Raw genomic sequence first — 108844 nt, 5'->3', positions numbered from 1 at the left:
TGCTTAACTTGGGGCAGCGCCACGCAGAGTGAAGTGCAAATAAATTAGCCAAAAAAATTGCTCAAGAAATGCCCCAAGAAATGCACTCAGCTTTTGCCCCCCGCCAGAGAAAAAAAAAATAGGTACACAAGAAAAATTCATAAAAAAATAATGAAAAACTAGGAAAAAATAAGAGATGCATAGGAAGACGATGGGGATACTCTACCAGAAATCTATGGGAAATTTATCTATCTTACAATTTCAATCTATTTTTTGCAGATTTTTTAAGATTTCTTCTGGGAAAATTAGTTGTTTATATACTTGGAGTCGAAAAGGAGTGCCAGGAAGTATTTCTGGAGGAAGAAGACCCTACACAGAGCTGAAAAAGCTTAGGAAAGACCCCCTTTCTTATAGAGAAACAAGCCACTTACCAGTCCAAGGGACTTCTAAGAGAATTGCTATCCAAATCTGGTTCCAGAAAATCATTAAAAATGGGGTACAACCCTCAACCCCGAGACATTCAATTTAAGATCTCCTGAGGATTCCCGGGCGTACCTATAAGAAAGCAACGCTCATCAAGCGAAGGGTCTTCTATGTGTTCTTTAATCTTTACTTTAAGCCAGATAGATTTCAAAAAGAGGTACAAGTTTCCCTTGAAATTCATAGATGAATAAGTCTTTTGATCCCCTAGAACACATACCATCTAGAGTCTCTCTTCTACACCCAATACCCACCAAAGTATACCCTTTCTAAAACTCAGAAAGAGCCGTGGACTCGTGGATCCGTGAATATGCAAATTTGAATTATTGCAAAACTACTTGTAATCGTAGATTTTTTCTTTGTCATTTCATTGGACTCGAAACTTTTTTACGCTAATCAGGGGATACGCCCAGAACAGAGAGAGGGGGAGGAGCTGGAGTGAGGGTAGCCTACGAAACTACTTCAAGGATTCAATTGAGTAGAAAACACAGCGGCGGAAGGAGCAGCAGTAAGCGATGCTCACTCGATGGCTCCTTGGGCAGTAAATTTGGCGTAAAGTAGGCTATTGATTTTTGAGTCCCCCGAAGGACGGCCAGCGTTTAAGTAAACTTCAGTAAACCGTTAACAGATTTAGCCAGAGATTTGTGTGGCGTCCAAAAGGAATGTGAAATGCGGTGGGTTGCCTGTTGGGTGGATTGCTTATGCAAATGAAGGAGATACAACTTTAATTCGTTGCGGAAATCCGTCTTTCCAGGCGGTTGAGGGGCGGGGAGGGAGGCGAAAAATAAACGACACTCATTTACACTTGAGCGATGCCCTTTAGATGCCCCAAAAGAGATGTCTAACCAAATAAAATCTGGGCGGGAAACTAAATCAAAACTAAATAGAGAATGCAGAAGAGAGAGTGGGAGAGAGTGAAAGGCAAAAGAGACTGCCTGCTGGCAGTCTTCGAGTGGACCCCTAGAAACTTCCCTTTCGAGTGGACTAAAGGCTGAAAGCGTACTGCCAGATAGTTTTTGGGGCACACACACACACACACACAGACCACACACTGGACGGTGGACAGTGGACACTGGACAGTGGCCTGTCCTCCACTTGTATTAAAGGAAAAACGCTGCAGGCATTTTAAGTGTTGTTAATGCCCGCTGCGGCGGTGGCGGCTACAAACTTTTTTTCCACTGCCAAAATGAAACAAGTTTTCCCTCTCTCTCCCTCTCTCTCTCGTTTTTTCGCCACGTACTCCAGTTACACTTTTATGCATTTTTAAAAAAAATACAAAAAAGTCTCTAGAAGAGTGGCCAGGGGTGTGTGGGCTGTGGGTGGTGGTGGGTGGTGGAAAGTTTTCGCTTACGCGTGGCGGCTTACGTGTTTGTCATCTGCCACGAGGGGCGGGGCGGGGTGGAGGCAATTCTCTACATTCCACTGCCCTTCTCTTAGTTTTCGGGGATTTTTCACTCCATATCCCATTCAGAGTTTGGGTCAAAGTTCCACATGAATGGGGCACAGATTTAAACACAATTTTGATTTAAACGAACTCAAATTTACACTGTTCTCGGTTCCTATACACATAACGATAGGTAGGTAGGTAGGTATTTCCAAAAACGCTGGTCTCCCAAAAAAACCCACGGCTCTTGCCACAGCCCAGGTGTTCAAAGAGCCAAACGACACTTGTTTTCTGCTTTCCCACTAAACTAATGAACCCATAGACGTGATTTTCTCACATCTCATAGATATAAACATTGAAATTTATAATCAATAAAATTTATACAAGTTTTCCAATATTTTTTATTTTGTATTAGTCTTAAAAATCTCCCCAAATTCTATGATTTATACCCTAAAAAAAATACCAAATCATTTAATTAATAAACCACTTAAGTGATTAAACTAAAAAAAAACCACAAATCTAATTCTTTTTAGGTTTTTTATATTTAAAATTCAATCCATTTTTTTTTTTTTTGCTAATTTTTCTATTTAATTTTTTCCAATAAAGGTGCGAATAATTCCGCTTCAAGATGTACTCGTACTTTTAGCTGTTGAATAATTAATTAATTGAGCTGTCTGCTCTCGCATTTGCATTCAATTAACAATTTTGTTATTATTATGCCACGGCGTACTCCCCTACATCCCCCCTCCCTGTCCCACCGATCAGGTGATTATTTCACATTTTGCAATTCAAATTCCATTTTAAGACCATTTTTTGTGGCCACCTTTTTGGGGTTTTTTCTGGAGAAGCTTTTTTACCAATTCCTTTGGAATATTTTCATAATTACGTCAAAGGCAGCCTGCAGGCAGGAAAGGCACTCGACTTTATGAGGATAAAACGAAATTAAATTGTTACATCCAAGGCAGGAGGAGAAGGAGTAGTGGGAGTGGGATGATGCCCCGAAATGTTGCGCGCATCTGTTACGCATTATAAAATATGTCATATCCTGTTTCCTGCAGTCATCGCACACACACAGAAGCAGCTTATCGGAGCTGCAGGTTGCAAGTGCCGCAAAGGAAGCGCATTGCATCTCCTTTGCTCATCTTCTCATAAATGTATCGCACAGATACACGGCCCAGCAATCTCTGCCGGCAAGCGTAAGTCGAGCGGGAGAGGCTTCCCATTCTTGGCTCCTTGCGTAAATCGGCGCAATATGATATAAATTTCGTTGCTTATTTGCCATGCAACTTCTTGGAGACACTCTCAAGGGTAGCACGAGTCCATTGGCTATGGGATGGGGTATGTTATTTTGTTGGGAAAATAGTCGTGGGAGAGATTAGGGAGCGTGGAGGGCAGAGAGTGGCATTTTGTTGGTGGAACCTACATTTAATCCAGATTTAATATACACAAAATCCACATTTAATCACTACTTAATCCTCAGGCTTTCTACATGCACTCCCCATATGCACTCCGCACACAAGCCAGATGCTACTTAAATTCAAATACCGCAAAATCCACATTTAAGCAGCATACAATCCACAATTTATTAAAATTGAAAGCCCATACAATTTACACATAGTCATTATACAATCTAAGAAAGGAAATAATACGATCCACATACGATCCACACGCGATCCACATACGATCCACACACGATCAACATATGATCCACATCCAATTTACATGCGTTTATCATTATGTCACAAACGACACGTTTAGTCAACATACAATCCACAATCCTCTTTATACAAACCACATGCAATCCACATTTAATACAGGCAATGCAAATGTAATCTACATTCAATTCACATGATATTCCGACTCAAAACACATGGGATTCCCCATCAATCTACACTTAATCCCTAGTCAATACCCTTACGATCCCCTTTCCATCGTCCCTCCCTTTCTTTCCGTAAAAAGTGCATTCAACATTCGTTCTTGCCTCCAATTTGGTGAATATTTTATATTATTTTCCCCCGTTTTGTTGCTCTTTTGCTTACACTTCGGCTCTTCGGAGGACTCTCTTGTTCGAGTATTGTTGTCTTAATTGTTGTTGGGCGTTTGCCCGTCCAGTCATTGCTTTTGCTTTTGCTTTTGCCTTTGCTGTTGTTTCTTGTTGTTTGCTTTGTTGCCAGCGCTGTCATTGTTGCATGGTCTCTCTGTATGTGTGTGTGTGTGTGGGTGTTGCACGTTGCACTTGCAGTCGGGGCTTGTTTTTTTTCCAGCATTTCCCTGTCCGATTGCTGACGTGGCTATGGGAGAACACAGCGGCAGCACAACACTTAAGTGCACTTGAGCTGTTTTTTAATTAAAATGCAATTTTTCAACAGAGAAAAAGTCGAGAAAAGTTGAGGAAAACACAAGCAAAAGTCACGCGGCAAACAAAGGGAAAACTTGTTGTGTTTTCTAAAACAGTTCTCCTCGGTAAGGGGGGGGGGGGAATAAACATGCAACATATATATTTATTCTAAAATCAGTTTCATATTTTGATTGAAACCGCACCACATGCACATCAATCATGCCACAAACTGCATCCCAATCACGAGTGCTGCAAGGGTCGTTTAGTGCCGGAGATCATGGATGTTGCCCCTGCCACACAATCAACATCAACATCAGCGTCAGCGTCGGAGGAAAGTCCCTGCCGCCACCGCAGCGGCAACTTTGTCGTTCTTTTGTGGTACTCCCCTCCTCCTCCCCCTGCCACCCTCCTCGTGCTGTTATTTATGCAGTTTCCTCCGCTATGATGATGCTGTTGCAACCCTTTTGGCCCTTGCCTCCTCCACTTGGCTCCAGGTTGCGGCAATACGTGCCCTGCTGCTGCCCGCCGTCGATGCGATGCCACATTTACGCGCTGCACTTGCCACGAGCGCGTGGATACAAAAATAAACAAAACATCTACCATGTCGCCGTCGCTCTTGTTCGCCCCAAAGGAAGGGTTGTCCACCACACTCCGAACGTGTGCCAATTTAGGCGGAAAAGGCAATGAACGGGGGGGTGGCAGGGGCATGCAACACGCTGCGGCATAGAAATGGCGGAAGAACGTTGGGTGTGGCCAGAGTTTCAGACATGTTTGCCCCCACAAAGTCATCGATGGAGGGTTCTATCTATAGATCGAAGACTTTTTCATCACTCTTTGCATCTTTTTTCGTACAAGTTCCGTTTAATTAATAACTGTGATAATTTCTGGATCAAAATCGCGTTTATTTATTGCTTTCTTCTCGCAGAAAATCATTCATTACTCTCTGCTTTCTCCACTCCCAGAAAACCATTCATTTCCCTCTGCCACATCATTCATTTCCCCCCTGCCTTTCCCTCAAAACACAATCAAAATTCATAAGGAAAGCAATTATGAAACTGGTCAATGGATGAGCGTGGAGCCAGGACACAAGGGGGGAAAACGTACCGTCACATGCCATCAAACCATAATTAATATTCTATCCCCATAAGCACACACCGCCCCTCTTTATCCCTCTCTGGAGATGCAACACTTGCCACCACAAGGATCTGCATGCCACACTCGTCCCCCTCCTCCTCGTCTCCTTGTGGAAAACGACAAATTAACAATAACTAATTGGAAGCTAATGACCCATTCAAGCGTTCACATCTCCTGGCAATATTATGCGCCCCCAAAAGTCCCACAATGGCTGTCCTGCAGGACACTTTGCTTGGGCACCCACCAGAGAGTCCAGGCCGACGACCGTAAGGATTAGCTTGTGGGGTGTGGTGGAGCATGAAATCCACAAAATTTTGAGCATAATTAGCACACAGTCTGCTGTTGCTGCCCCTGGGCATACACACAATATGCAAACATGACTCTTGGAGAGCGCTTGGAAGGCAGGCCCAGAGGTCGAAGAGGTGATACTCTAGGCCCAAGAAGAGGACTGCTTCTCAAGGAACTTCCCTGTGAACTCCTTTTCCTTCCCCCACAGACTCTTCGGATTATTATTTCTGTCACATTTGTAGAAACTTCTTCTTTAGATATGCACTACTCTTCCAGATACTTTTCTTCTGATGCTTATTTTCAGATACTCCCTCTTTCCATAGTTCCTCTTCTGCTAGCAATTCAGATACTTCCCCTACAGATACTTGTTAGAATACCGCTTCCTCTGCTAGTTCTTTAGATACAAGTAGTATTTCAGATATTTGCTTAGATACTTCCTCTTCTGCTATTGCTTTAGATACTTCTCCTTCAGAAATTTGTTTAGATACATCGTCTCCTGTTAGATCTCTAGATCTTATTCTGCTAGTTGTTCAGATACTTCTTCTTCTGCCAGTTCTGTGGATACTTCTCCTTCATATACATATTTGCTTAGATACTTCCTCTTCTGCTATTTCTTTAAGATAAGATACTTCCGTTTCTGCTAGTTTTTCGGATACTCCTCATTTAGATACTTGTTTAGATACTGCTTCCTCTGCTAGTTCTTTAGATACTTCTGCCTCAGATATTTTTTAGATAATTCTTCTTCTGCTATTTCTTCAGATACTTCTCCTTCAGAAATTTACTTAGATACATCTTCTCCTGTTAGTTATCTAGATACTTCTTATTTCGCAAACTCTTTTGATACTTCTTTTTCAGATATTTGTTTAGATACTTCCTCTTATGTTAGATCTCTGGATAAATCGTATTCTGCTCGTTCTTTAGATACTTCTTCTTCAGATAAATCCTTGTTTAGATAGATCTTCTTCTGATAGTTCTCTAGACACATCTTATTCTGCAAATTCTTTAGATACTTATTCTTTAGATATTTATTTAGATACATCTTATTTTGCTAGTTCTTTAGATACTTCTTCTGCTAGCTCTTTAGATACTTCTTATTCTGCTATTTATTTAGATACTTCTCCTTCAGAAATTAGTTTAGATACTTCTTCTTCTGCTAGCTCTTTAGATACTTCTTCTTTTCCTAGCCTTTTAGATACTTCTCCTTTTGCCAGTTCTTTAGATACTTCTCCTTCAGATATTTGCTTAGATACTTCTTCATCTAGCCTCTCTTCAGATGCCTTTTCTACAGATTACTATTTATTCCTCACACATTTTTGGTCAGACACTTCTTCATCAGATATTTCTTCATCACTCACTTTCTCAGATACTTCTGCAGGCCACACTTTTCTCCAAAACTCAGGCAAAACCCAAACGCACTAATACTAATGCATTAGTACTCTCTTCATGAAATGCAAGGCAGAGAATTCTCGCTCTCAATTTTAACAACAAATCAAAATAAAATTCAATAAAAATTCCCATTTAATTCCTCAAACGAGACGAGCCTCGTCCTGCTGTCATTATACCCCATTAAGATATTTCTTCTTGAGATACTTGTATTTCAGATACTTGCCTTCTTAAGATACTTGCCACACACACACACAGGCAGCCGCTTCCTTCCTCTTATTGACACATGTGCCGTTAAAGATACACATAAAAGATACAGATACGTGTGCCTCGACAGCTTTCGGGGTGTCTGGGCGTCGCAAACTCATTAGAGAGTCACTGTTTATGCCACAGGAGGCAATTAGAAAATGATTTAGCGCAATTTTCGTGTGATTAAAAATGGCGAGACGGCATCTAGGAATTTACGGGGGCTCTACGTGGGGCCACAGGATACGCCCGATTGCTCCCCAGGTTATCCGCAGGACAAGCTTTTGGCTAATTGCAAAATGTTGTTGGTAATAAAAAGAAAAGAAACAAGAAAGTGGCAACAATTGCCATGTTCTTTGTCTTTATTTCTGTCACTTTTTCTAGATTTTCATTTGCAGGACAAGCCAGGGGGCAGGCCACTTTATCATGCAACACTCTCGCTCTCTCCCTTTCTCTGCGCTTCATCTTCATCTTGCAACTCCTCTCGGCTCATCTCCATTACCATTACCATTCGCTTTCCATCTCTTCCCCCCCGGTGGCACCTACAGCTTCTGGCATAGCTCAAGTGGATGATGCCCCTGCCCCTCGCTCTCTCTCTCTCGCTCGACTGAGTGGCAAGATAGTTTTCATGCCGTTACTCCCTGGCACAGCCTTTTCCCTGTACCATGCGCTCCATCCCCCTGTTGCATGTCGCTGTGGCATCTGTCTGCATCAGTCGCCTAATGGCCGCTTTGCGGCTCAAGTGGCACGCAGCTCCGCGGATCCATGGAGCGTGCCAGTGCGGCCTAGGGAAAGTCATCAAGTATTTAAGGCGAAACCGAAACCGAGACAAGTTCTATGCAAACCAAAAACTTTTCCAAGCTTAGAAAATGGCTTAAAGACTCCACTGGAAATAGCCAGAGACTCCACTGAATTTATGCCCAAACTTTTTTTGGGTAAACACCAGAGAGACATTTCCCCCCCCAGCCCCCCCTCTCGGCCATAGATATGTGTGGGGCAATCTACTACTATTTTTGGCCAAAAATTTAGCCAGAAAATGCAAATTTCCAATCAACCAAAATACCACCCCTCCCCCCTGCCACGCTCCACCTCAGTCTCTTCTCTAATCATTTTCATTTTTGCAGGTCAAAGCCAAAGAGTGAGGGGTAGGGGGTGAGTGGGAGGGAGATTCCTCCCCCACCGATCATTGTTAATAAATTTCCCGCTTAATTCATTCATGGGGATTGCCCCACTTCATGTTGAGAGCCCAACCGCCAGCCAACCGCCAACCAATTTCTCAATTTGAAATCAATTTTCGTTTGCGCCCCTCCAGGAAGGGACGCCGGGGGGTGGGGAGAGGGTAGGGGCTGTGCCACCAGGCAGCACTAAATCAATCACTTAACTATTTCCCTGCACTTTTCACAGTGCAATTTATTTAACGCAAACAACAACACCAAAAAAAAAAAACAGAACCGAATGCGGGTGGGAATCAACGAAACAATTGGCCATAAAAAAACACACCTCCCCCCCTCACCCCCCTCACCGCCCAAAAAAGTATCCGAGGGATCCACTATATATATAAAAATATGTATACATTCCCCCTTTCTTTTTATTGCTGCTCCAAAACATACGCCAATATTGTGTACCACCGCATGTTGCATGCAGCGCGTTGTGTTGCGTTTTTTTTCTAGATTTTTATGCTATTAATATTTTTATGGATTTTTGTTTTGGCCGTTTTTGGGTTAACAATAATCGTGGCATGGAGATTGTTTACGACAAGGATTATATTTTACACAGGACTCGAATGGATGCCCTTTCCCCCCCGTTTTGTGTATCGATCGAGTGGATTATGGATTTGCATAGAAGCCTCGTATCGTATTGAATTTCGAACATTGAATTACTTCATCAAAAGGGAATCAAGGGGAAATCAAAGGGGAATTCTGAAAGGGGTGGCTCCAGGGGGGGGGTCGGGGTAATGCTTTTCCAATTGAGTGTGGCCAGTGCAGGGGAAAGGTCTATTTCTGGGATTATTCTACAAATAATTTGGGGCCCCAATCAATGGGTTATTTCAGGCGCCTTTGAAACACATTTCTATCATTCCTCTATGGATTTTTTTTTAGATATTTTCAGTTGCAAAAAAAGTCCCTAAAGTCCCTTCCAATAAAGTTATTCCAAGGCATATAGTTTCCACCTAATTCCATCTCTATTTCGCCCACTCCAAATACCCCTTTGAGGCACCTTTCTTATCAGGCAACTCCCTCCATCCATCCACCAATATGGCTTCACTTTCTGGCTCTCTCTGAAGCACCTTCCTAATGATGTCCTTGCACCACTCAAAGTCAAAGTTCCTCTTGATTTTCTATAGTGTATTTCCTGCATTTTATTGCATGGAAATTTCAGAATATGTTTAAATTGACTCCCCCTCCCTTCCCCGTCGCTCTCCCTATTCTAAAGTATTTTTTTTTTGTCCAAAAATTGCATATTTTATATGAAATTCCATATTGAAAGAGGCGTACGCCCTCCGCTCTGTTCCATTTGAATGCATTTTTGATTTGCCATTCGATGGTCGGGGTTTATCTTTCGAAAAGTGGAAAATATGCATAGTGGTGGATATTTTACTGTTGTACATGGCTTTCATTTATTAACAAAAATCATTGGTAAATCATTAAAACACACCGCTGCGGCAGTTCCCGCCCCCTCCCCGCCCCCAAGCACCCCCAAGGGCTATAAATGGCTGCAAATTTATGCATCGTCTGCAATGTTGCAGCATGCAACTAAATGGAACAGAATCATCATCTAGATATCATCCAGCAGCATGCCGCATATTTCCAACGAAATTTGAATACTCTAGTGGCAGGCGGGACAAAGGGAAGCAGGGGGGGAATTCGCATGATTTAGTGGCCGGGCAAAACGATTACGATATGCTAATGGAAGGGCGGCAGCGCCTCACCTTCCTTCTTCCTTTTTCCTGTGCTTTTTTCTCCTTTGATTTTATCTTTAATCTCTGGGTAAATATACAAAACAGCTTAGCTCCCATCTTAAAGTAATACTAATGATTCAGCATATTTTGTATCATTTAATAGACATTTTCCGCGCTTTTCTTTCAGTAATTTAATATCGAAATCCTCCCAACGCCACTTGAAACATTTGAGAAGGATCTTTAGACAAAGAATATGTAAAATATAATATAATATATAATATAATAATATACATATGTATTTTTTTGTAGTTTATGTGTATCTAGATACTCAGAAGAGTTTCAATTTAAAATAATTACTTGAGATTTAAGTTCTAGAACCATTTGAAAAGTATCTTTTCAGCGTAAAGACACATTTGCTTTAGATATATTTGCCTCTAAGCAGCATCAATAGATTTGAAGATAGATATTTGTATCTCAAAATATTGTGTATCTTCCATTCTGGTGACAGTGTTAAGCTCTTGAATTTTAAACCTTCTTTTCTATACAATTTATTTAATTTATTTATTTCCTTTATTTATTTATTTAATTCCTTTATTTATTTATATATTTATTTATTCAACTTTTTTAATAAAACTTAATTTCTTTAGATACTCTTCCGCTTTAATATTCAACAATTTTCTATGTTCAGGAATTCCTGCATTCCGAATGCATTCTAGAATGTTTGAAAAATTTAAAAAAATATCTTTTGCAATGAATAAATATTCTTTAAGCATTTTTCCAACTTAATAGGCAAAAAAGTAGCAAAAAGTCATACAAAATTATTATAGATACTCTCCTGAATTAAGATATATTTTTAATAATAATTTTAAGCCTTCCCCAAAATATCTACATTTAAGTATTCAATCAAGAAACATTTAATATTTCAAGTGCTTTACTTTAATAATTCTTCTTCACTTTTTCGAGGACTTTTCTTCAGCCTCAGAGAAAACAAAAAAGACGAAAAAAAGGCGAAAAAAACTCTTGTTGTTTACCTTTTTAATGGCGGCGTCGTCGGCGGCGACAAAAATCGAATCAAAACACAACACGCAATGCCACGCGAGGCACTCTGCCTCTGAAGTTCAAATACCCCGAAGGAATGGGAGGCCCCCCCTCATCCACAGCCAGAGCCAATACTCCCCCGTACTCCCCCAGTCTCCAAAGGTCTCCCCGAGATGTTGTTGATGAGGCGACCTTTGCATAAAGTTGAGACACGAGCCACAGAGAGAGGCGGCCTCCCATTCCAGCGACACAAGAGAGAGATAGGGAGATAGAGAGAGAGCCCATGTCCATGCCCCTTCCCCGTCGTTTGGTGGTGCCTCCGAATGTTATGCTAAATTTAAAACATGTTGCGGTTGAGATTAGAATAAAGCGCAGGGAGGCATGGATTCTGTTCCTGCCACTGCCACTGCCACTGTTTCTCCTACAGTTTTCCCCCAAGACATCCACCATTTTCGTACCCTGTGGGGCCGTCCCTGAAAGGCAGGGAATTAGGTTTATGGGAAAGAGGTTTTTTGGGTGAAGAAAGGAAGAAGGGGAAGCCCTTAACAGTTTTGCGGAAGGCCTACCGTATATGTATCTCGTAGGTTTCTGGGTTTTAAGGTAGTTTCCCTCTGAAATGGAGGTGGAAGCCTCTCAAAACGCCTCTCTACCATCAAAACAGAAGACAATTTAATCTGCTAAGACCTGCAGATACATCCAAGATCTTCCAAGGGTATCTCCTGCGTCTACCCTCCCAGCAGGCCCTTTCGCTTGTGCTCACTTTTGCTGATGCTGCTGCTGATGCTTCTGCTGCTGCTGTTTGGGGTCTTGAGACATCTACAAGCATCAACAACATCTGGCGTGGCACATCACACACGCGTGCGCGCTTTAATTAGCTCTTGCAACGTGAGGCAACGGGAGCGGGAGCGGGAGGGGGGGCACACATGTCAACGTGCCTCGAATGTGTGCTTTTGTTTGTGTGTTGCACGAATGGAGCCAAAATGCTAGTCAAATGTTTGATTATTTGAAATCGGTTAAGAGGGAGACAGAGAAAGGGGGGCATGGCCATGAGTGCATGTTGCATGCTGCATGCTGCATAGACTACAAATCAAATTCAAACACAATTGTCCAAATGCCAAGTTCAAAATTACGCAAATATTCTCGACTGACATTCGCCCGCTCCCCGCTCCTCTTAGCCCTCTCCCGTCTCTCCACTCCATCTCCTCTCAATCTCCGGGCCTTCCCCTCCATCTGTTGGCTCGCCCTTTCCTTCTGCTCATCTCAGAAATGTGCGTAAATTACATTTTTGTGAGCAATCTTTGGAATGGTACGGATATCAATGCAGAGATGCAGAACCGCAGCCGACATGTGGAATGGAGGAGGAAAGAGGAGCTGGAGGAGCTCCTTATTGACCACAAAATATACACACACACACAGACACACACATAGACACACATCAAATAAGCAACAGAAAGACCAGAATTTGGGATCCCTTCTGTGTGCATTTCATTGGATCGATAACTGCCTTCAGTCGGTCGGTAAGAACGAATGCATCAGCATATTTGTGGCATCCACACAAAGCACATTTCAAATGAAGCGAACAGGATGCTACTCCGATGAGATCCAACTCCTAATTCCAGTGTCAAAAGGTGTGCCACAAGCACACACAAAAAACGAGGGGGGAAATCCAGGAGCGGATGGGAATGATGGACCATCAATCACTGCTGCATATGGAAGATGCCCCACACAAATTAATATCCATTTCCTACACACACACACACACACACATGAAGACTCCACTTCCGTTTGCCCTTCGGCATCCATTTTGGCAGAACAAAAAAAACAAATCTCAAAAAGAAAGAAAAAACCAAAATCAGAAACAGAACCAGAAATTTCCACCCACCTCCTTCCCCTCCTCCACCCTCCTCCAAAAACCTTCAACGACTGTTGCAGTTTTTTTTCTTCCTTCTGAGGGCCGGGACCGGGGCTGCACTGTTAAATTGTCCGTGAAGGATTTATTTGTTGGAAATTATGATTTATAAGGTCAACCTTGCAACAGCAGCCAGCCAGCAGGATGCAACACACACAATGCCACAGACAGGGCTTACCCCCCTCCCCCCACGGAATCATTCGTTGGTTCCACTCCTTTTTCTTTCACTCATCTCTGGCCATTGACCTCGATTTTTAGTGGGCCATTCGCAGGTCATTCGGTGGCGTTTAGGAAAATATAGAAGAAAAACGAAAGAAAAATCGAAAATTGAATTATGCATTTGCTTTTACCTGCAGATGACATCTATATAGTCTTTCTTTTTTGGATTTTTGAGAAAAATGAGCAGTAAGCAAAAAGCCACAAGCCGCAAACCCCATACCCTCTCCCCCCACCCCCCACCCCCCTGGCTCCTGGCTGCAGTTTGCTTTCCTGTCGCTCCATAAATACCAGAAGAATACTAGAAGAATTTCACAGACTTTTGCCGAAGACAAAGTGAGTAAAACTATGGGTTTGCTCAACTGTAAAAAGGACACCTTTCCGAAGGATGGTTTATGGAAGAACAAAAGGGACCATGAATGTTAGTCGAGATAAGGAAGAATATCCATGGAGATATATGGCATCACACCTTTTTCTTGGTTTTAATTACTTTTTCAGGCAGAGGAATCCGAAGGGACGGAACTCCCATTGGATTTGGAGCCTTGCTATATCGGAAATCTCAGGTACTACTCTGAGAATTTTTTGAAATTAAATATTTACCTATCGGAATATATTTTTAACACTTGAAAGTTCTACAACACTTTTATGTTTCATCAAACTTTAATGTTTCATCAAACTTTTCAAGAGACTTTCGGTAAACTTTCGGTAAAGCTCCTGGGAAGAGATTCAAGCTTTGAGATACCCATTCCTTCTGCTGTGCTTAATTCTACAAAAAGCTTGAGGCATTTATTTCCAGATTAAAGCTCCATGGAAGCTGGAAAAACTTTCAGATAGCTTTGGAAAGTTAGGCTGCAAATTGGTACTGTTTCCTGTCTAAAAGTATTTGTCAAAAATAAAAAATATCCCTCTTATGCTGAAAAATATTCTGAACAATAGAGGAAAAGATACACGGTTGTTTTGCCGAATAAAATAGCTTTGCTGTCAAGAGATAATTGCTGGAAAATTCATGGAACGGGAAAAATGTATATGTATCTAAGTGCGAATCAACTGTATCTCAACTGTATTTTCTGGGTATCTAATATAAAGTTTAAGAGCATTTTGTAGAATTTACACATGCAGTATAATACAAGTAAAAATATTTACACATACTCGTATCTAGACCCAAAGAAAAAATGTTTTACATTATAATATTTCAACTGTACCTACAAATGTAGAGCAAAATATTTGCTACAAGAGTGAAAATTAAAATTGACTTCATATTTTAAATAAATATTTAACATAAATATGTATTAATATTAAATATTTACCAATTGTATATTAGTATTTATATACTTTGTATATCCCACAATAATTATTTAATTTGTAGAATCACGGATAATCTTACTTTAATTAAAAAATACAAATCATAAAACAATAAACAAATAAAAAATATTCAAAAATAATAATCAAAATAATTAAAATAAGAATTAAAGTAAATAAGAATTATATGTAATTATATTATTTAAATTATTTTGATTATTATTTTGGTTTATTTTTAAATTATTTTATGATATATTTATTTTTATTATTTATTATTTATTTACTTTATTATTTATTTATACAATTTAAATTTATTAATTTATAGAATTTATAGAATAGAATTATTATTTACTTTATGATGTATTTTTTAAAGAAAAATAAAAATGTAATAAATTATATATATTTTAAATAGTTTTAAAATAAGATTAAACAATAATGGTTAAATTCAATGGGAACTTAAGCACCGAATTATGTCAATAAATGGTTTTGGTAAGAAAATTCTGAAAAGGCTATTTATTATACGTTTATTCTAATGAAAAATAGTCAGGCAAAATGAGTGTAAATCTTCTTACTAAATCATAGAATCGTTTGAACACGTTCATCTGTTTCGGAAAGAATCCGAAAATACAAATATGTATGTATGTACATATTTTATTAATTAGAAATTAAAAATATTATTTAATTCTTACACCTCACTTTCAATCGGATATTGCTTTATAGTCGCTTTCGTTTAGCAACAAGTTTCATTCGAAATTATTTTCGAACTCCTGAAAATTGCTGCTCCACCTCAAACAGGGGGTAATTTTCAGCAGTCCCCACAAATAGACATCGCCCCTCCAAATAATGGGATACACTCTCTTCCCCCTATTACCCCATCACAGCAACGCCTCGCTCTCTCGCTCTCTCTGCCTCTCGCAGCTCGCTCTCGCTCTTGCTTTGTAGTTCCCCCCGTCGGCCGTTTGGCGTGTTGGTGCTCGCTAACGACGAACGAAGGAGCCAGCCGCCACCCGATGAACCGAACGACAGACCAGACACATCCTCTGGGGCTCTGTGTGTCGCGCTTTCGTTCGATGCCATGCCTACAATGTCCTCGGACTTCGTTCTTCATGTCGTCAGTTCACGTTCGATATTTGTGTTGTGTGGTAACACGTAACGGTAAGCGGTGAAACGGTAAAACGGCAGCCAGGCGTCCGCCACAGCGCCCGACTTCGGAGTAAACGGGTACGACGAACGCGGAACGTCGCGGATTTTCCACCCAAAAAAAAAAGGAATCATAAAACTCCATCGAGCAGTGTATTTGTGTATCTGTGTGTGTGTGTGCGTGCACGAGTGTGTGCACGGGCATTCCCTTGTTGCATTTGCAACAATCAAAAGATTAAGAGAAAGCAACTCCCCAAAAAAAGAAAGGAACCAAACAGCATCCCCGAGAAGGATCCTACAGACCCGCTAGTACCCTCTGAAAGAAGATACCCCCACAAATGATATACCCTCTAAAAAAGAGATAGTAAATGCTCTAAAAAAAAAGATACAAAGCCCCTCAGCAAAATAATTCGCTAACCGGAAAGTCGCGCCAAAGCAGCCAACAAATTTCAAGTGTTTTCTCCCATTTTCCGGACTGGGGAGAGTGTGTGTGCCAGTGTGTGTGTGGGGCATAGGCGCCAACTTGCCCAACAAAAAAAATAAAATAGTCAGAGGCCGCCAAATGGCAGCGGCACCAGCGGATGCCTAAAACGAGGCTTTTATCTCCAGAGAAAGAAAAAAAATAAGTGAAAGAAAGATTAAAGAAAATTAAATTTTCGGCAGAAAGCTTTTCCTTTGCAAATGGTGTTGAAAAGCGTGAAGTGAAGTGTGACAAGAGGAGGGCAAGAAAATCGTGGGAAAACCAAGGAAAATCATTGGCTCAAATCAAAGTCAAGGAAAGGCCTGGAACGGACTATTAAACGGTAATTGAGTCATAAATCATGTTATAATTAAGGGAAAACGCGGGCTTTTCTTTTCGGTTAATTTTTGCCATGGAAGATTAACGCTTGAAATGGGATTTAGATCTCCAACTTCGTTGGGTCTTCACTAGGATTTTAGATGTTTCTCCCTGCCAATCCAAAGTCGAAATCCAAACCAAAATCAAACTTTGGCACAATCCAATCCATCATATGGGGGGTGGGGGGTTGGGGGGATGCCACTCAAACATCAATCGAGTAGGCCTTACCCCGGCGCCACAGAAAAGAAGAAAAAAAGTGGAACATGGCCGTGGCCCCCCCCCCCCCCCCCCCCCCCTCCAATTGATTGATTAGTTGCCGATTTGCGGCCTGGCACGCACACAACACACAAGTCAAGTGTTTTGGCCACACACACACACAGAGACACACAGAGACACACACAGAGACACAGCCACAATTCTTTTGTTCGACGGATGACACTCGACAGAGCCTGACATGAGCATCGCAATTAGTGCATAAATCGGATTGTGATCTCTGACCCAGCAATGAACTCTAGATCGTTGATTCACATTCGAATTTGAAGTGGTATTCCCAATCGAATTTATGGAAATAATAGATTTAAAGCTTCCCTCCCACATTTAATCCCTTAATTTCTCAAATTTCATGCCCAAAAAACCAAATCCATACATAACAAAAACCTTCACCATGACGACATGGCAAATGGATTTCCTGCGAAAGGAAATGGAAATGGAAATTTCTTACCCACACGCACTTGACTTTTAATTAAATATTAATTCTGATGAGAAAATAATACGCACACATTAGCGCAGTGACCACAAGCCAGGCCAGGATCCCAAGAAGCCCCCAGAATCGAGATCCTGGGGCGATGACCACTGTAATTATTTGCCAAAAGACGGAAGTGGAAGTGGAAGTGCTGTGTTGTTGTGTTGCTTAGTCGCTGTGATTAATAATGCTTAATTGCGAGTATTTGCGCTGCTGCGCTGACGAAAGTATCCACACGCCCGCCCGCCCGCAGCCATTTTGATTGATTGCCACATTTTGTCGCAAGCAAGTTTTTCGTATGCCCTGAGCCAAAGATTAGTTGGTGCTTAAGACCGAGATTCTGCCACTTGAAAGCTAATCAACAATTAATGAGCAATTAATATGCAAAATTTTGGCAACCAGAATGTGTGGCAGCAAGGACGGTGACGGTGGCGGTGACGCTGGCGGTGACGGTGGCAAAGGGGCAACGACGACACATTGTACATGCAATCAGGCATCCACTTAAATGCATAAATTAATAAAAGCTTTCGGTTTTGTCGCTCATTAAGCAGACGGCAAATGAAATTTCCATGGAATCAATGAATGCCATGGAAATGAATGGAAAATGAACTTCAAATTGAAATTACAGCTATGTATATGCACTCCATTGGCAGTAGTTCAATCATTTGCTCAAAAGCCAAGCCGACTGGGCTAAAATTATCGTAATTAATGAGTGAATGGAATAAATGGGAATAAATTCCATATTTAATGGGGATATTTTGCAAGCTCTAGCAATTCATTTCAAATATTCAACACACAAAAAAGAGACTTCCTACTTCCAAAGGCAGAAATCAATGCCCTGCCAGCCCATGCATGTTCAATCACGTCTTGGAAGGCAAAAACGAGACGGCAGCAAAGCAAACGGTGGTGGTGGTTTTTGCTTTTGGCTTCTGCTGCCGATGCTGATCTCTGCTGATCGTTTTTGCTGATAATCGCCGGCAGAGGCCAACGCAAAAACCACAGCGTACTGCTCTCTCGTTCTCTCTCAAGACAGTGATGCTCGCGTTGTGATTCTGCATGGCGTGGGAGAATGAAGGAATACAAAAACCGATAAGCTGACGACGCGTCGTCCGATGCTCTGTCGCTCTGTCGGCTCTCGGCAAGCACTAGAAAGAGATGGCAAACGTTTCAAGCTGTGCAGCCTCGAAAGAGGGCAAATAATCGACGGCACCAAAAGGAGAGTAAGAATTGGCAATCCGGGATATATTTGATGCAGGGATTTAGCAATAAAAAAAATATTTCCCTTTGAATTACAACACAAAGGTTGATTAAAGCACAATGATTAATTAATTTCACTGCATATCACGTGCCGCCACTGTGCGCATTTGTTATACGTAAAACAAACAAACAAATAATTGCACATGTCATTAAAAAGTACAATCAACAGAGAGCAAAAGAGAGATGGAAATGAACACAAAGAGCAGTGGCATGTGGCACATAAAAAAAAAGAAGGATTTTGTTTTTTGGCTATAAAAATAGCAATTAATTTTTAATTCCAATGGCAAACAAAAAGAAAAGCAAAAAAACGAATAAAATTCCATTGAGAACTATTCACACGAACACACCATTTGCACTTTCCGCATTTTCTGTTGCCATAAACTGTGCTACGATAAGAAGGGAAATTATGCCCCAAAATAAAGTTGCCCCCACTCCCAAAAAAACAAAAAAAAAACAATTGCAGTACTTAATAATATGTCACGAATCCGTGCAGCTAAACATAAAATAATGGCAGCCATAAATCATGGGACATTGGCCTTGTCAAATGGCAAATGAATTTTGATTCATTTTCATGCGAAAACTACACGCAATCCACGAATCTCAAAATTCCAGTTGAACTGAGTAAAACCCACACAATATCTCCACGAACATTAATCCCGATAAGTCCCCCGAATTAATGTTTTGCCCAAAACATAATTTATTTGCCCTGTTCGATATTATTCAACTTGAAATTTGGCTTAAATTTCGCTAAAAAAAAAAAAGGTTTATATTTTTTAATTAGGGCTCTGCCCCTGGTATCGAGTGTATTGCGTGTGGATCGTGTGGAACGTGTGGGTTGCGGGTTGGCACATTGTTTTCCTGAAACTTTTCCGCACTGGCTGCGGGGATAATTAAATCAAACGAAGGCACATGCTGCCCAGCGAAGCAGCAGCCAGAAACAAAAACAAATTTGCTTAACAAAAAGATACGAAAAACAAAAGGAAAACAAAGTAGGAACCAGCCGAAACTTTCGCTACCCCCAAAGATACTCTTGGAAACGTAGATACACCTGGGTTCCATAAAAGTTAAGAGATTTCAATCAATTTTGGGAGAAAGATTGGATAGAAAGGTCTCTGTAGGGGCCCAGGGGCTGGAAACCCTTTCGATTGATTTCATTGTGTTTTTGGTCTACTATTTTTCACGATTAAGAGCACGGAAAAGTGCCATTCCTGGTGCCATTGATGATGGCAATTAGCAAAGTTTTTCCAACCAATACAGGACAAAAGGAAACAACCAGAGAGAACTGCTGCTGTTTTTTTTTTGTTCGAGTGCAAACGGAATCTCCCTTGTAATTGAATATTAATCATACGCCCCTGCCCCCCCCCCCACCGCCTGTACCATTCCCATAGCCAGCCATGACCATAACTCATACGCCCAGTGATCGGAGGATAGAGAGAGAGAGGGAGGAGCAGGGGACACAGGTACACATGCACACTCGCATGCACTGCAAAAATAAAGAGACGGGAATGACAGGAGAGGTGCTTCTGTCTGGGCTTCAGGAGGAGCTTCGTTGCTTCGTTGCTTCGTTCCTCTGTCCATTGCATGTCCCATAAATAAATGCTGTCTCATATTTCAGCACATGAACAATAATTAAATTCGTTTAAAACATGGCACATGTGGCACACACGGAGAGGGCAACCCCTTGAACTCCCCTGGCAATGATACCATTTCTGGACCTATCATCTTTGTAGGTTTTTCCCCACCCCCACCCTTCTCCATATTCATAATGGAAATGAATGCCGAATGGTCTGCAGTTCCAATTAATTGTTTTTATCCGCCTGGGACTGCATATATGCATATATTTTACAGTTATTACTCGCATATCAGACGATCCTACAGCACATAAAAAAAAACCCAAATAAAATCACAAATTTATGACATGTATTCGGCTGGGGGTTTTTTTTTAACTTTGATGTTTCCCTTCTGATTGATAAAAATTGAAAATTAATTAGGGATTTTTCTTTCCTTTTGTATACATTTTTTTCTGCCTGTCCCCACCCCCAAAAAAAGGGGCGGCAGGGGCTTAAGGTTTACGAGTGTAACTTTTATGGGGTGGAGGGAAATGGGGAGGGGTGGGGGGAAGGGGGTATGCTTTGATTAGCGAAATTAAATGATGATACTCTTCGCTTTTTATGGACGGATGTATGTTGATGTTTATGGCTTGCAATCTGCAATCTGCAATCTGTTTTCACTTTCAATTATCATAAAAATGTCGGAAATTCGAAGGAGTGCAAAAAGTAGATTCCAGAGGAGATTAACAGGAGATTGAAGAGAGGAGAAGAAGAGGATAACAGATTGGAGGAGAGTGGAGAGGAGAGTGGCTTCCCTTTATTTTTTTCCTTTGTTGTCGCCTCGTAAATTTTTATTGTGGCTGCAATTAAATGAGCAGCAATTCGTTTTTCCCCATGAAAATTAAACAAGAAAATTCCACACGTGATAAATGTATCTGTGGATCCATTCTGTGCCATCCGTTCTGCAATTATAATTAATATAAATAAATACATATATATATTTGCATAAAGAAATATGTTAAAAAAAAGAAAGGGGAAAAACGCGCCCGTAAATATTGTTTTAAATGTGAATGCGATTTAAATGTTACATTTATCACGTATACGCCACGTTTCACCCTCTGAGCGGGTCTCGAGGCGCTCGTTAAACGCTTTTCCCGCGGAAAACTCAAGGGATCCTTCCAGTCAAATTTTCAAATCCTCTAAAGTGCCATAAAATATCAAGTCTTACTGGCTGTCAGCTTCGATACGGGTTTTGAGCTTCGCGGCGGATGTATGTCAGAAAAAATCGACTTCAAAAAGGTGACATCTGAGGGGTTGAGACGCTGAGGGGCTGAGGGCCTGCCTTAAGCATATGCTGTAGATACAGGACCGTACTTTAAGCAAACAACAGTTACAGGACTTTCCCTGAAACCCATTCAGCACACTCTTCCCAGCCCTCAATCCTTTTTAAGCCTATGAATATTTCAGTTAATTTAAATTTTAATATTTATTCTTCTTTTGCAAATTAAGACCCACTTTTGGTGATCCTTTCGGTTGTGCCATTCTTTTCCTTACCCATTGAAGCTCCTTTTAAGCCCCAAAAATGCTCCTCAGACACTGCTCCTTCGTTCGTCTCCATATGTAGAAAATAGGAACCTATTCACTCCTACAACTCCCACACATTCAGTGCCTGGGCTCCCACATCTTCCCCTTAATCAATTCCCTCAAGAGGCTGACATTTTGAACACAAAAAGTGACACAAAAAGTGTCTCAAAGACAACAAACAGCCACGCCACCCCCCCCGATTTTTAATTCTCAAGTACTTCCCAGAATATATGGAAATTTGTGTCGAAAACAAAGTCAAGATGTGGGCTTACAAATGATGATAAACATGTTGACACAGAGACAGATTAAAACTCATTTGGGGGCACACTCCTTTGAAGCTGGTGTGTGCTTTAATTGGGGCACGGAAATATTTTCCGAGGAAATCAATTTCCGGAAAGAAAAACAAAATTAAAGAACCCACGAAATCCTGCAGATACATAAATATCTATTAAGTAAGGCCAGAGAGAAAAGTAAGCAGTAAAATTCATGCCACATGCCACATGCCGCATGCCACATGCCCCGCAAGGATTTCATTAGAGCGGAATTGTATTTCCTTTTATTTACGAGATGAAGGATACCCCGCACTCTCTGGTCCTTTATTTCGTTAATAAAAACAATGACGAGTATGATATGCAATGTGTGGCGACTCCTGCGTCCTGCCATCCCCTGGGAGTACTCTCTGGCAGCCCCACACTTGATTTATGTTTATTATGTTGCCCTGTCAATAATATCCTGGAGCAGGAGGAGGAGCAGGAGCAAGAGGAATCTTTCTTCTGGTAAGACAATGCCGTTGACAACCCTGTGGCAGGATCCGAGAAGGCACAAGGGCAAAAGGGAGGGGGAATGAAACCAATGGCAATTAATATTCCCCGCATTCCATCATTCATTCACTCATTCATTCATTCACTCGGCGAGTGGCATTCACTTCCCTAGAAGACCTTGAAATATGCCACATTATGTGGCACAAGCCATTCACTGGCGGGGAAGGCTTCTGATTAATTGAAAACGAACAGAAAAAAAGCACACACAAAAATAGAGAGAGAGGGAAAATACACAAAGAAAAATCATGAAAATCATTGAGCCAGGGAGGCATGCCACAGATAAAAGCGGCACATAACTATCACCATGTAATGCCCCAAACAATGCCACAATGGAGAAATGCATGCAACATCATCATGCAGCGGCGTCAGCCACCAGCGACAATGACATTGAGAAAACAATGAGCAATGGAAAGCGAGGGAAACTCGTCGCTCTCGGAGGCAATAATTTTCCCATGAATTTCCATAATTACAACAGAGAACTTTTCCGTTTTGCAGTTATATTTATCCCTCCCCCCCCCCTTTTCGGGAGGGGTGGGGGTGGAACCTTGAAAAAAAAACACGCAGTTTTAAAGCCCGCGTTTCGCCCCGTGATTTCTATGCAAATCAAAGACAAAACAATGCCGAAAAAAAAGGGGGAACCCCCGAAAACATTTTCCTGGAAAATGTACCGCAACAGTGGATGTGGCAGGGGCAGGGCCGTGCGAGGGGGCCACGAGCGTTGGAGTGTGAAAATGCAAGCTTTAAATAAATTAAATGTAATACGAAATGTGTGTCTGTGTGTGTTTGTGTGTGTGTGTGTGTGTGTGGTGCTGTTGGGGCTTGCCCCTTGACTACATCTGTGGCATGAATAGCAGAGCCCCGGTGACTCTAGAGCTGCAGAGCTGTGTGGCATGAATAGCAGGCAGCCAGGCAGGCAGGCAAGCAGGACCCCAGCAGCACAGAAATTGTTGATTTCTTTTTCTTTCCTCTCTTATTTACTCCCGTAACCCAGTTTTTTTTTTTTTTTTGGGTTCACAGAATTATTCAAGTTAATTTTATGGGCGAAACACACAGCGGAAAAGGCGGGGCAGGCTTGGAGTCGCTGGTTGGAAGTCCAAAAAAATGTGTAGTTTTTGGGCTGTATATTCAGTGAATTCTCTTACTTGCTTGGAGGTACTTTCCGCCTTTTCGAGGGATCTTTCGAGTGTTTCTTTCGAGACCCAGAGATTCCTCCACCTGTTCTGCTGTTTCCCTACAAAAGATACTCCAGAGTGGACCGCATTTTTATTTACTTTTCTCTACTCGTTTAACACTCATTTCTCCTTACTTCTCCTCACTTTTCTACCCTTTTTTAGAACTATTTTAGGCCTCTTTTAGCCCTCAGTAAGCCCGCTTTTATCCCTCGTTTTACCTTACTTCTCGCCCTCACTTCTTCTCACTTTTCTACCTTTTTTTAGCCCTCTTTTAGCCCTCTTTTAGCCCTCATTTGTCCTTAATTCTAGCCTTCACTTCTCCTCACATTTCTTCCCTTTTTTAGAACTCTTTCGGGCCTCTTTAAGCCCTCATTTCTCCTTATTTCTATCTCTCACTTTTCTACCCTTTTATAGCACTCTTTTAGCAGTTGTTTAGGCCTCTTTTAGCCCAATTTTAGGCCCCTTTTAGCACTCATTTCTCGCCCTGACTTCTGCACACTTTTCTACCCTTTTTTAGCCCGCTTTTAGGCCTCCTTTAGCCCTCATTAAGCTCCCTTTTAGCCCCATTTTAGCCCTTATTTTCTCTCACCTTTCCTCTGTTTTAGCCCCCATTTCCCCCCACATTTCTCTCCTGTCCTAGCCCTCATTTTCTCGCACTGTTAGCCCGTTCTTTCAGCCTTGACTTGTTGCCTGTTGTCGCCTTTGACAGAGAGGACGACATCTGCTGTTTCATTGTCAAAAATGCATCAGAATCCGGAGCAGCAAACGAACAGCAGCAGAACTGTGTGCTAATTTGTTTTTACACTTGTTGTCGTTGGGTTTTTTCACTCATTTTCATGATTTTCTCCCTTCTCCCTGGTTTTTTCTCTTTTTTTTGATGCCACGGACAGTTGGCCAAAAAGTAATGAAAGGCAGCAGAGCGACAGCAGGGCACACAGCAGACAGACAGCATGTCAATCAAGCTCTCGCTTTGGCCACACAACAAAAAGCGAAGGAAAACCCTGAAAGAGTGAGGAAAAACCGGGGGGGGGGGGCAACAAACAGTGCAACAAAGTGTCTTCATTTGGCAGCAGGCAGCAGGCAGGAGGCGACCTGGCAACGGGTTGAAAGGCTGAAAGGCTCTGGCATTCACGTTATGAAAACAAAATTAATGTCAGGCGTTTTTGTATATTTTTTGCGTGTCACGACCAACGGTCCGCGCGCTTAACACTTTCCCCACAACTTTCCCCGGCTTTTCCACCATCTATCCTTCTCTCTTGTTATCTCCTGGCCGCTCTCTCTCTCTCTCTGTTTGTGTAACAGCTTTCCTTCATCAAAGCGAGTTTAGTTTCGCCTTCCTTTGGCTGCTCCTCCTACTGCTCGACCTTGTTAATGACAAACAATACACATACATACCAGAGCTCTGTGCCAGGCCCTTTTTCTCATCTGACAAATGGCCAACGCTCGGCTCTGGAGGATGGCCGCGGATGCCCAATGGCCTCAAATCTACGAGCACATTTACAGCATCAGGCGTCCATCGGGCCCCAGGCGCCGGGGGGGAACGGCACCCAGGGGGAAGTTTGATGTCCATCCTCGACGGATGCCCCTTTCATGGGGGCTGCTCCTGCTCCATCTTCGACCACACATGAGCCTTCTTCCGGACCTCCAGCCACTTCCACTTCCACTGCCACTCCGCCATAACTATCTCTATTACTCCTCTGACTTTTCCTGCCTTTCCTATGACTTTTAGTGATTTTCCTCTCAGTTTTCCAGCTCATGTTGTCCCTCTCCCAGTTGGCGTCATTTTTAAAAACACCGTGGGAAAAAATATTTCTTTTTTTTATTGAAAAACAAAGCAAAAATTTAAAAAAATATATATATTTTAAGAAACTGCCAAATTTTAAGAAAACAAAATTTTTTTAATGTTTGAATTTTTCAGTTATTGAATATTTTTATTTGATTGGTTTTTTTGTTTTCTAATTTTTGTTAAGGTTTAATTCCGTTTTTTTTCTAATTTTTTTAAAGATTTTATTTTATGTTTTATATTTTTGTTTATAAAATTTCTTCAAGGCTTATTTTTATTTTTTAGTTTCTTAATTATATTTATATTTTTAAGGTTTAATTCGGTTCTTATTTTGTTTTTCTAATTTTTTTAGTTTTAATTCGTTTTTTAATTTTTTTCTAATTTAAAAAAAAAATTTTTTTTTATAAAATTTATTTAAGGTTTATTTTTTAAATTTTAGCTTCTAAATTATATTTATATTTTTTAATTACATTTTATTTTTAAATTAGATATTTTTAATTATTTTATTTTTTTAATTTTTCAATTTTTATTTAAGTTTTATATTATACTTTCCATAAATATTTACTATATTTCCCCTCGATATTCATTCCCCTCTTTTCTTACCGCCCTTTTCTCCCAGTGTAGCCAATAAAAAGCCCCTAAAATCCCCCAGTGTCTGCAGGACACACATCAAACTGGTAGCTCGAATTATAAACCAAATGGCATTACACTGGCCCACTAAACCCATTTTTCGCCTCTAGTTTTTCTCGCCCCCCCCGGAAAACCCGAAAGAAAATTCTGTCAACAGCAACTTTTGCTTTTAGTCTCATTTTTTATGGCCACGAATTATGCAAAATTCTTTGCACTCCTCCGACCCCCCATCACCGACTCCTGCTCGTTTTTATTGGCGTAACAAAAATGTTTTTAATACGCAATGGTCTGGAACCCGAGTGATAAGCCACACCCCCTGCAAGGCCCACAAATACACAGAGATATACGATAGATGTATATATAGAAATATTCTGCTGCTTTTAGGGTTCTATTTTGTGGGCCTTTTTCGGAGAGTATTCGCAGAGGCCTGGGCTTTTTTAGACAAAATCTGCCATAAAATGTGGGTCAGTCCGGGGTCCTTCGGATTGTTGATTGAGTTCCGAGTGGAAACGGAGGACGGGAGGAGACGGGAGGACACAGGAGGACACAGGAGGACACAGGAGGGCACAGGAGGAGATTTGGTCACCGTCTGGCATGTGAATTAAGTTGATAAAAGTGGCAAGAGCGATAGAAGGTAGTGCAAAAAATAGTAGTAAAAGTGGAAAAGAGTGAAAGGGCAAACGGAAGTGTGAGGCAGAGTGATGAAAACAACAGCCTTTGAAACAAGACTCTCAGTCTCTCTGGTGTTTAGTTTTTTGGCACGTGTTTGGGGAGTTCAATTCGGTTGGTTTTTAGTGTTTTTTTGGGGGTAAGAGATAGATAGAGAAAAAGAAATGTTGAAAAGTGTTAAAGCCGGTTTGAAGAGGCTTTAGGGGTTCTAGAGTGCAAATACTAGGCAGATGGATGGGATAGATGGATGGCTAAAAAGATACATAGATACATACTTTTCTGACAAAATACCTCAACATTCTATGCCACTTTCAAGGCTTCACAGCTCTCCGGAAAATACTGAAATAGGGCACTGAAACGCAATTAAATGTTGCATACAAATAGGCGGCAAACAGCGGGACGCCCTCTCTCTCTCCCTCCCACTGCGTAATGCCATTGCACATTCAATTACAATGCTCTTGCCACAATAAAATCCTTGAACTGTTGCCACATTCTGCCTCCTTCTGCCACTGCCGCTGCTGCCTCTCTAAAGCACCACTTGGGCGACCGACTGCCGCTGACCCACTTGAGCAAATGGCTAAGGCAGTGGCTGAGGCAGATGCTGAGCGGCGCGGTGTCGGCCCAGCACTTGAAAATGAGTCTCCAAGGAGCAGCGACGGGGCGGCACCGCCACCGCCACCGCCACCATCAAGAACTGTGCGGCTTTTGTCCTTCGATGGTTGGGGTCTGCGGCATTTTATAATAATTGCAAGAAATAGAAATGCTCAGTAGGGGGAGAGAACAAAACGAACAAAAAGAGGAAGGAGACTCACAGGGGGGTGGTGGCGGGTGGCACAAAAACAAGAGAAATGGTCGCCGAAAAAAAATGGGGCTTCGCTGCCCTTAACAATAATATTTCAACACCAAAACTCGCACAAAAAACACAATTACTGTCTTTCGGGGGGGCGGGGAGGCGGTTGATAATTGTGGGCATGGCACGCCTTTTATTTATGTATTTGTCCACGAGATTTCCATAAGAAAAGTCTTGGCTTTTGTTGGAACCGGAAAAATATCATTTATTTTGTTTATAAAATATTTTCCCTATTTTTACTTTGTATTTTCAGCCTTAAATCTTTCCGAATTTCATTTTAAATTTCTCCGAATTTCATTTTTAAATTTCTCTGTAATTTATTTTTAAATTTATTCTTTAGTTTCCGCCCTAAAACCCTCTCGTTTCTGCCTTTGGTATTTAAAATAATTTAAAATTAGATCAAAATACTAAATCAAAGTGTTTGTTTTTTCAAACATTAAATGGGCTTTCCACCCGCTACGTTCGCGCCCACAAAACACAATTTAGACAATTGAATATTGAGAATGGAAAATGGAATTTCCAAACACGCAAATTTCAAACGAAAATCAATCAACAAAACAATCAAATTATTATATCATAATATTAGCATAACCCATAATTATATATATAGAATTTCTGCATTCAATTTCGCGCCAGAAATATCTCGAAAAAAGTATCTGCAAACAGAAAACAAACAGAGCAACCGATGGCTGGAGGTTTTTTTGTGCTTTTGCCGAGGGATAACAATCGATGGGCGGCAAAGGCCACAGCACTCAAGCCGCAGCAAGGCCACACACCACGCTACGCCACTCATGCAAACATTCATTCACTCATTCGGCCACCATTCACCCACTCAACCGCTCATCCGCTCACCATTCACCCACACGTTCCGCTATCCGCTCAACAAATCCACAGAGAAAGTGGGGGAGCGGTGTGCTCTTTTGTTGGTTAGCACATGTAAAATGCCAAAAACTTTGAAAAGGAGCCAAAAACCGATAGACATCTATTTGAAAAATGGGCCAGCAGAAAAAAAACCAGAAAATGGGTTGGGAAATGGCAAGGAAAAGTAGGGGATGGACAACGCCACACAAAACAGAGGCGAAGAGAGACCGAAAGAGGAGGCCAGTGCAACACCCGTCGTATACTTAACGACAGACGGACAATTTTTGACAGCCAGAGACACAGGAAAATTGCCCTGACCAGCAGGAAGCAGAAAAAGCAATAAAAAGAAGATGTTTTAGTGGCGAAATCGTGAGAGCCAGCTAGCCACGACCCGGCCATAACAAATGCTTAGCCCATACGTCACTCATACGCCCAGGTAGCAGCACAGCAGGATCTGGTATTGCTCTCCAGCTTCTCTCTGGAGCGTGTCATGCGTACTCAAAATGAATGTCCTTCGTGGAGTGGTGCCAGCGCCGAAAATTCAATAAAAACAAATTGATTGCTTTGAAGGATTTCCATGCATGCTAAAAGCTAAAGGTAAACACCAAAGCCAGGTCCTCCCCGCCGGTGCGGAACCTTTATGTTAAGTGGCACCTGACAGATTGTCAGCGGAGCGAGCCAGAACTTTCCGGAGAGAGGGAGGAAGAGAGAGAGCCCTCAGGGCGAGGATTTATGCCAGCTCATTTGACTGTTTTCCTAGGCCATCCTTCGTTCGTCCATCCTTCCCGCCCACGTCCTTGACAACTTGATTTGGATGCGGGCAAAGTCAATGCCTTAAAGGCCTATCCGGTTCCCGGCCAAGTCCTGCCATAAATTCCAGTAGTGGCCGGCCAAAAGAAGAAACATCGTTTGTTCCTCATTTGATGTGCGCTCACGCATAATTCCATTGGAGTTTCGCCCATTCCTCCTCCTGCCGCATCCTGGAGTGTGTTTTCTCGCAGTCGATTTATGTGAAGGACAGCAAAGCAGAAGTTTGCTTTCGCATTTCTGGCTACACTTCCGTTTCGGCCAACGGCGGCGGCGGCGGCGGGGGGGATAAAACACATTAAAATCCTTTTTATGACCGCCATAAAAGTCAAGTCGATTCCTTCGGTTTTCTGCGCTGCTTGACCCCAAAGAAAATACGACGGGAAATTCGAACGAAAACAACAAAAAAACACAAAAAATAAATAAAGGTGGTGCATTAAAAAATCATGAAATCTAAAGGAGTACACATATATATAAAATACTAGAAAATAATCACCAAATATTAAAAACAAATAAAGGTGGAACAGAAATCTAAGGGAGATGAAGAAATTATTACTTAAAAAGGAAAAAATACGAAATATTACCATAAATTATCAGAAAATACTGCAAAAATACTATAACATACCAAAAAAAACTCGCAAAATATAAGACGATCACTTTTTCTTCTTCACTAACTGGTCTTTTGATACAAGGATAATTTTTGAGTATTTGTCAGAAAATACTAGATAAATACCAGAAAAATTATAAAACAACAGATATTAAATACCGCCAATAAAAAAAAGTATTCTAAATATATATAAATATATATATATCATGAAATTCCAAAAAAATACTGAAAACAACTAAAAAAAAATTACCAAATAATATAAATATATCCCTTCATGAAATTAAAAAATAATACTAAAAAAAAATTACCAAATAAAACGCAAAATATCAGACGTTCACTAGTATAACTGTTAAGTCATTTTCAGAAAATACTAGAAAAATACCAGAAAATTAATATTTAATACCACCAATAAAAAAATTATTCTAAAAATATCACTCCATGAAATTCCAGAAAAATACTATAAAAAAAACCACAAAAAAACCTAGACTCAATTTTTCAACTTAGAAAACACTATGAAACTCTTATAAAAATAGAAAATAATACCAATAAAATACTAGAAAATACCAAAAACATATCCCGTATATGTACATAAGATTGAAAGCCACACTGGCTTGCCTGCGGATTTTCAGCTTCCACGTGTCAGCCATCCATTGCCTCCCGGAAGAAGCTGCTCCACTCCTGCAGAGACCTCTGACACGCAGCTGCTCCTCCCCCTCCCGCCCCACACAATCCCCAAGGCACAGCTTGATTCATCTACAAGTCTCACGCACACAGACCGCCGTACAAAAAAAAAAAAGCCTTAGACAGATATCAGAAAACAATACAAATCCATGCCGTTGTACAAATATAAACATTATTTAAATGCGCCCCAAAAAATATGCTCCCAAAAACAAAAAGGCACAGAAAAAATACCATGGAGAATAGCAAATTCAAAGGCGGGCAAAAGCAACAATAAAAAAGTGGGACAGAAAAGCTGGAAAAGCGGGGAAAGCGGGGAAAGCGGGGGGAAAAACAAAAATCAAATAAATGGCAATTTAATACAGTCGACATGCCGCCATTTTCATGGACATGGACATGGTTTCTCTGGTGTTTTGTGTGTGGAAATTGTTATTGGGGCAACAACAAAGGGGCATTTCCAGCGTACGAGGACTTGCAGAAGGGTTTTGGGCGGGGGCGGGGGCTGGGATGGGCTGCCGAAATGAACCAAAATTAAATCAAATTTGTTGCGGAAAAAAAAAAGAAAAAAAATCTGTTGACCAGAGGCGCGGCGCGGTGCACGCCCCACCAGAAAGGACACAGGCACCCGCTCATTGTGTGTCTCGTAATTTACTTTTATTTAATTTTTGGTCAGTCGTAAATCTGAGGCAATCAGCGAGAGGCAAACAGAACAGAGCCGAATAGCGGCGTTCTTGTTCAATCAATTAGCAGCAATTAAGGTGTCCAATGAGGCAGGCAGACAGCCAGGAGATTGAATCCCTGCGATGATGCGGGCTCCAAGCATAATGCAATTTCCAGGACGTTCTTTAACCTCGTCCTCGTCATATGCAAATGATGGCTAATTAAAGGCGAACGGCTGCTTAGTTTGTGTGGATGATCATTTGCCGTTTGCTCTGTCGCCTCTGGAAAAGTTACTGGAGCGTTGTGTCAACTTCTTGCACAGATAATGAGTTAATGAGTTTGTCAGAAGTTGTTGCACAAGTAGTTGTTGGCCAACAAACAGAGACAGAGACAGAGCGAAGAGGCTGCAAGTTCCACTGAAAGCGAAATGTTTGCTCCTAGAGAAACTTGGACCAAAGACCGAATGTGTGTCTTGCAATTACTGGTGGGCGGAAAATTCTTAAACAAAAATCAAACAAACCATTTCGGCCCTGTCATTAGTAGGGGAAAATTCCCTTAATCTAAGGAATATTTTCCAGAAATCAGACCATTAAATCCCTTCAAAGGACATTACTCAATAAAAGGCCATAAAAACACTAAAAACAAAGGATATTTATTGGGCCATGCGAGAGAGCCTACCAGGCCAGGGACAACGGATATGTCCTCAGAGAACTTCAATTGTTGGCAATAATTTTGGAAATTTATGACTCAAGTTCGCATTCGAAAATTTTACGCACTACTTGGCCGGCAGGAAACTTTGACAATAAGCAACAAAAAGCCATCGAGAGAGAGAGAAAGAGACATTTTATGTGTTCGCCGCGGCACTTAAACCGCAACAAAGTTGTGTGTGCCTCCCCCTCTCCCAGTCTCTGGCTCTAATCCATCGACCCACATCATAAAACCAGAGGAAAATACCCTGCTTATTCATAAGAAATGGAGTCTTGTGCCCTTCATTTAATGGCCAAACAAAAACTAATCAATGCTCTCTCTCTTTTAATTAAGACTTTCACTTTGTGGACTCTCTTTTTGAATTAAATTTGCAATTGAAATGAATGCCCCCATGAATATGCGAATCAATAACTTCGAATGGGAATTCCGCAAAATGATTTAATTATGTGCGTTTAGTATCTGTTCTATTAGTTTTAGTGGCACGACAAACAAGCCCGGCCCGGCCCGGACAGACAGACAGACCAGACCAGACCCCTACCCCTCTACCCCTTGTAGTTCTGCCAAGTATTTTTCAATAAAACTCAATTCCTGTTTGCTCTGTGGGGCTCTGTATGCTTTGCGAGTGGCGTTAGTTATAATTTTAATTAAAATTTTCTACTTTGCCACAGAAATATTTCATTAGAGACATTTTCCACACATAACGATGGCGACGCCACGAAAATAGAGAAAACGGGCAGAGAGGCAGCATCAGGCACAGGAAACAGACAACACTAGTACCAGGATACATTTTAATTATTTTTAAAGAACATTTTTTAATGCTTAACAAATTATTACTGCAGAAAATAATACAAAAAAAAAAACCTGAATTATTTCTTTAACAAATAATTTTAAAAAATACTAGAACACTTAAGAAAAACTAGGAAAAAATACTAGAAAATTTTAAAAAAATACAGCAAAAATACCAGAAAATACTACATAAATTACCTAGAAAATTCTACATAAATTACTGGTTAAATCTCTGGTAAAATGATATAGATATACCAAACAATTCTTGAAAAATACTAATCAAGTTCATGTAAAATACCAGAAAATACTACAAAATTAACAAATGCTAGACGCATTCCTGGTTATTACTTAATAATTAATACTTACTCCTACAACATCCTACAATAATACACAAAATATTCCCAAAAATATACCGAAATACTAGAATAAGCCCATAAAACGCAAATGAAAAACTGTCGAAAAACGCTGCCTTATATATCCGAATCCTACACTCAATCAAACTGCTCAAAAGCTATCCTCTGTCCAAAATGCAAACAATTTTCTGGTCGATAGTTTTTGTTCCACTGTGCAGGGTAGAGATTTGAAACCAGGGAGCGCACTGGGCCATGGCTCCCGAAACATTTCAATTTCATGTGCTTCATGTTATGAGCGCTTAATGAAGCCGCAAAGCATTTCAACTTTGCCAACCGCATAAAGTCACACGCCCAGGAAGCCCGGCGGCCGCCCCCAGGACAGCCCCGCCAAAAGATTGGCCAAAGATTCACCCGTCCGTCCGCCAACAGATGGCAGTTTATTAGCCAATTTAAGACAAAAGCAGCGACAGGGCCACTTCATCTCTCGCTCGCCCACGTCTGGCAGTGACTTTGACGACGACTCTTCCCGCCTTTTTACTCTCTGCGACTCTGGGACCCCTTCTTTCCCCCCTTTTAGTCACTCTTCAGCCTGTGGTGCGTTTTATGTGCTGCGATGAATTCTGGCGGCGGTTTTTGCCTGTGCTGCCATTCATTTAATGACTTACACATACACATACACACACAAAAAGAGATGGGAGACAGAAGCAGGGATCAGAGCAACGCCCACCAGAAAAAGTGCATTTGAGTTTGAGGCAAATGGTGGCGGGGGGCAGTATCCTATAAAGTCATGCAATCGGCAGGGGATGCACAGATTAACATTAAATGAACAACATTAAAGAAAATACCAGAAAATACTAGATTAAATACCAGGAAATACTAGATAAAATACCAGAAAATACTAGATGAAATACCATGAAGTACCATGAAATACTAGATAAATTACCAGAAAAAACAAGATGAAATTCCAGAAAATACTAGGTAAAATACCAGAAAATACTAGGTAAAATACTAGAAAAATACCAGAAACAACTAGATAAAATACCAGAAATTACTAGATGAAATACCAGAAAATATAAGATAAAATAGCAAAAAATGCTAGAAAAATACCAGAAATACTAGATAAAACATTAGAAAATATAAACCAAAACAAACTAAATAGAGTGCCTGAAAAATCGAAGAAAAAGAATCCAATACAATTACTTGATATATATATATATATATATATATATATATATATAAATATCATAAATACTATATAAAATAGCAGAAAAAACAAGAAATATAATATTTAAAAACCTAAACGTAGGTAACAAACATTGTGGCAAAATACTAATATCCTAAATGCCCTGAGACAAACCCTAAAGTTAGCACTAACGATATTCCCTAATACTCCAATAAAATACCAGTTAAAATACCAGAAAGATGCCTGGACTCCCCCAAAGTGTTTGACTTTCTCTTTAGTATTTACCCCTCTCCCGCTCCCCTTTAAGTGGCACTTTCTCCACTCTCCTCCACAGCTGCCTGCCATATTTCTCCCACGTTAATTATACGTCTCGTTGACCGTGCTATTAGTGCTCGGGATTTTCCGGGGGACTTACAAAATGTAGTAGTATAAAACTTTGTGTCATACTTGAAAACTTTTCCAACATCCAAAGAGTGTGTAATATTAACAATGGCTTTTCCTCTCTCTCTCCCTCTCTCTGTACTTTTCAGGTATGTGTGGCATGAAGATTGAGTGGGAATGATGCACGAAAAGGTAAAATATTAATTGAATTACTGTCTGCCTTACGGTTGATGCTCAGACCACAAAAGCCACATCGGCCACAGTCAGGGCAAATATTTGACAGCAGCAGCTAGTGGCAGGATGCAAGGATGCACGAATGCCAGTAGGCTCCTTTTCCGCTCCTCCACCATCGAGAGAAAATGCAAATCAGTCAAACGCATTTCATGCATGCCTCATGCATTTCGGGCCAGTGGAAGAGCGACTCCGAGGAGAGGGCGCCTCTGCAGGTCTTAGAAGAAGATGGTGGAAACCACACGGGTTTTGCACAGAGTTAACTTTGGTCTTACTGTATTGTTAAGAGGTTTTGCCCTTTGCATATATTTGCTTATCCAATATACATATCCTTTTTGTTTGGTCAAATGATTTCATATTTGTTTCACTCTGCCATCGACAGGTTCTCGCACTCTCCCGCCCTCGAGGGCACTGTGGGCGAGGGCTGAGAAAGCAGATAAATTTATAATGCATTTGTGCCATCTTCTGCCTCCGTGTTGCGGTTAATGAGACCTTCTCTCTCTATCTATCTCTCTGTCGCTCTGCCTTTTGCCACACACATGCCTTGCGGTGGCACACACCTGGGACATTTTAGTTGCAGGTCTTGCGGTGTGGCTGTAATTTCTATAGATTCTCATTATCATTAGATATTTAGATTCGTGCGTATCCGTATCTTTGTGATATTTCATTTTGTGGTTAAATATCCTTAATTATTTATGGAAATGCTCTTCGAAATATAATTGAATATATAATCTTGTACGGAGGACTACATATTTTATGTATCTTGTGGATGCTTTCTATTATCACCAGATAATTTCTGGCTTCTGCTGGCATTTGTTTTCCCATATCCCCTGCTGTTGATGTTTTAATGAAGTGAAATTCAAGAGCCATAAATACAGTAGATCCTCAACGGCATAGAGACTGTGGGCGAGGTGTGGTGTCTGTGTGCGGCATGGCCCCAATTTGCCATCAATGTGTCACGAGCTTCAATTTAAAAGCTTCTTAAAAACTTGAACTCAAATATAAAACTTTCACCCCCGCCCCCAGCACACACACACACACACATATTAGATACAAAAGGTACACAGAAGAGCAGGCGAAAACCCCACTCACATGTGAAGGAAAACCCCTTTCATCGAGGGAGAGGAAAACCCAGGGCAAACCGAAATCAGGCCAAGCTCGGTCTTTGGATTGGGGTTTCTGGTGCGACCCCTCCCCCGCCCCCGCCCCCAGGGAGGGCTCTGCGCACATATTTTTCTGTGTTATTTTCTGGGGCTGCATCGTCGAATAAGTAGCTGCATTTTTATCTAGAAATTGTTGAAAATATCTATGAAATATCGCTGGACATTGACTTTAGCCGTAATTGCTGCAGGCAGGCCATTGTGTGCGTGCGTGCCTCACATGCAAATGCCAGGAGGCATGTCTATGCTTTAATTATGCTGCAAACTTGCCACAGACTCCCGCTCTCTACCGATACTTGCCTCAAGACTAAAAACCATTTTGGTATACCATTTATAAGCTCTCTCTCTCTGCCTCACTCTCTCTGCCTCTCTGTCTGCCCCACAATTAGCACAAAAGTTGTGCCCTGCAGGTGGAAAGTCTGTTGCCATTTTCTTGTGCTATCTGTAGATTTTCATCATCACCTCCTCCCTCCCTGGCACATAATGAAACTTGATTTACGCTGACAGCAAAAAGTCACGTACAATGGTGCGTATTAGTAATCTTGTGTTAACTTTGTTAGCAAGCACTTGAGCATGTTGCAGGACCCAAACCCACACCCACACCCCTCTTGCCCCAATGCCACACAGCTCCAGTGGATAGTGGATAGTGGATGAAAAAATTCTGAAGAATACTCATGAAAATACACATATATTTTCCGGACATTTTCCAGCTATAACTGGGTTATGGCATAGTTTTATAAACTTGACCAACAGTTGATTGACAATAGGTTGCCGGCTGCTGGCTGCTGCCTGCTGGCTGCTCCTTGCTGCCTTCTCCCTGCTGCAAGAGAAATAAAAGGATATGCACAAGGACAGCACAGCGCATAAATTCATATTGAAAAGTTCAACCCAGAAGCCGAGCACAAAAGACTACACATTCTGGGCAAAATAAAGCACGTAAGTAAGTTACGTTACGGGGTTTTTCTCACAGAAAAAGATTCTTTAAATACATTCTCGAAAGGTAAAGAATTTTAGAGAAAGGACGAGCATGAGTGAGGTAAAACACGCTCAAGGTAGAAACAGTTAGTAATTCCATCACTCAAAGAAAAAGAATATCATATATTCTATAATTTCATTGAAATAAATTTAAAAAAAAATAAATAAACCCATGTCCAAAGAGATTTTCCATTGCCCTATGGCCTTACCCTCCCAATTATTTCCAATTCATTAAACAAACCCCCAAAAAACTAATAAAAACATTCGCCAATTTTCCCTGAAAGCAAGACATTTTTCGTATCTTTTCTGCACACTTTTCCCCAATTTAGCCTTCAGTTATTTATCGGAATGGAACACACACAAAAATCACTGTGCGTTGACATTTTTATTTTACTTAATATTTGATTAATTTTTGGAGGTTTGAAGAGGGCAAGATTTTATTGAGTCTATTACCAGCAGTGGATCGTAAAAGTTTCGCTGTCATTCGTTTAGGGATTTGCTGCATTTACGAGTAACATGCGGTGTCCTTTCCATGGATGGACGTCCTCCGTCTTTCCTCGGACTTCTCTTTAAGAGCGCCATATCGCTCATTCAAGTGAGAGTAAGAGAGCCATATCTCCGAGGACGTCAAATGAAAATAAGTTCTCAAAGTGCACCCTACAAAAGCCATTCCTTTGAATATCCCATGGAAGGGCCATATCCTTAACGATTGATTTCTCTCTAGCGACAACAAAGGCCACATCTTGGCGAATATTGGGAAAAATATAACAAAATATACCAAGCATAGCAAATATATACGAAAAATAATACCGAAAAATATATCCATAAGATATAGAAAATTAGTGTGTTAAAAATAAAGGAAAATATAGAAAAATACCAAAAACGGAACTATAGAAAATATACGAAAAATAATACTAAAAAATAAACCCATAAAATAAAGTAAATTAATTTGTTAAAAATGCCAGAAAATATAAAAAATACCAAAAACGATGCCAAAAAATTACAGAAAATACCAACAATATATAAATAGCAAATAAAAAAAAAATCTCGGAAAATATAACAAATTACCAGAAAGTATACTTAAAAATACCAAAAAATGCCCGAAAAAATATAACCATCAGATAAAGAAAATTAACAGTCTAAAATACCAAAAATATATGTATCAAAATACCAAAAACTAACAGAAACCACAAAACATTTTTTTTAATTAATTTGGAAAATTAAAAAAAGGAAGATTTTCATCTTTCAACAAAAATTCTATTTGGAAAAAAATAATAAAACAAAAATACCATAAAATTGTCCCTCCCCAAAAAAAAAAAGGGGAGCCATTTCTGTGAGTACCTCATACGACCGACCAATCTTGAATATCCCTTAGAGCACCCTCCGAGTATCCCATACAAAAGCCAATTGCATGTGGGGGCCCTCATTTTGTCAGGGGTTTTTGCTTCTTGTCTGCCGGTAATTGCTACACGCATTCCACGGCTTCCGTTTGACTGCCGGCACAGCCGTCGCCGCACTCTGACCGCCTCCTTTGACCACTTGCTTTTGAGCTAATAGAATTAGAACATAAACCGCTTTATTGTCTGAAAGTACACACACACACACACACTCATATATATCTAGGATAACACACACACACCCACACACTTTTATGACAGCTTTTGTGCGATTTGCTTGCCCTGGAAATTGACGCAAACTTTGGGGGCTACTGGAACGACTACGACTACGACGTCATTAAATTCAACGCTTATTTTTGCATATGTATGGATGTGTGTGTGGGTGTGGGCGTGGCTGGTCAAGCCCTAAACAACAAAAAAGAAAAATATAAAGGAAAATTGCGCGCTCAGTTGACGCACTGCAGGTGCGGCCATTACACAAGGGGATTTTCCCTCATTGTGGTTTTTCTGTACAGAGCAGGAAGTCCGCTCTTTATGATGGTTAGGCCGTTTATGCTTGGCTAGTCAAAGTACACGGTAGCATGGGGGGTATATGGGTACAAAGGGAAAGGCAAACACTAAAATGGTTTCAATATGGAAAGAGTTTCTATGGGAAAACATCATTCCATGTCATATGGAGAACAGTAGTGCCTTTTTATGGGGTACACTTTAGTCGCATCTGTTATTTATTATTCCAACTAATTATCCAGACAGCTTAGGCCAACTTTAAACCTAATTTATGGCCATCCTCCCGAGTGGATTCCTCCGTATTCCACGGGTGTATGGCGGATGTGGAGTTTTAATATGACATTAAACAGTGCACAGTATTTAATTTTATGCAAAAATTAAGACAAAAGTTGCAAGGTTCTTTAATTGACAAAGGAGCAAGGAAAAAATACTACACAATACCAGATAAGCAATACAGAAAGAGGAAAGCCTAACGAAAATGTAATGCCTGATAAAGAAAATTAATTTTTAAAAATACCAAAAATAAAACATCTACGAAAATGAAAAAAAAAATTATTTTTTTTTATTTTGACAAAAAAGGATTGTTAGAGGAAATCAAAATACCAGAAGAATACCGAAAGCCTCAACTTAAACTTGAAAACAACTTAATATTGCTAGAAAAATGTCCGAAGAAACAATCAAAATACCAGAAAAATACCGAAACCCTAAAGCTAAAATTACTACAAAAAATATCAGAAGAAGCAATAAAAATACAAAAAAAAATACCGAAACTCGCAAGCTAAAATTACTAGAAATATATCAACAAAACAATCAAAATACCAAAAAAATACCGAAGACCCCCAGGGTCAAAAATACTAGAAAAATATCAGAAGAAGCAAAAAAATACCAGAAAAATACCGAAACCTAGAAAAATATCAACGAAATATGAGAAAAAAAGGGAGAAACAAAGAGAAACGAAATCCCCTTAAGTAATAAAATCAACGACAGAACAAACAAAACAAAAACAAAAAATAATTCTCATGCATGGCCCTAGCAGATTTCCATTTTGTTATGCAATTCCCGAGGAAACAGAAAACCGAAAGCAGAAAGCAGAGGGACAAAAACAGGCAACAGAAAACACACAGGAACAACAAATTAGTAGAACAGGAATGGAATGCCAACAGAATGCCAGAAAATTGGCAACATCAAAATGGTAATGTTAACAAAACAAAAAACAAAAAAACAAAAAAAAAACCAGGGGCCAAAGCACAGTGCAAAGAAAATGAAAACGAGCCAACGAGCAAAGGGACAAAAAAAAAATAAAACGATGCCATGTACCTAGGATGCTAAAGAGTCCTTGGCCCGGGGGAATTTAATGGCCCAAACGGGAGCAACACAAGCTGGCTAGTAATTATCGGGCAAACAGAATAAGGCAAAATTCTGGCCAAGACTAACAGCTGCGACTGAGATGCGAAATCAAGTGTTAACTTGGCTTTAAAGTTGACCAAAGAGAAACTTTACTTCGACGGAAAGTTTCTGACATAAAAAGCAGGGAAAATAGTATATGGAGGAAAATCTCCTAATGATTTTCTGGAAATCTGGAGCGTGAAAAATCAGACGACACTGGCGTGGGCCCGCTGCCACCCCCGCGGAATGTCCCCCATGCCACAGTTCTTTTTTATTTCCTTCGCTGTTGCAATATGTTGGGGCAGGCACGCAGGCAGGCAGCGAGGCAGGCAGGAAGTGGCGCAATGGATGGTGGGAAAAAGCTTCCACTAACAAGATTCGACATTTGAACGAGAGTAATCCATCAGCTAACGTTGAGTACAAAAATGGATTAAGAAGAAAGTGTATGTGACTGTGTGTGTGTGTGTGTGTGCACGGATGAGGAGGTTTTTTCCCACGAACAGAGAAGGTTTCCATTTCATATCGGAGGAGCTTCACGGTTTCCATTTCTTTCGTTGGGTTTTTTTTTGTAAATCGCTTTTAATGTGTGGCTGCCACTGGCACTGGATCCGCTGCTTCATTTTTCACAATGGAATGAAAGTTCAATTATTTGATTTGACAGCCGCCTGCCAGCCAATAACTGGCAGTACAGTGGGGTGCCCACGGTGGGTGCTGCCTCCAAGAACCAAGACGATACGCAATCTCCCTGCCACAACACATATTGTGTGTATTTTTTACAGGGTAACATGACATTGACTGAACAATTGATGTGTAATTTATTAACTTCTGTTGCTGTTGCTGTTCCATGCGAAATGGGTTTTGTGCTCAAAAATATGTACGATGAAAATCAATACACAAGTCCATGGCAAACAGGGAACAAAAGATTATTGAGAGGGAAAACCAGTCGACTTGGGTTCACAAAGCATTAGATACACTTTCATTTCAATGATTTCTACGGGGAAATACTAAATATATTTGCGCCAGAGAAGTACAAGAACGAAAAAAACCAAAAATTATACCAAAAGAATAACGGCCCATACAAGAAAGAAAAAAAAAAACAAAAAATACAAAGAAACTCAGAAAAAACACTGCAAAAATACCGAAAAATACCAAAAAAATACCACAAATTCCCACACCAAAAAATTCGACATTAATAAAAAAATAATCACCGAACTGATTACAATAAAAATACTGAAAATGATATAAAAAAATACCGAAAATAATACCAGAAAAATACATATATAAATACCGGAAAGCAACGTAATGAATACACGAAAATAACGAAAAATATCAGAAAATACCGAAAATAATACCAGAAAAATACCTATACAAATACCAGAAAGCACCGAAATAAATACAAGAAAATATCAGAAAATACCGAAAATAATACAAGAAAAATACAAATACCAGAAAGCACCGAAATGAATATAAGAAAAATACTGAAATACGAAAATAACACCAGAAAAAAACAACCAAAATATCATAAAATACCCCGACACGTAATAGCAAAAACACTACGAATAATATCAGATAAAAATACCAGAATATACCAAAATACATACAAAAATACCGGAAAACACGCACAAAATACCAGATAGAACACTTTTGTGCATTCAATGCTTTGAGAATCATTCGTAAAAACTTTTTTACCATTGAAAATTCTTCCTTGTCTCCCCACAAACAGTACAATAAAACCAGAAGACTCTATATTTTTAAGGGCATACAGAAAACAAAACAAATAAAATAGAATTCAAGAATGTTTTGATAAGCAGAGTTCGGTGGAATATGCCTGTCATGGGGAATCTCGGCATCATCAGAAGTTCATCAAATTGTGGAATTGGAAAGAATAATTCGGCATTTCAGGGGAATTTTCTCTGCGGAGCTTAGGCCAAACAAATGAAGGTGCGAGAGACACTGAGGGGGACACCCTCGGGCGAGAGAGCGTGTAAATGTTGTATATTTGATGACTTTTGGTTTCGGTTGAGAACCGATAAACAGAAGGCAGGGCCATAAACAACCTACAGGCCCCAGGAACCACCCACCACACAACAGGCCACACAGGGGAGGGCGGGGGATGGGGAAAACCCACCTTTATATCAGGGTACAAATTTTAATGAGCATCCCCATTCTGCGGGTTCCAGTTTTGCCCAGAGCTTCCAAACCCGCACACAAATAAAATACAATTTGTTGCCTTTTTGCGGTGAAACTGTTTTGGAAATCCTTCTTTTATTTGTGCGGTTGATAAGTGGTTGACATTTGGGAGTTGTTGGGAGTAGATCCCACGAGAGAAAGCAATATAATTATATGAATCGACCTCTCGCATATCGGCATTCATTTGTCTGGTAACCGAATTGGAAATCCATCCATTCTTCCAGCGAGAGAGCCAATCGAAATACCAAGTGTGTGATGGTACCAATTTGCGACTATTAAACGCGCACCAGAGCAGCAGAGAAGAAGAATGCTTTGCAGTTTTCAATGGAGATTCCCAGGCAGGAGCAGGGGCAGGAGCAGGAGCAGGAGCTGCAGATTTGAATGGCAAAACGAGCAGTCAAGTGCGAGTCTGAGGCTACGACGAGTACAAATTGCAGCACTTGTATCAAGATACATTCGAACCAAGAGAAACGGCAACAGCTCTGTGAACTGAGGCAGAAAGTGCCTGAATGGCAGGAGAAGTAGACGTAGAGGGAGACCTCTGAAATATTTGCATAGGTGGCTGATCCCTCTCCTGCCTTGCCATTCCTCACATATGAGTGTGACTTTCTCCTACGTTCACCCTCCCCCCCCCCCCTCGCCCTTTTCCTGTTTGAGTGTGACTTTCCACCACCCATTCCTCTCTCTTTTCTCTCCGTGTATTTGCCTTCTGCATGGCGTATTGGCTTGGCATATTGATATGCTTTTGGCCTTTTGTCGAGACCTAAAAGAGCGCGCTCTGCTCTTGCCTAAATAGTTAGGAAAGATTGAGCCGTGAAGGGGATAGTGGGGAGCCATAACCAGGTAGAGGTTTTCCCCCATTTCAGGGCTGGGGTTTCGCCCATCAAGTGCAGGAGTTTAATCTCGCGTCTCTGGCCTTTGACATTTGTTTGACTTTTGCCAGTTTTGGCCTTAAACGCAAAAGCAGAAAAGCGGAAAAGCAGCAAAACGGGTAACAGCGAAACCCGCCAGCAGAGGGGGAGCACATCACAAAACTTGTGTGCAAAAAGCCAAGAGGCATCTACCAGAGTCAAGCACGAGAGAGGGGGGAGAGTCAAGGGTGCAGGAGGGGGACACCAAGGCAAGTATTTAAGAGACTTAGAAAGGGGGGGATACAAAAAACATCGGGGTAGTATAATTACAAAAGAATGGGGTGCGGGTATACAGAATTATAGCACCCACCCACATGCCACGGCCCACATTGCGTATACGCCATGTCTTGGGCTTATTTCCCACTAGCCCTCCGCCTGGCAGGTGCCTGCTGCCATCTTTTCGCTGCTTCTTCCTGCTGCCCGCCTCCTGCTTCCTGCTGCCTGCCTCTTGTCTCCTTCTGCCGCTGCCTCTTGTTTCCTTCTGCCGCTGCCTGCTGCTTCCTTCTGCCGCTTCCTCCCGCTTCCTTCTGCCGCTGCTGCTGCTGCTGCTTGTTAGGCGAAAACTGTTTGCCTGTTCCTGTTCCTGTGCCTGCCTGCCGGTGGAAACTAATTAAAATATGCACAACTTGCCGAAAATACTTAAAAGCAACTCACACACACACGCCAACCCCCCCCCCCCCCCCACCACCCAGTGGGCCCCTCGAGACGCTCCACCTTTGCCACCCCTCCCCCCCACGCTGGGCCTCTCCCCTTCAACCTATTTCCACTTCAGGCTGCAGAAAATAATGGTTAAACGCAGCGTTGTGCAGTTTTTTGTAATTTTCCACTCAACAGATTTCCATGCCACGAATTTTTCTCCATGCCTCATGTGTGGGTGTGGCCCCTGGCCAGGGATCTACTTTAAAACAACAAATGGTTTATTTATGCGCTTATTTTTCATTCCTCCCCCCCCACCACCCCCCAAAAAACTATGAAAATTATTCCGAAATTCCTTCAGTTTTTGGTTTGATGCAAGAATGCGGAAAGTGCAACAAGAATTATGGCCATAAATGCAATGGTTTTTGGGGCGCTGGCAAAAAGAAAGTGTGAGACGTGCAGCAAAGCGGAAAAGCGGAAAAGCGACACTCTGGTAGATCTAAAAGGAAAAGCCAATCTCTCTCACTTTCCTTTCAGTTTTGTGGATGCTTTCTATGATTTCTATTATTCATTTTTCCCGAGTAGCAGTGGCATTCGAAACACTCAAAAATTAGCCCCAATACCTCGCTGTCTCTCTCTCTCTCTCTCTGCCTCTGCCACCGTGAAAAGTTTTTTAACTAATTTTCTTGTTTTCGTGCCAGGGACATACACAGCCAGTAGGAAAAGCCAAGCCAAATAGAAAGAAAAACTTGCTCTCTCAACAAATTTCACGTTGAACTTTTTCCGTTTGCCCCTGCCGCTGCCCCTGCCCCGGCCCCCGCCCCCTGAAGAACAATTAAAAAGATTTGTTTTCCAAAGCAAATTTTTTTTTGTTGATTTTTGAGCTCTCCAACAAAAACTTTTGCGATTCGAAATAGAGAAAGAGAGAAAATATATTGATGTATTAAATTTTAAAGCCACCTGCCGCCGGCAGAGCAGGGGCGTGGGAGGGGGCATGGCCAGTAATTAAAGCCGACTGAGTCTCGGCGAAGGCATTCAAATTAAGCCAAAACAATTTCGAAGGCCTTTTGTTTATGCCCCAGGACTGGGCCACTTGACGCCTAATGACCAATTTAATGGTAGGGCCACACCCCCCCAGGACTCCCATTCAACCAGAGAGAGAGAGAGAGAGGAGGAGGAGGACACCCGTTTTGCAAATGAAATGGCCCAAACAATGGACAAGCAGCCAAACCTTCGGAGCTTCGGAGCAGCAATTCGAGAGACCGCCTGCCGATTACCTTTTCTGCAGAGCACGGGGGCATGCGGCAAGGGGGTGTGGCCTGGGCGGCTGTTAATTAAGTTTATGGCAAAGTTTTCTATTACCAAAAGTCCAGGGTTTTGGGTGGCTCCTAATGAGACACGTAGGCGTATGAGTAAAGCGCAACGTCAAACAGGTGGAAGAATGGCCACGACGACGACTACGACGTGACACCTAGACAATGGGGCGTATGCGTAATGCACAGCCAGGGATAATCGACAGATGGAATGAGTCTCTCCCCATTTGGGCTCTTAATTGAAGCCAAGTCTTTCTGGCTCGGGCTTCTCGTATACTTTTCAAAGCTATTTGCAATCCTAGAGCATAAATATTCCTCTGAATCCTAAAGCTAAAAACTTGCATAAACTTCTCTGCAAAAAAAAGGAGAACCTTCCCCTGAAAATTGAAAGAAAAGTCTTGGGAAATATTTCGTTTGTAACAAATTTTCGTATCGAAAACTACAAGAAAACTAACTGCCAGAGAGAGGGGGGCAGAGAGAGGGAGATAGAACAGGGCTTAGCATGTAATACCATCCGTAACCCCCAGGAAGGAGCCTCCCTTTATCCCATGATATTCGGAGTCCCTTTTTTCTCAGGGAGCTCACAACTTTCACTGCTTGAAAGTTTTCGCACATGAGCTTCAAATTGCGCGTATCCATCCCCCCATCCCATCATCCCCCACCCACCCATGAAAGAGGGTGCCACTGGGGCATCCAGAGGGTGTGTGTGGGCGTGCAAGGGGCTAGGGGGTTCTAGGGGGCGGTGCAGAAAAGACTGAAATCGAAAATTGTTTGCCAAGCGAAGCGCTTAACTAAATGTCTTCCGTGCCAGTTTTACACTTGGGAGAAGGGAGCAGCAGTCGATTGTTGTAGCTGGCAGAAGAGGCTAAGAGGCGGAAGAAGAGGCTACAAGGAGGGAGGGGGAGGAGCAGGATAAGGAGCAATAGAAGGAGCCAGTCGTCGAGAGCAGGTGCACTCCGTTTTGGTCTAGCCATTAAAAGCAACGACAAGTGCAAACATCGACTGTGAATCCGATTCCCTGCCTCTCCCCCCCCCCCCCCCCCCCCACTCTCCCGAAAGTCCCAGAGCCACAAAACACCATTCCCCATCCTCTGGCCCCGGCTTCTACTGTATTTACATGCAGACAACAATATGAAGCAGTCGTATATGTTTATAACATCCGCAAATTGTTGAAGATAACAATTATTGTGCATTGAAAGCAGTGAGAGAGAGAGACCAGTCGAGCAGCCGGAAATGACAGTTTACGGAAACACACAAAGCCCGAGACCAGAGGGACGGACAGAAGGACCTAAGGACCGACCGGCACACAAAAGCCAAAGCCCAAATAGCCTGGAGATGTGCCATTAGATTCCCAACTACACACATACGACACCCCCTCTTTCCCCCGCCAACACTCTACAGTTTTGGGGTTAAGCAGATTTTTTTGTTGCTGTAAATTTTGCAACTGCTGCTGCTGGATGTCTCTCCCCAGGTGTTGCTCATTAGGGCAGTGTATCAGGCTCACCTGTGCGGTAAGCAGAGATTCTAGCTGCAGAGATTGAAATATTACTGGAAATAACAGCAGCAACCAACAGCAGGTTTGAGGTCACTGCTTGAACGCACAGTCGAACACGGTACTTGCCGTGCTTTCGATCAATTTGAGCAACGAATCTCAGTTTTTGTTCCTATTTCTTCATTACCCCCCTACAGGCAGAACAACAAGCGACCATCGCCCTCCTTAGAAAGAACGAGAGAGCAATACAACAAAAGTAAATGCTGTTGGTTTTTGCTTGTTACGAACGATTATAGCGAAAACATTTTCAGAGAGTAAACGCTGAGAAATGCAAGCGCAAAGTAACACGTTCGAACACGTTCGCACGAAGAGAGAACCACATCCATTCCGACGAACAGAACCGAACCATAATTCTGTTACGAACACGACCATCCACAGCCGAACACAGCAAATTCGCCTGTGGTCGCCCTGCTTATCAGCAGAAACGATCAGCAGATCAGCCGCGGCCGCAGCAGCCAATGTTAAATGCAAAAACAATTTTTCATCGTTTGCTTTGCTGCCGTCGCTGCTTTGCCTTTCGAGACGTGCACAGGCTTGCAGGGCAGCAAAACGCGTCATCAAGTAGGAAATTTGTTTGTTTATTTAAAGGGGGAATTTGTCTCTCAGTAGCTCTATAAAGTAGGTATGTATGTATGTATGTAGATGTGTATTCCCTTAGTAGCCCTCCAGCAAAGCAATAAACGTGCCTTTTGCGAGACTCCCGCAAATGAGTTCGCAAGCGAGAAAAATAAATACACAGAAATACCAAAAAAGTCTCGTAAAATTCTCGCATCCACACTAAACGATACAGGAAAATATCATATTTGTATAAATTCCGGATCCAAAGCGAGCGGTTTGTCGGGCTAAGACTGGCATTTGACTCGCATGCGATATTATTTGTATGTCTATGATATATGATATATGAGAATTAGGGGAAATTCTTCAAGTATGACAGCTCAACCCTTCAATCCAGGGAGGTATAATATTTATCCCTATATTTCTATGAGAATTAGTAAGCCCTTGGATATTTTTAGTGATTTTTTTAATCCTTTCCTTCTTTACTATAAGGCATGGCATTGCTGGTGTTTCCCCTATAATCTATCCATTAAAATTGTTTACTTTGAAGGCCAGCCCCCCGGAACGTTGTGACCCAATGTCTGGCCCCAGCCTTTATTCATTTTTTAAGTGGCCCAAAAAAAACCACTCTCAATTGAAAACTTTCCCTTGGCCTCAAAACTGGAAGCCAAGAGTTCCATTCTATTGCCAATTATTGCTTTGGTGCGAGGCCATTTCATTGTCTTACATAACCCCCAGACCAGGCCCACGGCCTACGGCCCCAGAGTTGACCTTGCATTATGCGACAGTAAAAGACGTTATGTTGGGCTTTTGCATATTTATAAGGCCAAAAGAGAAACAAGTGAATGTATTAACTAAGTGGAGGAGCAGAAAACAAAGAGCCAAAATGGCAGGCAGGAAGGAATACCCCCGATACACCGATGACCGCACACACACACACACACACAAGCACAAAGGAGGGACCAGAAACGCCCTCATTGAGTAAACATTGAGTCAACACTTCCGCTAAGATAACATCAACATGGCGCCAACATTATGGTAGGGCCAAAAGCGATGGCCAAAATAGATATTCCATGGGAGATAACATGAGCCAAAAGACAGAAAGACAATGGCGAGGACACAGCGACAGCGACAGCGACAGACAGAAAGGAGGGAAAACCAAAACGCTTAGCTCTTGGCCAGCGATTTTTACCCAATAAATTATTTTATCTGCCATTTTGGCCAGCATCACAGAGGGTGGGGGCAGAGGGAGGGAGGGAGGGCGGCCACGTGGCATAAAAAGGAATTAGGAACGCATTGACAGACAGAGAATAGCGGCGGCTGTTTATGAAAATGTCATTAAAATGCTCGGAAAAATAGTAAAAGTAAATGTAATCCACGAAACAAAGCCAGGGGCTATGTTTTCGGCATGAGTGGAAATTAATTAAGACTTTAGCCAGGCACACGAAGGGGGGGCGGGGGGGGATGTGTGTGTGTGTCCTGGTGCAAATTGATTTTCATTTGAAATTGTCGCTGCATAAATTGGGGCTTGTGCGAAAAGTAGGGGGATTTTTCAAGGGAATTTAGAGGAATTAGTAGAAGAGCCGCTTGATAGAGGAGTCTACATCCTACAGAAGATTCCACCTTTTTTGATTGCTTTTTTCGTACCCTCTTCAAGCCCCCATTCTCTTACAGGATACCTCTTAGTCGCATCTATCTGCCATTTCTTAGATCCCATAGGTTGGTGGTCTCCACCTTTCCCCCTCCCCCCCTGGCAGGTCCGCCTTTCTAGCCTCATTATTTAGTCTGGCAATGGCTTACGGGGCGTATGCGTAATGTCTTTATATCCACATGTATCTGTATCTATGCCATGCGCATGGCCCACATCTTTGTCGTCATTTATTTTTGCATGTGTATGTGCGTGTGTGTGTGTGTGTGTTGGGGAGTAATGTGGCTTTAATATCATTATTTCGCCATTTGCCGCTGCCCCCGTGGGGCAAATCATTTTATGCGACGCCGAATAACGAATTCAATTTGCCGAAAATTCAAGGAAAACTTTTTCTTTCCCCCCCCTCCCCCCTGTTGGGAGAGAAATGCTGACGAAATTATTTGCCAATATTAAACGATAATTTATTTCAGTGCCGAAAATTTGGTTTTCGAAATTTTTGCCTTGGGCCGCCGCGAGCATCGCAAAATTTATGCCCCTGTAAAATCAGAGAGGGAAATTAATTTGTGCCCCATGCATTTTCCAGAGGCTCAATTGTGCGGAGAAATTTATTGCTGCTTTGGCCAATGTTTTCGAAGGATAAATCCATGTGTGTGTGTGTGTGTGTGTGGGAAAAGATTCCAAACGGCCAAGAACTTTTGCATAATTTATCACACAAACAAATTGTTCCCTATAATTTCTGATTGATAATTTAGATGAGAATTTTCAATGGAAATTAAATTATATTTCCTTTTTGCATATTTTACACAGTTTATGCAAATTTTTAAGTACCGTTTTTCCTCACTATTTTCCTGCATTTTATTTTCCAGTCGGATTATAATTTCCTCGTATTTTTTCTCTCTCTCTCTCTCTCTCTCTGTGTCTGCTTTTCTCTGATGAAAAGTCAGTTTAATTTGTGCCGTTTTCCATTGTTTTTCCCATTGACTAGTTGGCCTTCCGGCTCTGGCTGAAGATACGGATGCAAAAGGCGTGGTCGCGAGTTATAATCCTTTGTTTGTTGGATAATGAAAGCAGGCAGCAGCAAGAGGAAAGATCGAGAGACCATTAGGCCAATGTAGAGCCGGAGATACAGAGAGATACAGATAAAAAGAGCGACAGAAAGTGGGAGACTTTTCGACGAACTCTGACATGCAAAATGCATTTAGCTAACAAAAAAAAATAAAATAAAACGAAACCAAGTTAAAAACTCGCATTATTTTCCATCACATTCAAAAAGTTCGCCATTTTTCTCGTCTCTCTTGGATTTTGCATTTTCCTATCTTTGTTTCTGTTTTTTTGTTCGGTTTCAACTCTTTTTACAGATTGCATTTTTCCTTGCTCATATTTTCTTTTAGCGAATTTCCAGCATAAATTTGCATGAAAATGCACTGTTTTCCACGGGTATATGGAATTGTCTTTCGATTAGTTTTGGTGGCTCCTGCGGGGTCCTGAGTAAATGATTAGAAAATTCTGAAAAAGACTTTTAGTGATGCCAGCCGTAAAAAAAAAACAGAACAACTATGGAATTACACATTTGACTTAGTTTTATGCATCGTTGTTTTTGTTTTTCCTTTTTGTTTAGAGTAAAATAAATCCCAAGCCGAAAAGCCATTTTCATCTTTCACTTTCTCCCGGGTCCAGGGCTTTTCCTTTGGTATTTTCATACCCACTTAAGCAACGAGGGGGGGGGGGGGGGGGCAGGGACTGCTTCTCGGGCAAGACAGTCATTTCAATAAACTCAAATAACAATGCCAAGGCAAGTAAGTCAGAAACATTTTCATTTCCATTTCCCCCCCGCCACCGCACCCCACCCCCAGCCCCCGCCCACAGCCAGACAACTGCTAAACAATTTTCATCCTCCTCTCCTTCGGATGCTCCTCCACAAGCCTCTGCTCTCGCTCTTCCTTGTCCTTTGCCTTTGGCTTTGGATTTCTCTTCTCTTTGCTTCGCTCCGTCTTTTTTATTATTTCGCAAAAGATTCTTTCGGTTCGGTTCGGTTCGGTTCTCCGTTCCACAAACCAATTTAAGCACGAAAAACTGATTAAATTTCCGGAAATACATGTCTGCATGCTTATCAATCGATATGAAGAAGCAATTTCTTTTCTGTACGCTCGCCCTGCCCACCATTCCATTCCATTCCGTTCCGTTCCATTCAATGCGGGCTCCACAGAATATTCAATATAACGCATACGCAGTGGGGGCAGAGTGTGTGTGCGTGTGGGAGAGAGCGAGAGCTCAATAAAGTTTGCCCTTTTGTGTGCACGATCTCTTTGAGGGTGCTGTACTACCACTACAACTATTGCAACTCATGTGGCATCCACTTTTATATTCAATTCGGCTTAGAGGAAAATATAGCTGAAATCTATATGTTTATCGATAATTATCGATACTTGTTTTTGAAAACAAATTGGTTATAAAATAAATAATATTTAAAAGTTACTAAAGAAAATTTATAGATAAATATTTGTATATCTATCAAATAATCGAAACAAGAATATTTATCGAAATATTAATATTTATCGAAATATTAATACTTATCGAAACTAATATTTACTTCATTTTAGAGGAAAATATTGCTGAAATCTATAGGTTTATCGATAATTATCGATATACATATGTTTTTGAAAACAAATTGGTTATACAATTTTAAAAGTAAGTAAAGAATTGGTATTGAAAGCAATCGAAACAAAACAACAAAATTAATAGAAAAGTATTTGTATATCTATCAAATAATCGAAATAAGAATATTTATCGAAATATTAATATTTATTTATTTATTATATTTCGATAATATTTATGGAAATTATCGTTATCGATTATGTTCATGTGAAGTCGATTAAGGTTGTCTCACTTCTCGTTATCGATTATGTTCCTGTGAAATCGATGAAGGTTGTCTATCGTTCTATTGTCTATCGTTATCGATTATGTTCTTGTAAAATCGGTTAAGGTTGTCTATAATTTATCGATTATGTTCATGTGAAATCGATAAAGGTTCTATCGTTTGTCGTTATGGATTATGTTCTTGTGAAATCAATTAAGGTTGTCTATCATTCTATCGTTTATCGTTATCGATTATGTTCTTGTGAAATCGATTAAGGTTTTCTATCACTTCTCGTTATCGATTATGTTCGTGTGAATTCGATTAAGGTTGTCGATTGATTTGTATTGTGTTCTTGATTCTGCGTTAACGATGTGCATTGGCATTGGCATTGGCTGGCGTTTAGATTGATGTGCTATCGAGTGGTTTTGTGGTCTGTGTACTTGGTGGATCCGATCAGCTTGATCCGTGGTCACCAACTACTTCCATTTGTTGGTGTGGTAGCACCACTTGGAGGACAGTCCGGTAATGGGGTTCATCTGCAGTTGAATGATGCGGCGCAGCTGCGCCTGGCGGCGGTCCTCGGCATACGTCTCCGGCACGGGGTCGTAAAGCTTGAAGTAGTAGGACAGCGAAATCAGTAGTCCAATGGCGGCTGACCAAAAGCCAACGCCAATGACCAGCTTCCAGTCGGGCGTGAAGTGCTGAAACTCGGCGTAGGTCTGACAGAAGCTGTGCCGATACAGCAGCTTCTTGTCCTGGATCGATAGCGCCTTCCAGTCGCCCAGCTCCTTTTCGCGCACTGCGCACAGCTCGGCTGTGACCTCGCGGTAGCGAATCGCCGGAAACGGAAACTCCACGCAGTCGATGTAGATGGGATTGCCGTTCACGCCGTAGCCGACCACCTCGCGATCGCCGCTCATCAGGCGTGTACCGTCGTGATGGGTCCCACGACGCATCATTGCCATTACCGCCCCCCGCTGGGGAAGAACTTGCTGGAACTGATTATGGAGACGCAAGCCCAGCGCACGCATTACCGACATTGTGAAGGGACTTCGCCTGGAAGAGTCACCATTTTAGTCACCAGTTTTTGGTCGTGCTAACGTTGCTTCGGCTGCAGACATTTTGTGGCTTACCTGATGTTTGTATTCTAAATTCTGTATTTTGTTGCAATAATTTATAAGTTGGAACTTCGACTTGGATTTTGATTTTGATTTGCTCCTTCTCGCCCTGCCTGACGAAATAAATCTCACAGCCGCCTTTTTTATACTATTTATACTTTTCTTTTAGACAACAGACAGCTGTCGACTAGGGCTGGGCTCAGCAGGCTGGAAATATTTTGTTCCTTTTTATTCAAAAGTAATAGAAAAAAACCAATTTCAATTTTTCACACCTTAACACCTTAAAAGCCAAATAAAGTTTTGGGATATATTAGATTTGTGGTGAAAATGGATGTGTGTAACGTCCAAAAGGAATCGTTTTCGACCCGATAAAGTATATATATTCTTGATCAGCCTCAATAGCCGAGTCGATTGAGCCCTGTCTGTCCGTCCGTCTGTCCGTCCCTATTAGCGCCTAGTGCTCAAAGACTATAAGAGCTAGAGCAACGATGTTTTGGATCCACACTTCTGTGATATGTCACTGCTACAAGAATATTTCAAAACTTCGCCCAAAATATTATTTTTTTATTGAATTATTAATATTTTTCGAAATATTAATATTTTTCGAAATATCAAGTTATTATAATACATCGATTTATGGAAAAATCCATCCTTATAGAAATATCTGTTGTTGAGAAAAATTAGCTTATATATACTTAGTTTTAAGCAAGGGCACAGATACCCTACATAAAGAAAAAAGAGAGAAGAAAAATGGCCACACTATGAAAAGACAAGAAGAAAAATGGCCACACTATGAAAAGACAAGAAGAAAAATGGCCACACTATGAAAAGACAAGAAGGTCACATTAGTTTGAGCAGTCGAAAAAAGAGCGGGGAGAAAAGACGAAGCGTGCGTAGATATAAGAATAAAATGTATTAACCTCCTATTGCAAATAGGAAATAAAACGCAAGCAACGCCTTATGACCTATGAAGATAAGCGATTGTGTTTTATCCGCAATTCTCATATAGTTTTTGGTACAATGATTAATCAGCCATGATTCTGAATAAACTATCTGCATATTCGCCTACCTTCTGCAATATCCGATAGATTCCTTGCGCCCCCCGCCCAGTCTTAGTCCCTAGTATTATGTGTGCTCTGGTCATAGCCCACTCTCGAGTCGTAATTGCTTGGGCCACAATTCTTAATTTAGTTGTGCTACTTAAGCAGTTTAATGCCTCTCCTGTTCTGCAGGCACTGCCCCACCTACTGCCCCAGCCCCCGCCCACAAAAGACAAATTAATGACCCTCGGACGCGACTGAGGCTGTGACTGCGGCTCTGCGGCTCTGCGACTCGGCGGATGCCCTCGTCTAGCTGGCGCTGAATTTATGGGGCAAAAAAGTTTGCGGCAAGACGGAAATTGCGGCCAGTTGGAAAGTCAAGAGACTGCTTCCTCTTAGAGGGGGAGATGCCCTTTGCCGCTTATCGCGTTTTGATTTTTAATTAAAGCAAAAGTATTTCACATTCAGAATGGAATTTCGTTTCGTTTATTTGCAATTAAATTAGGCAAACAACATTCCTTGAGTCCTGAATGCAAATCCAATTATCTCCCAGCGAGAGATTGAGATACAAATGTGAATAAAGTCATTTTCCAAAAATACAGAAAATTTGAACTTTTTGACAACTTTTTGTTTCCTTCACACAAAGTTCTGGGCGAAACTTTTTGGCCCAAAAAGTTGAAGATGTGTTCTGTCGTGTAATAAGGTCTGGAATTATTGTGTACTTGGGGGAGTGGCTACTTGAGGAAAGGACGTATCTGCGATATTTTTTGGCCATAAATAACAATCAGAATGTAGGAACTTGGCAAATAAACGAAAAGCGGAGAGCTCAGATACCGCCACAGATGTGCCATGGTCTGTGGAATGCTTAACTCATTTACAATATTCAAACAAAGGAGGACTCCACATTGCGTATGATTTACAATGTTTGAGCGGCAGGCAGGACTCTGCCAGGACTCTAACCACTCCTTATTTGCTCTTCAAACTTAAGAGAGAGTACTCTCCGGAGAGTATGCCCGAAAACTAAGCTTCTCTGCTCGTGCTGTTTGCTTTGCCTGTGAATGTATCTCAACTGTTGCCCAAGGCCCGGGGCCGAAATTCATTTGAGTTTTGCATAAATAAATGCCGAGGAAGCGAGTAAACAATCCACAGACGGTAGGCGTTGATGGAATGCGGCACTAGATACATAACTCAATTTCCACGAATACAATTAATTCAACTAGTGAGCCAAGGATTATAGCGTCGAGGCGCCGGCAGAGAGGCGGTGGCTGGTTTCCTAATTACTTTGCTAATGATCTGCATAATAATTTACTTACACTTGAGGGCATCATATAATTGAAATTTCCAAGAGCCTGCCACCATCTAACGAGCTTGATTATACCCTGCCCTTAATGGAGGAGCAAGCGAGAGCTGAAAAGTCATGGCAAGAGGATATGCTGGGGATGGCAAAGGGTTCGGCCATGTAGATTAGATCTGTCGATGATTCGGGGCATATTTGATGAAATTTTATCGGAGTTTTGTCCATCTTAATAGATTGATCTACATCGAAGGATCTATGTTTATCTAAAGATCTTAAATTAGGTTATTAAATGGTATTTTTAAATTTATAAATTTATGAAAATATCGACTTTTATCGAAGTATATATTTTGTGGATTATTAATAATATCGAATAATAAAAAGGTATCGATATAATCAACTAATTTTCGTTTAGACATGGTTATCGATATATTATCGATCTATCTAGATCAATCAGAGTATAGAAAATGTATCTAAATTATCGATATACCTAAATGAATCGGATTATCGAAATTTATATAAATGTCCGATATATCTAAATTAATCGGATTATCGAAAATTATCGATTTATCTAAATCAATCAGAGTATCAAATTTTATATGAATTTTCGATACACGTAAACTAATTTTATCGAAATTTATCTAAACTATCAAAATCTTTATAAATTTCTAATTTATTCAGATTATCGAAATTTATCGATGCATCTAAATCAATCAGAGTATAGAAAATGTGGCTAAATTATCGATATAACTAAATTAATCTGATTATCGAAAACTATCGATGTATCTAAATCAATCAGAGTATCGAAATTTATCTGAATTATCTATATATGTATGTATGTATCTTAATTAATCAAAGTACCGAAATTTGCCCAAATTATCGATATACCTACATTAATCAGAGTATAGAAATGTATCTAAATTATCGATATATCAAAATTAATCTAATTATAGAAATTTATCGATGCGTCTAAATAAATCAGAGTATCGAAATTTATGTAAATGATCGATTTATGTAAATTAATCGGTTTATAGAAATTTATCGAATTAGCTAAATTAATCAAATTATCAAAATCTATGAAAATATCTAAATTCCTCAAATAATCATGTATCGAAAATAATCGATTTATCGATATCTATCAATTGTTCATATTTTACAATCTACCAATCTACCTTTCTCAAAGGATATTTCCCTTTGTGCATGCCCAACTGCAATCCCAGCAAAGAGCAATCATCAGCACTTGCATATTAACCTCATTATCGATTGCCCTTTTCGATGGTGGAGGTGTTGTTGCTGCTGTCTTGAGTAAATTGTTTACCCGCACTAAATACGCATTCAAATGGCGCGTGTCCCGCTCAATTATTAATCATAGTCTAAGTGGCATGCAATGCACTGCCAAGAGAGAGAGAGAGAGAGAGAGAGAGAGAGAGAGGGTCTAATAAAAAGTATTCTCTTTTCAACAGCCGCGATGGCACAACAACAGCAACAGCTACTCGAGCAGGGGCAGGAGCAGCCAGCGGCGCTGAGGGTGTTGAGCACGTGAATGTCTCTGTAAAATGTCCGCTTGCATGACAATCGTAGCGTGCCGGCATTCAGAAAACGCAGCAGAAGAAACAGCAGCAGACGACGCAGCCGAGCGAGGCGTACGTGAAGTGTTTCCCAAGCAGCAGCAGCATCCGCAGTAGGGGCAAGGACACATGCCTCATCATCCCAGTGCAGGCAAGGCTTAGCACCTGCACCCCAGAGGCGCAGACAGCAGCAACGGCACGGCACAACGCATGGAATAAGTAAGTAGAATACGTGTTTGTGTCCCCCCCCCCCCACACAGGACTGTCAAGTGCATTACTCAAGACAAAAGCAGCGAAAAAATACAAGTGGAAAAGCATGGGCTGCACTCTCTCAATGGGAGATTAAATTACAGATCTTGAAGCAGTAGATCCCCAGATCCCCTTTGAGTAGGAAGGGCAGTATCCCTTATCCCTTATCCCTTCGTTAGCTGCCCTTCGAAATCCCTACAATGAATGACCAGTCACCAGACAATGAAAAGGATTCACCCGCCCCACTTACCCACTCACTCGCTCCCTCCCTTCCTTGACATTCACGTAGGCATTCTTGTGCTCATGTTGTCAGGCGGCTCTCCCCGGCCCTCCCCTGCCTGCCTGACATGTCAGGCATATGCAAAATGCCAACTGTCCCCCATTTCGGCAGGCCCAGCCCTCCTCCTCCCAACAAGGGCAAGGACACTACAGCAAGTGCAAACAAGGTGATGCTTCAGCTAGCAAACATCCCAAAAAACAAGCCTGAAGAGAGGCAGAAAAAAAGGCGAAAAAGAATGGACAGAGGGGGTTTTTCTTGTCTTTTCTTTCTTTTTTTGGGTGCGTGCCTACCAAATGGCATAGCATGCTCCCCACCCCTTTTTTGGTCGGGCGGGTGGGGGCCCGCCTCGTCAGAAAATATCCTTAAGGCCCACACACCGCACCGCACTTGGCGGGGAATTGGCTGAAGAGGCCAGAGAAGAGTGGTAGAACTGACTGTCTCGCTGTCTTGTAAAGTAGTGATCCTAGGCTGGGGTCAGTCTCAGTCGGCCCAGGGTCACCTACAGTTTATTTGTAAGTTGCTGAGACGTTGAGACTGGGGGGGGGAGGCGGGTCGTTGGCGCAGGGATCGCCGAGCCGCCGTCAACGACGGGGCCTTCGGGAGAAATTAGGGAGGGGGGGGGGGAAAAGCGGCGTTGGGCCGGGCGGCTCGAAACTCACCCGAGACGCTGCACTCCCCGACTTCAGCAGGGTAAAACCCCTGTTGCCAAGGTCGAAGTGGGCCGCGGGTCCGGGGAGGTGAAGGAAAAGGATGAGGGGGGGCGCCTCTGTCGAAACGCGTACCACTTCTCACTCCAGCAGGGTAAAACCCTGTTGCCAGAGTCAGAGCGGGAGCGTAGTGACCGAGAACGGTCAGGAAAACGGGTGGGGAGGGGGTGGAGAGATGACCGCAGTCGGTGGTCCGACCAGAGAAAATAAATGGAAGCCAACGCGTTCTTAATTCTATGATCGAAGTTTTATTGGATTGGTTCCCCTCGCACTCCCTCCTACTCCTACTACTACCTTGGCCAGCGGCCAGCTCACCCGCGGATCCGGCGCCTGTGTTCCCGCAGCTCCTCCATGCTTTTCTCTCCTCTCTGGCGCGCGGCCGTTCAACACTTTTTTTCTCTTCACTTCGATGTCCGCGACGTTCCGTCTTCGCTCACTTCCCAGAATCGACTCCTTCTCTCGCTACGGTCGCTCGACGTTCTCCCCACGCCTCGCGCTCGTTTTCGGGCCAACGGGACTTTTCCGAAAGAGATCCGCTCTGCTGCCGGCTGAGCATGGCTCTCTCTCCTCGCCGTCTTCTTTGCGGTTGTTCCGTGTGAGCTGGCCGTTTGGCGGGATTTCGGCTATGCAAAACATAACTAGCTTATTTACTACTATAGCATATGGTTGTGAGTAATCCAATTATTAATATTATTATTATTATTCTTGTTACTATGTGAGGGTCCCAGTATGGGTCCTCACACCCTCTCCTTACTTCGGGGGGCCCGTGAGCGAATAGTCACTTTGCTCGTCTTGCTGATGTGGACCTGGAAGAAGGTGTTGTCCGCCTCTGCCAAGAATCGGACATCTTTACGCCGCGGGTTGACGAGTTGTGCCAGGAGCCGGGCTTTCAGGGTGTCTGGCAGCCGGCCGTCGGGCGTACGTACTCTCCAATCCGCCTCCCCAGTCACCCAACGAACGGCTGGGTTGGGGGTCGACGTTTCTGGTATCTCCGGACGGCCGCCTTCGGGATGTAGGATGGCGTCCAGATCGCAGGCGTCCGGTAGCTCTGCGTCTTCGGTGGCGATGTCTTCGGGACGCAGGATGGCGTCAAAGTTGCTGACGGCCGGTAGTCCTGCATCTTCGGTGGCGATGTCTTCGGGACGCAGGATGGCGTCAAAGTTGCTGACGGCCGGTAGTCCTGCATCTTCGGGGGCGATGTCCTCGGGACACAGGATGGCGTCAAAATTGCTGAGGGCCGGTAGTCCTGCATCTTCGGGGGCGATGTCCAACCCGTCTATCCGTTCGAGAAGGTTGAGCGTATCAAGGGCCCCGAAGAGTGCCGGAAGCGGTGGCTCTTCCCAGCGGAGCACCTCTTTTTCGAACTCCGTCGGCTCGAATTGCTGGCGGTATCCGCGTGCGGTGGCACCTGGCAGCCCGTCAGGGATAGTGATGGCCTCTGCCCCCTCGTCGGGGCTCGGACCCGGAGCGGTGTAGTCGGCTGCTTCTCCTACGGTGGCGTGTCCAGGGCCCTGCGCGTGCTCTTCGGCGACCTGGTCGGGGTTGACCTGGCTGGGGCCCAGAGCATGGGTGAACGTGGCTCTGGCGGCGTGGCCAGGGCTTGGGTCCCTGTACGTCTGGGCCACGTCTCCTGTAATATTGACGTGATCGGGGTCTGAATCGTGCCCCTCGATGATCTGGTCGATGCGGGGCCAGCTTACGACGTCGCCGCATAAATTTTCCCAGCTGAGGACCTCTGGGTGGACTTGGAATTCTCGTGGAGTGGGGCGAAGAATCAGTTCCTCGATGATCTCCCAGTCGACTGGGGGCTCCTGCCTGGCTTTTGTCGTAGTTCTCCGACGGCGGGGGTCTCTCGCATTCGATGAGCTGTGAATAGGAATGGACTTGTTGACTACAGGCAAGAAATACTTTGATACTCTATGAGTGCGGCGGAGCGGTTATAGACTTAATGAGAATCTCCAAAATGTCGGCCTTGGTTGGTCCCTTCGGTACAATCACGGTTGCGGTTTGCCCTTGAAGGAACAGCCACGCCCGCTTCGTTTGGTGCGTCGTTCTTCGAAGGATGTCCGGGTCCCGGAAGCGGATGTGTCCAGGAGAAGCGGCCACGCACGCCTCGTTCGGTGCGTCGTCCCTCGCAGGATATCCGGGTTCCTGAAGCGGATGGGTCCAGGATAAGCAGCCACGCACGCCTCGTTCGGTGCGTCGTTCCTCGCAGGACATCCGGGTTCCTGAAGCGGATGTGTCCAGGAGGAGCAGCCACGCACGCCTCGTTCGGTGCGTCGTTCCTCGCAAGATATCCGGGTTCCTGAAGCGGATGGGTCCAGGAGAAGCAGCCACGCACGCCTCGTTCGGTGCGTCGTTCCTCGCAGGACATCCGGGTTCCTGAAGCGGATGTGTCCAGGAGGAGCAGCCACGCACGCCTCGTTCGGTGCGTCGTTCCTCGCAAGATATCCGGTTCCTGATTGGTTTCGTCTCTGTGTATCCGGGGTGTCAGCATCGTCGTGGCGGTTTGAGTAGATCTGCGTTGTAATCAAGATTGTTGTATATTGGTTCGGTCAGGGTCGTCTTCACTGTCCGTCCTGATCTGGTCGGTCTTTTCGTCATCTTCGTCGATGGTCGGGTAGAACGCCTTCAGGTCGTTCAAACTGGCTGATCGCTGCTTACGTCCGTTTAGAACCTGTAATCGGACGAGATTCGGAGAGAGAAACTTGGTCACCCGGTATGGTCCCTCGAATTTCGTGGCCAACTTGGAGGCGAAGCCTTCGGCTGCTTTGGACAGAGTGTGGCGACGTAACATCACTTGGGATCCAATAGCCGGTTTCCATTCCCTACGGCGGAGGTTGTAATGTCGTTTTTGCTCTTCTGATGCTTTGTCGCAGTTTGTTTTTGCGATTTCGAACACCTCTCTCATCTGTCGTGCCCTGGTCTCCGGGTCGGCGATGCTAGTTCCCGTTCCTGGCGTAACCTCGTCGTACAAGGCGCCTGGCAGTCTTGGCTCGCGACCTTGGATCAAAAACGCGGGGCTGAATCGCGTCGAATCGGACACGCTTGAGTTGATCGCGAGCGTGATTTCTGGCAAGAGCTCGTCCCAAGTGTTCTGTTTTCCGTCGATGTATTGCGCCACCATCGTTTTAATTGTTCTGTTCGCGCGTTCTGTTGGATTTTGTTGGGGAGTGTACGGGGCAGTATGCTGAAGTTCCATCCCTAGCCTTTTGCAGAATCCTTTGAACGATCGGCTGGTAAACTGTGCCCCATTGTCGCAAACGAAGGTACGAGGGGTACCAAAGCGGCTTAGGATTCTTTCTCGGAATGATCTTTCCAGGTGTGGCGTAGTTGCCTTGCGTAGAGGCACCAGTTCGACCCACTTACTAAATGCGTCGAAGAAAACCAGGAGGACGGTGTTTCCATGTTTGGAGCGGGGCAACGGCCCAACAAAGTCGGCGCATAACACGCTGAAGGGTTCGTCAACTTGTCTGGTGAACATTTTCCCCGCCGGTTTGAACTGGCTCACCTTGTATTTTTGGCACACTACGCATTGGCGAACGTATCTGGCGACTTCTCGGAACAGGCCTGGCCAGTAGTACTTTTGGGCGACTCGTGTGCTTGTTTTTCGGATTCCTAGATGTCCGGCCGTCGGGTGGTCATGGCATTCTTTTAGTACGCGTCGTCTATGTTCTGCAGCGACGCAGAGTTTCCATGGGGTGGAGTCTTCTTCTTCGGGCACGGTGTGCAGGCGCCGATACAGTTGTCCACTCTCGCTTCGGTAGTCTTCATATTTGCCCGGCTGCTGCCTGATTCTCGCCAACATTTTCCTGATCCACTTGCACTGTGACTCCTCCTCCAGAGCTTGATGTAGTAACTCCAATGGTTGGCGGGAAAGTGCATCTGCTACCACGTTCTGCTTCCCTCGGCGATAGCGAATATCGAATTGATATTGCTGCAGCTCCAAAGCCCAACGTGCTATCCGTCCAGTGGGGTTGTCGATCGAGTTGATCCATTTGAGGGCGAGATGGTCCGTGATCACGTCAAATCGGTATCCTTCCAAGTAACAGCGCAGCTTGCGGATTGACCACACTATTGCCAAGCATTCCTTCTCAGTAACGGAGTAGTTCTCCTCGGCTTTGGACAAGCGTCGACTCGCGTAGGCTATTACTCGTTCCTCGTCCCTTATCTTTTGTGTAAGGACGGCTCCTAATCCTTGTTCGCTAGCGTCGGTTTGCAATGAGAATTTTTCAGAAAAATCAGGGCAGGCGAGGACCGGCGCTTCAGTTAACCTGATCTTCAACTCCTCGAAGGCTTTCTCCTGTTCTTCCGACCATTTCCATTGCCGATCTTTCCTTAACAACGCCGTCATGGGTTCTACTATTTCGGAAAAGTTGGGTACAAACCGCCGGTACCAGGAGGCCATACCGATGCATCGGCGAAGTTCCTTGACACCTGCCGGGGGTTTCAGGTTGCGCACTGCGGCGATCTTGTCAGGATCCGTGTGTATGCCGTTCCCGCTGATGACGTGTCCTAAATACTTCAGTCTGCGTTTGAAGAAGCTGCATTTGTCCTTGTTGAGTCGAAGATTAGCCTTGCGCAGCCGCTGTAGAACTGTCCCAAGATGCCGCATGTGGTCCTCCACGGTGTGCCCGATGACGATAATGTCATCAAGATAGGCGAATGCGTGTGGTTCCATGTCGGGGCCAATCACGCTATCCAGCGCTCGCTGGAAGGTCGCGCCGGCGGAGTGAAGGCCAAAAGGCATCACTTTCCAGTGAAACAATCCGCGGCCCGGCACGGTGAACGCCGTGCACTCGCGGCTGGTTGGGGCAAGCGGAATTTGCCAGTAGCCGCTCTTCAGGTCCAGGGTCGATATGTACCTGGCATCTCTCAGCTGTTCCAATATGTGTTGAATCCTGGGGAGGGGATACGCGTCGGGGATTGATCGCGCGTTCAACTGTCGGAAGTCTATGCACATCCTGATGTCACCTGTTTTCTTGCCCACGAGGACAATTGGGGCGCTATGTGGACTCTTCGAAGGTTCAATCTGCCCTTCCTTAAGCAGTTCGTCGACCTGTTTATTAATGACGGCTTGCATAGCGGGGTTTTTTGGATAATAACGTTGTTTTATAGGCTTGTTGTCGCGCATCACGATGGTGTGTTCTGCAATGGGGGACACTCCGCTGAGGCCGTCGAATTGTTTCAGTTCCTGTTGCAACCATTCGGTGATCCGGGGTTCCAGGGGTTCGTCGTCTTCGGGCTCGAATCCAGGGGCCAAAACGTCGGGCAATTGGGATATACTCACGGTGGCCACTGTTGCTCCCTGTGTCCGTTCCCTGGTGCGCCTACGGCGGGGCCCGTTGTCGCCGATGCCGGGCTCGAATCGCACTCGTTTCTTGGATCGCTGCTGCACCTCGTGTACCCGGAAGGGGTTTTTCAGCATGGCTCTGTGGTCGAGGCCGGGGAGCGCCGATGTCCATCCGGGTTGGTATCCTGCCGGGGTCGAGACCTCGCCCGAATTCCTGGAATTCCTTGAAGAAACGGCCACGCACGTCTCGTTTGGTACGTCGTCCCTCGCAAATTTTCCCCACCTCACCATCATGGATCCCAGGGGATCGGCCACGCGCTCCTCGTTCGGCACGTCGTTCCTCGTCGGTTCTTGATGCTGGGCGACCCGGTCTCGGCTGAGATTCGTAGGTTGATCCAGGCGGGCTGGGGATCCTATGTCTTGAGTCCTGGTATCATGGCTGTGTTTAAATTGCAGGCGCAAGGGGACTCCTCCACACTGCAGGGTCGCGTCTATTCCGCATAGGAAATCCATCCCGAGGAGGACGTCATCCAGCACGTCTTTCATTACTAGCACCGGCATCTTTACTTGTTGATCTCCTAGTCGTATGTCTGCCATCAGCGCCTGAGTCAATTCCCGGAGGGACCCATCCGCCAATCTGATCGTCGTTCGCACCATCGCTATACTCTGTCCGTTGTCCAGCTCCAGGGCTTTGCGTTCGCTAACGAAGCTCCGTGTGGCGCCTGTGTCCAGAGTAGCGAGTAGGTCCTCTCCTTCCATGGTTACTTGCGCGCGAATTCGTCCTCTCTCCAGCCGCAGGGTTCCCTTTACTGCCTCGGGGTGGGATTGGCGGTCTTCGCCCGGTCCCCTGCCGAGTGAAGCGCCTGTCCGTTTCCCGACGAATTCCTGCGACAGCATTCGATGGTGCGTAGCCCGCGACGGCCGCAGTCCCAGCAGTACAAGACTTGGGGCTGTTTACACTCCCTGGAAAAGTGTCCGGACCCGCCGCAGTTCCTACAAGCATGCTGCACGTCGATTATGGGGTCGGCGTCTTGGAGGATGGTTCCATTCCTGACATCCGGCTGCTGCGAGTCCGTCGACCAATCCCTCACCTGGGTTCTATCGTGCCGGAGATCCTGTGTCCTCGCGGCCGCGTGATTCCTTGGTCCTCGTTGACCAGCCGTTGGCCCTAAAGTTTCCCGCGGATGGGTGTCTCGTGCTTGGTTCGCGTAGCCCGTGAGCTCCGACGGTCCCTTGTTACGCGTCACCTCGAAGTTCACAACCAGTTGCGTTAATTCGGAGAGAGAATCAAAATCTTTTCGTCTCGTAAACAACTGGTATTCCGGGAGCATGTTATCGTATATCCTTTCCAATTCCTGAGCCTCGGTGTATCCCGCGCGCTGCATCATTAGTCGAATGTCCACGAGGTACGTTTTAAACGCTTCTTTTGGTCGTTGAAAATGGGTTCGGATCTCGTCTTCTAGCCGTTGAAAGTACCGGGGAGGCAAAAAAAACTCTGAAAACTCTTTGCGAAAGGTCTCCCATGGTTCTCCACTCAGGCGGCTCGTTCGAAACCAACTCTCGGCCCGACCGGTCAACAACACGAGGATTCCTTGTGATAAGTGGCGTAGATCTATCTTATAAGTGGCTGCCCTCTCTTGCACGTGCTCAAGGAAACTTAACGGATCGCCGGACCCATCAAACACGATTCCCCAGCGGACCATTTTCTCGGTGATCGCAGCGTTAAAATGCTCTTCGTTCCAGGTGGACCCCTTCGTTGGTGGGTCCTTGCTACCGTGCAGGTTTCTCTGCGCGGCACCGACGTCGATGCCATGGAGTAGGCTCTCTGCCGGCACAGCGGATCCCGACGCCACGATACTACGGCTACTGGCGGGTACGACATCATACGCAGCCGGGGGATGGGGTTGTAGGTTAAGAGGCGCGAGTGTAGAAGGGCGGGGAGAAAGTGGTTTAACCTCTGGAGTCACGGCGACTCCGTACTGGGCCTCCAATTCCTCCAACCGAGAACGCGCCGTACTTGGTAAATCGGCCGAGTTTGCGAAGGTCGCGAGTCGACGTCTCAACTCTTCGACAGTTCCAGCGCTGTCTAACCCAAGCTCCGCGGTAATCATCTCCAACTCGTTCTTGCGCCTGACCGAAATCCACTTGACTCCCATGTTGAGTTGGTCCGGGTCACTGTTGCTGCACGTGGTCTACGATCAAATGTCTGGAGCGTCGCCCGAGGAGTCGAAAAACGTAGCTAAGGACGCGGCGAAAGACGGGGCTCTGAATCCTTAAACGGCGAGGACGCGTGCGCGGCTATTCGGTGGTGAATTACCGGTGGGCCGTCTTGGTCGTGGGCCTGGACACGGGGGCTGGCAATTAACACGCGCTTGTTCAGGGGTACTTCAGTCGTTGGTTTCTGCAGGATTGTTCCGGTTAGAATCCGTTGGTTCGTGTTCAGTTTCGGGGGGAGCGCGAGGTGGACAGAAGACGCGGGGATCGCTGTCTTTCGCACGTTGTATGCTGCGGGATAGGGACCACTGTATGCTGCGGGATAAGGACCACTGTATTTTGCGCGTTGTGTACTGATCGAAGGCAGGGGATCACTCTGTTTCACACGTTGTATGTTTGACCGAATGCTGAGGATGACTGTCTCTTGCGTTGTATACAACCCGGCTTATATTGGGTCTGGCTGAACGGCCGAGCCTCTGCCGACGTCGACGTCTCGGAGTCGGCCGAGAACACCACGCGAGAGAGCCGCGGGCGAATGGTTAGGTAAATAGTCGAAGATCGGGGGGTGCGGGTAGTATGAGAAAGGGATAATTTCATGTATTATACTCGTGGGTCGTTCGGCTCATGCCCGCCGCCGACGCCCAGAACTGTTCTCCGGTCTTCACCCCCTCTCTCCCCACTGAGATGTAACAGAGGTCTGGCTGCCCTTGGCTCTTTCCCCACTGTACCGGGCGCTATGATCCCGCATGGTTTTGCCTGAGGATAACGGGGACCACAGAATTTTCGTTCTGCTTTGCGTGCTGCTTCGTCGCTGGTGTTTCGCTTGGATTTTTTTTTTTCTCTTTCTGCTGGACATGGGAAGGGCATCACTATGCTTTGCTTGGCTGCGGGCTGTACTTTCATTCTGTCGTTTTCCTCTCTCATTTCCTCTTTCCCGTTCTCTCCTCTTCATTTGCCGACGGCTAACGGGGATTGTACAGCTTTTCGGCCACGCTTTGCTCGCTGCTGGCCTGTACCTTCGTATCGTATTTTCTTATTGATACCCTATAAATTTCTCCTCGGTTTGATGCGGCGCTACCTACGCGATCTACTTGTGGGTCTTTAGGCCACGAAGGGTGAAATCCCCCCCAGAAAACTATCGTTTGAATTGTCTCAACAGTCCCTGCTCGGGCGCCATCTGTAAAGTAGTGATCCTAGGCTGGGGTCAGTCTCAGTCGGCCCAGGGTCACCTACAGTTTATTTGTAAGTTGCTGAGACGTTGAGACTGGGGGGGGGAGGCGGGTCGTTGGCGCAGGGATCGCCGAGCCGCCGTCAACGACGGGGCCTTCGGGAGAAATTAGGGAGGGGGGGGGGGAAAAGCGGCGTTGGGCCGGGCGGCTCGAAACTCACCCGAGACGCTGCACTCCCCGACTTCAGCAGGGTAAAACCCCTGTTGCCAAGGTCGAAGTGGGCCGCGGGTCCGGGGAGGTGAAGGAAAAGGATGAGGGGGGGCGCCTCTGTCGAAACGCGTACCACTTCTCACTCCAGCAGGGTAAAACCCTGTTGCCAGAGTCAGAGCGGGAGCGTAGTGACCGAGAACGGTCAGGAAAACGGGTGGGGAGGGGGTGGAGAGATGACCGCAGTCGGTGGTCCGACCAGAGAAAATAAATGGAAGCCAACGCGTTCTTAATTCTATGATCGAAGTTTTATTGGATTGGTTCCCCTCGCACTCCCTCCTACTCCTACTACTACCTTGGCCAGCGGCCAGCTCACCCGCGGATCCGGCGCCTGTGTTCCCGCAGCTCCTCCATGCTTTTCTCTCCTCTCTGGCGCGCGGCCGTTCAACACTTTTTTTCTCTTCACTTCGATGTCCGCGACGTTCCGTCTTCGCTCACTTCCCAGAATCGACTCCTTCTCTCGCTACGGTCGCTCGACGTTCTCCCCACGCCTCGCGCTCGTTTTCGGGCCAACGGGACTTTTCCGAAAGAGATCCGCTCTGCTGCCGGCTGAGCATGGCTCTCTCTCCTCGCCGTCTTCTTTGCGGTTGTTCCGTGTGAGCTGGCCGTTTGGCGGGATTTCGGCTATGCAAAACATAACTAGCTTATTTACTACTATAGCATATGGTTGTGAGTAATCCAATTATTAATATTATTATTATTATTCTTGTTACTATGTGAGGGTCCCAGTATGGGTCCTCACAGTCTGTCCGTGTGAATGATGAAGAGTGCTGCCTGATGGAATTTTCGCTCTTACTTAAATTATGAAGAGCATATTTAATCTAATAAAGTGGCAGGGATTCTGGCTGGGATTTGGGGTGAAAAAGGGAGAATTATGAAAAGAAAAAGGCACACAAAAAGCTCCATGCAGACATCGAAGTTGATCGTTTATCGGTATATTCAAACAAAAATCGATTAAGAGTGAAAACTTTCTATGGTTTGTGCAAAAGAGCTCACATTCGATCAGAAAATCATCATTAATCGGTATGGAATAATTAATAGTTATCGATATGATGACATTTATTAAAATATCCACGATTATCGAATTATGCGAATAATTTATCTAAAGCTATCGATTTGTCAAAAGGTATAGAATAATATCGATATTTATGGATTTTTGAAACAGTCGACGGACAACTATTTATTGATTAAAAAAATTGTCCGTCTCAATCAGAGAAAGATTATCTGTTTATCGAAATATTTAATCAACAATCGATAAGCAATAAAAATAAAAGAGTTGTCAATGCAGCAATAGTTGATATATTCTCCATTTATCGAGCAATTCAATGGAAAATCGAGAAACAATACATATAAAAAGCTCTCAATGCACTAATCCCAGATAGATTATCCATTTATCGAGTTTTCAAGGCACCAATTGCAGATCGATTATCCATTTATCGATATATTCAATAAAATATCGATAAACAATCTATTTAAAGAGCTATCAATGCATCAATCGCAGATCACTAAGATTTATGGATTCATTTATCGATATATTATATCAGAAATCGATAAACAAAAAAAGTTCCCAATGCAGTAATCGTTGATATATTCTTCTTTTATCGGTGTATTAAATCAACAATCGATAAACACTAGGAGTAAAGAGCTCTCAATGCATGAATCACAGATGGATTCTCCATTTATCGATATACTCAATGAAAGTAATGGTCCCTCAGTGCTTCGAAAAATCATCTCAAAATCGACTATTTCCTTCCATTTTTCACCATTATCCCCTCTTTGCCTTAAATATGCCCAACTTTTGCCATTTAAGAACTGAATCCATCGGCATCCATGCGAAATCTCATGAATAACTAAAACTATTTGCATGAATTTAAATATGCAAATTTCGTCACCGATAACTTTTGCTGCCTTCAGCCATAAATATTGATTCCAACCATTTTCTCTCTCTCTCTGTCTCCCTCTCTCTTTCCAGTTCAACAACAGCCAGGTTTTTTTGTTGCAAACAAACTTATCGCTGGTTTTAATTAATAATAATACAAAAAAAAAAAAACACGAGAGGAAAGCGAGGAAAAATCTTTACAAAAAACAAGAGCACAGAAAGCGTAAGCGAAAAAACGAGGCCACGCCACAAACAGCAGCTATCTTGTGGTCAATTATACAACGCGAACAGCGAGCAGAGAGCACATAATAAACCCTATATATAGTACAGTAAAACAACAACAGAGGGAAACGCAAGCAGAGTAATCCAACAGCCATTTTTGACCAATAATAATAATGGTCGTGTTGCTGCATTCGAAGCGACAACTGCCGCCAGCAGCAGCAGCCTCATCGAGGACGAGGAGAAAACTCGAGAGGACAAGGACATGGCCGTCGCTGATGATGACGACGATGCTAGTGCTCTTGAGCGGCAGCAGTCGGGCGGCGGGCAGCAGCTACAGCTACAGCAGCGGCAGCGGCAGTGGCAGTGGCAGTGGCAACCTGAGCGCCCCCCAGCGTGGCACCCTTACGGCAACAAATAATGGAGGACTCGTGTTGATCGGCAGCAGCTCCACTTCCAGCTCGAGTTCCAGTTCCAGTTCCAGTTCCAGTTCCGTGCCCTCATTATCCCTTACTTCATCATCGTCCACCTCTTCCACGAGCAGCACTGGCAGTGGCAGTGGCAGCACTGGCAGCAGTTCATCTTCGTCTGGCTCTGGCCCTGGCGCCGGTGCCTCAAACAGTGGCAACAACCGCAGTGGCCGCCTGGCCAGCGGCGGCGGGGGTGCAGCAAGTGGCACAAATCATGATCAATTACCCGCCCAGCTCTCCTCACGCATCATTCACACACGCAATGGCGCCATCTCGGGGATAATTGTCCAATTAGATGGCAGGCATTTGGATCCGGTGGAGGCGTACCGCGGCATACCCTACGCCTCGCCCCCCGTCGGCAATTTGCGTTTCATGCCGCCCGTCTCGGCGGCCATGTGGTCGGGTGTCAAAAAGGCGGACAGGTAAGTCGCATCTACATAAGGGTTAACACACCCCCACCACCCCCCACCCCATTAGCCCTTGGCCTTAGCCGCATAAGGGTTGGGGTTTTTTTGGGGGAGGTGCGTTGGGGCATTAGAAAATGTAGGTTTATCGCGGATAATCGAAAAACCTCTTTAGATTAATTGAAAAATTTAAATTTATCAAACAATTCATTCTTATCGAAATCTATCGAATTATCGACCATTTATCATATTATACATTTTCTCGAATTTTAGAATTATCGAAACTTATCGGAACATAAATATTTATCGAAAATCTATACCCATCAAACCATCAAAATCGATTAAATCCCGTAATATTAATCGAAAAAATTTAATTTATTGGCATTTATCGACACATGGAAATGTATTGAATTATCGACATACAGCTAATCGCATTATAGCCATCGAAACATATCGAAATGTATCGAAAACTTAGTATTAGTAATTTAGTCGAACTACCGAAATCAATACTTATCATATTATCGAAACATACCGAAAAAATTAATTTAAAAAATTTGATATCGAGATATCGGTACTTATAGAAAACTAAAAATGTATCGAACTTATGGAATAATCGAAACATATCGAAGAAATATATTTAAAATTGGATATCAATTTATCGATACTTATAGAATTTTAGAAAACTAATTTATCGAATCCAAAAAATCTATATAAATCGAACTATCGATATAAATAAAAAATAAATATATTTATCGAAAAAAAACACCATCCGTCCGATAATTTCCTTGAAGGCTTCCTCCGATTTCGTATAAATTTTCAACCAAAAAAAACACCAAAAAATGCAAATATTTGGTCTATTCGGCGGCGCAGGCCATTAGCCAGGCCGCGACCTTTGGATAGGTATCCATTTCCTCGAAAGAAAATCCATTTTCCCACCCGCAACAATCAGGGCTAATGACCTTTGGTGTCCCAGGGACAACTTTATTACGCTGACACGCTGAAAAATCTCTTGAACATTACTCAAGCCGTTTTATTGGCTCCCCCCACCTTCTGGCCAGGCCAAAATAAGTGAAGATGACGTGGCAGGACAGCCGCCTGTCCATCAGCCGGGAATGCGCGAATCATGGGGCAGGCAGGCGCAGCATCTGCTTTCGGCGGCGCCGCGAGCATTGTTAAACTTGAAAAATTATATTTTATTTGGCTTTTTGTGGGGGCGGGGGAGGGGCTCCCGATTTTCGCGTGGCCCTTTTTCATTAGCCGGTAAAAAGGAACCCTTTTTCTGTGTCCTTTGTCCCGTGGGGGGCATCTTTTCGTGAATAATGATTTGCCACTTGGGAGCATTTGTAAATTAGATGCCGGTTGCCGCTGCCGGTTGCCGACTGCGTAAATATTTAATTTGTGCCATATTTCAAGCGGAAGCACAGTTTGACCTTTGACTTGTACTTTCTCCTGTTTTTTGTTGGTATTTTTTTCTGAAAATCATTATCATTATGATGCCATTGTTGTCTGTCGCATTTCAGGGCCCTTGACTCAATAATGAGAAAGTTAATTGAGGTGACACCTGCTTTCTCCAGAGAGAGAGAGAGAGCAGAGTGAAAGCAAAGGGTGGGCCAGAGAGTTCTGCTCTCTGATAATTTTATAAGGCTTTTCCAAGCGTTTTAACGCTCTCAGATTGGGATAAGGGTATCCCGGTTATTCCTCAAGGAATCGGAAGGCTGAAAACTTTATTTTTTAGTGAAAAGTTCGCCTCTGGTTTTGTGATTTGTGAAATCGCTTTTTAAGTTGTCTTTTCAAAGGAGTTTTTCCACAAAGGATTGTGTATCCTTTTCTTTGTAGAATTATGGCCCAAAAAAAAGAGCCCACCAGTGGTTTGCCCTTTGAGGGAAACTTTTCCAACGCGCCACAGAAAAACTCGAAAAAACTTTATGCGTGTGGCACACACACTCGGCGCGTACTTGCCACAGCCGCAACAACCGCCGCTGCAACCACTCGGCTGCCTACTACCTTCAGCCTTTCATCGACCTCAGTGCAAAAATAATTTCCCAACCGCAGGCAAAAAAATTGTGTCCACACATAGGCCGCCAAGGCCGAGAGGCAGCGGCGGCAGTGGCAGGGCTTTGACAAGCGACGCGTGTCACCGGCAGAGGAGCTCCATGCCTCCTCCTCCTGGCATTCTGGCCTACGACATTCCTCATTCTTTGCCGCAGAACCCCCAAACATTCCTCCTCTTCTCTTCAATGGCACGCACTCTGCTCTCCGTCTCTCCCTCTCCTTCGCTCTACACAGAGAACATTTCTGCCTCCACGGCTAAGCCACACTGGGAAAAAGCATGAGCTAGAAGAGAATCAAAAACCCAATACACTTTCTGTTTTCGAATTCCCGTCCTTCGGGCGCTTACAATCATAGCCACGCTGTTAATATACCCCCTGGTACCCATTAAAGCCTTTTTGTTGGCGTCTGGATTATGAAAAACAAGCGGATTAGAGGCCACGACACGGGCCAGGAGTTGCCGGGCACCCACCTTCTGACCAGGCCACAAAATCTCTAGAGCCGTCTCGGCTTTCGTGCCCCATAAACCAAGTGTAAAAAGCGCCATAAACCGTCAACCGTGGAGCGAGAGTTTTATGCATGACGCCAAAGTTTTAATAAAGAAGAAAAGCGCCAAGTGGAGGAAAACTCAAGTTAACGATTTTCCTAATAAGAAAACAGGAAAATAAAAAAAATAAAAGCGCATTAATGAAAAGACCTTCGAAAAATGTGCGTGCAACAAGGCGGCACTTGAGGAGTGGCTGCAAGCGGCAGGAGGCAGAGGACATCCTCCATTCTGGAGCAAGAGGAGGCAGAGGACATCCTCCATTTTGGAGCAAAAGGAGGCAGAAGGCATCCTCCATTTTGGAGGAGGCGGAGGGCATCCCTTTTTTACAGCAGAAAAAGGCAGGCGGCCCACTAGCTCCTGTGGCAAGTGGCAAGTGGCAGGTAGATTGCTGATGCTGCCTCTCTGCTGCCATCATTAAAAACGTTAATTCCAATTTGAGACTCGAGGGCCTGGCAGGGCGGGCAGACCGCAGAGGGCGCCCAAAAGGTGGCAAGGGCATGTCTCTAAAAGGTGGCAACGAGGTGGGGGCTGTGGCAAGTACGCATAAATTGCCTGAGACGCTGCTGCTGCTGCTGCTGCTGCTGCTGCTTCGACAAACTGTTGCCCCGCGCTTTTTAAATGAAATTGCGAAAATTCATTTTAAATTGGATTTTATTTAATTTGAAATTGCGGCCAAGAAGCAAAAGCTTTACGGGGGGGGGGGTGTGGCATGGTGTGGCATGGTGGTGTGTCTGCCACCAATCTAATTTGTGTGTGTGCCACAGACAGAGAGGGTGAAAGAGAGAGGGAGAGAGGGAGATGACGAGAGGACATTGCCCACAGGTAAAATTAATCTATTTTGCTTCACGGTGGCCGCAGTGTCGCGTATAATTTTATGGCTGCCACTCTGCCCCTCCCTCCCCCCCACGGTGGCAGCTTCGGCTGGACAACCATTGAAGTCTCTGGGATGCGTGTACTTTTCTGCTTGGCTGAGATTATGCTTTTGTTTGATGTGTTCAAGCCACGAAAACGCCACACAGAGAGATGGTCCTTGGCCCATGCCCCATGCCCCATGCCTCGTTCCACTGAATGCAGATTAGCCTTGGCTTCCACTCCGAAATGTACACAAAATTCGGACCAACATCGTTTGGCGTTTACGTTTTGTTTGGTGAATTCCTAAATTGCATGTATTCCCCTCCGCTCCCCTCCTCCCCTCTTCCCTCCTCTCCCCTCCTCTCTGCTTATGAGATGTGTATGTGGCAGGACCTTGTTTGCCTGTGACCGCTTGCTGAAGCAGAAGGACTTTCGGTCAGGGTCACACAAATTGTTTGCCCACCCAAAGCCCCACAGATATCTGTTTTGTGGCAAATGATCAGGCAAACAGCAGCTCAGCAGATGCCACCGGACGGGGCAGGAGCAGGGCCAGTGGCAGGACCTGCCAGAATGGTAAATATTCGACACAACTTCAATCTGAATGATTTCCTCTTTCAATTTTTAATGAAACTCGCCAAAATCCATCCATATTTTTGCATTTTCTTTGCTGCTAAGCTGCAGTGAGAGAGAGAGGGAGAGGGGGGGAGTAAAAGAGAGAGGCATGTAGTGAAAAATGAAGCAATAGTTGCCATTCCTTTTATTAACAGACGAAAAATAGCCTAATTTACTGCTAAGCCACACTGGGAGAGAGAAGAAGAGAGAGAAAATGTGCGGGATGGAGGGAAAAAGAGAAGGGGAAAAATATAGCGATAGAAATATTCCTTCTCTATCATTTATATTCGAATAATCACTAAAATTCTCAAAAACGAGTGCTAAGCCACACTGGGAGAGAAAAAGAGGGCGATAAAATGTGCGCCAAAGAGGAAAAGAGCAAAATATGTCTATAGAAATATTCCTTCTCTGTCATTCAGTGTCGAATAATCACAAAAACTCTCAAAAATTACTGCTAAGCCACACTGGGAGAGAGAGCATACGATGATTTAGTTTCAGTTGCTATCAGAAATACTTAGACTGCAAATTTCATTGAATTTCAGGCGTTTCCAACGTTTCCAACGTTTGATCTGACCAAAACCCCCTCGAGAAGCTTTCCATCAAAAAACTACACCCCTCTCTTCCACCCTCCCTCCCTCTCTCTCTCTCGATAATGAAACGCCAAAAACTAGTAAAAACTTTTCCCCGACCAACAGAAAGTGTACTAAAACACATCGGAATGACTCTTTTCGCCTTGAAATTGGCTTCCAGGGATCTTCCGCAGCCATTCATTCGATGATTATTCGCCTGCTCCTGGCCCCCCATAAAACGAACGCCAGTAATTATCAAGTTTTTTAGTGTCTGGCCATTTGGGCCACCCCTCCCGCAACCCCCCGCAACCCCCAATGACCTTAATTGCCATTTGCACCTCCCTCCCTCCCCTCCCACCACACACCTGTCTCTCATTCCCCATTCCCCATGCGGTGTTATCTGGAAAAGTTCAGCGGTTGCAAAGTGGCATAAACAAGATCACTTGAGAAGTGTACACACAATTCGTTTGGCTCCCGGCAGAGCACATTAAAAATGTGCAAAATGTGATTTTTATGGCGTCGAAACAGGCAACAGGCCACAGCAGAGGTGGCATGAAACCAGAGATACACACAGTCAGGGGCAGGCAGGGATTCAGAGACATCACCTGACTCTCCCTCTCCCCCTCTCTCTCTGTCTCTGTCCCTCTCTGGCATAAAAACTTTTTACTTTCATTATTTTTAATATTTTCTCTGTGCGATACTGTCACCCATTTTCCGCGCTAGAGAGAGAGAGGGAAAAAATATACTTATAGCCCGAGAGCCCCCGAAAATGAAACTTTTATTACCTGCCTTATTGTTTAGCCATTAAATTAATGATTATTATGGCAATATCGCAACGGGGCCACCGCGACGACCACAAGCGTCCATAAAAAAGGGGATGATTGGGGAGGGGCCATTGGCTGGCTAAGCCCCACTGTAAAAGAGCGCAAAATCCTCTTGGCAAAAAACAAAGAAAAACAGCAAAGGGCCACAGCCAAAAATTACACTTGAAGGAAATTAAATAAAATAAATTCTCATTTTCATTTTCGCCATGTCATTAATGTTAATGCATTTTCCGCTTTTCGCGGCAGATAGGAAAAAGGCGAACAGATTTTCCATTGCCATTGATTTTCGCTTTATGACAGCCTCCCTGGGAGAGAGGGAGGAGAGAGTGAGAGGTGGAGAGAGCCCTTCAAAGCCAACAGTTAATGGGTTAAGGCCCGCAATTTAATGGCAAAGAAATCTGGGGATAGAGAGCCACAAAATCTGGCAATCAAGCACCAAATTTCAAAAAGAAACTCCACAGAAATTCCTGCTTTGCGAAGGACCATCCCACATAGATCAGATTAAAAACAAATAATAACAAGGCCAGGCCGGGGCTTCCCTTTCCCCCAGAAGGAGGAGCAATGCTTGGAGGCAACTCCTGGACATTGCATTTTGGGGATTGAAAGCAGAGGGAAACATCAACAAAATTGCACACAAAATGCACACAGAGAAAGATAGAGGCAGAGCAAAGAGAGGGAGAGGAGAGGGAGAGGGAGTGGAAGAGGAAGAGGAACCAAACCAAATCGAAAACCAATCGAAAATAAGCTTCATAAAAGGGCGGAACACACCCAGCAAATGGGGGAAAAAAACAGAAGGAAAACCAAAAAGAAAACAAATTAAAACGCAAACATTTTTTTTTTATTTTTTTTTGCTTTTGTCCCTAAATCAAAAAGTTCTTATGGCCAAAAGACAATCACAAAAGTTGACGTTAGTCGTTGACCCGTACTCTCCGGAGTTTCCCCGGAGTTTTCCTCCCCTCTTCGCACTCTTTTTCCTCACTCGAGAAAATACTCCAAAAAGATTACACAATTTGAAGCAAATTAATCTATCTATAACGACATTCGAGGCCGGGCATAAAAATAAGCCTATTTAACGAAAAAGTTTCTTCGAGGGTAAGACCTTTTTGAAACAACAAGCAAAAGTATTACACTGGGAAAAATGTACCATAAATATGGAAAAATGGTGCCCTAGAAATGTGAAAATATTATTTCTAAGGCAGCTAAGCCACACTGGGAGAAGGGGAGAAGGCCACAGTGGAAGAACGATGCACAAAAAGAGAGCAGAAAATTATTTTTATTTATTTTGTATATATTTTTTTAGATTTATTTTGTATTAGTTTTTTATTTATTTTTTAATTGCTTTTCAATTTGTATTTATTTATTTTATTTTAATTTTTTCTTTTTTATTTATTTTAATTTTTATTTATCTATTTGTTATTTTTGTTTACTTTTTAATTTGTTTTTGTTTTCTATTTATTATAATTTGTATTTTTTTTATTTATCTATTTTTTATTTATTTATTTTGTATGCATTTTTTATTTATTTTTATTATTTAATCTTTAGAAAAGTACTAAGCATCACTGGGAGAGAGAAAGGAAAGAAAAAATTAAAAAAAAAAATAATAATAAAAATATTTTTAAACATACAAAATGATTTTTGTATGGCTATCTCTAGTTTACTGCTAAGCCACACTGGGAAAGAAAGAGGAAAAATAATAAAATATCGCCAAAAACTATTCTCAAACCAAATCGTCCCTCTTTAAAAACATTCTTTGGAAATCCGTAGACTGCTTTCACAATTTCTCTATTTTCTCCTTTTGTATATTACAGATTCAGTCCCGTGTGCCCGCAACGTCTGCCGGACATCCACAACGAGACGGCAACGCTGGAACGAATGCCCAAGGGACGTCTGGAGTATCTGAAGCGTTTGCTGCCGTATCTGCAGAATCAATCAGAGGATTGTCTTTATCTAAATATTTATGTGCCCATACAAGGTGAGTGAACGGAGCAACGCCCAAGTATCCTATAATTTTTCGGCCCCCTGGGCCTCCTGGGCCTCCCTCCCTCCCCCTCTTTCGCCCTAAAACCAAGAAAAATGACAGCACAAGAGTCTTGTTTATTTAGCACTTTGCCAGGCATTTGAATAAATTGGCAGACGCTGCCAGACAGTGGCAGTGGGGGAGGGGGGCTAACGCGTTTCCATTTTTCGTTGGCTTTTCTCCACGTTAATCCCTCGGGCCAAGCGCCAGAGCGAAAAAGGGTCATCTAAGGGCCGAAGTTTTTTAAAATTTCGCTTGGGTTTTCACTTTTTTTCTTTCCCTTTCTGCTTTCCCTTCTGCTGGAACAAATGCTTTGTCATTTTTCAAATTTCACACGAACACAAACACACACAGAAGAAAAGGGCATTTGCTTAGCTGCAGAGAAGGTCCTGTGGAGGGATTCATAATGCAAATTGGCTAAAAAAAAAACAAGAAATGTATGTCTGGGTTTTTGCTGGTGTGAATCCCCAAGCATTTGCCACTTTTTGAGGCAGATTATTTGATTTTTTGGGTTGTAAAGAAATAAACAAACATCATCTTTACTGCTAAGCCACACTGGGAGAGAGAGCAAGAAGGATAATGATACAAAGAGAGTGTTCAAAATGTTGTTAATTTTCAATGATGAATGGAGAATATTAAAGCAGAAAATACTTGAGAAATTCTGCAACAAATTAACATTTTTTATAGTTTAAATACATTTACAATTTAAATTTTAATACATTTTTTTTAGTACTTTCAATACATTCAAAATTGTAATTTATGTTAAAAAATCTTAATATAAAAATTTTGAATAAAAAATATGAATTCAAAAAATAGTTTTAATATAATTAAAATTTTAATTTAAAAATGTTGTTAATTTTCAATGATAAATAGAGAAAAGAAGAGAAATAAAGCAGTTAATACTCGATAAATTCTGCAACAAATATTTTTTATAGTTTTAATACATTTAATATTTGTATTCCATTTTATTATAGTTTTAATACATTTAAAATTTTAATTTAAATTAAAAAATTTTAATACAAGAATTTTGAATACAAAATGTTAATTCAAATTATAAAAAATTATAATTTTTTTGGAGTCCTAAAATATGTCATGTGTTATTTCAAAACAGTATTCATTTTTTTTTAAATATTTCCTAAAAAATTGTAAATTTAAATAGATAAAATAAATCAGATTTAAATATACAATTTTTAACAGTACCCTGTAGGAAGCCATGACGAAATTCATATGTTAAATTCTGCTAAAAAATCGCAACCATTTTCAATGAATATTTCGCCACCACTTGCAAACAATTTTCAAATTGCCAAACTCTTGAGAGCTACTGCCCCAGGGCGGCCCTTTGATTTCTGAAGAGTTGTGCGTTTTAGAGTTCTTAAAAAAACGGGTTAAAAAGGGTCGAAAAATCAGTCAAAGTCCAATTCTCCGCCACCAATTTATATAGAAAAATTCAGTTCAATCATGGATCCAAATGCCTCTGTCCAGCCGTCAGTCTTTCAATCCTTCAATCCGTGTGTCCGACAGTCAATTCCAGCAGCCGCTCGGCCGCTGGAAAATGTGCATCGGGACTGGCTCTCCCTCCCTCCCTCCATCTCCATCTCTCTTCCGTTCGACATGGAAGTAAATTACATTTTAATTAAAACTCGAAACTAGGGAATGAGGAGCGGAAAACGCGTTTACTGTTAATGGAAACCCATCAGGAGCAGTCGCTCTCCCGCTCTCCCACTCTCCCGCTCTACGCTGCTGCCGCTGCCGCTGTGCCACCTGTCAGAAAAGCAGAAGAAAAACTACTGCGCTGAGGCGAATCGAAAGTAAATTTAATTGTCTATCAGCGAGCGTTAAGAGCCGCATTTTGATGGCCAGCCATAGCCAGTTTCCAGCCACAGAAGCAACCGTCCATCAGTCTGTCCATCAGTCCATCAGTCTGTCTGTCCGTCAGTCAGTCTATCAATCCATCGGTTTGTTAGTCCCTCATTCGGTCTGTGTTTTCAGTCCCTTTTGCTTTTGCTCGGCAAGACACTCGTCCCTCAGATGGCTTGACTTTTCCGCTGGCTTTCAATTAACTTGCAGCAGGCCAGTGCGTATACGTAATATACACTTGAATTTCTCATTCACTCTGTGGCTACTTTGGTAATTAAGTGTCCTTTTGGTCAATTTGAAACTCGGGAAAATATACAAAAATAATCAGAAGAAAAACATCTTTAAGCCACACTTACCTTTTAGAATTTTCTTGAGATTTTGAATCAATTCTTGAAGCACTTTTTCAAACCATTTCATGGCCTTAGATTGTTTTTTGTTGTTCTCCAATTAAATAAATTTCCATTGGCTGATAAGAAAAATGTCATCTGTGCCAGAAAAATATGAAAAATGAATGAAAATCCGGCTTGAAAGTCGAAGCAAATATACCCTTTGAATGCAGTGGGAAATATAGGGATATACGGACTCATTCATTGATCTATGGGCCACGTATTCGTACAATTTTCTATATAATTTTTGATATTTTTTTATATAATTTCCAAGCCTATTTTCAGGCCCATTTTCCACCCCAAATATCCGATCTTTCAGTGTTTTTTTGGCTCTCAAAAAGAGGGACATACTCCCCTATATATCGATGCATTGCCACCCCCTCTTCTGGCCTCTTTAGGGCATACAAAAATACCTATAAAAGAGACTTAAAATGTTACCTGCAATTTGTCTTTCGATGGCAGATGCCCCGAAAATATTAAGGTGCCTCCCCCCCAAAAAAAGAAGCCACAACTTTTGCTGAAATTGCAAGAGTTTTCATCTTTTTTTTGTACTCTCGAAAAGAAATTATGATAAATTGTTTTGAGCATAAAACTTGAGATACTCCAAGGTCCCAAATTGAATTGAAGATTGTGCCAGAGATACATATATATGTATATATGTATCTTTATCCTCAAGGGCGTCTGGGACGGTGGCTAATTGAACGAGCAATTTGTGGGTCGAGCGAAAGGGAAAATTAAATGTCTGGTTTTGATAATTGGATAAGCAGCCTCCAGAAAGAACGCAGCAGAAAGGAGCTCTGTCCTTGAAGTCCTTGAGCATTTCATAATAAATCTTTTGGCAAAGGAAAAACCCCAAAAAAATATGTAAATTTTTGACAGTTTAAGTTAATGAGCCACTGTCGGACAGGGACCCAAAAAGAAAATAAAAAAAACAAAAAAAAAGCAATAAATCATTATTTATTCGAAGGGAATTGCCAGATAAGCGGCCACGAGATGTACCTTGGGAATCCCTGAAGGCCAGCCCAGGCGAAGGTGTATTCCCGCCTCTCCCTCCGCCTCCCTTCTCCTAATGAAAGGCTCTATCTTTACACACACACATAAATCTCGTGCGCCTTTTGTGTAGCCTACTTTTTGGGGCAACTGCCAGAGGATTGGCCGGACATGCCGGCTGTAGTTTAATCTACTTGGACATGACAATAAAATTTATATCATCTTTTGCTCCGAATGGAGTCCTTTCTTGGCTTGCCCGCCTGCCCTTGGCCTTCGTTTTATTTTATTTCATTTTTCAGCCTCTTTCGTTGGCATTTCTTTCAAGTCCCTGGACCTCGAAACACACAAATGCCACATTAAGCATGATTTGCCGCTTTTCAGGGGGCCACGACCATCCCCCTCCCCATCCCCCTCCCCCAGGTCCGTTCTGCCCAGTCGTGTGTAGATCTCAAGTTTCTGTCTATCGGCCATGTTTGAATGCCGGCCATATTTTGTGCTTAACTGACTTTTGCTGTTGTCTGGCCCCCGAAATGAGAAACGACTCGAAATCCAAGGATTTCGGTGGGTGCAAAATGATTGCCATAATTTCTAATCTTTGGGCATTTCCATGTGATTAACTTCCTTGAGCGTCACTTAATGGGGCATTATGAGAGGGAGATTATAAGATGGCCATTCATTCAGTCAGTCATTCGTTTAGTCATTGTCTGGCCATTGACCAATTGATAAATTTACACTGCCTGACCTTCGACCCAAACACTAGAGCGCTCTATGGATATACCCTGTGTCCCCTTTACTGGGGCTTCAGGCATCTCTAGACTCTACAAAAGACTCTCTCCCCAGTCCTTGGACCACCATGGACACCCTCTTCCACGGAAAGGACACACCTGGCTCCTCGATTGCTTACACAACTCTTTCATTCATGAAATTTCGCAATTTCCAAAATTTCCCGCCACCCCAAAAATACATTATTAATGAGGTTTTGGATGGCAGGGGAATTGATGTGCCGCTTTCAACACGCAGCTGCCCCCCCCACACAAAAAAAAAAAAACAAAAGCGGAAACGGAAATCGATTCCAGAGAGCTGACATGGCGCGTGTTGCTGGTCACACACGGAAATGGAGTTTTCTTCGCCAGTTTTTCCACCTCTCCCTCCCTCCCTCTCCCTCCCGCAAGAGTTATGTATATGAATTGCTAAAAATAACAGCACGGAACCGAAGCCACAGCCAAAAATTAACACAGAAAACGAAACGAAAAAATTGCAAAAGAAAATTGTACAACAAAAAGCAAAGCAGGAAAAGAAAATCAAGGAAACTTTCTGAGGGGGTGTGTGGCGGGGGGTGAAAACTTTTCCCAAATGCAATTGTCGTCTGTTTGTTTTGGGGCAACAATTCCAAGACGTTCCTTGCTCGACGAAAATTACATTTATTATTTCCCCCGCATTTGCATAGGGGGAAATCCTTAAGCATTCATGGGATTCAATGTCAATGGCCCCTCCGAACAGCCCCTCCCTTTGCATTCATCTTCCAGCCATTCATAAACAAGCCTAAAACTTTTTAGTCTAAGCCACTAATTAAAAAAGCAATTTAAATGCAAACTAAATGAATTTCAAATGAAAGCCACAGGGGGCCGGAAAAAATCATAATTTTTTGGCCTAGATATCAGATCTCCATTTAGAGATATTTTGGGCTCTAATCTTTTTTGTAGCTTTGATAAGAATCTAGAGCAGAGACCCTCCAGGCCCCTCCCTTTTCCCACATTTCATCGTCTGCAGATCCCTTCTGCTTTTGAAGCCCTTCCCCTTTCGTTCCCTTCGTTTTTTTCTTCTAGTTTAAACTCCTATTCCAATCACTTTCCAATTAGTTATGGTCTTAGAGCCCACTTTTTCTTTCCATCTTTGTTGCTGCACAAATCATATCCCATTAAGGGCTTTTCCATACATCAAATCCCTCCATTCTTTTCACTCTTTCGTCCCCCCGCTCGTTCTGGGGGATGTCTCTGTGTCTGTATCTGTATCTGTGTCTGTGTTTGTGCGTCTGCGTTTTGTGTGTTGCCTGATTGTATTTGCTGCTTGCGATTGCAATTTCCTAGGCTTTTGGGATCCCGAAACAACAACAACAACAACAACTACTCCTAGAGCGTACCTTCAGAGCGATTGAGTGACGATGGAAACCCCATAAATACTCTGGAAAAAAAAGAATGGAGAGGCAGGAAAAAGAGGGAGAATGTCGGAAACTTTTGTCAACTTTTTTTTGTGTGTTATAAACGAAGCGCTTGACTACATATTGACTTTAACAGAAAGCGTTTATGTTGATTGTGTGTATCTGTGTGTGCCCACCCCCCCCCCCTCCCCTCCCCAACCCCCACCACACCCCACACCCCGCACATGTGTGCGTCTGTTTGCGTGTGTGGATGTGGATGTGGGAGTACTATCAATAAATCTACAAAATATGTATGAAAAGCAAAGTCTCTTCCCCCCCCCCCCCCCCCCCCCTCCCCCGCCCGTGTATGAGTGTGGGTGGATTTGGATGTGTATTTGTTTGCCTCGGTGTTTTTGTTGTTGCAAGTGTGCGTCTGACATTCCTCATCCAGCTACCGCCTCCACCCGCCTGCCTCTGCCTCGGCCTCTGCCACTCTGCTCGTAAAACAATGTTGCATGGCACTTTTGATATTTTTCCATATTTCGGGACATACGACATACGAGGGGGATACTCTTTTTTGGCTAGGGGTACATCCTAAAGGATATCGAGGACGGTAATCGAAAGGGAAGATACATATATCCTGTGAGGTTATCGATTAATTAAGGAATGACATTATGGTCCTTGTGGCACATTATCCGAGATGATAATCAATAAAAAACTTGAAATTTGATCACCATTACTTATCGATAAGTTTTGGATAACCGATAAAAGTCTTTTTGATAAATTATAACCTATAAATATGTATCTGACAGAAGATACCATAATTCTGTTGAAATTGTATATATATTACCTATCGATAAGTTATCGATACAAATTCGATAGCCGATAAATGTATATTTCAACCTATAAAAATGTATCTGACAGTGGATGATATAATTCTGATGATATTATATCTATATCACTAATCAATATAAATTCGATAACCGATCAATATTTAGTTGATTAATAATAGCCTATAAATATGTACCTGGCATTGGATGCTCAAATTAATTTGAAATTATAAATATATATTACCTATCGATAATTTATCGATAGATGTTCGATAAATAATAAATATTTAGTTGATAAATTATAACCTATAGATATGTAGCTGGTAATGGATACTATAATTCTGTTGAAACTATATCTATGTTACTTATCGATATCGAAATACGAAAAACGATATATGTATATCGAAAAAGTTGTTCCCCGATAACTAATTTTTTCTAGATAGGTACCTTTAAATTCTGTCGAAATTGCATCTCTTTTACGAATCGATAGTCTGCCAAACGATAGCTTTTTGATAATCGATAACAATATCTAAAAACTGATAGCTCCATGATAACCGAGAAAATCTATAGAAATCCCGTCAATACATTTTTTATAATCTATAAAAAATATGAAAAATCAGCGATAAGCGATAACTGTCTGATGACCAGTAATCCGATAACCGATATCAATTTCTGCGATATCTAACCTATAACTGATAAATTTTCTAAGAAACCCATAATTATATAATTCTAGAGCAATCTTTTTCTTGGATTTTTCTAAAATTCGATTGTAGGCATTTTCTGTTCCGTCGATCTCTATCGAAAACAGACCTTCTTTGACACAATTTATGGTGTGAGTGTTTTGATCCCCTAAGCTGCGAAACAATATCCCCCACCAATGGGTCTTTCTACCCAGACATTTCTAATAATATCTCAAAGACCACTTAAGCCCGTTCCCCGCTGCCGCCCCCGCTCTTCCCAGTCGCCGAACCCAGTGCCGATTCCCTGCCTTTGTTTCTGTTGATATTTCCTTTTTTATGCAAATTTAAATATTCCAATATTGACACAGAAAATTGCGCTTTTAAAGCGAGAAAGGCGTTTATTTTTAAACCAGCCCAGAAAAAAACCCTCCTCTGAAATATGTATTTTTGTTTTATCAAAAACCCTCCCGCACCCCCCACCCACACCCCGTCCGTTGAAGGCCTTTGCAGATGCCTTTGGAAAGCCCACAGTCCGGGGCATATAAAATATGCATCAAAAATTTGTCACATCCCTGGGAAAAAGCGGTCGTGGCGAGAGAGTTCACCTTTTCAATGGCCACTTGACCCTCGCCAAGTGTGTGTCCTGCAGGCCGGCACACAGGACACGGACCCAGGACAGACGGACATCTAGTAAAGCAAATGGATTCGAGGCATTGAATTTAAATTGCGCATTAAATGTGTGTGTCCTTTGTGTGTGTGTGTGTGTGTGTGGGAGGACATTTTCCAAGAAATTGATAAGTCAAAGTTCATAATTGGCCGTATACTGGACCTTCCGTGGCGGAATTAGGCAAAAGGCAAAACCATTTTGTGGCTCGTACGTTCTCGTTGAGAGGTGGAAAAATGTGTGGTGTGCAAATTGAAATGGAATGAAAATGCCTGGAAAACAAAAAACAAATATATGTAATACTGAGGCACGGGTCGTCTCATTGCATGCACTTGAAGCATTTCCTCCTTAAGATACGTTTATTTCCTTTCTATTTTTTGCCCCGGCCCGTGGCTGTGTTTGTGCACTTAGCGTGTCACAGTCTAATTACAGGGCGTTACTGACTGCTATTTTGCATGCTACGAGTGCATTAGATCCCCCAGATCCCCAGTTGTAGACACACACAAAACTCAGAGACCCGGGTCCCCCTCCCCAAAGGGAGGCTCCTGACTCCTGGCTCCTGCCTTCTGCATGCATAATAATCTTGGCTTTTAAGTGCAAACAAAATTGCATTTTGATAGTTTGGCGGGCAATCAAACGAAGGTGAACACACACACACACACACACACACACGCGCACAGACCATTTTATGGTCGATAAAAGGCATTATAAATATAGGATTGCCAACTGGTTTAATGGGTTCTACATATCAACGTATGATTTACGGCTCTTTAAATTGTGCTGAAAATTGCTGTCAATCACTCAAGACATACAAAGAAGGAAGTATCTTTATGATTGAGGCACTAATTCTTAAACAAATACTTGATAACGGCAATGCTCTGCCTCTGCCATGCATGTTTAATCACGTCTGATGCAATACAAACAAAAATACAAACAAACAAACATGTCATAATTCATTCCCCCTTGAATAAACCAACAAATATCCTACTTGATGACGCATTTTGCTGCCCTGCAAGCCTGTGCACGTCTGAAAAGGCAAAGCAGCGACGGCAGCAAAGCAAGCGATGAAAAATTGTTTTTGCAAATAACATTGGCTGCTGCGGCCGCGGCTGATCTGCTGATCGTTTCTGCTGATAAGCAGGGCGACCACAGGCGAATTTGCTGTGTTCGGCTGTGGATGGTCGTGTTCGTAACAGAATTATGGTTCGGTTTTGTCGGTCGGAATGGAAGTGGTTCTCTCTTCGTGCGAACGTGTTCGAACGTGTTGCCTTGCGCTTGCAGTTCTCATAGCTTACTCTCTGAAAATGTTTTTGCTATGATCGTTCGTAACAAGCAAAAACAACAGCATTTACTTTTGTTGTATTGCTCTCTCGTTCTTTCTACAGAGGCTGATGGTCGCTTGTTGTTCTGCCAGTAGGGGGAGAATGAAGGAATAGGAACAAAAACTGAGACTCGTTGCTCTCTGAAAAGCAATAACATTTACAGCTCTCGTACTCGCCTGTCGATCTGCTTGAAAGGGGCTGGCTCTGTGTTCCGTTCATTAATAGAGTTTTCACTTCCATTTAATCAGCCTGCCATTTGTCACACCTTTCTCAAGAGTTGTCTATTTTTTCCCAGAAAATGCTATCGCCATTCCTAAAAGCCACAAAGCTTACTTTTCCAAGAAACTCCATGTCTAATCGATTGGATAATCAAAATCAACTGTCAAAAGCCTTCAAGATTTCGGTAGGCTCATGTCCTTAAATTGCTTACAAACACAGATACGCACAGAGACACGGATACAAAGATACTTGGGATACTTTGCGAGAGGAAACCCCGCCAAACATTGTCATTTATTACCTTCAGAGTACACTTGACTGCCTAACTGCCAAAACGAGCGTATATAATATTTCATTATAAATTACACACGACTTGCGTCAATTTGTTTTCTCTTTCGGCAATGGCCAACACAACACAACACAACACAAAAGTGAAGAAACACACAGATACACACACAGATATACACAGATATCTACTTTTGGCAGACACTAATACACAACATATGACGGCTTTAGCAGAAAAAAACGACGGAAGTGGCCATAATTTACTAACGAAGCCGTAAGATGAGAGAGAGAGAGAGAGAGAGAGGGGGAGTGACAGTGAGAGCAGCAGAGGAATGCCGACAGGCAGTAAAAGTAAATTTATCAATCAAGAAAAACCAAGAAAAAGCAAGAAAAACCAGCAGCACACAAAAAAATACTTCGAATAGTTGTTGGCAGCAATAGACATAAATTTGCTACAAGACGCAGAAGACCCAGCGGACCCAGTGGACCCCGACGACCCCGAAGAACTATACTTGATGGCCATTAATATTTTGACAATTTTCGATGATATCTAGGCGGATATTGATGATGTCCTAGAGGATGAATGAACGGCATCTCCTGCTCTTATTTGTTTATAACGCATACGTCATACGTTTAGTTATTGATGAGGCTCCACCTCCTCCTCCTCCTCCTCCTGCCATGTGCAGGTCATCAATTATATCCTCCCTGCCCCCTGCTCCTGCCCCTGCCCCTCCTTCGACTGTCGGTCGTTAAAATGCAGCATAAAAATGGTGCCACATTATGCATACGCCCTGGTGTACGCTCTCTCTCTCTCTCTCTCTGGGGACTTTGTAAGATACATTTATGTGACGCCCTGTAGCTGCCACAAAAATGTAACTGGAATTGCAATTATTTGTGTGTGTGTGTCTGTGGCAGCCATAAATTGCAGCTGCTCCCCGGAAAAAATGCGAAAAACTATTAAGGTCTTCGATTTGGGACTTTTTTCCCACTTCTTTTTGCAATTTTCTTAAGCATTTCCACGCCTGAACGCTGACATAATGTTGTTAAACGATAATACGAAATGGAAAATGCGGAAAAGCGGTGGAAAAAGCCACTGCTGCGGACTGGCAGGACCCAAGGAGGTAGCCAGCAGCTACAGTCAGTGGCAAAGCCACACAAAATCTCCCACGACAAATTGCATATTTCAATTTGCAACAACATTCGGGGGGTGGGGGGCTGACAGGGCGGGGGGCAGGGGGCCGCAGACCAGAACCACCATTCCCGCTTCCTTCTGTGTCCTTTTTTTAGGACTCTCCAGGTGTCTGCCGCAAATATTGGTTTCGTTAAAATGCACACACACGCCACGTGGCCACGTGGCCCTGCCACTGACTTCGGGTTAAGCCTCGGGTTAAGCTGATGCATGGATTTAAGCGGTGGAATGCATTAAGATTAAGTGGCACCCCCGCCTCCCCCCACGGAGGAGCAGTGCTCCATTTGGTGTGTCTGTGGCGATTTATTGTGGGGGTTCTGAGGTGGAGTCACGCCTTTAACTGCCAGTTACTTTGGTTAACAGGTATTTCCGCCTTGGCAATCCTTTGTTTCCATCTTTGGCCGACACTTTTCAAGAAAAGCTGCCAAAGGCTACCAATTTAGGCACCTTTTCATAGAGAAAGCGGGATGAGCGACTGTTGAGTGTGTGTCTCCTCAGGCATCATAATATTTTACATTTTTATGAAGTGCCAGATGCCTGCCAAAATTGCAATAAAAATCGTATTTTGTGGGTTATAAAAAGTTCAAAAACAGAAAAAGAAAACGAAACGAAAGGAAAAATCAAGCAAAGTTACTTGAAAACATTTTCCATTTGCATTTCCACTCGCCTTTCTTCGTTGCTTTCCACTTTCTATGGTTTTTAATGTTTCTTTTAATGATTTATCGGCCTTTAAATGTGGCATGAGGCATTGGGGCACACACAAGTGACGCATCGTAAAGTTCTGCTGCTGGCTGCTCGCTGCCTGCTACTGATGCTCTTTATGCCCTTTAAAAAAGGGTATGAGGGCTTTTTGAAGAGGTTTGGCAATGGAATAAATAAAATAAATATAAAATATCTCTTGATCAGCCCCAGGAATATGGTCTATATAGCCATGAACATCACTATTTTTCTATGGTTTATGGTGAAGAACCCTTCAATATCTGATGATATATTATATATTATATATTCATATTCTGAAAGAATTTATTCCTAAATATTTAATATTTTTAAAATAATTTTCATCTATTTTTAACAATATATAATCAAAAATGTCCTAACAAATTTTTAAATATTTTTTAAATATTTAAATCATATTAATTTCATCTTATTTCAAAAAACTGCTTAAATTCTGTTTGCTATTGTAAATTAAATAATTTCTATAAGAAAAAATATGGTTTCCCAGGCAAAAATTTACAAGTAAAACTTTTGTATTTCCTCAAGAAAAATCAACAGAAATTTTAAATACAGAAAAATGAGTCGATTTTCTATAAGTAAATTATCGTATCCCCAAAAGACATATCTTTAAAAGGTAAATCGAAGGTAAAAGAGGAACTTTTTCTTATGCAAAAACCATCCAAACTTTCACAAAATAGTTTCAGATATTAGTTCCATATAACTTTTAAGAATTAAACCACAGAAAGAGAACAAAAGTCCTGCTCATTCCATCATCCATCTATCTATCTACTTATTTATCCATCCATCTGTCCATCTTTCCATCCATCCATCTTTCACCTGGAATGATGCATCTGCAAGGGTATCTCCAAGCTTCGTTCTTGCCCCAACTTTTTGTTGTTGTGGCGCCTAATTTAATGCAACAATTTTTTCTTCACACTTCGCCTGGCGTGGCGCTGGCGATGCCTTTTATTCCCTTTTGACTTTTCCGCCTCGTTGTTGTGGGGAGAGGGGGGTAGAGGGGGGATTTTCCATTTTCATTTGGCATTTTTCCCGCATTCACTTTGTGGGCTTATCAGTCAGGAAGCAAGCAAGCAAGCAGCCCATATACGCATGTGTGTGACTGTACAATGAATGTAAATTGAGTTTTTTGCCAAAGGGCGGGAGGATGGTCGTGGGCGTGGTCGGAGGCCAAGTACTTTGTAATTTATGGCCTGCAATGTGCGTAAAGGAGTCCCCGTGATAACTTCATACTCTTTCCCCTCCCCCCCTCCCCCCTCCCCCCTTCCACTCTTCTCTCCTTCGTTCATATTTCTTTTATAAGCTTTTATGTACCGAAGAGAGAGTGAGAGTGTAAGCGAGTGGATGGAGTGGATGGAGTGGATGGCCGGGTACTTATTTATGAGTCTTTACCGGCATTTTCCATGACGAAAATCATAATTTTCATCGCGCCCTGGCTCTGGCATTTCCATCTAATATACTCCCCAAGTACGTGCCATACCTTAACCTTATCGGAGCCGACACCAGATTAACCTGGCGATTAGATGGCTCATTTAGCGGGGAATTACTGTAACATTTCCACACTTGAATGTGGCCAAAAGTTGAAGTTTTGGGGAAAAGTTCTACGACTTTTGAACGACTTTCTGGCACTCCTTCATTCAGGCCTACTCCTTCAGGCAAATGCACAATCATTCATTCATTCATTCCTTAGAAAAATACTAGAAGAAAAATCAATTGGAATAAAAATAAAACTACAGACCGCAAAAAAGTTTAATTGCTATTTCAATTGACTTTTCGGTAGAGAATTTTCCGAGTAAAACTATTTTCCTGTTCAACCAGAAATTCCCATTTGGAACCCCACCCACTCCAGCCCCATTTATGGTCTTGTCTGATGAATAATTCAATTGCCGCAAAAAGTTGAAGCCCCCGAAAGATGTTTCCACTGTTAATCTTTGAGCGGCACTTAAGCCCCGTGACCTCTGACCCCAGAGCCACCGAGAAGCTAAAAATATAGTAAAGCCAAAAAAGTGGCCGCCAAATGCCAAAAGTTGGACCAAAAAAAAATAACAAAAAACCTTTCAAAAAAATATAAAAAAAGAAAGAAAAGGATGGGAAAAAATGAATGGAAAAATAAAGAATAAAATATATAAAAAATGAGAAAAATTAACGAAAAAATAAATAAAAGAAGAGAAAAAATATATAAAAAAGAAGAAAAAATATATAAGAAAAAGAGAAAAAATGTAAAAAGGGACAAAAAATAAAAGACAAATTTTAGAACTTGGGCAAAACTAATAATAGAAAAAAAGAAACTGAAAATACATTTTCCTGCACAAAAATCTTGCTCAAAAAAAAACTATATGAAATAAACGTCAAAACAGTTTGGATTCAAGAGCGAAAAACAGTTCAATTCATGACTAAAAAAAAAGTTTCAATTCAGGAGAAATCAATATTTCCGTAGTTTGCGATTTTCTGATGCATTAAAAGCATACGAAAAATTTACTACCAAGTGCTGAAAAATGATGGCCATAAAAAAGGATGATGGAAGGCTACGTGACTGTGAAAACTGTGTCACCTGCAAAACTCCACCGAAAACTGCAGCAAAAACCAAAAACTCTTCTGTTCTCAGCAAAAAGCGCACTGAACCTTAAATTGAAGACACACAGAAAAAAAAATAAGGAGAGCAAAGAGCAACTCTGCAATTTATTAAATCGATAAAAATCCAAATAGAAACAACAAAATAAATTGAAGGAGAAGGCAAGGGGCAAAGGGCAGAGGCAGAGGCAGACACGGAGAATAGTATATGTTGGACAAACACTTTAAATTGTGTGAAAAAAACCTGTGGCAGCCAAAAGGGAAAAACACAGACAGTGGAGACTCGATAGGTGATAAAAAATGTACAAAAAAAAATAGAGCAGAAAAAGGCAAGAACTTAATAAAGAGATGGTAAGGATAGAAGAGAAAGCAATAATAAAAAATCATTAAATAATAATAAAAAAAAAATTATTTATAAAAATAAATAAGATTAAAAAAATGATCAACAAAATAAAAATACGACAAAATAAAATGATAATAATAATTTATAATTAATAATATATGATACAAATAAATGATAAACAATATAAAAATAATATGAAATAAGAAATAATATAATAATAAAAATAATATAAAATAAAATAAAAATATTGCATAACAAAAAATATAATTAATAATATTCATACAAAAAAAAAAAAAAGATAATAAAAAAAAAAAATAAATAATACATAAAAATAATTTATAAAAAATAATAAAAATAGATAAAATGCGGTGATGCGCTCTCTTCTCTGCAAGCCCAGACCTTACTGCTAAGACACACTGGGATAGAGAGACAGAGTGATCGGCAGAAGGGGATGCGAGGGGTTTAATTGTTTTCTTCCTCAGTTAAAAGGTTCCCAAAAATTATATTCAAATTAAAAACCAAAAAATAAATGCAAATTACATAAAAATTAATAAATTTTAAATAAATAATGCAAATTATTTAATAGAAAATATAGCAAAAATCCTTCCATAGCCCTCCTTTGGGTGGTCTATTCCATCAACAAATAGTATTCCTTGGAGAAGGATTATCCACAGATCCGCAAAATACATTTCCCACCTCTAAAGTGTTTTCCCCCTTTAATGAGCCTTCACTGTACTGTTAGGCAACTGCAACAAAATCTCTACTGTAACAAAAGGCGACACTAAACTTGAAGCTCGCACGAAATGAAATTTTCTTGCTGCCATAAAACGAAATGAACTACATTTTTCTCTGTGTTCTGAGAGCGTGCGGCAAGGTGCAAGGGGCAGGGGCAGGGGCAGGGACAGGGGCATCTTTCAGCATCGAACACAACTAGCAATTGTTTGGGCTAGGGAGGGGGGAGGGAGGAGCAGCAGGAAAATGAGTTGGAGGATATTGATTTCACCTACTTTTTTCGGGTTGCCTGAAGGCCTTTTCTTTCGGTTTTTCCTTCTATTTTTCTTAGATTTTCCTTCTATTTGAGGAGATTTCTTTCTATTTTAGTGTGTTTTCGAGTGTGTTTCGTGTGGTGTGTTGTGGAAGAGGCCACAAAACAAGCAAAACTAAACTTGGAAAATGAATTTCAATGGCAGACAAATTTTATGATCAAACAACGAAAGTAAAGAAAAGAAAACCCAAGAGATTTGCGTTTGTTTGCGGGAAAGTTGCACATATTATTTTTTTGAAAAAAGAGAGACCTACTTTTGAGAGATTTTCAATGGAAAATATACCAAGCAATATTACCAAGCCCAAAAAATAATTTGAAATTGATTTTCCTTTAAAATCAAAGATATTTCCATTCAAAATTCTAGGAAAATTTTTAAAGAATGTACGAAAATCATGGAAAAACTCTTCCATACTTTAAGCAATTTTGCGCAATCATTTCGGGAATGTTTCGGGAACTCTCTTTGGAGATTCCTTTCCCTTTTACTTTCTCTTACTGTCTCCCCTTTGTTGACATCTTTCACAGGGGGGAGGCAGGGGGGTGTACTCCTGTCAATCACATTAGTTCCATTTAGTCACTCGTTGCCGCCCAAAAATTCAGCCAAATGGGGGCATGCCACATGCCACAGTCCCGCTCCGAAAATATGATTAAATTTATGCCAGTCAAAATACACCAGAAAACTGTCGACACAAAACTTTCCACTGCCTGCCACACAGTGTGTGGCAAATGGCATCTTCCTGCCACCGCCAATTTAGGGGCGCAGGGATTAGGGTTTCCCCAAAGCAGCGCATTGGATCCTTGTAAATTAAAACATGTTTCAACTTATTAACAAGATGCCACACCACCTCCCACACCCCACCCCTGCGTGCCACAAAAGTCATCGCTCTGCCACGAAATGTCATATGTACAAAATATATTTACATTTTCGCAACACAAAATTATGCCAGAGGAAACTTTCTTTCCGGGGGAAAAACTAGCGACATTTGTACGGGGGGGAGGGGCGGGATTTGTCCCCCTTCCTCGCTGGTTTGACTTTCTTCTGTACTCCTTCTTCTTTGGGGGGGGCGGGGCAGTCATAAAAGTTTAATTCCTCCCCTCCTTGGGGGCACATGCAACATGCAGACGCACACAGAAATGTCGCCCATTTTATGCTGAAATGACAACAAAAGTTTTTACTTGCAGAAAAGTTTTAAATGCTGTTTGCATGTTGCTTGGAAACATGCCTCCGCCGTCCCTGCCCCTGCCCCTGCCCCTCACTTTGCGGAAACCTTTTTTTGTTGTCCAATTTTTGTGGCAAACCAAAGGCATTTATAGGCTGCAGTTAGTAAAGTTTTCCCGCCCCGAATTAATACAGAAATTGGCCCGAAATTGTTGGCCATTTTGTGGCGTGGTAATTTGTTAAAATACTTGGCCAAATTCTTGGGCTACAAAATGTTTTCTATTTCCCCAGAATATTTCCCTAGAATATTCTCCCCTTTACCAGCCGTTGAATTAGCTCCTGAAAGTGTGAAGATTTTTATATAGATATTGACATTGATACTCCCATTCTCGCCTGCCCCTCCACTGCAGCCATCCTCCGTTCATTGTGTCTGCCACACGAGTCTCTTTGTTCGCGCTATTTATAAAAGTCAGTGACACAGTAACTTGGTTTCCTGGTGCGTCGTTTGGTGGCACTTCTTCAGCCACATCCTAACCCTGCCACCCCACCCAAACCCACCACCCCCGCACCCAATCCCCCCACCCTTACAACTCTTTTTCCGCTTTGATAAGCAAGTTCTTTTGTTCCAGCCCAGAAGAAAGGAGCGGAGAGAACTTTCCATGTGCTTGCTTTTGTTATACTTCTAGTGGAAAGAGGGGTGTGGGGCGGGTGGGAGCAAAGTCTGATGTCAGATACAAGCCATGCACTCGCTCAGATACATGACGATATGTACATATCTCTAACAAAGATGCAGCCACCGCCCTGCAAGCCCCCTCTGTCGCTATCCTCCTTGGATGGATTTCTGTTTGCAGTTTTCGTGTGTTCTTTGGGAATTCGGTTTCGAGTTTTTGCTTTAAAGTGAGATTTTAATTTATAAGGAAACGTTGTGGATAGTCTTTGTCTTTATTCTCCAAGAAATAGATTCCCTGTTACGCTGTGCTTTCCCTCTAAATTCTGTTTAAAAACCTCAAACTTCAAACATAGAAGAAAACGTAAAATTTCGAGGAAAATTATTTCTGATACAAGAAAAAGTACTAGAATAAATAACAGAAAAATACTAGAAAAAAATACCAGAAAAATACCTGACATTATACCAGAAAATACCAGAGATTATACCAGAAAAATACTAGAAAAAATACCAAAAAGAGTACCAGAAAAATTACCAAAAATAATATCAGAAAAATAATAGACTGCTATTGATACCCGAAAATTTTGAACAAAATTAACAGAAAAATACTCCAAAGTTACTGAACTCGAAAAATACCAGAAAATACTAGAGGCCTGAAAATTACTAAAACCATACTAAAATACAGATTGTAGAAATATACCACAAAATACTAGAAAAACTATAAAAATACTAACCGGATAAAAAAAAAAAATCCATTATAAAATCTGCAAAATAATATTTAATCTATTTTAAATTCATGGAGAGACACTCTGCAAATATGTTCCCTTCTCAATGCCCTCTTTATCCCTTATACATCCCATATATCACTCTTCATTCCATTAAATCCTCCGCCAAAAACTTTCTCCACACACTCCACACACGTCAGCAGGAAAGAAAGGTCTCCAAATCCAATCCAATGATTGTTTTCTCCCACTCTCTCTGGAAAGAGAAGCCTCTGCCTTAAGCTGGAAAACGTGTCCATTCAGATTAGGAAAGAACCACTAGATCTGAAGGGCCTGGTGCTGCTCCATCGATGACTTTGGCTTTTCTTTTCGTCACACGAGGAGGAAAAAAGAGTTGTTTACGAATATAATTTGCCTATTTTCAGAGGCTTAGACGCTCATTTGTCTTGCGTTTTTGTCGACCTGGCTGATGGCTGATTTAGGGCCTTGTTTACCTTGGCAAGAATTTTCCTTGGAGAATATAGAGAAACAGCAGATCCAGTTGATTAATGGACAAGGCTTAAGGGCTTTACACGGTGGCTTTGGGTTCGGGTTGTGGGTTTTTCTCTTCTTCGTCGTGTAAATCTTTTCGTACAATTATTTAGCCTTGAAATATTACACGGGAATGCCATCCGACGGAGGGAAGGAGAATCAATTTTTTATTTTCTGCATTGATCTGTCAATTAACATATTTTCCTTCTGCTTTGCCTTGCAGTTGGTTCAAGGGATTCCACGGGCAGTGGCAGCTCCTCCTCTGGCGGCAGTTCCGGCTCCTCCTCCTCATCGTCGTCGTCTTCCTCCTCGTCGTCGGGCAGTGGAAATCCCACAAAATATCCTGTGCTGGTGTTTGTCCATGGCGAATCATATGAATGGAACAGCGGCAATCCGTACGATGGCTCCGTTCTGGCAAGCTATGGACAAATATTGGTGGTAACCATAAATTATCGCCTCGGAGTGCTGGGTAAGTGCTCTGCACACTCAAATCCTAATGCTAATTGATATGCTGAGTGCATGACCAGAGAACGACAGTCGACAACGAATGAACGACGAACGACAGCAGAGTGGTGGGGCGTGGAGTGGCGGTGGTCGGTGCAATGAGGCAAACGTGCCGCCAACCAATCGACTGTGCAGAGCAGCGGCTTTTAAGCCAGTCCTAGTGCCAGTGCCAGTGCCAGGATGCCAGCAGCACTCTTGCAACATCAACTGCACTTCCGTTGAACAACAGCAGAAGCAGCCAACGACTACGAAAGCAGCAGCAACAATGGCAGCAGCAATGAGGCGTACATTTATTCCATAATCTAACTAATTTAGTTACACTCAGGCATACAAAAATCTACACAGGATACAGTGGTTCCAGGCTGCGGCAACAAGGAAAGCAATGCATTCAAATTGTCAAAGATGAACATGAACATGAAATCTTGGAACCTTTGGGAAATTATACATTCATGTTATGAGGAGAGAGAATAGGAAAAAATACTAGAAAAATACCATAAAAATACCATAAAACACCAGTAAAATACCATATAAAACACTATAAAATACTAGATTTTACTTCTCCGAGGAAAACTGAAAAATACTACAAAAAATTCCAGAAAATACCAGGAGAGAATAGGAAAAAATGCTAGGAAAAATACCAGTTAAATACCATATTAAATACAAAATATACTAAAACCAGAAAATATCAGAAAATACTGAACAAAAATTTCAGAAAATACCAAGAAAACATCGGAAAAAGCTAGAAAATAACAAAATACTAAATAAATACTAAAAACACCAGAAAATATCAGAAAATACTAGAAAAATGCAGAACACAATAGAAAATACCGCATAGGACTATATAAAGACCAGAAAATTCTAGAAAATACCAGAAAATTCTAGAAAAATACCAGAGAACCCTAGATAATGTTCAAAATAATATTACAGGAATCATAGAGATCTATGATCTATGTTTAGGGCTCCTTTTCATGCTCGTATGTGTCCCCACGAAAATACCAAATATCTTGGAAAATTTGCTCTCCAACAAATCACCTTTTCGCCACTGTGTGACCCCGAAACACTGTGCAAATTCAAAAGCACAGGCAAAATTAGTGGCGACCTCATTTGGGCGCTCCATCCACTCGTTTGCTGCTGCCGCTGCTGCCACCGCTGTAGCTGTTGGTGTTGCAGAGGAAACGGAAGTGCTGACATCATGATTTGCACGCGTGACTTTGCAGTGAAAAAGTGTCGCCTGTCGCCTGCCGCCTGCCGCCTACCGCCTACCGCCTGCCATTGCGTTTCGACATTTTAAATAGGCAACGGACGACATAACCGACTGACTGCACGACTGCTCAGAATCGATTAAATGTGCATTAAACGAGCAACCGAATCATCGATTATGTGACGAAAAAACTATGAATGCACGTATTCCTTTTTGCAGGATTCCTGAATGCCAACACGGACCGATACTCGAAGCTGCCGGCCAATTATGGCCTGATGGACATCATTGCCGCACTGCATTGGCTCAAGGAGAACATTGCTGCCTTTGGCGGGGATCCGAACAGCATAACCCTCGCCGGACACGGCACTGGGGCGGCGTGCGTCCACTTTCTCATTTCATCAATGGCCGTGCCAGAGGGTAAGTAGTGTTCCCCCTACCCACTCTCTCTCTGACAAGACATTTCGCTTGAAATCCCTGCCATTCTCGTGTCACTCGCCAGGCCTGCTCTTCAATCGGGCCATCCTGATGTCCGGCTCGGGGCTGGCACCCTGGTCGCTGGTCAGCAATCCGGCGAAATATGCCGCCGTCGTGGCCCACCACGTGAACTGCGCCTCGGACCTGCCGCACGCCCATCTGATGAAGTGCCTGCGAGAGAAGACGCTCGAGCAACTGCTGAGCGTCCCCATACGTCCGCCCGAGTTCGGTTTCGCCTTTGGGCCGAGCATCGACGGAGTGGTCATCGATGGCGGAGATTATGTGCCACCGGCGCCGGGCTCGGCGGCAGCTCAAGCCCAGGCGCAGGCCTCCACGGCCGCCGGGAATGGCCTCGGCGGGGAGGCGGGTATTGCCGCTGCCGGAGGCTGGGGCACGCCCGGACAACTGGAGAATATCGGTGAGATATTAATATCACAGATGCCCTTTTTTTTGCATATATATTTCCCTTGCATAATTAAAATAAATTATAATTCCGTCCCTCGTATATTTTTTCCTTCTTTTAATGCTTTCTCTGCTGCCACTTTACACACATGGCACGGACTGTTTTTAATTAATGCAGTATTAATGAGAAAAACTGCCATTAACAAGTTGTCAAGGTAAGTTGTCGGCCAAAGGTAAAGCCAACGCCGAAGCCGAAGCCAAGGCACGGCTCTGGACCAGGCGGGAATTTAATTATTTTTACCTCAACACTTTGCACACACACACGTCCATCATAAACATCCCATTTTGAGTACAGTAGTAGCTCGATAGAGTGAAAATTTGATAGAGAGAAGGTTCGACTCGAGAGTGGCAACAGATGAAAGAATTAATGGGTTTAATTCAGGAATCAATCAAATATAGAGCCGGAGTGGTAACGCAGCTATAGATAATGGAATTATCTAACCATTTACCAAAAATAGTTAAGATCGTATGATTATTACAGACAGAATGAGGAAAACCATTTAAAACGTTTTTGTCGAGCCACAAGTCTTTTTTGACATAGATTTTACATTACATGTACATAGATTTTACATTCTACAGGCGACTATTCCCCTTTTTACATGTAAAATTACTGAACATTCATGATACATTACATACACACGTGTTAAATACATTTGACATGTATATTACACGTAATTAAGACACCGACGTGCCTGGAGTGAGGTTCTTTCTTAGAAATTCTTCAAAATTAACGCGAAATTCGCTCTCAAAGGAGTGCTATGTCTTCCTGGCTTAAAGATATATCCATCAATCCACCTCTTCTCCGTGTCCGTCCACTCTGTCGTGTAGCCACTGCTGTAGCTGAAACCCGAGCCCTCACTATGCCACATAATTAATTTAAAGTTTCGTTGCGACTTTCGTTCTTTTCGGCAGTGTTGTTGGGGCTGCCTGCCCTTTATCTGGCGTTCAAGAGTGTCGTTAGTTTAGCCACCGATAAGGGCTAAACATGCACTCTCCTCCTGCCTCCTGCCCCCTGCCTTCTACCTGGACTGCAAGTGTAATTAATTAATGCACATTAGGCACGCAAAGACCTGGCCGGCCCCCTCGGGCGGCCATTGTGTGTGGGCTGCGGTGCCACTTGATTTATGCACTTTGTGTGTGTGTTGGAGGCCATTTTACAAAATGTTAATATATATATTATTAACAGCTAATTAGAGCAGCGATTCACATAATTGATGTGCGGTGCGCTTTGATTGTCGAGACCTAAAACTGGGTTACTGAAATTCAATTCGTGTTGAGACTTAACAGAAAATTCAATCGAATGAATAGTTCATGATGGAACTCTTTGAACCCTTTGAGCCCCAGATATCCCAGGGATACAGTGGCGGGCATTCTTCGTTTAACTAGGAATTTATTTGTATCTGCATCCTGGACTTATCTGGGATTCTGGTTTTTGGTTCCTGCTTCTGCAGGGTGTCCCATCAATGCCCAAGAGGCTATTAGTCAGTGCGGCAAAGGACTGCTCCGAAAACCGAGTATAAATATTTCGTTTGTGTGCAGTTTAAAAGCATTTCCCTACCCACACACAGAAGAGCACTACAGAGCCCTACCTCTGCAGGAATTCCATTAAACAGATGGCACACACAAAGAGCAAACACAAAATTTACCAAATATTCTTTGGATATCTCTGCTGCATCGCCCAAGCAAATAAGCCACGAAAATGTAGGAGGGAAAATATACATTTAAAATGAGGAAAATGCACTCGAATGACCATAGAGAAGCTTCTCCTAGAAAGAGAGAACGATGCAGTGGGAGGCAGCTGCTCCAAGTGTGCGGTTTCAGGAGCCAGGGAGGGGGGGTTCAAGGGTCAAGGAGTCTAACAAATGACTGCCAGAGAAACTGGTTGCCAGAGAAATGGTTCAGGGAAGAGACATTATTGTGGCTGCAGCGATAAAGGGAACTAAATGTTAAAAAAGAAAAAAATATATATAAAAAATAATAAAATTATAATTACAACATTCTTATTAATTCTTATTAATACCTAAAAAAAAAAAAAAGGAAACGACGAAAAAAGTATTAAATATAAATATAACACAATTAAAAAAAAATTAAATAAATAATAATAATACAAGAAGTAAAAATATATTTTATACAAAAAATCCAACAAATAAAAATGCAAAATGAACAAACAAAAAATTATTAAAACAATTTAAAAATAAATAAAAAAAAAGTAGTAATAAATAAATAAATTTAAAAATAAAATAATACATAAATAAATTTTTTAAAAATAATAAATAAATAAATTTAAAAATAATAAATAAATTAATAAATTTAAAATAATAAATAAATTGTAAATTTGTATTAATTTTATTTTTATTCTTATTTGTTTTTTTTTTTGTTTTTTTTTATATGTATATTTTCTCAAACAAAAAGAGAAATAATCAAAATAAAATTGAAACACAAAAACAAATTTAAAAAGACACCTTTTTTAGATATAACAAATATCAATAAATGAAAAGTAAATCTCTAAAAATAAATAAAGCGATAAAGCCCTCTCGAACTGCCGGCTATCAGAAAGGGTTAACAAACAGGCAGGACACACCTTCGCCCCTCACGCACTTTCGCGCCCATACTTATCCCTCCTGCTGGTGAATATTCCTCATCTTTATTCACGCTTTTAACCCTCCCACACAGATACGACCTGATGGCCGGGGTGACACGTGCCGAGGCCTTTTTCAGCTTCAATTCGGGCGATGTGCAATACGGCATCGAGGCGGATCGAAGGTCGAGAATTTTAAAGGCCTACGTGAGGAACACGTACACGTTTCATTTGAACGAGATATTCGCAACGATTGTCAACGAGTACACGGATTGGGAGAGGCCCGTCCAGCATCCAATTAATATCCGGTGAGTAATTGCGTTTGTATGTGTCCCCCATGCGGCATGCCCCACCCCCTTGCAACACCCGAAAAAAGAGGTAGGAAAGACGGACTGGATGCCGAATAAATATTTCCCTCTTAATTAAATGCGCAATGGCATGTCCTGGAGAACGATGGAGCAATGGAGCGGCGGAGCGTGTGAGGTTTTCAATTAAAGCGGCTTTGAATGAATCTTTATTTCAATCTTATGCAACCCCCCACCCCCCTACCGACTGCCAATCTTCATAAATAATGCTGCAGTTTTTCAGATTTTCCTACATTCTGTTGCACACGAGGCACAAAAGTGTTATGGAAAATTCCTTACATTTCCAATCAATATTTATGCTTTCGATTTGATTTTGCAATTTTGTGTTTCTGTGTTTGCATAATTTATGCGGAATTACATTTCAATATCAATTGATTTCCCAAAGATTTTCTTTTTGGGCTACGGAAATGTGTGCAGACGTGCGTTAAGTTGCAACGTTTCATGCTTCATCAGAGACCCGTGGCAAGGCGCTCCTCCTGGGGAGTCCACAATTATTGAAGCCACATTTAGTACACATTTTCCAGCGGAAAAATTAAAGCCCTGTCACAGTCGCAGGAAAATGTATGTGCATTTTTCCGAGCGGGCGAAATATCCGGCAAATGGTTTTTATTCAAATTTGTTGCGCTTTTCTGCGATCCCACCAAAAAAAAAAAAGGAAAGAGAGATAGAAATGCAGCAAATCAGTCTCGAAATAGGCTTAGTCCTTCGCCGAGGACTGCTGCCGCTCTCCTCCTCCGGGGGTAAACAGGTATTCAAAGTGGCAGCCCTTAAAAGTGGCTTGTTAGATGCACACTTGAGCATAAAACTCTCGATGGCAGAGTGGCATCTGGCGAGGTAATGCGGGAAAATAGCCGGAAAATTGCATCGGTCCTGGGGAGGTGGTTGGGAAAATTGTTATTTGATTTTAATGCCCCTCTTTTTTTGTTGTTGTTGTTGCAGCGACGAAACACTGGAGGCTTTGAGCGATGCCCAGGTCGTGGCACCGGCAGCACAAACTGTGGATTTGCATTCGGCGGATCATCGAAACTCGTATCTATATGTTTTCGACTATCAGACGCGCTTCGGGGACTATCCGCAGGTGAGTTTTGGGCAGCCTAGTCCATCAAGGGTCAGGGCAAGTGGCTACTAAATTGAGTCTCCCTCCCTCCCACCCTTCCCCCTCTGTTGCAGCGTCAGGGCTGCATCCATGGCGAGGACCTGCCATATATCTTTGGGGCACCGCTCGTTGGCGGTTTCAATCATTTCACGCGCAACTACACGAAAACCGAAATCAGTCTATCGGAGGTGGTCATGTTTTACTGGGCCAACTTTGTCCGCACAGGGTGAGTAAATGGCACAGGCCCACGCGGTGGCAGTGGCAGGCAGTCCCTCATCGGAAACTGAATTTCCAATCTCCCTCTACCTCTCTCCCTCCCTCGCGTTGCAGCAATCCAAATGAACAAATGGAATCGGAGCACAGCAGTCGACAGGAGAGGAGTCGCTACAAGACCATCGAGTGGACGGCGTACGAGAGTGTGCACAAGAAATACCTCAATTTTGGTTAGTATTTGGAATTATTTGGAATTTTTAGAAAATTTATAATTTATCGATAAATTTATCGATACGAATTTTCACAAAATTATGGATAACAAGGTCAATAGCAATTAGTTTATTACTTTTAATAACTATTTCGATAAATATTTTAATAGCTTTTTTAATCATTATTCCGATAGATACATCGATAACAGCTTCAATAATTATTTCGATATATTTCCATAGTTCCCTCTACAGATCATCGATTATCAAGAATCGTTCGATAGATACTTCGATAAAAATTTGTTAACCTATTTCGATAACACAATCGATAACTGTCTCGATAACTCTTATCTTCACAATTTCGATACATCCATGGAAAGAATAACAAGTTCGATAACAATATCGACAAATATTTCGATAACACGTTGTTTATATCGTTCGATAACAATATCGATAAATTCGATTTATAGATTCTCGATTACCAAGAATCGTTCGATAGATAATTCGATAAAAATCGCTTAACCAATTTCGATAACACACTCGTCAGATATTTTGATAACAGTTTAGATAACACTTCTGTTCACAATGTCGATAAATACTTCGAAATAAACCATAACAATTTCAATAACAATATCGATAAATACTCCGATAACACGCTGTTTAGCTCTGTTGGTAACAAATTCGATAAACATATCGATACAAATTTCCATAACATGTTGTTTATCTCGTTCGATAACCATTTAGATAACAGTTTTGAAAGAAATATCGATAAATGCATCGATAACATGTTGTTTGGCTCATTCGATAACAATATCGATTAATATTTCGATAACACTTTGTTCACTCTTTCGATTACCATCTACATATAATCCTCTCGATAAATATTACGATAAACAGTTCGATTACCACTTCGATACCTATCGATTCGTCCTCAAAATAAATCCTACTAAGCTGAACCCCACTTTCGTGATTTTTTCCTCCATTTCCAGACACGAAACCAAAGCTCAAAAACCATTATCGGGCACATCGTCTATCGTTTTGGCTGAATCTGATACCGGATCTGCACAAGCCGGGCGGCGACAATGTCCCGGCAGCCCATCATCAGCTGCACGACGAGGACGATGAGGACAACAATATCCCCAACGATGCCTCTGTGAAACCCCTGAATCCCCCCTACACCTCGAGGGCTGCCAATGCGGCGGCAATGGGAAACTTTACGATATTCACGAATCAAGTGTTCTCCCTGCTGAATCTCAGTTCTCCCTCGTCCTCCCTGCAGCGGAACGGCACTCGCTACGGCGGCAATAAGATCTATCCCGACGACATGATGGACCCGGACCATGCGGCCGGCGGAGCGGCCAGTGCCTCGCAGGACAACGATGGCTTTGCGGCGTATTCCACGGCGCTGAGTGTCACCATTGCCATCGGCTGCTCCCTGCTGATCCTCAATGTCCTGATCTTTGCGGGCGTCTACTACCAGCGCGATAAGACGCGTCTGAGCGAGCCCCGGCCGCAGACAAAGCTGAAGCGCCAGGAGAATGGCCAGATCCCGAACAGCATCTGCGGGGACCTCGAAACCCTGACAATCCATGCAAAGAGCGACCCCGGGACGATCCTATCCCATCATCATGCCATGCAACACCACCAGCTGCCGCCTCCGGAATTCGCCGACATTCCGCATCGTGCCCCGCCTCCGCCGAAGCACATGAAAACGATGCAGGACTCAGGGGGCGGTGGCGGTGGTGTCCCACCAACGCATGCCCTGCAAGTGCTGGGCAATCAGTGCGGGACTCTGACCAAAAAGAGTTGCATGAAGCAGACCCAGGCGCAGGCCCAGCAGCATTCCCCCTCGCAGCAGCATCAGTCGCATCAGCAGCAGCAGCAACAACAGCAGCAACAACAGCAACAGCACGTGGTAACACATCAGCAACATTTGCAGAATCATCATAATCAAAGCATGACCACCGTTCTAACCACAGCCGGTGGACTGGTGGTGCCCACCCCGCCCACAGTGCCAGTGATTGTGGCAGCCACCACGCAGCACCACCAGCAGCAGCAGCAGCAACAGCAACAGCAGCAACATCCACTGATGGATGAGCTCCGTGTGTGACATTAATTGACCGTGCGTTTTAAATGTGATCTCTAAGCGCACAGTCCCTCCTATACGCCCCCCTCCCCCCCTACCATCTCCCATCTCCCTCCTTCCTTTCCATTTCCCCTACAAATTTCAGCTGTCGGTGAGTGTCCCCCTGGGTGAATGGTTAGATCTAATTGCCTCTCTCTCTCTCTCTCTCTATAGCGCCGTAAGTGTGTGAATGCCGATGTGTCCTGATGTATCAGGATTTGAAATCCAAAGCTAATACTCGCTGACCAAGCCATAACTTTGTTGCTAGTTGATTTTACATATATAGATCGTATATACATATATATATATACATTGTATATTGTACATAGTTATATCTAAAGCTTAGAGATTGTTGTTAGGAATCATTATCGCCCAAGGAAAAGCGCCCACAACTTGGAAAAACATTCATTCTTTGCCATAAATCATAGGGATTTATTTTTAGGTCAGGGCTTTCTTGATTTCTTTGTGTTTAAAGCGGTTAACCTATAAGAAATTCGATTCGATAGGAACTTGACAACTGGTCCCTGGCGATAATTTAACTATCGAGCAGTTTCTATTCGAATTTAGACCATTATTATGTGTATTATTTTGACCATTTTCGATTATTATTTCGACCTCTATCGACCTATCTTTCGACCTATATTTCGACCACTTTCGACCTATATTTCGACCTTTATTTGGACCTATATCAACCACTTTCGATTACAATTTAGACCATTATTATGAGTATTATTTTGACCATTTTCGATTATTATTTCGACCACTTTCGACCTATATTTTGACCTTTATTTCGACCACTTTCGACAACAATTCCGACAACTTTCAACCATTTTAAAGGGAAATTCCCACTAATTTTATACCATTATTTCTGAAAATTGTCGACTATTTTAATGGTATATTTCGACCACTTTTGAGCCACTTTCTACAACTATTTCAACAACTTAAATTTTACCACATATTATATTTATTTATACCAGGTTTTTGGCCAATATTTCTACTACTTTCGACCAAAATTCTTATCATTTTCGATCATTAATTCGACCGATATTTGTAATACTACTATTACACCACTTTCGACCTATATTTCGAACTTTTTCGACCTTCATTTCGACCTATATTTCTACCTTTATTTCGACCACTTTCGACAACAATTTCGACAACTTTCAACCATTTGAATGGTATATTTCGACCACTTTTGAGCCACTTTCTAGAACTACATATATGAAGAACACAAATATGACCACATTTCACATTTATTTCGACCAGTTTTTCGTCAAATATTTCTGCTAAAAATTCTATTAAAATTCGACCAATATTTTTCGCCACTTTCGACCTTTATTTTGGACACTTTCAACATTTTTCAAAGATTTTTTCGGCCATTTTCTATTATTATTTAGACAATTTTGGCAGACCATTTTAAACCACTATTTCGACCAGAATTTCAACGTAATTCGACCTGAATTTGAACAAAATTCATAATAAATTTGACTTTTATTTCACTAGATTTTCGACCATTTTCCTATTATTTTACGACCACAATTTCACACTAACTCTTTCCACTATTATTTCTACAATTATTTATACCAATTTCCAAGACTTATTCGATTAGTTTTCCAATAACTGTTTCACAGCTTTCCTTTTATAGCCCTGAAACGAGCTGTCTGTCTTTTCAAACCCGATTAGGACCAATAAAAAACACTCACAAATTCCAAGTTATGGAGCGAAATCTACCCCCTGCCCCCACTCCGTTCTGTTACTAGATTAAAGTCGAATATTATTCAGTAGAAAACCTAGGAAAAAAATAAAAACCAAAAAAAAAAGTAAAGAACAGAAACATAAATGTTATTCTTCCAAAGACTGAATTATAAATTGTGTACGCGTACGAGTACGATTATTGTGTGTAAATAATAGAAGAAAAAATAGAAGAAAAAAACTATAGGCAGTGGCAGAAATATGTATAATCTACTACACAAGAAATTTAGCAGAGAAAATACAATTTCCAGAGGAAAACACACACAGAAACAGAAACAGAACAGAACAGAACAGGAAATCAAATCATGTATAGGAGGCCTCCTGGCCGTGGCTCTGAATGGAAAAACTAAACTTTTGGCCAGAGAGAGGAGGAGGAAAACAAAAGGAAATTTAAACTGTTAGAATTAAGCATGCAGGCTACTTTGTTATGTAACTAAATAAATATTTATATAGCCATTAAAATTAAATACGAAACGATATAAACTCGTACAAGCGTCGCCCTCTCTCCCTCTCTCCCTCTCTCTCTCTCAGTCTGTCTTTTTCTAGGAAGTTCTGTGTGGAAATGTAGTTAAAAATTCCATTAGAAATAAGCAGTCGGAAAAATACATAATTTTCAGACCCCCCCCCCCCCTCCCCCCGCCCCTGCTGTTCTGTTATTCATAATTTCAACAATTGCCCCGAAAATTGTAATTAAAATGGAAATTATATTTAAAACAAAAAAAAGAGCAAAACGAGAGAGAGATCATTAAAGTGAAAACGGTGCGAAAATTGCAAACAATTTCATGAAAAACCACTTGTAAAATATATATAAAAACGCATTCAGAGGCAAATAAAACCGAATCCAGGAATGAAAATGGAAAAACCAATTGAAAATATAAAAAAACATGCATCTATAAATATATATATATCCACAATTGTAATGATGTAAACCTCTAGCATAAATAGCGAAATAAACAACAACAAAAAAGAAAACCATATAAAATAATATGTAATAATAATACATATACGAGTATTTATATAGAGTGCTGCATAACGATATAATTAAAACTGGGAAAAATTCATGAAAATTTATGGCATTGGAAAAGTGTGCGTAACGGGATTCTCTAGTGTTTAAAGCCAGTGAAAGTTCCCCAAACTAAAATGAAACAGAAATAGTGAAAAATCAGTAACAAAAAAACAAAACTAAAAATTAAATCAGACGCGGAGAGTGGCAGACATTTAAGAAGAAAAATGAAATTTAAGTAAATAATAAAGTTGCAAAAAATTATAAAAATTATAGAAAAAACCGAGTTAGGTGTTTTCTTGGGTGGAATTTTGAGGGGAGGTCGGAGGTTCATTTCGGAATCATTATTCTTAATACAGCAGCACTCTTCGGTCGGGCTTAGGAGGTTTTTGGGACATATACAACCATTATTTACAATCTAATCATTTATAAACAGACCAAGATCACGTTTTTATACGTATTAGTCGTCATGCAACAGCGCCCATCGGTTGTTTTGCGTTCTTTTCTTTGCTGAGAAAGATTTGGTACTTTCTGTGGCTTTTTTGAGATACTATGCATATTTATACCTAATTTCAGTAAATATTTCCGCATATTTATTCCTAGTTTCACTAAATATTTCCGCATATTTATACCCAATTTCTGTAAATGTTTCCGCATATTTATACCTAATTTCAATATATATTTCCACATATTTATACCCAATTTCTGTAAATATTTCCGAATTTTTATACCTAATTTCTGTAAATATTTCCGCATATTTATACCCAATTTATGTAAATATTTCCGATTTTTATACCTAATTTCTGTATATATTTCTTTATATTTATACCTAATTTCAATATATATTTCCGTATATTTATAACCAAATTCGGTATATTTTTTCCGCATATTTATACCTAATTTTAGTATTTTTATAGCTACATTTTAGTG

General features: G+C 42.3%; 2 protein-coding genes across 2 annotated transcripts; one reads left to right on the top strand and one right to left on the bottom strand.

Moving 5' to 3' along the window:
• The first annotated feature begins 15608 nt into the window (after positions 1-15608).
• Nlg3 (Neuroligin 3) lies at positions 15609-105695 on the top strand. The gene is made up of 13 exons (XM_033385921.1): positions 15609-16536; positions 56887-57210; positions 69143-70160; positions 77404-77567; positions 96159-96404; positions 97860-98057; positions 98140-98532; positions 98695-98731; positions 101250-101462; positions 102459-102597; positions 102690-102841; positions 102946-103058; positions 104024-105695. Exons 3-13 carry the CDS (start codon positions 69445-69447, stop codon positions 105142-105144), a joined length of 3492 nt encoding a protein of 1163 aa, XP_033241812.1. The 5' UTR covers positions 15609-16536; positions 56887-57210; positions 69143-69444; the 3' UTR covers positions 105145-105695.
• Positions 52084-53250, bottom strand: LOC6897869 (cytochrome c oxidase subunit 4 isoform 1, mitochondrial-like). The gene is made up of 2 exons (XM_002137935.3): positions 53105-53250; positions 52084-53027 (listed from the first exon to the last, which is right to left on the bottom strand). The coding sequence occupies exon 2, from the start codon at positions 53009-53011 to the stop codon at positions 52448-52450; it is 564 nt and encodes a 187-aa protein (XP_002137971.2). The 5' UTR covers positions 53012-53027; positions 53105-53250; the 3' UTR covers positions 52084-52447.
• Positions 105696-108844: the final 3149 nt, after the last annotated feature.

Source organism: Drosophila pseudoobscura, chromosome 2 (assembly GCF_009870125.1).
Source record: "Drosophila pseudoobscura strain MV-25-SWS-2005 chromosome 2, UCI_Dpse_MV25, whole genome shotgun sequence".
Classification (NCBI taxonomy): Eukaryota; Metazoa; Arthropoda; class Insecta; order Diptera; family Drosophilidae; genus Drosophila; species Drosophila pseudoobscura.
Note: the sequence above shows the minus strand (reverse complement) of the source record. Positions and strands in the feature narration are given on the sequence as shown.

Coding starts and splice junctions, on each gene's coding strand:
- LOC6897869 (XM_002137935.3), bottom strand. CDS start 53,011: ATGTCGGTAATGCGTGCGCTGGGCTTGCGTCTCCATAATCAGTTCCAG.
- Nlg3 (XM_033385921.1), top strand. CDS start 69,445: ATGGTCGTGTTGCTGCATTCGAAGCGACAACTGCCGCCAGCAGCAGCA. Junction 98,732..101,249: donor GCCATTAACAAGTTGTCAAG/GTAAGTTGTCGG, acceptor CCTCCCACACAG/ATACGACCTGATGGCCGGGG. Junction 103,059..104,023: donor CAAGAAATACCTCAATTTTG/GTTAGTATTTGG, acceptor CTCCATTTCCAG/ACACGAAACCAAAGCTCAAA.